Genomic DNA, 141,127 nt, shown 5'->3' on the forward strand with positions numbered 1-141,127 from the left:
CTCAAAATCTAAGTTACAATTCACTGAGCCCGAAGTGAAATACTTGGGCCACTGGATTTCAAAGGGGAAAAAGAAATTAGACCCAGAGAGAGTCATGGGGATTGTTTCCATGCCCTCCCCAAGGACAAAGAGGGAGATCAGACAGCTTTTAGGACTATTAGGCTATTGTAGACACCGGATTGAGGGATATAGTGAGAAGGTGAAGTTTCTGTACGAGAAACTGACCATGAATAAAGTAAAGTGGGTGGAACAGGAGGAGCAGAGACTCAAAGAGGTAAAAGACTTGCTAATTACAGCGCTGGTGCTAAGCCTACCAGACATCAGGAAGCCTTTTCAATTGTTTGTAGAAGTCAGCAACCACACTGCATATGGGGTTATGACTCAGGAATGGTCAGGCAGCAAAAAACCTGTGAGTTATGTCTCTAAGATTCTTGACCCTGTGAGTAAAGGGTGGCCCAGCTGTTTGCAAGCAATTGTGGCAGTAGCTTTATTGGTAGAAGAAGCTAAGAAAGTTACATTTGGTGCCTCCTTGGTAGTATTTACCTCACATAATGTTAGAAATATACTACAGCAAAAAGCAGACAAATGGCTAACGGATGCTCGTCTATTAAAATACGAGGCCATACTAATACATTCCCCCGAACTGGAGCTACGAACCACCTCAGCGGTGAATCCAGCTCAATTTCTATATGGAGAAACCTCAGAAATCCCCAACCATGATTGTGTTGAAATGGTGGAACTGCAAACAAAGATAAGGTCGGATTTGGAGGAAGAAGAGTTAGAGGGTGGCGAGAAGTGGTTCGTGGATGGGTCAGCAAGAGTGATAGATGGAAAGAGAAAGTCCGGATATGCTATAGTGGATGGGAACTCAAAGGAAGTAGTGGAGTCGGGCCCTTTGAATGCTGGATGGTCTGCACAGGCATGTGAACTATATGCAGTTCTAAGGGCTCTGAAAAGATTGAAGGGTAAGAAAGGAACGATTTTCACTGATTCTCGATATGCTTATGGTGTGGTACACACTTTTGGGAAGATTTGGGAAGAGAGAGGCTTGATTAGTACGAAGGGACGAAACCTTGTCCATGAGGAATTAATCAAACAAATATTGGAAGCTGTGAGAGGACCAACAGAGATAGCTGTCGTCTATGTGAAGGGACACCAAACAGGTATGCAGTTCAGAGTTAGGGGAAACAACCTAGCAGATGCTGAGGCAAAAAGAGCAGCATTGATGGTGGTAAGTACCCCAGAGGTTCAAACAGAGGGGATTGCAGAATACCCGTTCTGCTTAACAGAGCAGGAAATTGAAACATATAAAAGAATGGGGGGAGAAATGATAGATGGGAAATGGAGATTACCCGATGGAAGGGAAATTATATCCAAAGAGTATGCCAGAAAAATTTTAAGACATCTGCATCAGCAAACACACTGGGGAACTCAAGCTTTGGTAGACCAAGTCCTGAAATTCTTTGGATGCAAAGGGATCTACGAATTAGCAAAACAAGAGGTAACAGGATGTATGACTTGTCAGAAGATAAACAGAGCAAACATTAGAAAGGCCACTAGGGGGGGCCGCCCGATTGCTTATCGACCATTTGAAAAGGTACAGGTGGATTTCACAGAATTACCTAAGGTAGGGCGATATAAGTATCTATTGGTCCTTGTGGATCAAATGACACATTGGGTGGATGCATTCCCCAGTGCCAGGGCCACTGCCCAGACTGTTGTAAAAGTTTTGTTAAATGAGATCATACCCCGATATGGGGTCATAAGTCACATAGACTCAGATCAGGGGACACATTTCACATCCAAAATTATAAAATCACTAACAGAGGCCCTAGGTATAAGGTGGATGTATCACACCCCATGGCACCCTCAGAGTTCAGGAAGGGTGGAGAGGATGAATCAAACATTAAAAGCACAATTATCTAAATTAATGATTGAAACAAAAATGCCATGGACTAAATGTTTCCCCCTTGCCCTCCTCAACATTAGAACTATGCCTAATTCAGACACTGGACTCTCACCTTTCGAAATGTTGTATGGGATGCCTTACACTCATGGAATTCCAGTAGGGCATCCAAGAGTAGAAGATAAGCAATTACAGCCATATCTGATAGCAATTAATAAGAATATACAGGAACTTAGGAAACTTGGACTAACCACACAGAACGCACCTTTAGGTTTTGCCATTCATAAAATACATCCTGGAGATAGTGTGTTGATAAAAACATGGAAAGAGGCCCCACTCACATCACACTGGGAGGGTCCTTTTCTTGTTCTCTTGACTACAGATACCGCAGTGAGGACAGCAGAACGCGGCTGGACACACGCATCCAGAGTGAAGAAGGTCACCGCAGAAAAGAAAAACACAGAGTGGAGCATGGTCTCCCAACCGGGAGACTTGAAGTTACGTCTACAAAGGAGCAACCCATGTCAAGAGGAAACCGAGTGAGATGTACTAAAGCTGAATGCCCATGTTTCCCGTACATTGAATTCAAATGCAGTCTCTGTAACGAGGTTTGGGTAGCTCATTGTAAAAGGGGATTTAAACCTAAAGGATTGTGCACTAGGTGTCTAGAGGAGGAGCAGACCCTGACCACTCGTTTCCTAAATATCTCTGTCGAACTTGATCTGATTGGGATTCACTCTAGGACCTGGTATTTGCTAAAGTGGAACGGGCTGAGAGGAAAATTAAACACACAGGCAGAACCCCTGAGAATTGAGTGCCGAACTCTGAGCAAGACCCCCTGCAATGCAGATACGGCCAAGCCTGCCCGCTGGGAAGCCTTTAAGAGGCGATATGCAGCCAGGGTCTGGCACGGGGCCCCTGAAGATGACTCCTGCTGCACAGAAGATGGATTACCACGCTGCTGGCTGCACACCAGCAGGCGTAGGCAGAGGCAGAGGAGTGTACCGGTGGGGAATCCTGATGACCCTGTGGCTAGCTTCACTCCCGACAGCGGCATGGTTCTCGGGGAAGCAGTATCAGATGCTCTCGCAAGGCCCGATCAACAGCTGCGGTGAATGCAGGATAATATCAGGCCAAGCAGGCTGTGAAGGGAAGCAGGTGGGATTCTGCAGGAGAGGTGGCACACTCTATGGGATCTGCAGGGAAAGGGGAAAATATGTGTGTTTGGACACAAATAGAGATGATGAAAACGAGAGGTCAGGTCAACTCCCACCAAAGGACAAGAGAAAACACAGCAGGCAGAGGAGAAGTATCCGATTAGATATTCCAATCTGTGATCAGTGTAACCACACTCTTTGGATGGGAGGAAAAAAGGAATCGATTTTCATAGCATATTTTACTGTGAACCACTTGTGTTACAAGAGTGAACAACTGGGAATGTGTAAAATAGGAGGAAAGACCTATTGGGTGGGCAAGAATCTAAAATATGATGGGAAATCGGTACAGAAGGATAATCAAATAATAATCAATAATGAACGAGATTGCTCACAATTAGATAAAACATTTTGCTTTTCACGAAACAGGGAAGGTATAGAGCCTGAAGTAAAAATTCATGAAATCTCTCAAGAACTAAAAAGGCAGGAGGCAGAAACTAGAAAAAGGAGAATAGAACAGGATAGACTTAAGTCATTAAGTGAACAATATGAGCAACTGGAAAGACAATATGGGGATTCGGGATCACTCATTTCTAACAGGAATTTATTTTTAGATCTTATGCAAGAGATTGCCTCTGAATTAGGTCTAACTAATTGTTGGATTTGTGGGGAATTGAATTCTGCTGAAATGTGGCCCTGGAAAGGTGAAAATTTATCTCCAGAGCAATTATTGAAGTGGAATAAATCAGAGATTTCAAAAAACATATTGCGACCTGAAGGGTGGATAATTGACCACCAGATAATTGGAACTTTTTGTATCAGTAGGGAGGGGTAGGAATTCAATGAGGTTGTAGGATATACCCCGTGTATATCCACATTAGCTGTAAATTCAGAGAAACAGGAAAGGAAATGGCAACCTGAACCTCCGATGGGATACTGGGACAAGAAAAAAACTGATTTTCTTCATACTTTGTTCTCTAGCAGGTATCATGTTCTTGCCTTGTCTCATCCCATGTTTCATCCGTCTAATACACTCTGTGGTTCAAGGCATGCAAATCGCAGCAATGCCTACGGACCCCGAATTGGCCACAGGCAAAAGCAACAAAATATCAAAAATTATGAAACTAAAAGAACAGACAGGGGAAAGTGAAGTTGCAAAAATATTGGCAAGATTTGAAAACCAGGTAAAGAAAACTTCCTATGAGGGGAATTACATCCCTCCACAGAAAGCCTGGGATGACTACAAGGAGGAGTTATAAAAGAGAGATTCTCAAGTAGAGCATGAATTAAATTTCTAAAAAATACAAGGTGGGGGATTCTCTTATGAGGGAGGCTGAGAATTAATTCTTGCCTATAATGGTATTTTATATAAAGTGCTGAAAGTCATATGAAGCACCCCCTTTTTGTAAAATTCAGACTGCAAACTCAGGGAGAGACTTCATTTGCATTTGAAGGCACAGAGCAAAGTTCAGAACCAAGGTGGTAGACCTCATTTGCACTTGAAGGCATAGGGTGAAATAACATTTTCTTGGAACGAGACAAGGAGCGATCATCATCTGACTACCACACCCAAGCCACCTGGCACCCACGTCACCTGGACCCCCGCCGCCACATGGACCCTCTCGGGCCAGAGGGAAGAGACGAAAAGACTTCAGTAAACAACTATGCAATGCAAGAGATAGCATCATATCGGGACGACTGAGGAGATTTACATCCTGGATCTAGCCCGAGGGCACAAAAACTGTATAAAAATTAAGATCCAGCAGCAGTTTCTTGTGAACAAGAGATGGACTGTTTTGCCAGATAGACCATTAGTCCAACCTTGTCTCACCAGGTGCCGAGGCCCGGGGCTCGACATCTTCAACAAATAATTGTATTTTTGGTGGTGGGCTTTTTATTTCGTTGTAACCAAATTGACTTTAATAAATTTCTTTATATAAAATAATTCGGCTATTCCGCTTATAACACTCTTCATCCCACCTGGGATCAGAAAAATCTCCCTGCACCTCAGACTGTACCAGTCCATTCCCAAGAATCAGTGTCACCTCTAGCCAGGGGCCTGGCATGGCAACTCCCAGGAAAAACTGGTTCTGAATTTCACTTCAGGAACATGGAATCACATCACCTGTTCCTAAACATCCCTCAAGTTTCTCTGCCTGCTCGAGAGCCAGCTGGGCTCTGGGATGGAGACAGAGCTCCTCAGGGCTCCAGGGACAAATCCATGGATATCCTGGGCCAAGCTGGGAGCTGAGAGCTGTGCCAGTCACAGGAAGGGGCTGATGGGGAAGGGATTTGTGTGAATAAAGAACTGGTGAGGCAGCTCCCAAGGACACAAACAAGAGAAGTGATGAGCAGGAGGGACTGGATGTGCTCCTTGGCAAGCTGTGCTTTCCCGGAGGATCCATCCCCCTGGATCTCTCTGTGCTGCTCCCAACACATGGATGAGCCTCATTGAAATGAATAAAATGTAAGACATTCCCGTTTTCTTACACAGTCTGTCATTTGTTAAAAAGTTGTACTGTTTCAAATGTTATGCCAGTTGTAACCTGTCTGTTAAGAAAGTTATGCTGTTTGTACCAAAGTTTGTACCCTCAAAAATCTTATTCCAAGTTGAATACCCCCTCTAAAACCCCGGGTTCCCTTCCCCTTCCGTCGGGCTAGGCTGTCACCATTCCCCGCCGGCTCCTCGAACTGCCGGCCCCGCCTAATAGGAAAATCCAAAGACTTCCATGGTGCACCGCTCCAAACCGAAGTGCAGTTGCCGGCAAACGGACCCAAAAGCCGCGACCCAGCACAAAATCCAGATAAAAAGGAGACACTACAACACCGAGAAGACCCTCAGCTACCTAAGGACTGAATTCTGCTTCTGCCGCCTCGCCATGACCACAAAGAGACTGGGAAGAAGTGACACCCCTAGACCACACGAGCCCAGTACAGTTCCTGGGGATTCCCGCGAGGCCAGAGCTCCCGATTCTGCTGCGGCGAGAGCAGCAGATTCGCCTGACACCTGATCCTCAGCGGCGACAGGAGCGAGAACGGCGACAGGAGCGGCGACGGCACAGGCGACCCCTCGAGTTCCCCCCTTGAAAGAGCTGACTAATAAAGGCTTTTCAAAGGAGCAGGTCTCCTGGCCCGTTTATAACAATTTGGGGGCTCGTCCGGGATCTAAGCCACGCCCAGAAGAGGACCAGGACGGGAAGGCGCAGCCCGACCTCGGACCTCCTGGACAGCTGGACATCCCGGACCAGAGGACGACGCTCGCCAGCCTCGTGGGACACCACTGAGGAGCATCGGTAAGAACAACCGGTGGCGGGAGTGGAGACGAGCGAATGTGGAGTGAATGAGAGGGGGGCCGGCAGCTCGAAGCCCCCAAGCGAGTTTGGACTGCTGAATACCGCGTTTCCGCACCCCCGCGAGGGGGCCGGCCGGGAAAAGCAGGAAGCGAGTGGATTGGGAGAGACTGAGGCGTCTCCAGGGGCATAGGCGCCCCCCTCTGGACGTGCGGAGGAATTTAGAGAGTGAGTGACACGTCAAAGAAGTGTGTGGCAGAAAAGGCTTGGGCCAATTTCAGGCGTGCGAAAGGGCTCGATCAGTGTGAGGCACGCACCGCACTGGCTGAGGTTATAGCCCGGGGTGTCACAGGAGACTAGCGCTGGCTGGGGTAGCGGCTGGAACCCTAAGGGCGGGTGCCCAGGCTACTTTCGGGGCTTGTGAGTTGGCACTGGCTGGGGTAACTACCGTGGTGTGGGGAGAGAAAGAGAGCGCTGGCTGAGGCTACGGCCCAGAGCGTCTGAGTACCGGCTGGGGTAGCAAAGATAGGCTGCTTTCGGGGTGCTTTGGAGACTGGCTGGGGTAGCTGTCGGGGTGCTGGGATAAAAGAGTCTGCATTGGTCGGGGGTATCTTGGGTACGCTTTCCGGGTTCGAGGGTGTCGTATTGGTCGGGGGTGCCCAGGGAAGAGGTACGCTGTCCGGGTGCAGGGGAGTGGAAGTTAGGGAAGCCCCAAAGTGCGAGGGACTTTTAGGTAGGGTGAGTAAGTACATCGCATGCTGATGTCCAAATCCTGGCAGTAGGTGGTAGCTGGAACCCTAGGCCCTGGTTGACCGGCCGCTTACGGGGATTTGCCTGACGTACAGGGGAGAAAAGGAGTGCTGGCTAACGGGTAGTGGCTGAGGCCCTAAGGGCAGGTCACCAGGCTACCTGTGGAGCATTCCGAGCACTGGCAGGGGTAGTGCCCAAAACAAACAAAAAAAAATAATACATACGAGTGTTCAAAGAGTGAGTGAGAGTTAAAATTTGGGTTGCCCGCCTTTAAACTTGTGTGTGTGTAGGGGCACCTTAAAAAAGTTTAATTAAAACATAGTCAGATAATTTTGCTTTGTGTTGCCCTGAAGTAAAGTTTCTGTCAGAGTAGGAACAGCGTAGTTTTTATTTGAGACCCAGTGAAAATGGGGGCGTACATAAGTAGAGTGGAGCCAGTTGAAGAGAAAAAGATAAAAAATATTCCACCAGACAGTCCACTAGGACAAATGTTAGAACTATGGGAGGCTGATGAAGCCACTAAAAGCTTGGACAGGATCAAGATGATCCATTATTGCATAGAGGCTTGGCCTAAGCTAGATTTACCTGAAAAATGGCCATGGTGTGGAACTAGAGACCCCTGGATGTGTTCACAATTAACTCAATACTTGAAATCTCGAGGAGATTCAAGTATTGAACAGATACTCTATGCTATCTGTTGGCAAAAACAAGTAGTCAAAAATGAAACAGCAAAAATATGTAAGTTACAGCAAGGGAAACAAAGGAATGAAAAGCAGGAGAACCAAGAAGAAGCTAGCCATAATTGGGACCCCTTAGAACATTTGCCTCCTCCTCAAGTTTATCCCGAAGTAATCCTCCAACCTCACCTAAAAATCATACCTTCCCAAACTGTAATCCCTGTTCCTTCCCCAGCTTACCCCCCTCCAATTTATAACCCCTCTTACCCTCTGCCATTCCCTAACACTGGTCTAACCTCCTCTCCTTCACCATCCACAATCCCTGCACCCCCTCACAGCTGGGAGTTAGGTCTGGCACCTAACAATGCATCCTGCCAGGCAATAAAAACCCAGAAGGACCTTACAGTAACACCAGGTCAAAAACCAAACTCTTTCCCCTAAAGGAGGTCCCATTGGGTGGGGCTATTGGAGGAATAGGGTTTGTCAATGCACCTTTAACAGCGTCAGAAGTCAGAAATTTTAAGAAAGAGCTGGGGAATCTAGTTGAAAACCCAGTAGGAATTGCCAACCAGATTGACCAGTTTTTGGGCCCAAATATTTATACATGGGGAGAACTAAACTCCATCTTAAATATACTATTCAATCCAGACGAGGTTCGGCTGGTTAGGGCAGCAGGAATGCGCATCTGGGAGAGAGAAAACCGAATGGGCCCCCCCCGGTGACCAGAAGTTGCCAATAGCTGACCCAGGGTGGGACCCAAACAAAGGAGAAGGGAGGAGAAATATGGAAGATTATAGAAACCTAATGATAAAAGGTATTAAAGAATCAGTTCCTCGGAGTAGCAACACCAAATTAGCTTTTGACAGGGCCCAAGAGAAAGATGAAACCCCAGCAGCCTGGCTGAGCAGGCTCAGACGGAATTTCCAGCAATATTCCAATTTAGATCCAGATAGCCCAGATGGACAGATATTATTAAAATTACAGTTTGTCACAAAATCCTGGCCAGATATCAGAAGAAAACTTGAAAAGATGTAGGACTGGCAAGACCGAGAAATAAATGAATTATTAAGGGAAGCCCTAAGAGTATATCTTAGGAGAGAAGAAGAAAGAACAAAAGCAAAAACCAGGATTATGGTAGCCGTGGCCAGGGAGAGTGTAAGGGATCTCAAAGAGGATACTAGGGGTGAAAGAAACACAAAATCTTTACCAGAAAAGGTAAGAGGAAGGAACCCACCATCTTGGGGTACTCCTCAGAGACCAAGAAAGACCCGAGCCTGTTTTTATTGTGGAGAAATAGGACACTTTAAAAAACATTGCAAAAAATTGTCATTTGATGAGACTGTCATAGGGGAGCAAGAGGCATTGGAAAAATTATTGAAAGGAGAGGTCAAAGAGGATTAGGGCTGTCATGGGCTCTATGCGTTAGGGGACCCCACGAAACATCAGGAAGGGCCCATAGTAAATTTTGAAGTAGGTCCCCAACATGAAGAGTTTGAATTTTTAGTAGATACTGGTGCAGATAAATCATGTATTAACCGACTTCCAGTTGGAATTGTGATTGGAAGAAAAACTTGTGAAGTCCTAGGAGCAGAAGGGGAGCCTTTCAAAGCTTCAGTTATAGAAAATATAGAAATTAAAGGAAATTCCAAGAGATGTGTCACTAATTTAATATATCTACCCAAAGTAGACAGTAACCTGCTGGGAAGGGACCTGCAAATTCAGTTGGGAGTAGGGATTCTTCCTAGAGAAGGAAGAATGGTGGTACAAATGATGAGGCTGACTATTGGAGACTTGAAAGAAATCAAGCCAGAAGTCTGGGCCGAGGAGGGAAAATATGGATATTTAGATATCCCACCTATAGAAATAAAAATGCAAGAAAAAACACCTCCTATAAGGGTCAGGCAATATCCTATTTCTCTGGAAGGGAAAAAAGGACTAACCCCAATTATAACCCATCTACTCACAGAAGGAATATTAGAACCTTGTATGTCACCCCACAACACCCCTATTCTGGCTGTAAAAAAGGCAGAAAATAAGTTTAGATTAGTGCAAGACCTAAGAGAAGTAAACAAAAAGACAATTACCAGGCACCCGGTGGTACAAAACCCCTACACACTCCTGAGCAGGATCCCTAGAGAACATTCCTGGTTTACTGTAGTAGATTTAAAAGATGCTTTTTGGGCCTGTCCTTTGGCAGAGGGGGGCCGAGATTGGTTTGCTTTCGAATGGGAGTGCCCTGAAAGTAAGAGAAAGCAGCAACTAAGATGGACTCGTCTTCCTCAAGGGTTCACTGAAAGCCCAAACCTCTTCGGGCAAGCCCTAGAAGAGTTACTAAGACAGTTTATCCCTAAAAATAATGTGCAAATCCTGCAGTACGTAGATGACCTCCTAATGTCGGAAAAAGAGCAGGATGAAGTGAAGGAAACCAGTATTAATCTACTGAATTTTCTAGGGGAAAAAGGCCTCAAAGTGTCAAAGAACAAATTACAGTTTGTAGAATCACAGGTCACATACCTCGGACACCTCATTGGGGAAGGGTGTAAGAAATTAAGCCCTGAGAGAATCTCAGGTATACTCTCAATCCCAGCTCCAACCACAAAAAGAGATATAAGAAAATTATTAGGACTATTTGGTTATTGCAAGCTGTGGATAGAAAAATATTCCCAAAGTGTTAAATTTCTATATGAGAAATTAGTCCAACCTGAACCTGTGAAATGGACAGATAGAAATGAAGAACAGTTGAAAGACCTAAAGACAAAATTGTCTTCAGCCCCTGTCCTGAGTCTCCCAGACCTTAAGAAAAAGTTTGACCTATTCATTAACACCGAAGGGGGAACAGCTTATGGAGTATTAACCCAAGAATGGGGAGGACACAAAAAGCCTGTCACATATCTTTCCAAACTTCTAGATCCAGTTGCAAGAGGGTGGCCGGCTTGCCTCCAGGCTGTAGCAGCCACAGCTGTTCTCGTGGAGGAAGCACAAAAGCTGACACTGCAGGGAAAAATCATTGCACACACACCCCATGATCTCAGGACAGTGTTGAGCCAAAAAGCTCAACAATGGCTGACTGACTCTAGAATTTTAAAATATGAAGTGATTTTAACCGGCACCAGTGATTTGGAGCTAATCACATCAAAAAGTCTAAATCCTGCCCAGTCCCTCTCAGGGGAACCCACACCAAACTTAGAGCACAATTGCCTGGAAATCATAGATTTACAAACAAAAGTAAGGGAAGATCTTGAAGATACACCTCTACCATGTGGGAGGGTGCTATTTATTGATGGATCATCTAGGGTGACAGAGGGAAAGAGAATATCAGGCTATGCAATAGTCGAAGGTACAGAAAGGGACAATTTAAAAGTTATAGAAAAAGAAAAACTGCCCCCCCATTGGTCTGCCCAGTGTTGTGAAGTCTATGCCCTCAAGAGGGGATTAGATTTATTAGAACAAGACCAAGGTACAATCTACACAGACTCGAGATATGCATTTGGAATAGTACACACATTTGGAAAGATCTGGGAAGAAAGAAGCTACCTAAATTCAAAAGGAAAAGATCTGATACATAAAGAATTATTAAATTAGTATTAGAATCTCTTACGAAGCCTCAAGAAATAGCAATTGTACATGTCAAAGGATATGAAAAAGGAAACACATTTGAAGGAAGGGGCAACCAAGTAGCTGATCAAGCAGCCAAACTAGCAGCTCAAAAGCTGGGAGAACCAATAAAAATTCTTACCTTGAATGATATATCAGCTGACAAAATTAATAAACCAATGTATGATAAAAATGAATTACAAAAAATAAAAAAGTTAGGTTTACACCAAAGGAAGCAAGGGGAATGGCTGACCCCAGATGGAAGAACATTCCTAAATAAAGCAATAGCTCGAAAAATGCTGGCAGAAATCCACAGCTTAATCCACTGGGGCACCCAAGGGTTGTGTGATCATTTCCTGAGAGAACACCTATGTGTTGGAATCTATAACCTGGCCAAAGCAGTGACTGAAGGATGCCTAATTTGTCAAAAAGTAAATCAAAAAGTAATGAAAAAGCCCACACCAGGAGGAAGACAAATAGCATTAAGACCCTTTCAAAGTATACAAATAGACTTCACAGAAATGCCTCCAGTACAGGGACATAAGCATCTTTTGGTTATAGTTGATCACTTAACGCATTGAGTAGAAGCCTTCCCTACAAAAAGGGAAACAGCACAAGTGGTAATAAAGATACTATTAGAACACATCATCCCCCGGTATGGACTAGTAAATAATATCGATTCAGACAGAGGCCCCCACTTTGTAGCACAAGTCCTGCATGATGTTGTTAAAGCCTTGGGAATTAAATGGCAGTTGCATACACCCTGGCATCCCCAAAGCTCGGGGAGAGTTGAGAGGATGAATAAAACCCTCAAAAATGTATTGACTAAATTGATAACAGAAACTGGAATGAATTGGCTAAAATGTCTGCCCCTAGCACTCTTGAGAATCCGAGTTCGGCCAAGGTCAGACATAGGGGCTTCACCATATGAGATGATGTTTGGACTCCCTTTCTTACTAACTCCTTACAGCACTGCAAATTATTTAGAAGGAGAGGCAGCCACTCAAGAATATATTCAAACAATTGGAAAAACATTGGCCGATCTTAAAAGAAGAGGGTATCTTCCTCAAACCTCCCCCTTAGATGCAGATGTACACCAAATAAAGCCAGGGGACTGGGTCCTAATTAAATCTTGGAATACCACTCCACTAACTCCCAAATTTGAAGGTCCATTCCAAGTCCTGCTCACAACCCACACTGCAGTGAGGACCCAAGAAAAGGGCTGGACACACATATCCCGAGTAAAAGGACCATTGCCACTTCCCAGTGACTCTGTTACCCCAGCAGAGACTCCCTCTGAATGGACTACCATTAGAGATCCAAACACACTTAAAATAACCTTCAAGAAACAACCAAAGCCCAATTAGATCATAGAAAAATGTTCTCTGTAAGTTGTTGTTCTAAGTTATTAAAAAGTTGTGATAATAATATCATTACAGATCTCTTATAGGGCACACCACAGAAAGGCTAATCAAAAACTGAACAAGTGGGAGCACACTGAAAGAAACTCCATAAGGCCAGCTAAATAACTTCCCCAACCCAAGAGGCAAGACCAGGTGAGATCGAGATAATGGTTCATACTGGACTCTTGGGAGGACTAATTATAGTCCTATTGATGAGCAAACCCACCGAAGGAGCATGCTCTAAGAATGACTATCCCACTTCCCTAACCCAAGAGGCAAGACCAGGTGAGATCGAGATAATGGTTCATACTGGACTCTTGGGAGGACTAATCATAGTCCCATTAATAAGCAAACACGCCAAAGGAACATGCTCTAGGAGCTACCATCTCATCTATGACGGGGAGAATCTGCAGTCCCTTATAAGAGTTCACACTCATGTGAGTCCCACGTGTTTTAATATAACCCAAGTATCCACTTGCCGGAAAAATGAAAAGCAATATTGGATTGCAAAAATTGCTGCAACATTTATGCAGCGCCTAACTGGAGAGTGCCCTATAAGAGAATGGTTTTACCCTAAAAAATTAGACAATCCAAAAGGAGTTGCAAATTCAATAAAAGAAAAGCCACTGAATGAAATAGATGAACCCCTTGATAAAAACTTACCTATTGACTTATTTATTGTAATAAGCATCCTTGCCAGCCTTCTACTCCTTCCCTGCATACTCCCCTGTTTAATTCGACCAATAACTGCAACCGTTCAAGCAAGCCCCAAACCTACTGAAATAAATGTCCCAAGGCCCACAAATATAATAAGACTAGAACCCCAAACTGAAGAACTAAATAAAGCCAAAAGAAAATATAACCAATACCAAAAATTAAAAAATATATACTCCCATGAATCAAAAACTGCCAATTGATGCGGGCGAAGGCCCGATCAAAGAAATAGAGGGGGGACTGAAATGAATAAAATGTAAGAGATTCCCATTTTCTTACACAGTCTGTCATTTGTTAAAAAGTTGTACTGTTTCAAATGTTATGCCAGTTGTAACCTGTCTGTTAAGCTGTTTGTACCAAAGTTTGTACCCTCAAAAATCTTATTCCAAGTTGTATACCCCCTCTAAAACCCCGGGTTCCCTTCCGTCGGGCTAGGCTGTCGCCATTCGCGCCGGCTCCTCGAACTGCCGGCCCCGCCTAATAGGAAAATCCAAAGACTTCCATGGTGCACCGCTCCAAACCGAAGTGCAGTTCCCGGCAAGCGGACCCAAAAGCCGCGACCCAGCACAAAATCCAGATAAAAGGGAGACACTACAACACCGAGAAGACCCTCAGCTACCTAGAGACCGAATTCTGCTTCTGCCGCCTCGCCATAACCACAAAGAGACTGGGAAGAAGTGACGCCCCTAGACCACACGAGCCCAGTTGAGTTCCTGGGGATTCCCGCGAGGCCAGAGCTCTCGACTCTGCTGCGGCGAGAGCAGCAGATTTGCCTGACACCTGATCCTCAGCGGCGACAGGAGCGAGAACGGCGACAGGAGCGGCGACGGCGCAGGCGACCCCTCGAGTTCCCCCTTGAAAGAGCTGACTAATAAAGGCTTTTCAAAGGAGCAGGTCTCCTGGCCCGTTTATAACACCATGACACTGCTTTAGGGATGACAGAAAATTCCACATAAACTCCTTGATGCCTTCCTTGGGATCCTCCTGGATGCTGATCTAGGAACGTTCTCGGGAGGGGCACAGCAGGTCCAGGATGTCCTCGTTGTAGATCAGGAAGCAGGAGAGGAGCCAGCTCAGAGTTACCAGCCAAAGAAAGGGGCAGTTATGCTGAAATTAGGGCTAATTTAGCATCATGTTTTAGTCATTTCACCTTTAGGGAAAGACACCTTGGACCAGAAAGGAATGACAAAGCCTCCTGGAGTCTTAGCGGTTGATTTAATCAATATCTGTTACCTGAAGGCGGTGACCTCAAAACTCTCTTTATTCCTAACTTGATAAAACCCAAACTTTTACCTCCAAATAAGAAACTCTGAGGACAAAATCCCAATCCTGCCTTTGCTGTTTTGCCTCAAAGAGCAGCTTGATAACCCTGGGGATGACCCCCACACTGGGCTCATACTCCTGGTTGGCAATGTAGGTGCCTCCCATGGAATAGGTTTTCCCTGACCACATCTGTCTGTAGGCCAAGACAATGGCATTGTATCCTGGGGGAACAAAGGGCACCCAGATGAGTCACATGAGGACAGAAAGCTGCATTTTTGAAAATCACCCTTCCAGAAAATAATCAGTTTACACCAGCTTTAAGCATAGATCACAGTCAGGAACACTGAGGGGAAAAAAGGCAATAAAAACTCCATAAAGTACAGATAAAATTATTATTTCAGCTATTTTTAAAGACTGGATAATTTATTAGAGCTAAACAGAAACACAGTACAAATTCTCTGCCATCCCAGCTGCACTGCAGCATCCTGGAACAGGATGTTTATCAATTCATTGTGTTATTCTTAAGGAGGGAGAGGGACTTTTATAAGGGCTTGGAGTGACAGGACAAGGGGGAATGGCTTCCCGCTGCCAGAGGAATATTGGAAGGAATCCTTCCCTGTGATGGTGGCGAGGCCCTAGCACAGGTTGTCCAGAGAAGCTGTGACTGCCCCTGGATCCCTGGAAGTGTCCAAGGCCTGGTTGGATAGGGCTTGGAGCACCCTGGCATAGTGGAAGGTGTCCCTGCCCATAGCAGGGGTGGCACTGGATGAGCTTTAAGGTCCCTTCCGACCTAACCTCTTTTAGTATTCCATGAAATTTACCTGACACATACAGCCTCGGGAACCAGGCGGCCTCAAAGAACACAGCCCTCTCGTTTGGTGGAGAGGAACAGGTTCCGAACAGACAAGATCTGGGACAAACCTTTGAAGATGCCTCGGACCAGAGGCGACACCGCTGTGTTGAAAACTTCCTGCTCCACGGACGGGTCGAGCACGTAGTCGTAGGTGAAGGCCTTGTCATTACCCACCACGACCTGCGGAGGAGAGGGACGGGGCAGCGCTAGTAACCGCGCCCGGACTGCGGGACCCCCGGGAGCCCCCCGAGCCTCACCTGCGGCTCCCAGGGCACGAAGGAGAAGCACATCTGGCAGCCCTCACCGGTCTCCTTGGGCACCAGTGGCCGGCAGCGCAGCGCCACGCGCACCGGGATGCCCTTCTCGTCCTCCCGCACCATCGCCAGCCTGCGGGACACGAGCGCCGTGAGACGGGCCGGAACACGGGAGCGAGGATCGAGCGGGAACCGCTGCGGCCCTGCCCGGGATAGGGGTAGAGCGGGGGTGAAGCGGCCTTAGTGGGGCTCTGGGATGGAGAGGGGGTTAAGCGGCCCTGCCGGAGCTCTGGGGTGGAACGAGGATGGAGCGGAAGCCCTGGGCTGGGTGTGGAGCGGGCCGTGCCCGGTGTTGCGAGGAGGGCGCAGAACTGACCTGGAACCGCTGCTGCTCGTTCTACTGGCGGCGCCGCAACGGCCGCGATTCAAAGCGGGCCGTGCTCCGCCACGGCCAATCACCGAGCGATGCGTCAGATGGGGCGGGGTCAACCGAGGGTGGAACAGCACGAGAGGCGGGGAGAAAGGCGGGGTGGAATTAATTGCGTGCGGGTGCGTCAAGTGGGGGGCGGAGCGAGGGGCAGGTCGCGGCTAATAGCAGCGCAGTGCATCGCGCGCGGGGCGCGTTCTGGCCGTGGCCGGACTGGTAGCATGGGGGGCTGGCTGCCATACGACGACTTCCCGGCGGCTTTCCTGCCGCCCTACGAGACCCCGTCCGCCTGGGTCCCGTCGCATGAGGTCAGCCCAGTACGGGAGGGGACGGCCCGGGGATGGCGGCGGCGGCCGCGGGGTCTCGCCGGGCGGAGGAGCCCGGCCCGGCTCTGGCTGAGCCGCCGCGAGTCCCCCGCAGTGCGTGTATCACCCTGACTGCAACAGCGAGCTCACGCAGTTCCTGCCCTGCACCATCGTCCTCAAGAAGCCGCCCGGGGCGCAGGTGAGGAGGGCGGCGCCGACTCGGCGCTGCCTGGGCGCGGTGTCGCGTTCCTGGACGCGGTTCCCAGAGCGTTTCCTGGTAAAAAAGGCGCTGGGATTGCGATATTCCCGACTGGCAGCGTCCTGGCACAAGGAACTGCTGTGACAGGCGTGGGGCGGGCAGGGTGGCAGATTCCAAGGCTGTAGGCAAGAGGAGGGCTTGTTCCTGATGTGGTATTTTGGGATGTGGAGCTGGTGGAGGATGGGAGCGGGAACCTCTCCGGTGTTCCCGGTGGCAGGAATTAGGAGACAGGGCCTGGTGCTGCTGTCTAGCTGAGCACTGCAGCACCCACGCCTTGGATCCATCAGGGAGGAGGGTTCTGGGGAATGGGAAGGGCCTTGGACAAGCAGAAATCTTGGGGAATGGAAAGAGAACTTTCCCAGGGAAAGGGTCCTGGTGACTGCATTTCCCTGCTGGTTTTTCCCACAGCTAGGCTTCAACATCCGGGGAGGAAAAGCCTCGCAGTTGGGAATCTTCATTTCCAAGGTATGTCTGTCCTTGTCCTATTCCCACCCGGATCCTGCCTGTGCCAGTGGGAGCAGCTGAGCAAGCTCTGCCTGCTTCACACCCCCTGAGCCCGGGGCTGGGATTTGCCACAAAGTCCTCAGAACATCTTGCACCACTCCCTGATCTCTTCCCAGCCCCTGGAATTGCTCCCTGGGGCAGTGTGGGAGGGGAGCTGTGAGATCCACTGCTACCATCCATGCTCTCCCATCCCAGGTGATTCTCAACTCAGGTGCTCACAGGGCTAGGCTGCAGGAGGGGGACCAGGTGCTCTCAGTGAACGATGTGAATTTCCAGTACATTGAGCACAGCAAGGTGAGTGCTGGGATGGGGGAATCTACCTCCTTCCAGCCTCTCAGCCCAGCACAGAACCCATGGAATGCTCTTTCCTTGTTTTCCAGGCAGTGCAGATCCTGAAGACAGCACAGGAGATCACGATGCATATCTAGTACTTCCCCTACAGTAAGTGCCCAGTCCTGGAATGCTCCTTGGGAAGCAAATTTCCATAAATCCCTGCCCATTCCACCCGAGTTTAGCAGCCCAAGGTCTCTGACTGTTGATTTGGGATCAGGCACCACATCAGGATAATGAGGCCTGGCCTTCTCTGCCCATGTAAGAAAACCCCTCAGGTTTGGTCCTCTTTCTTGCCCGAGATTCAGGTGGTGGTTCGAGAGAGTCTTTTGCCTCTGAAGGCCCTGAGCCAGACGTAAGAATGAAATGGAGTCTTCAAGGTCTTGTTTTTTTCTTGGTTTCTGGCATTGTTTATTATTTCTTATCTTACAATGTTCTCTGTGCCCGGCCGAGGTGTTCTGCTGCTCGGACACAGGACGACACCCCTCTTGATGGGAGGTCGCAGCCTCTTTATACAGATAATTACGTGTATATTATTTACAGTTATGTGCCAATACCTATCACCTATACTAACAGGGTCATCTCTACTTTGACCCAATCCCCTTAAACTACTTTGTGCCACCATCACATCAGAAGATGGAGGCCAGGGGAGAAGAAGCCAGGGCATCACCCTAAATGCTCCATGTTGTCCCCCATGTACCTATATATTCTAAAAACTCAAAACTACACAATTTCTCACCCCGTGAAAAGCTACACTACTGTTTTCACACCTTTGTGACTTGTAATTCTTCTCTCAGCGTTGGAAGTTTTTTCCATGGGCTGAAGTCAAAGACTGTGTCCTCCTGGGCTATATGCCAGGCAACACCCCTGGACAGACCCCAGACCCCCCCTAGCCAGGATTCAAACCCTCTTTTTCGGGTCCCAAACCTCTCTGCCGAGGTCTGTGACCTTCCAGGGCATCCAGAGGAATGCCCTGGACTCCAACAAAAACCCAGAGAGCAGGAAGGTGGGATGGTTTGGAATGGAAAAGTTAGTTTAGAACTCATAAATTTGAGCTAATTATCCTCGAATAACATAGGAACGAGCTCTGGCACAAGTGCCAAGGGTGGATATCCCTCCCTAAGGATGTTTGAACTGTGAGTGAAGGGAAGGACTGGGTTCACTCCCAGTTTCTGCTTCTGCACCCATAAAGTTCCAAGATTTAAGGGATAAAAAAGGGAGAAGTTGAGCCAAACAAGGATTCTTCATAAAATGGAAAGTGGCCATGAAGAAGAAAAAAAAAAAAGGAGTAGGGTAAGAGGGAGTTTCAAACAAATAATTTCAAACAAATAGTTTTGTTCTAAATGCCCTAAAATCACTTGAAATGACTGGTGGGAGTGCACTTTTAAAGCCAGAGGGTCTCAAACAGTGCCTCCACTTGGGAATGTGTGTTTTCCTGAACATTTTGGGTAATTCCCTCTGGCCATCCTCTCCTTGTCCCTCTCTCCCAGATTACCAGCGGCAGAAGGAACAAACAGTTCACTGACAGGGAGTTTCATCCTGCCAAAACCTCCACTCCTTTTTCCCAACGTCTTAGATGACTCCTCATGTTTCAGCTTTCACTGGAGGCACCGCTGTCCTGCACAGGATCTGCTCTTTCTCACATGGAGAGATGCCAAGGGGCTCATTTGGCTGGAAGATGGATGGGCATTGAGGCTGTGCTCCTGGGAACGGATGTTGAGAAAAGCTGGTGTGAAGTGGGTCCTGGGGGGCAGCTGCTTTGCAGGGGGAAATGGGCCACTGAATAACAGAACCAATATGATTCCAACAGAAGCCGTTTATTATTTACATTACATCCCAGATATAGATTCTAGGTCTACTGTCCACGTGGGCACACATCTCCGGGTTGGCTAAGCTGCTTCTTCATGAGGCAGGCACACATCCTTCAGGACATCCAATTGGTCAAGTGTCCATCATCACATTGTTCTTCCCCTATCTAGGGTTTACATTTTTTGCAGACAGTTTCTCAAGCTCTCTGTTCTTATTTTTGATCCTGTTGTTTTCTCAGTAACCTTGATGAATTCCTGAAAGCTCTAATAACAAAACTGCAGGTGGCTTGATAAGATCAGTCACAAACAGTTTGGCTGGTGCATCAGAATGGCCTGTTATACAGATACATTGCTACACTGCTCCAGCAGGATACAGATTTTAGCAAGACTTAATGTGAGTTCTGGGCTGGTTCTCTATTGGGATTTTTTTAGAGAGTGTTATATTTGGATTGATTGAGGGTGAACAATTCCAGACTGGGCCCTTTGGCCTGCAGAGCCTGTGGGCCCCTGAGCCCATAGGGCCTGCAGGCCACAGTAATGCAGTTAGAAATTCATAGTTGTGGCACAGTAGAAAACTCACAATTTATATTAAGGTGTTCTGAGAAGTAATGGGTTTCTAAATGTAGAATTGTAGTTCTAACACTTTAGCCACCTTAAGACTTAGATAAATAAGGGTTGTTTGCATTCTTTGTATAGCCTGTAACTGTAAACTATGTAGTGAACCTATATAACTCACCAGGGGCTGATAATAAAGGAGAATTTGACATGGAAGCCGTATTGGTTTGGACGTGTCGTCTGTTCTGTCCAATCTCCTAATAGCCAGGGACCATTGCTACAGTTCTGGATCCCTTTATCCTGGATCCCTATTTGTGGAGCATTCCTGAGAAGAGCACGGGCATTGTCCTCCAGGAAATTCATCTGTTCCACTCTCTCGTGCCATGGAATTCTTTCCTTCTCTGTCCCACCTCTGCTCTGCATTGCTGGATTTGCTGGGAACTCCAGGAGTAAAATCCAGCCCCAGTCCATGCACAGCTCTGGCTGTTGGTGGCTCTTTACTGATAAAACCCACACAATATAGGGCTGGGATGTTTGGAAATGTTAATTACCAAAAAAATATGTTAATTTTTAGCAAATCTAGGGGCAAATGCCTGGTGGGATCACATTGTAATGGCTTCAGGACAGCCCTGGCTCTGGCCTTCTCTTCCTAGTGGTGTTTTCCACTTTTTCTTTAAAACAATCAATAAATCAAGTACAGCAGCCTGATTTCAGCTTATTCCCACTCAGGAAGTCTGTGTGGAGGTTGGGATGTACCCACCATGAGCACCATTCCAAGGAAATGCTGGGACAAGGCTGAGCTCCAGTCACCCTTGCAGACTGCTGGAGAAAATTTGGGATCTGCAGCTGTTTTAAGGCTTTTTCCACTGGCTCTGCTGGAAATCCGCCCCTGATTAACCTGGAGTGTGTCCAGCACTGCCAGGAAGGAGCAAGGCAGGATTTTAGCTGTGGTGGCACCAACACAACTCCAGGAGCAGAGCAGGACACTGAGCCAGGCTGGGAGTGAAGAAAAGACACCAGAAAAGAGGTTTTCACTCAGAATTAACAATTAGCTTTTCCACCAGGGGAATGAACATCCTTGGAAGCCCCTGAAACACCCTGGGAAGGAGACCTTTTGTATCACCTCTCTGGTCTCACACTGGTTTCCCAGAATCTCCCATGTTCCATTGTCGCAGTCGCGGGAGAATGCCATGAATCAATACGATTTACTGGCAAGACTCAGTTTATTAGAAGCGTTTACAGAATATATAGCACACCTAATAAGCTCATGCATAAAACTAAAAGCAAGCATAGCATTGGTCAGTGAAGGGGTGAGAAAGTAACACCCAGCTCTGCATTCCTATGGCTTCTGCTACACCTTTGATATTGTCCAGAAGTTACATCCTTTAGACCCCAGAGACACAATGTCTCTGTCTAAGGGCTGTTTGTAAAGATAAGGGCTGCTAGCATCCTGTTGCTACCCAGCTGCAGATGGTTTATGACCCCTCTTAGATAGCCACTTCCCTACATTCCATGGGGAAAGAGGAGCTCTCTCCACAGGGAGCTGTAGATACAATTTTGATGTTGAATTTGTCCCTCCTGCTTCATAGCATTCCCTGGCAGGAGCTCCAGGAAGATCTCCCCTGCTCTGGGCAGTTCCTCCCAGGGAATGACTCAGGTGTTTTCCTGCTGACCTGGCTGACAGGAAAGTGGATTGTTTCCCAAGGTGCATTCATGTCTTGGCTATGCTAATTAGCAAAGCATTAAGACCACCAGAGTTGAGCAGTTACTGATTCCTGGTGGGAAAACAAGAGCTCCAGCAACACTGGATCTTTTTAGTGACTGACAAAACTGAGATGAGAGGCACAAATTTATAAAATCATGGAATGGTTTGGGTGGGAATGACCTTAAGGATCATCCAGTGCCAACCCCTGCCATGGGCAGGGACACCTCCCACTATCCCAGGTTGCTCCAAGCCCTGTCCAACCTGGCATTGGACACTTGCAGGGACGAAGGGAGCACTGCCAGGGGTTCAGGCTGCAGGGAAGCAGCACTGGCAGAGGTCCTGCAGGTCCTTCTGGAGCAGCAGGATCAGTCCCAGGTGTGTTGCAGGGCAGGCCTCACCTGAGGGCTTCAGGAGCCGTGTGCTCCTGGCTCCATTGAGAGTTATGTTTGGATCCACAGGGTCCTGTTGTTATCCCAAAATAGGGATCCTCCTTCCCAAGCTTTGGTAACCTCCCCCAGGGCTGAGATCATTGAAGCATGTCCAGCCCTAACCCTCAATAAGGCAATTCCACCCACAAGTCACTTGTCCTTCCAACACCTGGACATCAGTTCCAGCTGCTCAGTTTCTTGGATTAAATCTCATTTTTTTGCTGATTAGGATTGAAAGCAACAAAGATCAAATGTCAGAGACTGCCTGAGAAAATTGTTACATATTCCACATTTTGCAACAATGTCAGCAGTCTTCTCCTCTTCCTCTGTTCTCCCCTTCCTCCTCCATCCTTTTTCCCTCCCTCCTTCCTTTCTCATTCTGTCCCTCCTTCTGCTCCATTCTTCCTCCCTCCTCTGTATTTCCTTCAACATTCCTCCACCTCTGTCCCTCCTCCTGTCCTTCTTCCTCATTCATCCTTCCTCCTCTATCCCTCTTCTTCCTTCTTCATGCTTCCTGCTCCCTCCTTCCTCCTCTTCCTCCTTCTCCTCCATTCTTCTTCCTCTGTCCTTCCTCCACTCCTCCTCCATCCCTACTCAGGACAGGAATGTTACACCTTGGAGCAAACCCCTTTTAGTCCCCCAGCCCCCATGTGGCAGCAGGAGAGTGCAGTGTTGATGAAATTACTTTATTTATTTAGTGATACACTGTGGCTATGTCACACAGTCCTTACTCAGAGTTAGTCACACTTACTACAGCTACAAGACAGCAGGGCCAGACACGACAGGAACACATCCAGAAAAACAGTGGGAAGGAAACTATTGGATTCCACTAATTACCCCCTGCCCCATAATTGGGGTCTCCCCACTCCAGCCCCAGTCCGTGACTTGAACAACACGAAGGGACAGCAGAGCTGCCTGTGAGGAGGGACAGCAACACCTGTTCTACAGACACGGACACTGACACCAGCAATTCCCACAATGGGCTATGTACAGGGAATGGGATCAGCTTCCCGAGGCTTGGGGGATGGGGAGTCACATCCCAGCTTCCTCCTGCAGCCAGCTCGCCCAGAAGAGAAAGGACTCTGGGGACCTCGATGACCTGCTGCCAGGCCAGGGCTGTCCCTTCCTGCCCTCAGGTGCACACACGGTGTCAGGGACTGAGGGACACCCTGCCAGGGGAGAGGAGCAAGTGTCACTGACCCCTTCCCAGCATGGTCACACTGTGGTCACTGTCCTACCACAGCATCCTCCATGTCACACAGGCCAGGTGGGGAAAGGACTGGAATTCTGCTCTCTGCCAACTGACAAACCAACTTTTTGTGGACCCCAAACCCCAGGAAATCTCTGAAAAGCTCTATAAAATGATTCAAAACCAGGGGCTGGGGAAAAGGAAGCAGTTCCCAACCTTCAAGATTGGGGAGTGACACCAGAATTCCCTTCAGCAACGTCCAGCCCTCCAATCCTCCACCCACTGTGACAGGAATTCCCTGTCACTGCTCCCCTCAGCTTTGGCAAAGGTTAAAACTCCCCCAGTAGTGAAACGGCTGCTGATCCCACCCCAGAGCTCTGCTCCAAGGGCAGAGGCAATGGGAATGATTCCATCAAGCAGCAACCTGGCAATGAGAGTGGAATGTAGCCCTTCCTTCTGCTGTGGCTCTCCTGCTCTGCATGAAGCTGCTCCCATGATGAGGAACAGGAGCATGGAGATCAGGGAAGGAGTCTGAGGAGCATCCATGATTTCCAGGGCAGGTATTGCCCCTGCAGTGATGGATTCCAGGTCACTTTGCTTCCAGAATCCCTGAGGATCTCTCCCCACCCAGCTTTGGGCTGCAAAGCCTCTGTTCTCTCCTCCTCCCCCATGTCTGCAGCCAACACTCACCAACATCCTCTGGATGGAAGAGATTCCAACTGAGGGGAGCAGGCTCTGGGATGTCCTTGCTACACAAATGGAAGCAACAAGGCCAAAGCTCTCAGAGTTTGGGGTTTTCCAGGGCCCTGTGTGACACGAGGGGCAAAACTGGGAAGTTGTGAGCAAGAGTTAGCCAGGATCATCCACAGAAAGGAGAAACCAGGGATCTCATGGGGTGTGTGCCCTGTGGGAAGCAAAGCCTGGGAACAGGGAACCTGCAGAGTTCAAAAAGGCAAGTCCAAGTGACTGGTTTAAGTTTAAGGAGCAGCCTTTTACCAGAGGAAGTGGGGATGCAGGATAGAGGGCTGGAGAGGGCAGGGGGAGGATGCAAGGCAGGAGGGAAGGCAGAAAACCCACCCCCCCAAAGCTTCATTTTTGTCTTCCCTAACTTGGCAGCTTTTCCATGGCATTCACAAGATACATCTGAGCAGGGAGGCTCCAGGTGGGAACAGGGGGAGAAAGGGAGGAAGAGAGAGAGAGAAGGAGGGAGGGAGTGTGAAGGGCACCGTGGTGCCAAAGTGCAACAACATAAAAAAATAAACAAAAGACAGGACACTCATTCTGCACTCAGGGCTCAAACCATGCAGTGAGAGGGGCGGCTGGGGCTGCTCCCCACCAGTACACAGGGATTCGCTCGCTTAGGAATGGTTTTCCAGCCCCAGAGGGGTGGCAATGAGCAGGATGTTCTCCGGGAGCCCGGCCGGGCGGGTGTGCTGCTGGCAGGCGCTGTTAGCAGGAGCACCCGCTCTCCATGACTGGCTGCTCGGGGGGCTTCTCTAGTTTGATGTCAATCACTGCAGGGACAGTCAAGGAATCACCTAGAACAGGATCTGGAAGGGTTGTTTGGTGTCTCTCCATGGCCTACCTGCACAGGATAACTGCAAAGCCAGGGACATGGTGAGACCTTTCAGAGGATGGACAAAAAGAGTAACAAACTCTGGCATTTTAAAGCTGTGGAAATTCCAGCCTCAGTTCGAGTGGAGAAGCAAAACTTGTGCTGGCTGTTAGTTGTGTACATTTATATCTGGCCCAGAAACAGGGTCATCCAATCCCAGGATGGCTTGGGTTGGAGAGATCTTAAAGATCACTCAGTGCCACTCCCTGCCACGGACAGGGACACCTTCCTTTATCCCAGGTTGCTCCAAGCCCCATCCAATCTGGTTTAGACACTTCCAGGAATCCAGGGGCAGTCACAGCTTCTCTGGGCAGCCTGTGCCAGGGCCTCCCCACCCTCACAGGGAAGGATTCCTTCCCAATATCCCATCTAACCCTGCCCTCTGGCAGTGGGAAGCCATTCCTCCTTGTCCTGTCACTCCAAGCCATTGTAAATATTCCCTTTCCTTTTTTTTTTTTTTTTTTTTTTTTTGCTTCTTCAGATCCTGAAGGCCTGAATTAGGTCACCCCAAAGCTTCTCTTCGCCAGCCTGAACAATCCAAATTCTCCCAACCTTTCCTCATGGCAGAGCTGCTCCATCCCTCTGCTCACACTCCAACAGCTCCATGCCCTGTTTCAGCCAAATACCTGCAAAACCCCAGTAAGACCCATCCCCACAAGGTGCCAAAGAAAGTCAGTAAGCCCAACTTAACACCAGATAATTGCCCAATTCCATGGGAAAACAAGGATACTGTCTTCTTTGCTCTTCTCTGGTGTGCTGTCCATACCAGGTAAGGCAGCAGCCACACGGCGGAAAAGCTGGAAAGCAGCAAGAGAGAAGCTCAAGGCTTGTCAGAAAAAAGTTCCTGTTAAAAACACTGTTTTACAGCAGGACTCAGGATCTGAGTTGTACGAACTCGTTGAGTGGACACTTTAGCAGGCAGAGCAGTGATCAAAAATGCCATGAGAATTTTATGCAGGAAATTTAACAGGTTTTAAAGAACTTATATTAAAGAACTTGTTCAATGCCTACAAAAAAAGTTTTAATTTACCTGTTCCTGCTTGAAGAGAACATGGAATTAATAACATTCTTCAAGGGATTCATGGAACTCCCTCCTGCACTCACTAAACATCATTTAGCATGTCCAGCCTCTTTCTGCTTGTGCACACAGGGTGCACATTTGGGGATTTCTGATCACTCAGCTGGCACTGAATATTCCTCTGTGGAATAACTGAGCTTTTAGAGCCCAGTCCTTCAGGTCAGTCCTGCTGCCAAACAGCCATTCCTCAGCAGAAGTGCTGGTTCCAGGGAGCTGCAGTTACACTGGGAAGGATGTGCTGGAGCTGGGAAGGGCTACGATATCCCCAGAAAACCCGGAAAATGGGTTTGCATCATTCCTTGATCAATGTTCGGAGCTTGCCCTGCTGCCCTCACACAGCACAGACACTGCCAGGCTTCTGAACTCTGCTGCACCAAACACCAGAGCAATCCCTGCTGCTGCTGAACTTCCCTCCCAGCAGCTCCTCAGCCACCTCTCCAAAGGGTGTTCCTTGCAAAACCAAGGTCCCAGTGAGGTGCTGGAGTTTACAGCCTTCAAATCCCAGCTCTCCCCATGAATACCCATTGGGCAAAGAAGGTAACACGAGTCAAAATCAAACATTAAAGTGGGTTCAATTCAGAACAGCCACAAAAGCCGAGCCCAAAGCCTCCTAATCCCACTGTGAGGTTGTACCAAGCTGCTGGTGTGCAGCAAACTCCTGAGGATGTTTCCCAATTTCCTCCAGAGCTCACAGCTCCTTATTCCAAGCTCTGTCATATCCAGAACGATCCCTGAACCAGTGGAGAGGGTAATCACAAGCAAGAGGCAAAGGGCACAAGCAGAAATTTGAGAAATTCTGCTTAAAACAACAATTTAAAGGTTATTTTGCTGTTTGGTTGATCAAACACTGGCACCTGGACAGTCCCTATCCTTTGAGATATTCCAAACTCAGCTGGAGTCAGCTCTGGGCAGCCTGCTCTGAGCAGGAGGGTTGGAAGGGGTGATTTCCAGGGATCCCTTCCAAGCTCCATTCCCCTGAAATATTTCAAGATTCTCTGGCTGGCAAACAGAAGGAGGAACTTCTACTCCAGCGCATCAGCAGAAACAATTCTCCCCACTGATGTCAGCAATGAATTCAGCAAACAGTGCATTGACTGTGAACCAAACCAAACCAAATTCCAGCTGACTGGCTGCACAAAACAATGATTTTTCCCCTTTCCCATCCCTCAGCACATTCTGGAGTGAGTTCTCCTTTGTTTCAAGGTTTAGCTTTGACAGAGAATCATTGACTCAACAGGAAAGGAGCTTGCACTACATAAACCAAGAAACATCACAGGGGATGGCATTAAACAAGAGGAAATTCCTGCAGGATCACAAACCCACCCTGGAGCAGACCCAGAGCAGTGAGGGACAGATTCCTGACTGCGAACACGACCTGGATTTACCTGTTTCACATTGTAGCCAGTCTTTGCACTGGTCTCAATGAACATCACATTCAGCTCTTTGGCTCTCTGTTCCCCTTCCTCTGTGGTGATTTGCCTGCACAAAGGTGGAAAAGAGACACAAGGAACAGAAGGAAGAGTTAGAGATGGCTGGGAGTGAGCTACTGCTCCCCCTCCAAGAGAGTACAGCCCACTTCAGGACCCTCGAGGCTTCACCACCCCCAGGTCTTTCAGTTTGGAATGAAACCACCTCAGGGAAGCTCCCCTGGGAACATCCGGAGTTGTGGCAGATGAGCAGCACAGGATGAAGCTTGTGCAGAACATCTGAGCCTCATCCACAGCATTCCAGGGAAGGAAAAATCCCCACACCCAGACAGGGAGTTTCCCAAATCTAACAGAGGGAATGTTGTGAGGTGACATAAAGACTCCAGAAAGGCTCCAGCAGCAGGGACAGTGCAGCAGCTTGGGGACAAGCACCTGGAATTGCCCCTCTCAGCCCCACTGTGTGCCCCATTAAGTCCTGCTTTAGCACTGCTTTCAACACACAGCATGTCCAGCTCTTGGGCTTTTCCCTCACCTTCCTCTACAGAAACCTGTCTCCAGCAATGAGAACAAATCACAGAGCAGAAAAACCAAACCAAAGCAAAAGAGTCCAAAAACGAGAGAAAGAAAGCTGCAGGGAGAAAAAAAACCACCCCAAAACCAAAAAAAAAAGACCAGCCACCAACTGAAGCAACATTGAGTGGAATGAAAAACTTACCAGGCTGCAAGGAACAGGGCTATTTTTAGTGCTGCTTTTTGGCCTCAGAACTTGCTTCATCCCTGGTTTTTATCAGAGGATGAATAGCTTTCCTGTATTCTGCCTCAAAAAATGTCACCTTTGTGACACCAAAGGTGGCTTTGTCCAGCCTTACAGGCCCAGAATTTCAGCCTCACACAAATCCAACTTCCTTTGAAAAGAAAAGCAAGGCAGCTCCTGTTACTGACACATGGATATTCCCTTCCCCATCATTCCAAATTCCAGCCCACACCGGGACTACTGTCACATTCAGCTCCCAAAATAAGAATTTCCAGTGTTGCATGAACTTCAGCTGTAGCTGCTTCAAACAATTTTCTGGTATTTTTAATTCTTCCAGCAGTGCCAGGCCAGCTGTTGTGCACCACCAGGAAATACTCCAAGGCTGAAATTATCCCATTGGGCTTTCTAGTTTCACATGAAACTGGATTTTGAGAGGAATCAGAAATGCCAGGTTAGTCAGTCAGGGAGCTGCAGTTATTCCCAGCTCCCAGGAGGGCATGGGAGAGGCTCAGTGGTCAAAATCCAGAGCTGGCTCAGGGAAAACATCTTGGATTTTGTTTTTGTGAACGATTTCAGGGACACACCATGAGTTCATCACACATGGAATTCTTAAGCAAAATGAACTGTACATGTTTTTATTGTATTCCTGAAGCTCTAAGCACCAAGTTTTAGGAATATTTCCAAAGTGCAAGGCACAGGACACCTCAGAATGCTGCTCAGTGAAGTGGGAAAAAAGCCAAGTAGAATTATTCCTGCTTTTCCTGCTGGGGATGAAAACTAAAAACCTGCAAGGCAAACAGCCAGGGATGCTGGGGCACAAAACCACCAGAATCATAGGAGAAAATTCATATCACAACGCATCCTGAAGGAATGTGTAACTGCAGGAGTAAGAATTTAAAATGTGGGAATGTCCCGCAATGGAACACTCAGATCACTCTGCCCATCATCCCAAGAAACAGAGTGAACAATTATATTCAAATAAAAGCCAAGATTTTGCTGAGAAAACATTAATTTCATCTATAAATTGTTCTCCTTTGATCAGGAAAATCTTGCGAACAGCCAAAGTACAATAATTTGATTTTTTAAGACTATTTTGCTGTGAGATCCAGGTGGTTCCCAGTTCTGCCTTCCTGAGGTGATTTTCTGTGCATCAGATCAAAATCCCCCCATGGTTTCAAGCCCTCACACATCCTCTGACACCCAAAGCCCACATTTCTGGGGTGTGTGAGGATGTTTCAGTTGGAAGGGTTGGAACTGCCTGGTTCACTCCATCTTCCCTTTTCCAACTGCTTCTGGCACCACCCATTAAAGTAAAAACCTTCCCTTATCTACACTGCTCCTGATACCTTCCTAAGGAACAAAAATCTCTGAAAATATTCAACAAAATTATTGTTAAATAAACAATCCAGAGAAGGATTTGAAATAGGAACACAAAGTAAAGCCCGTGCTCTTCTAAGAACCCATTACACTGGTTATTTTGGTTGATGTGCTGTAGAATTAAGAGTTTTAAAGCAAAATGTATTATGGTACCTCCCAAAACATTGTCTGTGTCATTTTAGGAGTCTAATTAAAGTTTTGGGTCTCTCTTTGGGGGAAGTTTGGGTTTTGCTGATCTGGTTTCCTTTCACACATCCACAAGCTCAGTGTGTGTTATGCATGACATGAAATTTACACTCAGAGAAATTCATACTTTTAGATCAATCCTACAAAAGTTTGTGCTGCATCTTAAGGAGAAACAGTGCCATGAACTTCCAGCTGCACATGCACAGTGTGAGGGAAATTGGTGGAAAATAGTGAAAATCAGCTGATTCCCTTGCTTTTACAGGCAGCTTTTAGCCTTTACCTCAGTGTGAAAAGAAAAATTGGACAAAATACCACACTGAGAAAACAGTGCAGAGCCACTTAAGTAATGTTTTTAGGTGGGTTTGTTTTAAACTATCTGTTGGACAGCAAAGGGAATAACTTTTGCTGAAACCAGAAATGAGAATTTCCTGACAAGCGAACAATGTTATGTTTAAAACCAAGCCTTGTTTTAAGCCCAGACTGGCCCCAGTCCTTGGTGGCTCTGGGCAGGGCAGCAGGGCCCAGTTTCCCCCGTTACCTCTTGTCTGCCAGGTCGGTTTTGTTCCCCACCAACATGATGATGACATCACTGCCTCGTTCTGTCCTGACATCATCAATCCACTTGGAGGTTTGCTGGAAAGAATTCAAGTCTGCTGGGAAGAATGAAATAGCAAAGCTGAGGATAAAACTCCTTTATGACAGGGAAAATGCTTCACTTGGACTCAGGTGCTTCTCCAAACCTCCCCACCCCACATCAATTATTTCCTGCCCAGACAAGAAAACAAGGAAGGGGGGAAAACATTTCTGATTTGAATGATGTTTTTGCAGAACTTGTGGTTGTAACTTCTCAGCTCTGCCCGTGTGGGGTGTTTCTGACAAGGACAGGGCAGAGCACCACTCCCCCCTGCTGTCCCCAGGCCCCACTCACTTGTGATGTCATAGACCACGACGGCGCTGGTGGAGTCGCGGACGTAGCTGGGGATGAGGCTGCGGAATCGCTCCTGCCCCGCCGTGTCCCAGAGCTGCAGCCGGACCTGCTGGGGCCAGCCCAGCCCACCAGGGAAAGGAGAGAGAGCAGGAAAACCCTTTAGGGAAAAGGCCACTTCCACACCTAACTGCAGCAGCTGAGGTGACCTTGTCATCTCGCCCCAAATCCAGCCACAGCAGAGCTGTTACCTGGATCTGTCTGTAAAGTGCCTTAATTCCCTCCTTTGCTTGCCCAGAGATCCTGGTATTCCCAAACTTCTCCAGGATTTGGCTCCCACCTCATTACTGGGGGTAACCAACAGTACAGCACTGATCTCCCAGGATTATGGATGGGATCTCCACAGGACTCATAGTCTGGAGCATCTCTGATCAAAGCTTTTGGGGCAATCCCCACAGGGCAGACACCAGGCAGGAAAACAGCATCCAACCTCCAGCATGGAGCATCCATGTCATGGCAGTGGGGATCTACATGTGATATTGAAGCAATGGTAACTCAAATTCCACCAGAAATGAAAGCAAATGTTATACACTGCAGGGTTCAGGTGGTGCAAAGGACATTGGGTTCTCCCTTCCAGAGCAGCACAGGAGTCACAAAAATGCTGGGCCAGGTAGAGTTTGACCCCAAACACAAACTGATATTATTATATATGACAACTCCAAGGTCTGGGACCAGCCTGGCTGAACCAGCACTGCTCAAAAACTCCCCAAACAACCCAAATAAAAAGCTTTCCACACTGGGAGTACCTCCTTTTCCTTCACCCCACAGTGCCTGAAAACAGAATTGTTACTCATTCCCAAGTTTTATGGAGGCACCCACTGGTTCCCAGTTTACAGCCACAAATAATCCCAGCAGAGAGGCAGAGCACTGGTTAATGAGGAAGCTCATCAAGGAAAAAGCACCTTCTTCAGGACCAATCATTGCTTGTTTAGAAGAGGAAGAGAAGCTGATAAAGCACAGGGCTGCAGTCAGATTCAAAACATCTCCATCAGGGAATGATGCCCTGGGGCTTAAGGAAGATTAGGGTTTATAGTTAAAGCAATTAGCTCTTGCTTCATTTTGAAGGCAGACTTGATTACAGGAGCAGAAGTCAGGGCTCTTCTCTATCCCAGGAAACTCAAGGTAAAAAACTGGGGAGCACCTGGGCAGTGTCACAGCAGAGCTGGAAGATCAGACTAATGCCGACAGCTCCTGGACTTCCCAAGCTTCCACAGCCTCCCTGGACAGTGCTGTTACACTGGAATATTCACCATGAACATTCACCCAGGTGGTGACTGAACCACTCCAAACCTTCAGACTCACAGGCAAAAGGCAACTGGAGGAAGCACCACAGAGCTGGCCCAGGTAATTTGTTTAATTTGTTAAATTTGTTAAATTCATTAAATTAGTTTAATTTGTTTTTTGTGCAGGGTAATGCTCCTTGAGGGAAGGTCTCCAGTGAGCAGGTACCACACAAACACCCCTGAAGTGACCCAGGATTGCTGCATTTCTGCAAGTCCAGGTTTGTGTGCACCCATTTTAGAAGGGAAAATACAACTAACACCAGGGACACCAGGAATGAGCCCAGCCTCCCTTAGGAACAACTTCAGGAGGGGTCTGAGCTGAGTATGGACTCCCCTCATGGATCTCTCCACCTGCATTTTGGGATGTCCAGCACATCAACAATAACTAAACAATTGCATTGTGCCCCCAGAAGTACCTGAGCATGTCCCTTCTGCAACACAAGAAAACTTTAAACCTCTCAGTCACTAAGAACAAAATGAAATTATCTGCAAAGATCAGCCCATTACTGAAGAATGATGAGGTCAGCTGTCACTTAATTTCTTCTGACATGGCTGGGAGCTGTTAAGAACAGCCTGGACTGGCAAAATGTTTCCAGCTGCCTGGATAAACAGCATCCTGTCCCTGTACAGTGGGAAAAATGATGCCAAGCTGTGCATCCTGCCCCACTGCCTCAGCCAGGAGAATCCCCAGCACAGGCCACCACCTGCACATCTTTGTGCTCCCCAAACAGGCCAGTTTGACATAATTTGCACCAAACCAGGAATTCCCCCAGAATTCTCTCCAGGACTGGGAGAAATACCAGGAAATTATTTGCCCTGAATAGTGAGGATAAATCATATTTGTTAAGCACTTCAGCCTAGCAGAGTAAAACAAACGCCTGGTCCTCACTCTAAACTTGTTTGTAACAGAATAAAGCCGGGCCAGAGCTTTTCCACCTGCGCTGTTTTCTTTACTGAAATTTATATAAATCCTGATACTGTAGATTAACAAAACTTCCACCAGATCAAGTGGAATCAATAACAAGGAGTTACAATGAAATAATTCTCTTCATAACTTCCTATGTTGTATTAAAACATTCATGTCAAGAGTTACAGAGAATTTCCCTCTAAGCTTGTTTATTATTTAGAAATTGTGGTTGTTGCATCTCTCCTCTTTCAAAAGCTCTCTCATGAGTCTCCAGGTCTCTTTTCCAACAAAATGGGAATATCGAATCCTCCTAAGTCACTCCACAGCTTCTGTTTAAAAGGGTCTTGTCTTGTTTTTCCTACTCTGACAACATTCCTCTGCTTCGGCACCTGAAGCTGTTACTTGTATAACCTCTCTCCTTACCCAGAAATGAAAAAGAAAAATAATTCTGAAGTTAGAAAAATAAAAAACAAACCAGAAAAACAGTAAAGCTTTCCAAAGGCTACCAACAACCAGCACAGATACTGGAATTCCCAATCCCTGCCAACACCCACAGGTGGCTGATGGGTTATTTCAGCTCTTTTTGGGTACCACCACCACTTCCAGAGCAAAGTTATGTGTTAAAAGCAAGGTCCCTGCAGACCCTGGGCTCGATACCTACTTGTGATGTCAAAGACAATGAGAGCCACAGCAGAGTCACGGATGGAGCTGGGAATGAGGAACCTCTCCTGGCCAGCTGTGTCCCACAGCTGCAGCCTGATCTGGGAAATGGAAAAGTGTAGGGGAAGGGGAACAGCAGGAAAATGGAGAACAAAACCAAAACTCAAATTAAATCAAAATAAATAAATAAAAATAAGTTGCAAAGCAAAACTAAGGCAACAAAAGGAAAGTTCAAATGGAACAGAAATGCGAAAAGAGGCAGAGACATTTCCCGAGGTCTGGGAACATCCCTCTCCCAACAAACCCAGGAATATCACACACATGCCAACACCAGAAACCAGGAGAGCCCTAAATCCCTCCTCACAGCACCAGCTGACAAGGGAAATGCACAGCCAGGCCTCAGGGATCCTGCCAGAACAGCCAGACAAGCAGCTGGCCAGATGTGGAACTCCTGACCCTAAGGACCAGCTCAGCCCAGCCTGGATGATCCCAATGGAAAACCAGAGGTGGTGGAACCTCCAACAGCAACCACCCTCCAGGCTGGCTTCTCCTGCACTGCAATCCAGCAAGGCTGGGAAGGTATGGACACAGAGGAGGAAGAACTGCTCAGTCTGTCAGGAATGAGGGGAACTGGCACATGGATGTGGCTCCTGACAGCCAGGACTGAGGATGGGGCTTCTGGTGGCTCCAGCTCACTTAATGATACACATCCCAACGCTGGGAATGTCACACAGCTGCCCTTCCTGAGAGATGGTTTCAAATAACCAAATTTCACATGTATTTCATGGAATCCCAGAATGGTTTGGGTTGGATGGGATCTTAAAGCTCATCTCATTCCACCCCTGCCATGGGCAGGGACATCTTCCACTGGACCAGGATGCTCCAAGCCCTGTCCAACCTGGCCCTGGACACTTCCAGGGATGAGGATCCCTTCTGCTGGCTTGCCCAGGTCATGTTTAGAGCTGAGTGATGAAGTTCAGGTACAATTTCAAGATACATTATTTGCTGTAAGGCCATATCAAATCCACCAAAGCACACACCCCAGCTGGAGACTCAGCATTCCTCATTTCCAAGCCCAGAAATCAAAGCCTATTGCAAAATCCAGCATTAACCACATGTGAGAAACTATTCCAGTGTCTGAATTTTCCCAGCTTGTTTGCTTGTATTTGTCCCTCCTCTTATCTACACTCCACACCTCTGTTATTTGAACAGGCTTGATGGGCTCTGTGGACCACATACACAATCAGGAAAGCTCACAGCATTCCAACATTGGGAGTAAAATGGGGTTTTCTGGATAGCAGGGCAGCAGGTGAATGACATCCTGACTTACACAACCATGAGAAGCCCACACCACTAAAACAGTACACAGGCATCCACAGGTGTCAAGCAGCATTCCCAGGATCTTTGCCTTAAACAAAAGTTAAGGAAGGGCTTTTCTAAGAGGGAATAATTGGTAAAATGGCAGAGAAACTTTAAGGAAACTCAGCACACACACTGGGAAGAGACTTCTTTGGAAGCAGCAGGCCCAAAGCTCCACACAAATGTTCCCTGCTCCCCACAGATGTCACACTCCTCACACAGCAGCAAAATGGGGAAAAGGCAAATACTGGCAAAACATGAGCAAACTCTCAAATACTGAGAAGAAATCCAGGAGAAGGGAGTGAGAGGTCTCTGTGCAAACAGGAATCTCATGCAGGCTAAATCCCAAATTGCTTTATTGCAGTAAGTCAGAACTGTGTTACCACAGGAGCTTCCTAGGAGGAGGAACGTGGTCTAATCATGAAGGACTTCAAGACTTGGAACATCAACTCCTTGGCTTTTTATTGGCTTCAGTAGCTGCACTGGATGAGCCACGTGGGTCCTTTCCAGCTCAGAATATTCTGTGATACCTGAGGTCTGCTCAGCCCTTTTCATCCTGACAATCCCAGAGGCAGAGCTGCAAATTCAGAGAGCAAACTGCACCTAAAGCAGGTCCAAACAACAGGAAGCACATTCCCTGGGATGTGGCCATTATCCAGCCCAAATTTTCCATGGAAGATTTTGACTTCCTGATAGAGGTATCAGATCTTGTACCAGTGATGGGATTCAACCAAGGTTGGTTCTCTGGAGGCTGCTGGGGGATTCCAGCAGCTGCTGGAGGAAGGGCCAGGGGGAAGAGCCCTCCCAGCCACCCCACCCCTGCCCCACTCACCGTGCGGTCCTCCAGGTACATTGTTTTGGACAGGAAATCAATTCCAATGGTTGCCTGGAAAGAGGAGAAGCATTAGGAGCTGTGACTTGCCTTCCTGCATCCCCTTTCTGCACAAACTCTCAGAACTGTTCACAAACTTGTTACGAAGCTGGCGAAGTGATTCGCCTTCAATTGAGGTGATAAAAACAAAGGAATCTGGGGATCTGCACCAGCTGCATTTCACAGCATTCTTCAATACTTCTCAGCTCCACAAGAACCTCTAAGTCTGGATTTTAACCTCAGACATTCCTGTATCTCCGCACAGATCATATCTGAGCTGGCAGCTCCTTCTCGCCTGCCCCAATTCAGTCTGGTAAGAATTATCTTGTTAGAAATACCCGAAAGGTAGATCAAACAAAATCTATAAAATATGGGCAACTGAAAGCTAAAAAGCCATGTTTATCCAGGCTTTTCCACTTCAGAATGTGCTTCCCTTCCAGTGACATTCAGCAGCTTCATTTCCCAGACAGGTCTGCATCCACTCCCATTCCCATTGCTACAGCAATTCCAGCACAAAGGCATTTAAAATATTGCACTAAGTTAGGTGCACTCCCAGGCACTTCAATCAAGGAGCTGCCCCAGCCCATCAGAACCCCAGGAAAGAGAAGAGAGCTCCTGATGTAACAGATTGGAGTATTTTAGGCAAATTATCCCGACTCAACACACACAGCTGAATGTGTACCACTGGATAACTGGAAAAGAGCAAGAGAGTCAGATTTAGGAGGGAGAATTTATTTCTGGGAGGTCTATTTTCCACCCATGCCATGGTTTATAACAACTACAATAAACAATAAATAAATCTATGAGAGCATCTTACAAGAGTCAGGAAAAGATAGGAAGCACAGGAGAAGAAAAAACACAGAGGATCCAGTTCCAGTGAGTGACTTGTCCTCGACTTCAAATCACCCCAATCTAAACCAGTAACTCTTCCAGGCTGAATTAAAAGAGAAAGCCCTAATCTCATCTGCTTTACAGATATTTGATATTCCTATGTGTCCTGGTTTAGGGCAAATTTGGGAGGAAACCTCTGAATGGGGTTCCTCTGGGGAGCAAGCCCAAACGGCCCCTCCCCCCCAGCCAGTCTGGGAAAAAAGAATTTCCTCAGAGAAAAGTGGAAAAAACTATTTATTTAACAAACAAAATGCCCACAAGCATAAGGAATGAATAATATGAAACAATAAAACCTCTTGCCGCTCTGAAGAGAGATGGCAAAACTGAGGAAGTCCTTGCCAGGAGTCAGCTCAGCTCTCTCAGTCTCTTATCAGTCCCAGTTCCTTCGGTGCTGGAAAATGCTGAGGTCCAGGCCCTGGTGGGTCACAGGCACAAGATCCCGGTCCTCCTCTGGGTTTTAAGTCCAGAGCAGATTTAAACAGTCCCAAGACAAAGGAAAAAAACAGTCCAGGAAGTTTCTTTGCCTCAGCTAGCTAAACTAACTAAAAGGAAAAAAACCTGTCTCTGGCCGCTGTCCGTGCATCCAACGAACACACTGTCCAGAGGAAGAGAAGAAAATAATGCGAAGGAGTGAAGGTTGCTTTCCAAAACAAACTGTGCGCTTCTTCTTTCCCTACTTCACTCTCAGAACCCCTCTTAAAGGTATGGAATACAACATACAGCACACAGAACAGATGATTGGGGATACAGGCATCATAACATCACCCTAGGACACCATGAAATATCTCTGAGTGCCTTTGATGCAATTAATTCTTCCCTAAACCTTCAGGCCTCTTACACATCTTCTGCTTTTCATCTGCAGCCTCTTCATTCCCACACCCCTCTTTGCCTGCCAAGACCTCCCTGGCTTTTCCTATCTTTAGTCCTTTAGTCAAAAAATAGTAATAAAAAAATTGAGAGACAAAATATACCAAGCTGACTTCTGGCAGCTCCATCTACACACTCCAGACTCAACTATTCCAACTGAAATGGAAGCTCTAAACATAACAGAGACTAAGAATGTCAGAAGATGTTGGGTTTTTTTATTCATTCTCTGTTTCCAGAGGCTCCCATATCCATCACCAGAAATCCTGACCAGCATCTTCCCATAAAACAATATTCTCCCCATTTTCCTCAAGGCTTCTCCCAGGATCTACCCCACATGCAAAGGGGATCTAAACCTTGTTGCCTTTCTGGACACTGCACTTCCTGACATCACACTGGATGCTTTGATTTAATCACGAAGCTTCATCTCACGGCACATTTTAACCTCTTATCTGATCTTGAACTGACATCTCATGGAGATACGGGCTCTCAGGCATCTATCTGAACAGCAGGGCATAGATTTATCCATAAATATGTATTGAAAAAGCAAATAAATAGTATCACATACCTGGTAAGTATTGTCAAAACTGTCATACATAAACCTGGTGATCAGGGAGGTCTTCCCAACTACAAGAGAAGAGAAAAATTACTTTCAAGCAGCAGTGGAAAAAAAATTAGCACTGCTTTGGGAGTGGCACTGATCTGACAGCAGCTGTCAATCTCAGGCCATTCCAGCTACACCTTCCTGGGAAATAGCCAGCTGGAAATTTCAGTTCCAAAATGACAGAGGCAGATCAATCTCTGAAGGTCCAAAATGAATCATGGTGATAACCTGGCTCTCAAATCAGGCGTGTTGATAACAAAGAACTGGTTGTTTGCTTTGGGCAAGCAGTAAATCTGCTTTGTTACCCTGTTCTGCTACTTATGTAATCCCCAAGTCTGAGACAAACATCAAAACAAAGCAGGTGATATCCCAGATGCTGTTCTGCTGCCTCTGGCTGCATGGAAAAGCAACATTACACACTCCCATCCTTCCTTTGTAACAAGATTTCAGATACAGAGCAAACTGGTGGTTTGTTTCAAAACTTTAAATTTACATCTACAAATATCATTAAGAGACAAAGTGCAGAACTGACAAGAACTGAAAAACAAAGATAAAGCTCCAATTCTGGCTCAGGAAGCTAGAGGAAGCCAAGAAAAATTCAAAGGATACGAATAGAAGAGGAAAGAGAAATAAATTGCCTAAAAAGGTTGTGAAATTAAGAACATTGGAGAGAGTTTAAAACAGATTAGACAAATGTCTATCAGCAGCAATGTCAATCCTGCATTGGAAAGGCTGGGAAATTAGAAAACTTCGGGAAATCCCTCCAAGACCTCCAGTTCTGGGCTTGAGGAGAAGGTGAGGAGTAATAATCCCACGATGATTTGGGTTGGAAGGGACCTTAAAGCTCATCCAGTTCCACCCCTGTCGTGGGCAGGGACACCTTCCACAGTCCAGGTGGCTCCAAGCCCTGTCCAACGGGCCTTGGATACTCCCAGCGAGAAAGCAGCACGATTACAAGGAAAACACACAACTCATCCATCTATTCCCACGGAAGGGGCACAAAAGGGAGGCCATTTGAGGCAAAACGAAACCCCCGCGGCTGGGAGGGAGGGCGAGGCCAGGGGGGCAGCGCAGCCGCCGAGAGCCCCCGCAGCTCTGGGGCCGCCTCCCCGCACGGGCTGCGGGAACACTGCGGGCCCGGGAGGGAGGAACGGAGTCCCGGCCAATGGGAAAGGCTGGGAACGGAGCCCCGGGCCCCGCCCACGGAGGCCTCAGGCAGGGCCGCCCCTCCTCGGGCCCGGCGGGCCCCGTCAGGGCCGAACTGCGTCCCCCACCCCGGGCACAGCGTGGCATCGGCCCCGCATGCCCCCTCCCGGTTCCGCCCGGGCTCGGCCCGGCTCTCACCGCTCTGCTCGCCCAGGAAGACGAGCTTGAACTTCCTGAGCGGGTTCCCGAAGTCGCCGCCGCTGCCGGGCGCGGACATGGCGGCGCGGGGGGGCCGAGCGGGAGCCGTGATGGGGACAAGGAGACAGCGCCGAGCGCCCCGGTACCACCGCCCCGCGCGTCACCTCCGCCGCGTCATCGCCGGCCCGCCCCGCGGAGAGGTGCGTTGCCATGGCGACGGGAGGATGGGCCGCCACCATGGCAACGACGAGGGCGGGTAGGCGTGCTGCCGGGGAGGGCGGTTGCTATGGCGACGGGAGGGGGTTACCGCGGTGATGGGGAGGGCGGTTGCCGTGGCGACTGGGCGGCTTCCGCGGCGAGGATGCTGCGGCTTGTAGCGGGATGTGCCCGGGCTGTAGCGGAGTTGTTGTAGCGGGATCGGAGTCGACTGTTCTGAGACGAATCCGGCTGTAGCTTGGCTGGACCCCTCTGTACCGGGGATGGTTGTAGCAGAATGGGTCTGGCTGTACCGGGGGCGCGAGAGTTGTACTGGGATTGGACCCAGCTGGTGCAGGATGCATCCATCCGTACCTTGGATGGGCCCGGCTGTACCAGGGATGAGCCCAGCCGGGGCTGGCTGCATCAGCTCCTGCATCACCTCATCTCCCCTTGCACGAAGGCACCGTCTGCTCCCCCCAGCACAACACAGAGCCTGCAACGGGCCACCGGGTGGGTTTATTGCTATCAATGTCACAGAGCTCTGCACAGCACGGGCAGGCGACACGCACACCGGTGATGCGCTCAGCTGGGGCCATCACACCCGCCCTGTCCCTGTCCTGGCACCCATAGGAACAGGGAGCACCATGGGGCTTTCCAGCGTGGCGGTCCCGGGAGGAGCTGCAGCTCTCACCACCACTACCAGGGCTTGGAGTGGGTGCCGGGAGCCTTGGGAGGAAGGAGGACCTATGAAGACCGTGAGGGGCTGAAGGGGTGGTGCCAGGTGTGGCACAGTGGGGACACTACAGGCAGCTGTGTCCCAAACTGGGGCCTTGGGGGCCTGCAGCTTAGCTCTCCTCTTTCTCAGCTTCCTCCTTCTCATCTTCATCATCCTTCTCTCCCTTGAGCTTCTGGCGAGCAAATTCCTCGATGACAATGTCCTCCTCGCTGGAATGGAGAGCAGAGCACAGTGAGTCCACAGGAGGAGGGGAAACCCCTGCTGAGCCCAAACCCTGCTCCTAAATGGGGACAGTGCAGTGGTCACTGTCACCCCACTCAGAACACTCAGGTCACTGTGAGGCACAGTCTAGCCCCAGCACACAAACCCAGGCCCCATCACTGCAAGCCTGCATGACCCAAGGAGTTGGGCCTGCAGCTTCTGGTGGTTTTTTACACAATATTTTTGCATTTCCAAGGGAAAAGAAGGAAAGGAAAACAAAGAGCTGAGTTACCTCCTTGAGAAAGGCGAGCAGCAAGTAACAGCAAGGAAGAGCACAAAGTGAAAAGTAGGAGAGAAAACAGAAAAAAAAGAGTCAGCAAAAGAAATTCCAAAAGCTTGGAAATGTGAAATTATTTGGAAAAATCTACATGGAACCATGGTGGGCACAGACCAAGAGATTTCCTCTTTGGAAGTTTAAATGTTCTCAGTGAGCTGGGAAAGGGATAGTGTGAAAGCCTGGAGTTGCAGTCTGGTTTTCCAGGCCCCAAATGCCAGTGCTCACGTCCTGTTGCAGAGTATAACCAGACAAAACCTTTGGCAGGGCCATGGCTGTCAGGAATGGATTTGGCACTGCAGGTTACCAGAGGGAAGCAGCCTCAGCTGTGTCTTCAGCTGGAATAAGCTGATTTGGGAGAAGAGGCCTCTGGTGCTGGGGAACGTGCAGGGGCACAGGGATGTGACTTCCAGCAGCCCAGGGATATCTGTGTGGGGCCCAAGACCATGGAGACATTTTGTGCAGTGATGGCACTTGTGGCTGGAAGACACTGCCAGCTGCTTCTGAGGGACAGGGCAAGGCCTGGGCTTGCAGCTACTGTGGCTGCAGCTATGGGAGTTGTCAAATAAGCCCTGGAAATTTGCAGAACACATCCCAATCCCAGGATTTGATCTCTCCTGCTGCTTCTGGGAGTGGCTGCTGTGACACAGGCTCAGGGCTTTGAGACCTGGGTGGTTTAATCCAAGGATGTGACCTCAAGCTGGGATGTCACATCCATTTGTGTTGGATCTATGTGGTTTGTGTGTTAGAGGGAAGATCTCATTACCTTGGCTTAGCTGTATTCCAGTGATAAGCACAGTGAGAAAGGGATGGGGAGAGAAAAGATGTGCAGGTTAATACAGAAAGGACATTTCAACTGACAGCTCTCCTCAGTGCTTGGGTGTTTTCCTGGAAAGAGGGACAGTGGGAAGGGTGCTATGGGGAGGATATCTCCCACTCTGCTCCAGGACACAGGGTGGGTGCACCACAGCTGGAAAGCTGTGTCCATCTCATGAGAAAACTGCTCCCACCCTGCTCCAGGACAGCTGGAAAGCTGTTACCCATCCCTCAGAGGGCAGAGCAGGGCCCTTGGCACTGGGGCAGCTGTACCAGAGTTGTTTTCACCAGCCTCCCCTGAACCAGAAGTGCCTCCCCCACTGATTTTCGGCAGCATCCCACACACAACTCACTGTCATCAGGCTTTGGGTGCATGAGAATGACAGGCATCTCCACTCCAACATCACTGGAAGGAAAAGCAGTTCTGTCAAGAATCCTGCCCAGCACAGCCCCATGCTCAGCCCCACAGGCAGCTCCCCTTACCTGGCAGTGAGATCCCCCAGGATGCTGTAGCAGCAGGAGCAAAAGGACAGAAATGAGCCAAGGCAGAGGAGGAGAGGTGTTAGACTGTGCTTTATACTGAGGTGGAAGATGGTTGATAACAGGGGTGGTGGGGTGGGGGTCAGAGAGCAGCCCAGTGACCCCAGGGGAGCAGGGCATGGATGAGGGGGCCCATGTTGTGAGTGCCCTCTCATATCCCCAGGGTACAAAATCCCCCAGCAGAGCCTGAGCTGATGTTCCCTGATTCCCATGCCCACAGAGCCTCACCCTCCTCGGGACACCACCAGGTTGACCTTCACTTTGTAGGACACCAGGATGCCCAGCACCTCCTTGTCCATGCCAGGCCTCAGGCTGGGAAAAAGGCAAAAGGGAACAGTGAGAGGGCAGTGCTGCCTGCAGACCCCATCCCCTCCCCCCATGGCAGTTCTCAGGGTTTATCTGTGTCCTGCAACATATGAGATGCACTGGGGTTTAGCAGGAGAGCAAAACAGGAAAAGAGAGGGGAGGGCACTTGGGTGAAGCTACAGAGCAGCTTCTGGAGGCCCCTTCCAAGACAAAGCCCAGCCCTGCAGAGGGATCCAGGAGCTTTGAGCAGAATTGGAACTGGGAAGCTACATCTCTCCTACGGGATGGAGAGGTGGGTCTGTGACCATGTCACAAAATCCCTACATTTTCCATCTGGATGGGGTGGGCTCAGGGGGCCCTTGGTGGGAGCCCAGAGCATCCTGAGCAGGGGGAAGTGGAGGAATTCGTGGTGGGGAGCAGGGGAAGCCCACGCAGCTCTTACATGGTGGTGGAGGCCAGGTTGGTGTCCTCGTGCTTGAGTTTGCCATCGAGAGCGAGGCCTCGCTTCTGGCGGTTAGCTGAGAGCAGGGGGGTCACCGAGTATGTTTTGGAGAAGGTGGAATTGGCGGCCACAGTCTCACTGGAAGGGTAGAAGAGGTCAGAGCCAGCCCCAGCCTAGGGGTGCTCAGCATCACTGCAGGCACCTGTGCAGAGCCAGCCCTGCCCTCCCCATGCAGCTGCTGGGCCATTTCCTCCTTTCGTTCCCTCCTCTCTCTCTACAACCACTTCTTTTTTCTCCTCCCTCCCCCTCCCCCCCCCCCCCCCCGCCTTTGCTCCCTCCCTCCTTGTTCTCAGGGGGGCAGAGGCTGTGTCTGGCCTCAAAAATGCAAAGTGAGGAGATGAAGAAGCCTGGGAGCAGCTGTGCACCTTCCAGAGGGACCTTCCCAGCCACCACTGGCTTGTGCTGGTAAGACATTGTCCACTGCCTTCCCTGTCCTTTGCACCTGCTCTTCTAACCCGCAGATTTTTTTGCTGCTTGGTGTAAAGCTGTCACATCCTCTCTACTCTCCCATCCTCCTCCTCCTTGTTTCTCTTCCTCCCTCTCAGAAATGCCACATCACCTCTGGCCCCTTGTCCCTTACTTTATCTCCTCAGTGCACACAGTCTTCGTGTATTTATCCAGGGAATACAGGACCACGTCTGTGATCTGATCCACTGGGGACAGACAAGGGGGAGCTGTGTTGGTGACGTGGCAGGGGCTCATGGTGCCCATATCTGGTAGTGATGGGTGCTGGGACATGTCCCTTCTGCCCCTCTCTCACCTGAGATCTTAATTTTTTTCACAACCTTGTTGGTGGTGTTGTTGATGTTGATGGTCACATGGATGGGGTCTCCGTGGTAGTAGATCTGCAGTGGGAAGAGGCTCAGTGATGTGACCAGAAATCCTAGTCTCCGTCCCTGAGGGGGATAGTGTCCCTACTGACCTCCCTATCCAGGGAAGCTTCGAGGTGCAGAGGCTTGTCTGACATCATGAACTGCCGGGTGGTCTCAGCTTTCGGGGCTGGCCCTGTCTGCACTGGGGCGAACTGGACCTTGCGGATGATGAGGCGCACAGAGTTCCTGTGGGGACAGAGGTGGCACCCCCAGTGTCCCCCACAGCATCGACAAGGCCTTCAAGGGGTTGCAGGAACTCTTTGGGGACATCACAGTGTCTCCAGCCAAAGGGTGAATGTTTCACCTGGCTCTTAGGATGTGACACAGGGACCACTGCCCCAATTTAGGGCAGAGCTCCCCATCCAAGCATGGCACAGGCTGACAGAAGGTACTCAGCCTCACCCTTAAGCTGGTCACCCCAAAAAGATCCTGTGGTTTAGTTTTAGGGCCAAAAGGGGGGAAAGGGATCCCCTGAAAATACCTCTTGTGAATTTTCTCCTCCAGATTTTCAGCACAAAATCCTTTGACCTCGAAGTCCACGCCACAGGCCTGGGGGAACATATATGGTTACTGAGCAGAAGGGGTTCAGAGTTGCTTGAGCCTTTGGTTCCTTTATTTCCTTCCTTCCTCCACTGCATTCCCAGAGATTCTGGTGCTGACTCCAGCCATCCTCCTTTCCCACTCCTCACCCCATGGGTCATGAGAATCAATTCTCATTTTTAGCACCCCACAGCTCAACCTCCTGCCAGGGAGGATGGTCCAGGGGACACAGGTTGGGGACAGCAGCTCACCTTTCCCACATCATCTGGCCCGGGCTGGAGGGTGATGGAGCAGGGCAGGTTGGTGGCAATCTGGGCAGAGCAGGGAAAGAGAGAAAAAAGGGAATAAAGGGCATGTTCGGGGCTGAGCCCTGGTGACACCATAGAGCCACTTGGCTGGAAGGGGCTGAGCAGCCCCTACCTCGAAGGTGAAGGGGTAGGCATTCTCCCCAAGCTTCTTCATCAGTTTCTCCTGCAGAGGAGTGAGGGTTTTGGGGGCCTGGTCTGGCACGGGTGGGTACAGCTGGGTGGTCAGCACGTAGATGTCCTTCCTGAAGGTCAGGCCGATCACGTCAAGGTCATCACGGCCATAGCGGAAGGCGCAGGTCAGTGTCACATACACTGAGCCAGGCAGGAGAGGGACCAGGGGAAGGGTGGGAGGGAGGCAAGGTACAGGGGGTTAATAAAGAGGCAAGAAAAACAATTTCAAAACTCTTCAGCAGAAACAAGACTTCTCAGGACCTCAGACACTAAATATGAACAGGATCCCTCATGTCCTTTGCTGCCATGGCCCCGATGGACAACGAGCTGTAGGTGACATGGAGCAGCTTTAACCTGAGCACAGTCCCAGGTTGCTGCTGAGCTTTGAGATGTTTCCATCCCCTCCCCTCATGCTGTACTTCTGCATCAATACCTTTCCTGTCCTTTAAGTACTCCGGGTCAACCAGGCAGACACCATCTGCAAACAAGCAGAAAGAGAAGTACCAGTGAGCTCCACTGCCTGGGAAGATCTTTGCTAAAACACAGCTTTTTAAACCCAAATAATCCACTTTGCAGCTGGAAGGTGACTAATAGGAGCTGCTACCAAGGGGGATGGTGATGCCTCCTCCAGCATCTCCACCAGCAGTGTGGCTGGGTTGTTTTGCAAAGGGACTTTGTCCTTTTCCCCACTATTTTTCCTAAGGACATTTTCAGGAAAACATGGCATTTGCTCTTCCAGAGCTTTACCAGCTTTACCAGCACCCCGCAACACTGGGACTGGTCTCCCCGGCCTCTCCTGCATGTACTTCCCCCTCAGTGCTGGGCACATCTCCACTCACCTACAGATTCCACTGAATCCACATTATCCACATAGTCTCTCTTCCCCAGGTAGAGGGAAAGCTGGAAGCAGCAGATGGGGAAAGACAGGAAGGAAGCAACTTAATGTTTGCCATTGAATTGGCCCAAATTTTGAAGCCCTGAGTTGTGTCGTGGAGTTTGTCACCAGGCTGGACCAGAATAACTTTTAAGGGGTCATATCAGGGTATTTCTTAATTTCTATTTTGAAAAGCCAGTCCTGCAGTGGCATTGTGGCAGGTCCAGGAATCAATCAGATTTCAAAGAGAAGGCAGACCCAGCCTGGATCCTGTGGGCAGATCCAGCCCGGAGGGATCCCAGCACAGCCTAAACCTTGGGATGGCCACATGAGGGGACAGGGCACGGAGACTCACCTTGCTGTTGGGGCTGGTCTTCTTGAAAACCCTGTGGAGAAAACAGACAGATGTTTGGGAATGCCTTGGACAAGACTGGATGGGGAGATGATGGGCTGCCCTACAAATGTGGTGCATCACCAAGAGCTATGCTAGGGTGTCCTGTCCCTGGGGAATTCCACATCCTGCAAATTCAGGGTCAAGTCCAACCTGTGTGGCTACCCCAGATGTGCTCCTAAGCTCAGGATAACCATGGAGGAATGGGTGGATTTTGTGTCTTAAGGGCAAGTGAGAAAGACCAACACAGAACTCCATCACAGCTCCATGGGAGCTCACATTCCAACCCCTGGGAGCAGCAGCTGGGTCAAGCTGGGGTCTCACTTTCCCCCTCTGCTCCTGCCCTGTAGTGCCCTGCTCCATCCCAATTCCAGATAAATAAATCAATAAAGATACTTACTTTGATCCCTCTGCCATTTTAAGTCAGTGCAAGAATCTCCAGGTGGAAATCTGTGGGGAGAAACAGTGAAAGCACTGCATGAGGTGCTAGGGAAGAGGCAACTCCAGCCATAGCCACCATCCAACATCCTGCACATCCCAACAAACTGCAGAGCCCTCGGGATACAGCACTGCCGCCTTTGCAGAGCTTGGGAGCTCCAGGTTTGGCTTTGGGGTGGCACATGGGAGCTGAGCCAGCTCCTCCTTCCCAGCCAAAAAGGTGATGAAGTGGGAGAGAAAGGGAGAGTGTTGCTCCAGAAAAGACTAAGCACAGAGGTGATTCCCAATGGAGCAGGTTCAAGATGGGGAAAGGCAAGAAAATTAACAAAAAGCCTTATAGAATCTCAATTTTAATAGTTTTTCCTGTCTGCTGAAAATTTGCTGTCATGGCTCAGTGGTAGGAATGGGTTTGTTTTGTCCTGTCACTCACAGGAAGGTGAGGAAAACACAGGGAGAAAGGTCAAGGGAAGCTCAACTGCCCCATGGAAAGAGTGGTCTCAGGGCACAGGGTCCATCCATCTCCATCCCCATCCTTTTATGCTGGGATTGGGGCTGGAGCTTCCCAGCCCTGCCCAAGCTCTACTGGCTTGAGCCTGTGTCCAGAAGGAACCTGTAAAGATCCCACTGATCACCAGCTGATTCTCCGGGATATTAGATGGGATGAGCTCAGCCTCTTAGGGATAGTCAGCTCTGACATGAGCACAGCTTAAGCCCAGGCAGGATTTTAAGCCCCAGGGGCACGTGGACAGAGTTGCCTCTGAACACAACCTCAGGAAAGCTGGTAAGAGAGGAGAAATAGCCATGGGGGTGAAGGGATGATTCTCTTCCTCACAGGAAGATGAGAGAGTAGTCCCAAGCTCATGATCTTTGAGGCCCTTGGGTTCTGTGGGATGTGAAGTTTGGGAATCCTTGCAGGGTGAGAAGGTGCAAAGGGAGTGGGAGCAGAGTTTGGCTCCCTCCAGACCCCAGGAACTGGGAATGAGGCAATGAAAGGTAGAGGGGAGAAGAGCTGAACTCCTGCTCTCCATCTCCCAAACCCCAAAGAGGGTTTGGGAGATGCAGAGCCTTTCCTGGCTTGGCTCAGTTGTCCCATGCCACTACCCAACTCCTCTGCTGTGTCCTTTGACCACACTGGAATCCTTTGTGTCCACATATTCCCCATTTTTCAACTGTAAACTACCCTCCTTCCAGCCACAACCCAGCACCAGTGTCCCTGCCCTGTTATCCAAACCCTCAGAACCCTGAAGCCCTGGCAGGGCCCAGGCAGCAGAGCCAGCCACACTCACCTGTAAGGTGGATGGACGGACAGACAGGCGTTCTCTTCTTCCTCTCCCAGTCACTATGGGCTGCTCCCAGTCCTGCAGCCTCTTATATCCCCCACAGCTGTCCCTCCCCTGGCATCTGATCTCACCCACTCAGCCTTGGCTGGGGCTGCAGGGGGTGTGTGTCTGAGTGAGTGCTCCGGAGAGAGGGACTTGTGGGAAGAATCCTATTAGGTGATTAATTGGGGAGATGCTTCATGAGTAGGAGTGGGCTATAAATACATCTCTTGCTGGAGCCCTGGGAAAGCAGCTTAGAGGGATTGGCAAAGGAGGGGTTAGGAGCAAGGTGATGGTAATTGAGGTGGAAGCTCTGCTCCTGGTGGGATGGGGTGTGGATTCCCACAGGGGCTCTCTGCCGCTGCTCCCATGGCAAGGGGAGATGGGCTGGGCCTGGGGTTGGATGAAGATGGCAGAGAAGGAGGGACTAGCCTGGAGTTCTCCCTCACTCACTCACCTTCCTGGCTGGATAACAGAAGGATGGAGGCACAAGCAGCTTCCTGCATGGCCAATGTGCCCATGTGCTTGCTCACCTAGAGGGGACCTGCCATGGCCCAGGGCACACAGGACACCCTCCCCATGGGGACACTGCTGTACAAGATGATGGGGTGAAGGCAGGATTCACCCTCCCTGAACCATGAGAGAAGGACCAGCCACCCCTAGGGGGTGGGACACAGAACTGCCATTATCCTCAACATGGCCTGTTCAGCCCAGCATCATTTCATAACTCCCAGGCTGGCCTCACCTGACCCAATTAGCACATCATTAACTCTAGGTTTGCTGCAGCAAAGAGTAGACTGGAAAGCCCAAAGTGGCTCTACCTTATGACTGCCATGCAAGCAGAATTCCCATTGCAACTCTGTCCTTGCCACAGCTGATGTGTGGGAAGCCCTCCCATGGGAATGGCTATAGGACTGCTTCTAGGGATGGGGCACAAGGACAGCCCAGGGCAGCTACAAACTGCTCCAACAAGGCCCCACTCATCCTCCTCCCTTCCACCACCACTCAAGCCCTTCCTTTGAGGCTGGACTTAGTTCTGGCTCAACCTCTAGAGCAGAACACTGGGATCAGGATATCCCTGTAGGACCTGTACCTCCTCCCAGGACCCTCCATCAGCTCAACAACATTTATCACCTGGGTACCAACTCCTCCTAAACACAGTTCACCTGTTTCCCCATGGCCACTGGGAGCTGCCATGCCATGCCCAGCAGCCCTACTGGCAGGGCTTTAGCTGCCAGCACACGTTCCCTGGGGCTGGGACTTGTGATCTCTTTAATTGCACACAGGAGAGCTGCTTAGGTTCCAGATTAACGGGCGCTATTTCTGCCACAGTCAGGGGGACACGTGAACTGTGACCTTCACACTGGCAGGTGGAAGAGGAGGAGGAGGAGGAGGCAGCCCCACTTGGACATCCTCAGCCTGGCCAGGGCCCCCAGCACTGTGCCTAGGACACCTAATCCCGAGCTTTGTTTGTGGCTCTTTGTTACGCTCTTAATGAGGGCCCTGTGACCAGGGCCACTCACTGGCTCTGCAGGGTCTGCACAGTGTGGTGAGGTGGAGAGTAGGGCTCATCTTGGGTCCCTTCAGCTCAGCCTAATCCCAACTGGGTGGATTCAGCCATGCCCAAATTGGGGAGCAGATAATTCCTCTCCCCAAAACAGTGGGAAGATGGACAGAGACCACATCTCTTCCCATGCTCACACTGTGCTCCAAACCAAGCACCAGGGAAGGAAGCAGAGTTCAAAATAACAGAAATTAAAGAGGCTGCCTTCTTGCCTTCTTTTTTCCTGTGTAATGAATGGCCAGAGGCTCCTCTCATCTCTTCATCCCACCATCCCTCCAGGTCCATGCACTGTGTGAAGCACAGCTCAAACAGTCACTTCCAGAGGGGCAGGACACCAGTGGATGTGGGGCTGGGGGAATGTTGTGGGTCATGGCTTCATCCCTCTGTCCCAATGGACAATGCCCTGGAGCATCTTGCCAACCCAGGGAAGGGCCATGGGGCTTCCTGCATGCACAGGCTCTGGAGGAACCTTGGTGCAGCCAGAGCCCCCAGCAGTCTGGCCCCGGTGAAGCCACATTGCCCTCCCAACCTCACCTGTGCCCAGGTGCTGGCAGAGCTTCCAGGTGCCTCTGGCATGGTCCCAGCTCTGTCTCTGTCACTGCACACCACAGCCACCTTACATAAACACCTGCCTGTGAGCAGGCACTGCTGATTTCCCAAAGCCCCTCAGAGCTCCAGGTCTTCCTCCCCTGATCTGGATTAAGCGGCATGGAGTGCATTAATCGGGAGACAGGCACCTCCACGCCTGCCAGGAATTACTGCTGTGCTGTTAAGTAACGGGAAGGAGCAGCACTGGTGGGACTGGGGCTCCAGCAGCATGGGTGTCTCCAGTCCCACACAAACCTGCCACCTCTGTGTGTCTCTATGGCAGGTGCTGGGCAGAGTTGCACCCGCTGCTGTCTGACCAGAACGCCAGCCCAAAATCAACTGGGTGGCCCAACTTCTCACTGGCCCGGCCACAGGTTCCTCTCGAGGCTGGGAACCCAAGAGGAAGCCTCGCAGGAGGTTTTGGAAAATCTGTGCTGGAGGGCTGGGGCAGGAGGTGGGGGAAACAGTCCCTTAGCATTGGCCCAGGGCTGCAGAGATGTCCAGTGGTGCCAAGGGTGGGGAACAGTCAGGAGTGTGGCTTGGCACAGAGCTCCATCCTCATCCTCATTCTTATCCTCATCCTCCTCCAGCAGGAATCTGCTTCTCCATCTATCCCCTGAGCAGCCCTGGAGCTGCCAGGCACTTGGACAGAAGATGGTGGCTGCTGCTCATTTGTAATTAATTGCTGCTAATCATCCTGGCAGCTTAAGTCACCACACGCGTATGGACCCCCTGCCTCTCCCAACCACGAGGAGTAAAACCTCTGGGGCTGCACCCAGGACCTGCGGTGCTCTCCAAACCCTGTCCTGCTGGGAAAAGTCTCCCTCCTTCCCGACCCCTTCCCGGGAGCCCCTGAACCCAAATTCCCTCCCACCTGCAGGCAGGGCACACACAGGCACACACGAGTGCCACTGTGGATGCCCGGTGCCTGTAGCAGCTCCATCTCTCTCTGCCAAAGGCAGAGCTTGGCCCCAACACAGGCAGCAGCTCCCCAGGAGCAGGCAGCTCAAGCCCTGCCCACCACCCCAAACATTTCAGGGGCTTTCTGCCATCCTGTGCCACTGGCAGTGCCTTCTCCCAAGACTCTGCCCATCCCTCATTCCTGAGGAGGATGTGGAGGGAGCAGGTGGAGGCAGAGCACGCTGTGGGAGTGTCCCCACTATCCCCACTGTGCCGAGCACCCATGGCCGCTGCCTGGCCCTGGTAGGGGGGCTGGAGGAGGAGCGAGGAGGCCACTCCCAGGGCTGGGGAGTGTCACAGTCGGCGGGAGAAATGCCGCAATTGATACGACTGATCAGCAAGATTCAATTTATTTAGACGAGTTTACACAATTTATAGCATGCCTAATGAAGCTCATGCATAGTACTAAAGCAAGCTCACTATTGGTTACATGATAAAGCGTTAACTACCCCCCACCTCTGCATTCCTGTGGTTAGCTGTTCTCCAAACTTCTGCTTACCCATCCTGTTGCACAGCTGCACTCAAGGACATGGTGCCCTTGCCTTTATAGATAAGGGCTGATCACGCATCCTGATGCTATCCAGCTGCAGCGTGTTTAGGTGACCTCTCGCAGCTAGCCATTCTTCTACATATCCCCTGTTTTTCTGTTGGGCAAGCATAGCATGGTTAAATGATTGGCTGGAAATTTTCATAAGCATATTTTGCAAACATGACATCAAGCAAGGCAGCACAAGCAATATAAGGCAAATTATAAGCAAAATGACCAACCCCATCTGTAATATCCCCTTCAGCCAACCGGTTATTCCCCATTGACCAATTTTTATTCCAAAAAACCCATCATCTTGTTTCAAAAGCTGCACATGTTGTTGTAGGGCCTGCAGCTTCCCGTGAATGGATTCCGATTGGGTTATCTATCAAAGGAATTGTAATAATAACACATATAAAGTTGGATGATTGTTGATTACCAAAATATTATCTCATTGTCCCAGATTCTGCATCAGCTGAAAAACTCCTTTTCAGGGAGGCTTAGGTAACCTCCTCAAGTAAGGCTCCCCAGGTTTACCTCAAAAGTCTGTTCAGCTGTCATATATATAAGGTCAAATTGTCAAGTCAAAGTGACTTGTATTTAGTTTTTGTTGTGCAGAAAACATCTGGATTTGCTGATGAAAACATCTCCTCCAGTTAAAGTCAAAGTGTGGCCAGGACTTTGGCTTTGTCTTAGAGTGATCTCTCTTAAAACATTTTTAAAACAAAGCTCTTAACAATAGTAACAACAAAATACTCGATCAATTAACAAGTTATGTCTTTTAAATAATTATCTTAAACCAAACTTTACTTACTTAACTTACTTATCTTACTTACTTACTTACTTCTTATCTTAAAACACAGAAACCTTACAAAAAACTATAAATTTATTATCACTTAAACTTTAAACACCTTAATCTTAAGTTTAATTTATACTTATCAAAGCCTAAACTTAAAATAAATTTTATTATTACTTAAACTTCAGAAATCTTAAATGTAACTTATACTTAACAAGCCTTAAACCTAAATCAAACCACATAAAAATCATTTTTAAATACCAATGAAATACTAAAACACAATCTAACTCGGATCCAAGTACATCAAATTATTACAATTAAAAATTCACTTTTATTTCAACAAAAATAAATCATTCCACATTTCTCCCTCTCCAGCATGAGGAGTGGGGGCTCAACTCTTGTGGTGCTGAAGCTGAAAAGCTGGAATACTTCCATTCCCCGCTGATCGTGGTGGGGGAGGGAACACCATCCACTGTCGCCTCTCTCGCACTGCCTCGCACTCTGCCTCCTGTGTGATCCCTGCTGCCAGCCCCCCTTGTCGCTCTCAGCTCTGCCTGACCTCTCGTGTTTCACCACGCCCTCAGGGTCTGGCGGCTGAGCCACTTCCTGATCAGTCAGTTTGTTCTCGGAGCTGGCGAGACAACTTCCGCTCCTGAAGCCACGAGGTCTATTATCTAGCAGAGCGGCAGGCATTGTGCCTTTCTCGGGATAGGAGTTACAAACACCGAAAAAATTCCCAAAACTTGGAGGACTTTTGCATCTCTCTGCGTCATTCCTCGTCCTGTTAAAAGCCTGAATGGTGGTCTCAGCAGTCAGGCAGTCTCGGCAGCCTTTGTTTTCGGCCAGGAAAGTTCACACGGTAATTAAACTTTTTTCCCAAACCGCGCCAAACTCCCGAGCTGTTTTTCTGTCCTTTCCACCTCCAAATGATACAGCTCCACAGTATTTTTCCGTATTTTCTTCACTCTGTCTCACTAAACACGAGCGATGGTCTGGCTACTTTTCCTCTTTTGTTTTGTTAGCCCATAGGGCTAGTCATTGTCTTTAATTGTTTCACCTCTCTTAGAGAGAATATTTGAGAGGAGCTGTGTAGCTGCCTGAAACTTTCTATCCATATATTTTCCCTTCTGTTTCTTTGTTTCACAAGTTCAGCTTACTGCAGCTGTCCTCTCCACTCAATGCAAGCCACCGCGGCTCCACTTTTCAAACCGGGCGGTCCTGCCTCCAGCTTCCCAGCTCCCTGCTGTTGCTGGTTGGAGAGATGTACTGAGGTGTTGGCAGCTACCACTTATGTCGACGCGCGGCTGCTGGATGCCCTGGGCTTTCTGTAACTTATCACCCAACCTGCGTCACTCACTTAGCTCATGGATTGTATGGGGATTCAGAAAGAACCTCTGTGCATCTCCGTAGGTTAGCAGCCCTGGGAGTTCCTTACGGAGATCTATGCTCTTAATCTGATGCTTTTCTAAAAAGCAAGAGAATAAATCATGTGCTGCTTGCCTCTCCATCCTTTTCATCAGCGCTGTTGCAGCCTTGCAAGTTTTCGGCAGCATGTTACGGCTGGACCCTCTGCTGAGGTCATCCGGGGTGCGGCACCCTGTTGCTTACCACCGTTTCTGCTGCAAAGAAACCCATCCCCCATCCGCCGACCGGCCGTGGTCTGTTCACTTTTATCTCGTCGAGGTCACCATTATGTCGCAGTCGGCGGGAGAAATGCTGCAATCGATATGACTGATCAGCAAGACTCAATTTATTTAGACGAGTTTACACAATTTATAGCATGCCTAATGAAGCTCATGCATAGTACTAAAGCAAGCTCACTATTGGTTACATGAAAACGTTAACTACCCCCCACCTCTGCATTCCTGTGGTTAGCTGTTCTCCAAACTTCTGCTTACCCATCCTGTTGCACAGTTGCACTCAAGGACACGGTGCCCCTGCCTATATAGATAAGGGCTGATTATGCATCATGATGCTATCCAGCTGCAGCATGTTTACATGACCTCTCTCAGCTAGCCATTCCTCTACAGGGGAGAGTGAGGCACACAGGAGGAAGACCGTGGCCGCCGCTGTGCCGAGCGAATAGCACAGCAGCATCGAGCAGAGGGGCCGGCCTGTGGGACGGAAATCAAGGGCATCGCAGTGGGCACTGTGTGACCCCGAGCTGCCGCCCCGATGGGCAGTGTGGAGGGCAGGGGGCTGGAGTGACACACTGGGGGAAGCCCAAAAGCTCAGCTCGCTGCCCACAGCATCCCACAAGAGCCACGGGAGCCCCGCATGGCATCTGTGAGGGACGATGAGTGTGTCGGGTGAGGTCAGACCCCTGGGTGCCACCAGCATGGTCTGTCCTCTCCATGCACCACTGCAGGATGGTGGCCAGGGCACTTTTCCTGTGACCCTCCCAAGAGGAGAGATGCGCTCACTGATCTGCCCCATGTTCCCTGAAGGCTGGAGCCTCCATGATGAGGATCATCCAGGCCCCCAGGCTCCACCAGCTGCCCCCCTGGTGCTCCTGCCATGCTGCCTGGCCGCAAGGTACCCCCATCCCCATGAGCATCACCTTGATGGCTCCCTGCCACCCACTGGGACCTGCAGCCAGCACCACGCTCGGGTACCTGGGGCCCGGTGTCCCCACGCCACCCCCTCCTTCACCTGCCCCAGCAGCCCCTGTGACTGTCAGCAGCCCCTGCTGTTGCAGAGTTTCTTAGAGAGCAAGGACATGATTTGTATTGAGGGTTGAGCAATTCCACACTGGGCCCTTTGGCCTGCGAGGCCTGTGGGCCCCCTGGGGCCCACAGGGCCTGCAGGCCTCTGTGGCGCAGGTGGAAATTCACGTTAAGGTGAATAGTGAGTTTCTAAATGTAGTATTGTAACATGGACAATCCAGCCACCTTAAGAATAAGATAAATAAGGCTTGTTTGCATTCTTTGTATGACCTGTCAATGGTAACACTATACTGGGAACCTATATAATCCACTGTCTGATAGAGAATAAAGGAGAACGTCAGGGTAGCCACGTTGGTTTAGACGTGTCATTGCTCTCTGTTGAGCCTCCTATTATTTAGAGTCTCAGCTACACCTGCTGAGCTGGATGTGGCGCTGGGATGGGGACCTGGCTCGGCAGGATGGCGGCAGCAGAGTGGTACCACTGCAACATCAGCCAGGTGGTGGCTGACGAGCTGCTGGCCAAGGCTGGAAGGGACGTCTCCTTCCTGGTGCGGGATAGTGAGCGGTGAAGGGGACATATGCCCTGTGCCTCCTGTGAGTCCCTGCCTGCCTCTGCGTGTGGGCTTTCTCTTGTCCCTTGCCTGCCTCCCTCTGTGCCTCTCCCTGCTCCAGGCACTGCCAAAACCTCATGGAAGAGCCTTCTGCAGGGATGCGAGTGGGGGGAGCTGGGTGGGAGCTCCCCGGCACCGGGGTTCTGAGTGATCCCTGGGTCAGGGCAGTGGAGCTGTGTCCTTGGGAGCAGGATGAAGGTTAGGCCCACAGCCCTGCCCAGCACCATGGCTGCTGAATGGATAACCCCAAATCTAGAGCACACTGAGCTGTTTTGGGGCTGCCTGCTGGCCTGTGAGGCATCTCCCATGCTGGGGTTTTGAAGCTACAGACCCCAACATGGGGTATCTTGCCATCCCCACACCTGGAACGAAGTGTGCAGCCGTGGAGAGCACTGCTGCCTGTACCCTTCCTGCTGCCTGCACCCTTCCTGCCTGCTTGTCACACATCTGTGTGGGCAGGTTTGGCAGGATGCACCTCCTTTCCTTCACTGGCCTGGCCCTTTGTGTGGGACAATTTGCAAATTTAGGCACTGGGGGTGTGGGGCACAAGCCAGAGTCCAGGCTGGTGGCACAGGATGGTGGCATGGGCAGGTGTGCAGTGGCCCCACAGGAAGCATGGCAAAGGCTCTGTTTGGCCAAAAGCCACAAAGCCATGGTGCTGTGGGTACCCCAGTGAGTGGAATCACGGCTGTCCCATGCTGTTTGGAAGCAGGGGGACACTGCACATCCTCCCACAGACCCCGAGCTGAGGGTGATGATTTATATCTGGAAATGCTTGCTCGGTTTCTCTCTGCTGAGGGGATGGGGTGTTTGTCTCAGGGCTGGGCCCCCAGCACTGCCACAGTGCTGTGGGTAGCAGAATGGGGCGCCTCACCTGCTCTCCCAGGTTCCAGAGGCACGTCTACACCTACTGCATCCTCCCCGATGACAAGGGGCTGCTCTCTGTGCAGGTGGGTGCAGGGGGGGTGCACCCCGCCCTGGGCGGTGCCTCGGCTGGGAGTGGGCGGGGTGCAGCTGTGCAGGGCCCGGGGTGCTCGTCCCCCTCTCCGGCAAGGTGGCATCAGCCTGCGGTTTGTTTCTGCTCGAGCTGCAGGATGCAGGCGCTTTGCAACCACTCCAGCTCGGGGCCGTCAGAGGCTGCCTCTGCACAGCACAAGGCATCCTGACACTGTCCCTTCCTGCCACCACACCCTGTCACAACCTGGCCACACAGAGCCAGCCCCATGGTGCCTGTCCCCACGGGGTCTGTCCTGCCCTCACTTCGATGTCCCCTCAGGGTTCCTCCTGGTATTCAGCTGCAGCTGGCCTTTCTGCCCCCTAGAAAGAGCATCCTGGGTGTCCACAGGGAGAATCCCTGTCTGCTGAAGGAGGCTGATGTCTCCATGCTCCTCCATGCCCCTCACTCCATGGATCCGGTGTGCAGCTGGCCCTTCCCACCACCACGGGCACATTGTGAAAGACAGACGCAGTGAACACAGCAGTCTGGGGCTGCCCTGGCAGAGCAGGGGATTGTGATGGTGCTTCCCATGCTCTGCCTCCCCAGACAATCCAGGGCATCCAAGCCAAGTGTTTCTGCACCCTCCCCGAGCTGATCGGTGCCTACCAGCACCCCAACAACGGCTGGTGACCCCTCTGCTGCACCCCGTGCACTGGACGAGGCCGGAGGAGGACTCCGTTGAGCCAGGGAGGGGCCGGGGGCTGTGCCAGGCTGGGAGCGGGGAGGGTCCCGCTGAGCTGGTGACTCTGCCCACAGACGGGGAGGATGCCCAAGGCTGGGGGCACACTGTGCCGTGTCCCGGCGCTGCCCCTCCAGCCGGACCCACATCCCCAGCAGCTGCACCAGAGGCTGCAGGAGCAGGTCCACAGCAGGTAACGAACCCCTGCCCGCCCCGAGGGATGGGATGGTCATGCCCAGGGGGGATCTTTATGTCCACCCCTCTCCCAGCCTGGCCAGTGACTTCATGAGCTTCATGGCCGAGTACCTGACCCACCACGTGCAGGACCTGGAGGCTCTGTGCCACGGGCACCTGCAGCTGTGACACCTCAGCACCGCCCTTGCCACTGCCTGCTGGGCACTGCACAGGTCAGTGGCCTGGGGATGGTGGGGCTGCAGCGGGGCCACCCACCTTGTCCCCGTCCCCTTTTGGTGGCTGAGTGTCGCGTCAAGGCACGGGAAACGCCCACACCGCCCCTCGCCTGCTCTCTCCTCCCCTGCAGTGAGATCGACTTCATGCTGGCGGGTCTGGAGACCCTGGCCAGAGTGTTTGACGCCCCTGTGTCCCCTCGCAGCCCGGCCAGGGAACAGATGAGTGCCCCTCACAGCCCCCAGGGACCTCCACTTGTGGTGCAGCCCAGACCCACAGCGAGGAATCCACCAGTCCAGTGTCACCGTGATGCTCCAAAATTATCCATCCTCCCCTTCAGGGTTTCCTGAGCAGCGATCCAGACCTGGAGCTGCTCCTCAACAAGATCTTCACTGTCAACTACCTCCTCTCTTTGCTGGAGGAGAAGGTGCCTGACCCCAGTCGTGGTGCAAGGGAGGCACAGCTACCCCTCCCTAAATTAACCCCTCTGTCAAACCAAGCTCCGGTGGCAGCACAGCTCATGGCTCCCAGCTGGCCCAGTGTCCCCAGCACACTGTCTGTCTCTGGTAGGTGCTGAAGTCATTACAGGAGGTGGTGACAAGGCACAACCTGGCACTGCCCAGCGTAGCCGTGGCCTCCCTGCCAGCTGCCAGGCCCCTGGCCATGCAGAACTTTGAGGTGAGGCTGGGGACATGGAGGGACCCTGGTGTTACTGCTGGGCAGGGCAGGTGGGGTGACAACTCCAGAGCCACGTCCCTGTGTGCAGGTGAAGCGGGCAAGTCCCAGCATGCGGCCCTGATGGTGGATGTGGAGTCAGGGACAGTGACCGTCACAAAGCGGAGCAGCGGCTCCCAGAGGAGGTGATCCCACAGGATAAAAGTAAGGAGCTGCTGCACTCCTGCTGGCTGCCAATGGTATTCCTTGGAGCTGTAGGGTTCCCTGCTGTGGGGGTGGCGGAGCCCCAGCTGCTTTGCCCTGGAGGGAGCCAAGCTGAGGAGTCAAGAAAGAATTTCGCAACTTCAGCCAGAGCCCCTAAGACAAAGGCAAACCTCCTAGCCACGGCGATCTGTCTGGAGACCCACAAGCCCCCTCGGGATTTTATGTAGATCTGTTACAATTGATTGGTTCTGTACCCTTTTCCTCCCACCCTGGTGTCCCATAAAAACCCCTGGGTTTCCTCTGGTCGGCAGAGGTTCCTCGTCCCTGGATCCCCTTCGCTGGTACCATTCCAATAAAGTACCACCTGCGGAAATTCCATACGAGACCTCTCTCTCTCTCTCCCGGCCGCTAAAAGAGGGGCAACTCACAAGGGCATGAGCTAAGAGCACTGAGCTGAAATCACTGAAAGCTGAAATCACTGAGCTGAAAAATCCTGCTCTGCCCGATGCTGAGAAGCCCCTCTACCCAGCTGAGGAGCGCCCTGACCCCCCAAGGAGCTGTTTCTAGCGAGACATCCTTTGGGGTGGCTGTGGCTCTCTGGGTCCCAAGCGGCGGACCCCATCCACCAGCTGGGATACCCTGCCATCAGCCTGATGCCATGGGGATGGGCCCATGCCCTATCACACCCCAGTTCCCATCTGACACTGCCCCATGGTGGGAAGTGGAGGCCACCATAGCCCCCCTGACCTCCATCATTCAGTCCTGCAGCTGATCAAGTACCAAAATGTGCAAAGCAAGGTGAGGCTGGTGTGTACCTGCAAGAACCAGAAGAGCCTGAGCAGGGACTTCATCTTCCCCAGTGCATGGGTGAGCGGCACCAGCCATGCCCAGAGTGTCCTGGGAAATATGGACCCCATGGGAATATGGGAAGCAGCAAATCAGTGGTCTCAGGACGAGATTACCCCTGCAAGCTGGCTCCTACACCTGGGGGTGATGTCCACCTGATCCTGAGGTGCTGTGCCCCCATCTCTCTAAGACACCCTCACCATCCTGCAGAAGCGAGAAGCTTTTTGCCAGCTCCTACAGCTGATGAAGATCCAGCATTCCAATCTGGATGAGCCTGAGATCATCTCAGTGTATGTTTGGACATGGAACATGGGTAAGGGGTCAGGAGAAGGTGGTCTTGTCCTGGGATATCGGCGATTGATGGAGAGACGGGAAGACTGATTCATGATCAGAATTCGATTTTACTCAGGTTTTCCAAGTCTTATATACCATTTCAGTGAGGTTAATAATTTCTACTACAATAATTAGGTTAGAAGATCATACAAGCAACTCATGCATTATACAACATCTTTATCGTAGGGGGTTGATTGAATCTTTTCCCTTAAGCAGGTTTTAATCCCACCTTCTCATAAGCTCAAAGTTCTGTTTGTCCTTGCCACGGCATCCTAGTCACCAGACTAGTTATGCTAATTAAGTCTGTCTTTCAGACTTGTGTATTCCCACACTGGGAGGTTGTTGTAGCTCTTTGGGAGCCTGCCTGGGTTTTGGGAGGTGTCTCAGGAAACCTCAGGTCTGAGCTGATTGTCAGTTTGAGGAGAAGACTGGAGAAGACACCAATCTGGCTGCTATGGGCTTTACCTGTCCTGTTGATCCACTCACTTGGAGGATGTTGTGGAGACAGAGGAACAGGGATATCATGAGAATTTTGGGCTGTAAATCCCAGCAGCAGTCTGGGATGCACACAGCTGATCCATGGGGCTGGCAGGCCGCTTCCCACCCCCGGCAGTTCCTGGAGACGGGCAAGGCCTGTGCTGGAGAGAAGCTCAGGAGCCTGGCACGTCCCTCTGTGTGACCCATGTCCCTGTCTGCAGGCAGCATGCTCCCCCTGCTCCCTGGCCTCCTGCCTGACCTCGAGGGGCTTGGGGCACACACAGGATGAGACCACAGCCTGCATCCCCCACAACATCTACGTCATCAGCACCCAGGAGAACTCCCTGGCGACTGCAAGTGGGTTGAGTTCCTCTGCGCCTCCCCAAGACCCTCATGGCCATTGACTACTGAGTGGTAACGGTAGGCACAGCCAGGCCCCTGACAGGCCTGGGGGGCTGGGTACCAGCAGCCATCACCCCACAACTCCTACCCCAACCCTCAGGTCCTCCCCCACCCCAATCAGCCCAGGGAACATCCTGTGCCCCACAGACACCATGAGTGCTGTCCCAGGAGTCAGGGATGGGTTGCTGACCTACCTGCATGTCCAGCCCCATCCTCCGTGGCCATGGGGCAGAATGAGGGCTAGGCAAGCTCACTCCCTGCCCCACCACAGGAGGCCCTGCAGTGCCTGTGGAGCATCAAGATCGTGGTGCTGGTGAAGCTGGAGCACCAGTGGCACATCAGCCATGTCCACACCTCCAGCATGAAAACCAGGATCACTAACATGCTGGGTAGGGAGGGGATGGGGCAGGGAGATGACCCCGAGGGAGGGGATAGCCTGAGGGCCAGGACAGGACCTCTGGGCTCCCCCAGAGCTCAGTGGTGGCACTTCCCTGCAGGGAACAAGGGAGCTGTGGGCGTCTCCTTCCTTTTCAACGGGACCTCCTTCAGCTTTGTCAACTGCCACCTGGCCTCTGGCAGCGAGAAGACCCACAAGTGATGCAGGGATAGGAGGATGGGGCCCTGGGGCAGGTGGTGTCTCAGGGGGCTGGAGAAGCCTTGAGAGGCTGTCGCTATTGTATTAGGGACAGCTGAATAACGACACAGACTCCAAATCTTCTCAGAAGGCAAAAACCCAGTCTATTAGAAATCACATCTTTTATAGACGTTCTGAGATGGCTGGACATGATTGATCCCTCAATCAACACCCCTCACCATTATTGGCTAATTAGAAACAACATCCCTTCATAAACATTTTGCAAGTCAAGTGCAAAACAACAGGTGCAAGGACTGTTTTAGTTCCTCATAAGCTTTCTCACAGCTTCCAGACCAGTGTATGGGAAAGTTATTTGACTTTCTCACAGGCCTTATAGCTGTATGATGCTTGAAAATTCTTCTCTGACCAGGCTGTCAGCATCCACTTGAGGCTGCCCCCATCCCCATACGGCAGGAAGAGAATGAGTGAAGTGTCCCTGGGGTGGCTCATATGGTGCTGCTGTCCCCCCTGCAGGTGTAACCAGAACTACAGTGACATCCTGCACTCCCTAGCTCTGGGGGATAAACATCTGGTGGGCTTTGACCTCACCCTGCTCTCACCCACCTCTTCTTTTTCGGGGACCAACTACCACGGACATGGATGTGCAGGTGGGACCCTGCAGGTGCCAGTCTGGGGACAGTGGGAGGAGGAGCCCAGGGAGTCACTGTCCCTTCCCCAGCATAGGACATCCTCACCCACGTAGTCAAGGAATTTCAAGCCCTCCTGCCTGTTGACCAGCTCAACCTGGAGTGGGAGAGAACAAGGTGTTCCTGCAGTTCACTGAGTGTGGGGACAAGGGTATGCTCCTCTCACCGAGACAGTGGCACCAGGTTCCCCAGCCCTCCCTGTGTCACCCCCAGCTCTTGGGGGTCCCCTCGTTGGAGTCCAGGGCATTCCTCTGGACATCTTGGAAGGTCACAGACCTCAGTAGAGAGGACTGGGACCCGAACAAGAAGGTTTGAATCCTAGCCAGGGGGTGTGGAGCCAGTCCAGGGGGCTTGCCTGGCACAGAGCCCAGGGAGACACAGTCTTTGAATTCAGTCCATGGAAAAAAGCTTCTAACACTGAAAGAAGAATAACAAGTCACAAAGGTGTGAAAACAGTAGTGTAGTGTGTCACAGGGTGGAAAATTTGTAGTTTTAGGGTTTTAGTATGGAGGTGAATGGGGGACAAATGGGAGGAATTAGGGCAGTGCCCTTGGCTTCTTCTTCTTCTCCCCTGGCCTCCATCTTCTGATGTGATGGTGGCACAAAGTAGTTTAAGGGATTGGGTCAAGTAGAGACCCTGTTAGTATAGGTGATAGGTATTGGCACATAACTGTAAATAATATACACGTAATTATCTGTATAAAGAGGCTGCGACCTCCCATCAAGAGGGTGTCGTCCTGTGTCCGAGCAGCAGAACACCTCGGCCGGGCACAGAGAACATTGTAAGATAAGAAATAATAAGCAACGCGAGAAACCAAGAAAAAACAAGACCTTGAAGACTGTTTCATTCTCGCATCTGGCTCAGGGCCTTAAAGGCAAAGACTCTCTCGAACCACCACCTGAATCTCAGGTGAGCAAAGAGAACCCAAACCCGAGACCCTCTCCTGGCACGGCCCTGCACAAAGTGCCCAGAGCCTGGGGGACCTTGGCGTGCACTGGGCCAGGGGTGCCAGCCATCAGTGTGAACCTCCCGTGGGGACCATGATACCCCATGGGGACAGGCAGGGACCATGGCCCCCATGCCACCTGCATGGCCGATTCCAGATGAGGGTGACATCTCCTTCCCTCTCACATACTGCTATGAGCAGGGCACCCGGGACACCTATGTGTAACAGAAGTCTAAGCCCACGAGGGTGAGTTCCAGAGGTGTCCCTACAAGCAGGATACTCTGGGGACAGGGACAGCAGGGTGCTGAGGGGGCTGCATGATGATGCTCAGTCCCCACAGCTCCATCAGCCTGTTCACCCCCAAAATGGGGTCTGGGCAGGAGGGAAATCACTTTTTGGGGTGCTGGGAAACTCTTCTGGGCAGGGGGCCCCAGACCTGAGAGGCCACTGAACCAGCTGCTTTCCCTATTTCTAGATGCAGATCAATGTCCCTCGTGGTGGACCGCATCCTGTGGAAGTCACACCTGGAGACCATGTGGTCTGTAACTCCTATGGTGAGTGAGACCCCAGGGACAATGTAGCCAGAGGTGGTCAGTGCTGCCCAGGACACCAGGGCTTTGGGACCCTCCCCCAGCTGCCCCTCCTGCCATCCAGGCTGCACCGATGACATCATGACCAGTGACCACTCGCCTGTCTTTGCCACCTTTGAGGTGGGAGTGACGTTGCAGTTTGTGCCCAAGGAGGGTAAGGGCTGGGTTCTGTCACCCCTCGGGCTAGGTTTGTGGTGAGCCTTGGCACACCCTGACCTGCCAGGACCTGCCTGCAACTCCCAGCTCCAGCCCAGAGGCACTGACCTGCATCGAGTGGGAGAGCATCAAGGTGATGCTGAAACCACAAGCCACAGCAAATGCCACATCGGGTTCCACTTCTACTGCCTGGAGGGTAGGGGGTGCCTGGGGTGTTGGGGTAGCTGTGGGGATGACCTAGCCTGGCTGGAGATGTGTGCCCCTGTGCCCCTCCAGAGATGCAGCAGGGCAAGGAGAACACCTTCCAGAACTGTGACACCCCTGGGTTCCTCAAGCTGGGCCGGTCCTCCAAGCATCTGCCTGTGGTGCATAGCCCTGGAGCACCCTCATCCCCATGCCTGCCTCTGGCTCTGTACCCTGAGCCCCAAGGGGAGCGGAAGCTGTCACCACCCCCCAGGACAGAGCCTCCTATGTCCCCTACCCCGTGGCAGCCCTCTCCAAGCTCCCTCCCTGTGCACAGCTGAACCCCATCCTGCCCGACCTGGAGTACCTGGGGGACCAGCACCTGCTCCTCAGCATCAAGGGCATGGAGACCTGCGAGTCCTTCGGTATGTGGGGATGGTGACACTGGGGCCACCATGGTGGCATGGGGGTGCCAAGCACAGCTCCCTCAGGTTACAGCCTGCTGGTGTGAGGTTGGTAGCTGGAGCTTGGCAGGAGGGACCTGGCACCCACCCTGCTCCAGGTGCTGCTGCTCACGGGGGACTCTCGTGTCCCCCGAGCCCCGGAGGCTGGTGTAGGGCCCGCAGGCTAGTGCTGCCTCGCCCTGAGGTCAGCGATCGGCACCGCGGCCCGGCAGTTCGAGACCTTCCTTTCCGCTGTGGTGAGGCGATGGGCTCGGTGCGCGGCAGGATGCGGGTCCGGTCCCCCAGGGCTGTGCGCACCCGCAAGAGTCTCTACGGTAATGGCAGCTGCACGCAGCCCCCTCCCGGTGCCCTGGACTCAGGGACATCCTGGGCCACGTTGCCTTCTTGCCCCCAGCCTCAGGATGAAGGCAGACCTCACTGCCTTTGCAGAGTGGATCAGCTTTGAGGAGGATGCTGAGCCGGCAGCAGAGCATCCGATGTGCCCCAAGGTACCCTCAGTACTCCAGGCGGGCTCAGCCGTGCCGGAGCCCCAGAGTGGGGGGATGCTGAGCCCTTTCCCTCTTTGTGCTTCGCAGAGCCGCCCCCGCAGCCTCCCGGAGCCAGCCACCGGCTACACCACCCCGCCTACTTCATCTTCGAGGGAGTGCCCAACGCGTGGGTCGCGGCCCCCGGAGAAGCCCCCAAGAAGCAGGCGGAGGGCTCGGCCGGGGGCCAGCGGTGCCGGAGCCCCGGACGGCGGGTCCTGTTGCCCTCAGAGGAGGAGCCGTGGTGTGGCCGGCCCCCTGTGGGCCACTGAGCCCATCCGTGGGCACCCACTCAGCCTCCCAGAGTGGGCCACCACAAGAGACCCAAGTCGGCCATCCTGACGAGGGACATGGTGGGCTGGGCGACCTGAGTCACCTGAGCCAGCTGGACAGGTGTTACCGCAGTGCGGGGGGACAGACAGGAGCTTCCATTGCGCCAGACCCACCATGCCCTGGAGCCACCACCGCGGCCCTGCTGGGACATGCCGAGGCCACTCGGGAAGTGGGGTGCGCTGGGTGCTTTGGACCTGGAGGCTCAGCCGCCTCCGCCCGCCGACCCGCAGCCTGCCAGGATGTAGCGACAGCTGTGCCCAGCCCTGTGCACCCTTGTACCCTCGGCAGCCGCTCCCTCCCGCTAAGCCCTGCTCAGACGGTGCTCCCGGAGGCCTTTCCCTTCAGCACAGCTCCCGAAGCCGCTGCGCTGGTTCCCTTTGCTATCACTATCCAGAATAAAGTGTCAGGGACTGGGTGCGTGTTTGCACACCTGGTTCTGTGAAAAGGCAAGAAGAAAAAGTGCCGAGCCAGGTGAGGAAAACACCGGCTCCCGGTGTCCTGGATGCTCCAAGGCCTGCCTTTCCCCGTTCCATGGGAACCATGCACACCCCAAACCTCGAGGCTGCCCTTGCCCATTGCAAAGCTGACGGGCGTCACAGCCCTTGACCCCCTGCTCTGTTCTGCCCGGCACAGGGAGAGGAGCACCTCCTCAAAAACATAGGGACATCCCGATCCTTTGGCAGTGTACTGGCCGTGCAACACGCGAGGTGGCCCCGGTTTTGGGAACACGATGCCCGGGCTGGCCTCAAGGTGGCAGTGGCCACCTTTGTCCTCAGGATTGCCTCATAGGGCTCGGGGCCAGCAGGACAGCACTGCGGGACCCCGGGATGGGGACTATGAACCTCGTGGCTAAGGGACTGTGGTCCCCATGTGTTGACAGAAACTCTAAATAATAGGAGGCCAGACAGAGAGCAAAACAACACATTGAACCAATGTGGTTAGCATGGCGTTCTCCATTTATTCTCTCTCAGATGGCAGGTTATATAGATTCTTACTATAGTTTACAATGACAGGCCATACAAAGAATGCAAACAAGCACTATTTATCTTATTCTTAAGGTGGCTGAACTGTTCATGCCACAGCACTATACCTAGAAACCCACTATTCCCTGGGTATACCTTAACATGAATTTCCACCTGCACCACAGGGGCCTACAGGCCTCCTAGGCCACAGGGGCCACAGGCCTTGTAGGTCAAAGGCTCAGTCTGTGGTTGCTCAACCCTCAATCCAAATGTAAATCATGTCCTCGCTTTCTAAGAAACTCTGAAACACCCATGAGCAAGGGGTGGTGGTCCTCATGGGCAGAGGGACACAACCCAGGGGTGAGGGACTATGGACCTTGAGGTTGAGTGACCATGGTCCCCATGGGTGGAGGGATGTGGTCACCATGGGCGGGAGGACACGGTGCCCATGGATGAGGGGCTATGCCCTCATAGCTGAGGGGCTGTGGTGCTCCTGGGGAAAGGGCTGTGACCCCATGGGAGAGGCCACCATGCCCCATGTCCGGGGCTGCAGGTAGCCAAGCGCCTGCGAGGGCAACAGAGGGATGGGAGTGCAGTGGGGATGAGCCCTGTGGCAGCTCCTGCCTCCGCCTGCCTCCAGCCCTGCCTTCCCTGGGCACTTTGTTCCCAGCCGCGGGAAGCAGAAGCAGGCACACTTGGCACGACAGGGCACGGCCAGGGCTGCCCACAGCCCCCTGGCATGGCCCTGTCCTGAGTGGGGAACAGGCTCTCCCCATGGGGGGCCCACCCTGAGAGCCACCCAGGTCTACAGGTGAGCTGAGGCAGCCCCTGTTTGGTGACAGCTGGGAGATCCCTGACATGGTCACGCAGTCCCAGCTGGGCTCCAGGGGTGAGGGACAGAAGTGGGATCTGCAGGGCTGGATGGGTGCAGGGTGGGGGCCAGTCAGTTCTCACCAGCCCTCCACCACCTCCAAATCCCTCTGTACATCCTTCTCTCTAACATGCCATCCTCTGTCACCAAGGGCCTTCATCCTTCCCAGTGTGGCCACCTCCTCTCTTTCATCCTCCTCTCCATCCCCCAAATCTCTGTCTCATGGATTGAAGCTGCCCTGGTGCTGCCATGGCTCAGCCTGACACCATGGGCTCCTGCCTGTTCCCAGCGAGGTGGGGGACAGTGACAGCCCAGCAAGGGTGGAAGGTAACCCTCACCCCCACCCTGCCCAGGGTCACCTCGAGGCAGGGGATGGGGTGGACAGCAAGGGAAAAATGCCTGACCCCACTTATGTCCCCAGGGAGGTGTCCCGGCAGAGCATGCCTTGGCTGCTCTTCCAGGCGAAGGGAAGGATTGGAATTAGGTCACATCCCCTTGTGCCAAGGCTTTGGCTGCACCAACCATGTGGTGAGGGACAAGGGTCCTTCTGCAGGATGTTTTGCATAATTTCCCCTTGTTTTGAAATTTTCAAGGGCTTAGGTGAGTAGAAAAGCTCTGTTTTTCCCATGCTCTAACAGCAGCCAGTCCTAGGCTCACCCATCCCTTGGCAGCTGCTCCAAAATCTGCTCTCACCTCCCCTCTCCGAGCTCCTGCCTGCTGCTCCATGATCCCCAACACAATTCCCATCCTATCCCCCAGCAGGACTTTGGCTCCAGAGCAGTCTGCTCTGGTGTTGTCCCACTCCTTCATTTTACTGGAGCCTTTCCAACACCTCCATGAATCCCCAGGTCTGGGGGAACCCTCAGATCCCACCAGGACTGGTATTGCCAGCAGAGCCAAAAAACAGTTCTGGTTGGGCATTACTGCAGGACCAGGAGCCAGGGAAAAGCTGCCAATCCTGTGGCCAAGGGCATCACGTGGCCTCAACATGTGCCCCATGGCTGGCTCCTGCCCCTTCCCACTGGCCCATGGCTATTGCTGCATTTTCCAGGACCCCTTGCTTCTTCCTGAGGAAAACCAGGGGCCACTCCATAGGCACCATCCCTGGGGGATGTGCCTGCCATGGGCAAGGGATTCTGCAGTGTTACTTGTACATCCACAAAACAGGCAGAACAAAAGCACTACCTCTTCCTGCAGCACCTTCCATCTCCCTGCTCCAAGTTCTCTTCCTGAAGCACCTTCCATCTCCGTGCTCCAACAATCAGTCCCAACTCTTGGCTCATACCTTGATCCCTCCTCAAAAGCCCATCCAAGGATAGTTTTGCTAGGAATGTCAGCAAGGAATAGGAATGGGGCTGGCGGTGGTGTCCTCAGGCTAGACCAATGTGATTCAGTAATTTCAATCACCGATTTTGGTCATGACTAAGATGAGGAAGCAAGAAACCTGTTAAGATGTAACTTGCCAAATGTCATCTTCTTCTGCATTTCTATATTTCGGTGGTTATCCTCAAAGGAATGTGCTTGGGAATGGTTAAATCCCACAGCTGACTGTGCTCAGGCTGTATCAGCTGTGAGAAGCCAGGTGCCTGTGCTCTCCTCTGAGCAGTCCAGCAGTCCACAGCTGCTCAGGATTTTTCCTTATGCATTTTTTACACTTGATTGTTAACTTTTATTTACTGTCTTCTCCATATCTTAATTGGTTGGTGACCTGTGTCATGGACACTGATTTTGGACACTGAACCTGCAACAGCTCTGCTCTGGTCAGGCTCAAGGCTTTGTGCTCCCTTGCACTCATAGGTCAGAAGAAGAAACTAAATCTCCTGGTCCCTCATGTTGTCAGCAGCTTGGGGACATGTGGCTGCTGGGCCAGGACCACCACTGGCACCTCACTTGCAAGCTCAAGTTTTCCTACCACCTGTTTTCCTGCCTGGTTCTGGGAAAGCAAACCAAGTTCTCCCCACTGTTAATGTTTGATCAGGACCTGCCTGTTGCTCTCTGAACTCATCCCTGTAATAAAGGCGAGAGCTGTGGCAGGCTGAGAACCTCAGGGTGTTGGATGTGGGTCTGGAGCTCAGTCCACAAACTCAAACAGAGCCCCAGAAGCATGGCTGGAGGGGCTCCTGCTGTCCCATTTGCCTGCTGAGTCATTTATGAGCATCTCTGTCAACCCCAGGTGTCTCTCCAGGCAGGGAATGGCAGGGATGATCCCACAGATACACCTATGGGATATTGCTGCTAGGAGAAGCCTGCACATCCTCAGGGCAAAGGGAAACAGGAGGGGGATGATGAAGGAGCCAAGGGATAAAGGAGCCTGAGAGGATGTGCCCTTCCACCTTGTAGTACCAGCTCCAGCTAATGCACATCCCTGAGCCCTGAGTCCTCCCTTGTCCTGGTGCCTGTCACCTCCTGGGTGAGCTCTGGACGAAAGAGATACTTCCACATTCCCTTCATCAAATATGGTTTTGGCTACACCCTTGTTGTATTGCACTAAGTAGTTACTTTTGCACTGGGTGTTCTTGGTCATACCTTCCCATGTATCTTGCACCTCTCCTTCACTCGATACCCCCTGTATCTCCACTCCCCCTGGGTTTGCCCATTGGTCATCAGACCCCCTCCCCTCTTCCCTAGGGCTTAAAACTCCTCGGATGAGGGGTCCTGCCCTCTTTTTCCTCCTGGGCTCTGAGGAGCAGGTTCTACATTAAACCTGTGGGACATTTTCCCACGAGGAATCAGAGCGCCTTTGTCTTCTATCTTCATCCTATCCCAGATTCCTCCCCGAGGTCCACAGCTAGCCAGGGCCAGACCTTAGGGGTGCAGGGACTCGGGCAGATTGGTGCCCAACGTGGGGCCTCTCCATGACATCTGAGACTCCACGTGAACAGCTGAATTTCCACTGAAACCTGTGGATTTTACAAGCTTTGGATCGTCAATTACCAAACTGGAATTGCCATTTTTTGCACGGTGCCTTGGTTTGGGATTGGGACCAGCAACCTGTCGAAGACCCAGACAGATCGGTATCTGGATGAGGGACCTGCTAGAGCAGACTGCTGCCGGCCGAGATTCCAAGGGGAAGGTAAGTACCTTTTGGGACCCCCCGAGGTGACCCTCGAATGTGTGGGGTGGCGTGGCACATAACTCGAGCTATAGGGAAGGGACACCATGTATATGGGAGGTATTAAAAAGCTGTGGGCTTCTCCCGAAATGTAATTTCTTCATTACCTCACTACTGGAAGAGAGGAGAAATTTATCCTTTCCTAAGCTGGGTTGCTGTTCCTTTTGGTTTTGGTTTGCATTTTGCTGTAAACAGAGTAGATAAAACTGCACAGACTGCATTGTAACATCCATAATGGGGTGAAAACTCTCTGTGCAGGAAAAAGGCCAATTATCCCTAATCCTACAAGCTTTAAATAAAGGGGGATTAAAAAATCTCAAAGAGAAAATTACAACAGTTTGTTCGCTGGCTATCCTCTCTTTTGCCTGACTTTAATGAGCAAAATATAAATTCTGTCTCTTACTGGGGCAAAGTTGGAACATTGTTAACAAACCAAGCTGAATTAGGCAATAAAACAGCTCCAAAATTTCTCCCACTGTTCATTTTAATTTGTAAAGAAATAAATAAGAAGTGAGACATTAATTTTGAAGAATTAAGGACTTTAGTTAAACTAGATATTGCTGACGTAGACTTCCCTTTACTAACTAGACATTGTTGAGGTAAACTTCCCTTTTTTAACATAAGCCAGATTTAAGGAACTGATAAATCAGGAGACCTGTCAACTTAATCAATAGACTCCAAGAACACAATGTGATCATAAATCAGGTAGTCTTGAGAAAACAGGATCCAGGTGTCACCAACACTAAAAGGTTAAAAAGTCAAAGCGAGGAAGACGCATCTTACTTCATCATTTTGAGACCCACCCCATAAGAAGGACCACCGACCCATTTCAAAGAACAAACTACCGCATGCTTAATTGCTTTTTGGCTAATTACCATACGAAGCAGGGAATGGGATGGACCAGAGTTATGAATATGCATTTGTGTTTTGGGTATTCAATACTCTTGTACATAAAAAGACCCTGTGATCATCTGTAAATTGTGCATGTGTATTTGGGAGCTATCCCGCACGCTGCCCGGCGTTGTAATAAACATACACTTTCTAACTTCAAACTGTTAGAGAGTCTTTGTCCATCATAGTTGGATATTGGTATTAGCAATAATCCATATATTTTTTTAATAAATCATTTTGGCGACCGCGGCAGGACACTGCTCTCTCTGGCCGAGGGGGCCATCGGGGTCTGGGACCCCTCAGGGCGCCTGCCCAGAATTTCCTGGGAAGAGGGGCTCCCACGGCCCCGCTGACACCCCCGGGAAAGACCAGACCCTGCTGGAACTATGGACAAAAGGTGTGTTTAAAATATTGGAACAGGTACCTTGGAATAGAGGCGGCTTATAAGTCATAAGAGACGTCTTATGCAAGCAGAGGCCTGACTGGGTTTTGGAAACTCCGCGGAGTCTTGTAAATGGTTGGTTGTGTTCCAGATAAAGCTGGTAACTTGTGACTGCATCCCGAGTGGGGGGCAGTGGCGGCGCCAGGGCTGCAGGTTTTGTTGGTTTTTAGGAGCAGTGGTGGCTCCAATTTCGGCTTGTAGTTTAAAGGTGCACCTTGGTGATCCATAATCTGAAGGGCTAGCCCGAGTTTTGGGGCACGAGGGGTGCCATCTTGGGTCGTGATCCTGCGCACCGAAGGTGTGTGTGTATTGACAGATCCATGTCTGTGTGGTGGTCCTGTGGTTTTTGTGATTGTGTGCGCTTAGGTGAGAAAAAGAATCATTTGTGTACCGTATGTGTTGTGTTTTGTGAAAGTTTGTGTGGTACGCGTTTTGGTTTGTGTGATTTTGCTGCGTGTTACTAACCTTTGTGAGTGTTTTTGGAAGTTTTGCAAGTTTAGATTTGTAAGACATATTAAACCACCACCCCCACCACCACCCCACCCCCCCACCCCGATCCGCGGAAGAATACCTCTGTCTGAGAAACTGAAGAGATTTGACTGCTCATGTCGTGACTGGAGTGTGTCATGGAAAGCGCTATGTGTAAGTTTTGACTCTATAACTGATGGTGTGATTTGAATCAGTGTGTTGTTCAGTAGAAAAACATCTGTGGGTGAACAGTTGTTTAATTGCTTGTAACAAAAAAAAAAAAAAACAAGGGTAAGGGTTTTTGTTTTCAAAGTCTATGCCCGACACAGCCGGTGATTTGTTTCCCTGGTAACCGTAGAGGAACCTTGGCTTGTGCAACCTCAGGCCACAACCCTTAGCTCCTTGTAAAACGCCAAGAGGTTTTTGGCGAGTGGATGTTTTAGTTAAAAAGAAATATTTATTTGTGAGGTTTGCAGTTGCCAGAGTGTGTGGTAATATCTTAAAGTGCTGGTGGCTTGGTCTTCAGCTGCGGAGGAGCAGAAAGGCAGTGTAAGATCAAGGTGTCTCCCCCCTTTCCTGAGGAAGGGTCTGTGCTATGTCCCTGCTGAAATCCGTGGGATTTTGGCAAGACTTTGTTAAAATTTTTGGTTGAATGTGTTTAGGGTCGCAAGGGACCCCGGCTGTTTCTTTTGTGAGCCTAAAACTGTTGGTGTTTGAAGCCAGATCCCTGGAAAAGGGAAACCCAGTCTAGCAGCCTTTGATTGTGTGCAAAGAATGGAAAGCCCAGTGCCAGCCGAGGTAGCCAAGGGATTTTAGTGTGCTGAGGTAGCCATGATTCGCACAGCTCTGGGCGCAGCATAGAATCGTGGGATTCCTGCGGGAACTCGGTTGGTGCTCTGCAAAGTTCACATTTGTTAATTTTAAATATTTTAGTAGTAATATATCCAAAGCAAGGCATAACAGAAGACACGGTTTAATAAGTGATTAATAACCAGCAATTTGGGTCAAGTGCCCTGGCTGACTGTGTAGTGGTTTTTTTTTATAAAAGAGGAATTTTATTTCCTTTTTGTGTGTCAAAAAGGCATTGGAAAAAAGGATTCTAAACATGAGGGCAAATGAGAGCAAAGAGATTCCCAGAGGAAGCCCTTGGGGCTCATTTTAACACACTGGAAAGAGCTGGGTGGGTTGTGATGGTACAGAAACCAGGAGGGAGCTGGTCAAGTTATGTACACAGTGGTGGCCACTCTATAAGCTGGATGAGGGAGTGAGTGCCAAGCAAATGGTACACTGGACTATGAAGACACTATTACAGGTAATGCTTTTCCTCCGGCGGGAGCAAAGGTGGTCAGAAGTGACATATGCAGATATGTTTTCAGCCTTCGAGCTCACCCTGAGTAGCAAAGGCATTGTGGAATGAAGCCTCAATCTGATCCTTAGTACTGGCCCTTGAAAAGGACAATAAAGCTACTAAGGGAAGCCCAAATGGTGTTGAAGCACCTGCTCGATAAATCAAAGGTGCACATACTTAAACCACCTCCAAAAAGACAGAAAAGGAGGAGGGTGGTGAGAAATGCAGATTCAGAACCATCATTAACTCCAAACCTCCCCCGCTTCATCTCTAACTTCATCTTCCCTTGCAAGGACAGTAACTAAGGTAGGGGTTTCTCCACCCAATCCTGAACCATATCCACCACCTGCTAGCAGTGACAGTGAGTGGGATGAACCTGAACCTCCCCCGTCAGCCCCCAACTTCCTCCACAAGGGCCTATAGCATCAAGGACCCCGAAAACAAACCACTGGGGTCATACAGGCACCTCTAAGACAAGCAATGACCTCTAATGGAGAAACAAAACTGATTAAGGTTCCCTTTTCCTCGATTGATTTAGAGATTTGGGAAAAGAGTGCTAAGGGTTATCGAAGTAATCCAATAGGGGTTGCTAAGAAAATGAAGTTTATAATTAAGCAGCATCTACCTAATTGAGAAAAACCTCCAATTGCTGCTTGATGCCTTAACAGAGACTGAAAAGCAATTAGTTTTGAAAGTAGCTAAGGATCTAGCCAAGAATGATTGTAGAGCAACACAAGAAGATGTTAAAGATGTGTTTCCCCTTCAAGACCCAGGCTAGGATCCTAATAATGATGGGGTGGGTGGGACAATTAAAAACATACCAAAAATTGACAGTAAAAGGGCTAAAAAGAGCAATCTCCCCAAACCATAATTTGGTCAGCCCTATATGCTGTCAAACAAGGCCCCTCCCAAACACCTTGTGAATTTCTAGATCACCTGTGAGACGCAATGCACCAACACACAACCCTGGATCCTGGATCTAATGAAGGGATGCAGCAATTAATAAATTGGGTTTTTTAAAACAGCCTACAAGAGACATCAGGTTGGAAACTCCAGAAGATCCGGGGTCCAGACAGCCGGAATTTAGAAGCTTTTACTGGATGAGGCATGGAGAATTTAATTCTTAATAGACACCAGGGGCAACATTTCAGTGTTGAATAAGGCCCGAATACCAGCAACCAATGACTATGTTAGGGTAAAAGGAGCGACTGGCCAATCTGAAAGAGGTTACTTTTGCAAACCATTGGAGTATAAATTGGGGAAATATGGAAAATTCATCGATTTTTATATATGCCTAAAGCTCCATCTGCACTTTTGGGCAGAGATCTGCTAGAGCAGCTGGAGGCAGAATAATATTTAAGAATGGGAAAATTATTTTGGAGGTAAAAGATCAACAATATGTAGGACTGTTAAGTTTAATGATGATAACAAAAAAAAAAAAAAGTTACAAAGTTACAAATGAAGAAGAGAATTTCAGGAAAGTAATAGATCAGGTGTTTCCTGGAATGTGGGCTTCTGACATACCAAGCAGGGTAAAGAATGCACTACCAGTAGAAATCAAACTTAAAGAAGGAGAACAGCCAGTAAGAGTTAAACAATACCCCCTAAAGAAATTAGATAGAGAAAGGATTAGTCCAGTTATTAAGATAAGACTACTAAAGGAGTGTCAGTCTGATTTCAACACTCCTATCTTGCCAGTGAAGAAGCCTGATGGGTCATGTAGGCTAATACAAGACTTAAGATAATTGAAGACTTGTATCCAGTAGTTGCTAATCCTTATACATTGTTTAACCTTGTTAACCTAGTTTACTGTTTTAAATTTGAAAGATGCTTTCTTTTGCCTCCCTCTCCATGAAGCCAGGAAAAAAAAAAAAAAAAGGCATTTGAACCAACTCATGTGGTGTGTGCTTCCCCAAAAGTACAAACACTCGCCCACTATATTTGGAGAGCAGCTTGCAAAGGATTTAGAGTTTTGAAAACCTCCACCAGGAGAAGGACAGTTGCTCCAGTATGTGGATGACCTAATAGCCACCCAGACCCAGGAAACATGCGTGGACTGGACGGTAAGCCTCCTAAACTTTTTGGGCCTGCAGGGGTATCGACTATACCAAAAGAAAGCCCAATAGTGAAGCAAACAGTAATTTACCTGGGCAATGGAGTGTGTGCTGGACAAAGAACCCTAGGGCAAGATCGCAAAGAGGCAATATGCCAGACCCCAAAGCCTCAGACAGTGAAGGAACTGAGAACCTTTTTAGGTATGACAGGATGGTGCAGACTGTGGATTTATAATTAGGATTACTTGTTAAACCTCTGTATGCCTTGATCACAGAAGGAAGCAGAGATCTTCAATGGACCGAAAAGAAGCAGCGCGAGCCTTTGACCAGCTAAAGAAGGCCCTCATGTTCAGCACCAGCCTTGGGACTTCCAGATGTGAGTAGGCCATTCTTTTTGTTTTTCTCATGAGAAGCAAGGGATCACTTAGGGATACTAGACCAAAATCTGGGTCTGTATCGAAGGGTAGTTGCCTACCTCTCTAAACAGCTGGATACGGCAGCTGAGGGGTGGGCCAGGGTGCCTCAGAGCAGTTGCAGCAGTGGCAGTGAACATTCAAGAGGCATGCAAGTTCACCCTGGGTCAGAAGATGACAGTGCTAGTGTCTCACACAGTGTCTACAGTCCAGAAGCGAAAGGGGGGCACTGGCTCTCCCCACAGAGATTCCTGAAGTACCCAGCTATACTGGTGGAACAAGATGATGTTGAGATTGTAATAACTAACATTGTGAACCCAGCTTCCTTCCTCAGCGGCAGTATGGGGAGAACCAATGATTGGAGACAACCAATATGGGCAACCATGATTTTTTGGAGACCATTGAAGCCACCTACTCCAGTCGCCCAGATCTGAAAGACAGCCCACTTGAAAATGCCAAGACCTGGTTTACTGATGGGACCAGCTATGTCATCAGTGCAAAGAGTCATGCTTGGGTATGCAGTACCACAAGTAGAGAGGTAATACCATTACCAACAAATACCTCTGCACAGAAGGCTGAGATAATTGCCTTAATTCGAGCCCTAGAGCTGGCAAAAGGAGAAATAATTAACATCTATACGGACTCAAGGTATGCATTTGGAGGTAGTTCATGCACATGGAGCCATTTGGAAAGAAGGAGGACTGTTAAACTCACAAGAGAAGAACATTAAACATGCACAAGAAATATGCACATCAAGGAACACCAGAAGGTGTGCTCAGAGTTGAGAAGAGGGGAACATGCTGGCAGATAGAGAAGCAAAAGAGAGCAGCAAAAGTAAGATAACTGATGAGACAATTGAGGCAGAATTAATCCAGATGGAAAATTTCTATTGAAGGTAAGCCAATATACAATAAAGAGGACAAGAAGCTTATTAAGGAAAAAAAGGCAAGTCATAACCAGGAGGGATGGGCTGTAACAGAAGAAAGAAAACTTGTAGTACCCTCTATTTATTGTGGTCATTAGGTACAGAGGGAACATGAGAAAACACACTGGGGAATAGATGCCCTGTATAACCATTTAAAAGAAAGAATCATGGCCAAGAAATTGCAGGGCACAGTGATACAAGTAACTTGTCAGTGTAGCCTTTGCCTCCGAACTATCCCAAAAATACCCCAAAACCTAAGGGGGACAAATTGGGATAGGCTGTGGACCTGCATGTCTTGGTTTGGGAAGACAAGTATCTCCAGGGAAAGCTGGAGCTTCCCTTGGAATGGAGAGTGTAAACCCCTACCCCACCTTTTCTAAATATAATTTTTTCAGATAAAACTTTTAGGCAAAAGATTTTGGAAATAGAAATAGCAGTTCTTTATTGGTATGTATAAAAAAACAACAACAACAAAAAAAAACCCACAAAAAAAACCAACTACAGCATTGATAACAAAACAGTACCAAGAAACTTTGAAGACTTTGCTTCACAGAAAACCCAGGGCAGTTGGTCTCAGTGCCTTTGTAGGATCCTCAGAACACCAAGCTGGGAACAGTGGAAAAAGAGTCTCGGGCTGGTAGCTGTGAGTGGCAGAATGTCCAGCAGGCAGGGTCAGAGTGTCCCAGCAGGGCAGAGGATGCGGGTCACTCTGTAGCAGACGAGCACGCTGATGGAACCATGACAGTGAGGCAGGGCTGGCCCAGCTCTCGCAGGGGCGGCAGAGAAGCTCAGAATCCAGGGCGAGCAGATGATGGCAGATTTCGCTAAGACTCGACTGCAGTGAAATCCTCCAGCAGGAGTACCAACCCAGCCGTGCCTTCTCCCTCGAACGCGAAAACCAGCCAGACAGGCTACCTGAAGCTCTGCCCTTTAACTTGCTTCAAAACTCCCACCCCCCTCTGAGCTTCGACCACCCCTTTGTTTTGTTAAATAGTCTTAAGTACAACATTTAGTCTCCTTGGTAACTTATGGGGAAAAAATTCTTTAGAGTGAAAAGGAACAAAACCTAACCCCCAACACTGGGCAACAATGGCAAATTGATTTTTACAGAGCTGCCCAGGAAGGGAGGATATTGTTATCTATTGGTGTTAACTGATACCTTTTCAGGATGGCCAGAAGCCTTTCCTGCCAAAACAGCTAAGGCCCGAGAGGTAACCAAAGCACTGTTGCAAGAAATAATACTCATTTGGAGTTCCAGACACCATAGAAACATGTGGCTGGAGCTTAAAACAGGGAATTAGACGGGCCAGTACAAAATGTACAACCTGGAGATTATGTATATATTAAGTCTTTTGTGAAATGAATAAAATGTAAGAGATTCCCATTTTCTTACACAGTCTGACATTTGTTAAAAAGTTGTACTGTTTCAAATATTATGCCAGTTGTAAACCGGTCTGTTAAGCTGTTTGTACCAAAGTTTGTACCCTCAAAAATCTCATTCCAAGTTGTATACCCCCTCTAAAACCCCGGGGCCCCCCCCTTCCGTCGGGCTAGGCTGTCGCCGTTCCCTGCCGGCTCCTCGAGCTGCTGGCCCCGCCTAATAGGAAAATCCAAGGACTTCCATGGTGCACCGCTCCAAAACCGAAGTACAGCTGCCGGCAAGCGGACCCAAAAGCCGCGACCCAGCACCAAATCCAGGTAAAAAGGGAGGCACTACAACACCGAGAAGACCCTCAGCTACCTAAAGACTGAATTCTGCTTCTGCCGCCTCGCCACGACCACAAAGGGACTGGGAAGAAGTGACACCCCTAGACCACACGAGCCCAGTTGGGTTGCCGGGAATTCCCGCGAGATCGGAGCCTCCCGACTCTGCTGCGGCAAGAGCAGAAGGTCCGACTGACACCTGATCCTCAGCGGCGACAGGAGCGAGGGCGGCGACAGGAGCAGCGGCGGCGCAGGCGACCCCTCGAGTTCCCCCTTTAAAGAGCTGACTAATAAAGGCTTTTCAAAGGAGCAGGTCTCCTGGCCCGTTTTTTAACAATTTGGGGGCTCGCCGGGATCTAAGCCACGCCCAGAAGAGGACCAGGACGGGAAGGCGCAGCCCGACCTCGGACCTCCTGGACAGCTGGACATCCCGGACCAGAGGACTTCGCTCGCCAGCCTCGCGGGACGCCACTGAGGAGCATCGGTAAGAATAACCGGTGGCGGGAGTGGAGACGAGCGGATGTGGAGTGAATGAGTGGGGGCCGGCAGCTCGGACCCCCCAAGCGAGTTTGGACTGCTGAGTACCCCCGCGAGGGGGCCGGCCGGGAAAAGCAGGAAGCGAGTGAACTGAGAGTGACTGAGACGTCTCCAGGGGCATAGGCGCCCCCCTCTGGACGTGCGGAGGAATTTAGAGAGTAAGTGGCACGTCAAAGAAGTAAGTGAGGCACGCACCACACTGGCTGAGGCTATAGCCCGGGGTGTCACAGGAGACTAGCGCTGGCTGGGGTAGCGGCTGGAACCCTAAGGGCGGGTTGCCCAGGCTACTTTCGGGGCTTGTGAGTTGGCACTGGCTGGGGTAGCTGTCGGGGTGCTGGGATAAAGAGTACTGGCTGAGGCTACGGCCCAGAGCGTCTGAGTACCGGCTGGGGTAGCAAAGATAGGCTGCTTTCGGGGTGCTTTGGAGACTGGCTGGGGTAGCTGTCGGGGTGCTGGGATAAAGAGTACTGGCTGAGGCTACGGCCCAGAGCGTCTGAGTACTGGCTGGGGTAGCAAAGAGGCTGCTTTCGGGGTGCTTTGGAGACTGGCTGGGGTAGCTGTCGGGGTGCTGGGATAAAGAGTACTGGCTGAGGCTACGGCCCAGAGCGTCTGAGTACTGGCTGGGGTAGCAAAGAGGCTGCTTTCGGGGTGCTTTGGAGACTGGCTGGGGTAGCTGTCGGGGTGCTGGGATAAAGAGTACTGGCTGAGGCTACGGCCCAGAGCGTCTGAGTACTGGCTGGGGTAGCAAAGAGGCTGCTTTCGGGGTGCTTTGGAGACTGGCTGGGGTAGCTGTCGGGGTGCTGGGATAAAGAGTACTGGCTGAGGCTACGGCCCAGAGCGTCTGAGTACTGGCTGGGGTAGCAAAGAGGCTGCTTTCGGAGTGCTTTGGAGACTGGCTGGGGTAGCTGTCGGGGTGCTGAGATAAAAGTCTGCATTGGTCGGGGGTATCTTGGGTACGCTTTCCGGGTTCGAGAGGTAGAACTGGTCGGGGGTGCCCAGGGAAGAGGTACGCTGTCCGGGTGCAGGGGAGTAAAGGAGTGCTGGCCAAGGGGTAGTGGCTGAGGCCCTAAGGGCGAGTCACCAGGCTACCTGTGGGGCATTCCGAGCACTGGCAGGGGTAGTGCCCAAACCCTGAGGGGGTCCCTGGGGCTACTTACGAGTGCTCAAAGAGTGAGTGAGAGTTAAAATTTGGGCTGCACACCTTTAAACTTGTGTAGGTATAGGGGCACCTTAAAGAAGTTTAATTAAAACAAAGACAAGTAATTTTGCTTTGGGTTGCCCTGAAGTAAAGTTTCTGTCAGAATAAGAACAGCGTAGTTTTTATTTGAGACCCACTGAAAATGGGGGCATACATAAGTAGAGTGGAGCCAGTTGAAGAGAGAGAGAAAAAGATAAAACAAATTCCACCAGACAGTCCACTAAGACAAATGTTAGAGCTATGGGAGTTTGATGAAGCCACTAAAAGCTTGGACAGGATCAAGATGATCCATTATTGCATAGAGGCTTGGCCTAAGCTAGATTTACCTGAAAGATGGCCATGGTGTGGAACTAGAGACCCCTGGATGTGTTCACAATTAACTCAATACTTGAAATCTCGAGGAGATACAAGTACTGAACAAATACTCTATGCTATCTGTTGGCAGAAACAAGTAGTCAAAAATGAAACAGCAAAAATATGTAAGTTACAGCAAGGGAAACAAAAGAATGAAAAGCAGGAGAACCAAGAAGAAGCTAGCCATAATTGGGACCCCTTAGAACATTTGCCTCCTCCTCCAGTTTATCCCGAAGGGCTACAAACTATCCCTACTAATCCTCCAACCTCATTTGAAAATCATATCCCACCTTCTCAAACTGTAATCCCTGTTCTTTCCCCAACTTGCCCCCCTCCAGCTTATAACCCCTCTTACCCTCTGCCGTTTCCTAACACTGGTCTAACCTCCTCTCCTTCACCATCCACAATCCCTGCACCCCCTCACAGCTGGGAGCTAGGTCTGGCAACTAACAATGCGTCCTGCCAGGCAATAAAAACCCCAGAAGGACCTTACAGTAACACCAGGTCAAAACCAAACTCTTTCCCCTAAGGGAGGTCCCATTGGGTGGGGCAGTTGGAGGAATAGGGTTTGTCAATGCACCTTTAACAGCGTCAGAAGTCAGAAATTTTAAGAAAGAACTGGGGAATCTGGTTGAAAACCCAGTGGGAATTGCCAACCAGATTGACCAGTTTTTAGGCCCAATATTTATACATGGGGAGAACTAAACTCCATCTTAAATATACTCTTCAATCCGGACGAGTTTCGGTTGGTTAGGGCAGCAGGAATGCGCATCTGGGAGAGAGAAAACCGAATGGGCCCCCCCGGTGACCAGAAGTTGCCAATAGCTGACCCAGGGTGGGACCCAAACAGAGAAGAAGGGAGGAGAAATATGGAGGATTATAGAAACCTAATGATAAAAGGTATTAAAGAATCAGTTCCTCGGAGTAGCAACACCAAATTAGCTTTTGACAGGGCCCAAGAGAAAGATGAAACCCCAGCAGCCTGGCTGAGCAGGCTCAGACGGAATTTCCAGCAATATTCTAATTTGGATCCAGATAGCCCAGAGGGACAGATATTATTAAAGTTACAGTTTGTCACAAAATCCTGGCCAGATATCAGAAGAAAACTTGAAAAGATGGAGGACTGGCAAGACCGAGAAATAAATGAATTATTAAGGGAAGCACTAAGAGTATATCTTAGGAGAGATGAAGAAAGAACAAAAGCAAAAACCAGGATTATGGTAGCCGTGGCCAGGGAGAGTGTAAGGGATCTCAAAGAGGATGCTAGGGGTGAAAGGAACACAAAATCTTTACCAGAAAAAGGAAGAGGAAGGAACCCACCATCTTGGGGTACTCCTCAGAGACCGAGAGAGACCCGAGCCTGTTTTTATTGTGGAGAAATAAGACACTTAAAAAAATATTGCAAAAAATTGTCATTTGATGAGACTGTCGTAGGGGAGCAAGAGGCATTGGAAAAATTATTAAAAGGAGAAGTCGAAGAGGATTAGGGGTGTCATGGGCTCTATGCGTTAGGGGACCCCACGAAACATCAAGAAGGGCCCATAGTAAACTTTGAAGTAGGTCCCCAACATGAAGAGTTTGAATTTTTAGTAGATACTGGTGCCGATAAATCGTGTATTAACCGACTTCCAGTTGGAATTACAATTGGAAGAAAAACCTGTGAAGTCCTAGGAGCAAAAGGGGAGCCTTTCAAAGCCTCAGTTATAGAAAATATAGAAATTAAAGGAAATTCCAAGAGATGTGTCACTAATTTAATATATCTACCCAAAATAGACAGTAACTTGCTGGGAAGGGACCTGCAAGTTCAGTTGGGAGTAGGGATTCTTCCTAGAGAAGGAAAAATGGTAGTACAAATGATGAGGCTGACTATTGGAGACTTGAAAGAAATCAAGCCAGAAGTCTGGGCCGAGGAGGGAAAATATGGATATTTAGATATCCCACCTATAGAAATAAAAATGCAAGAAAATACGCCTCCTATAAGGGTCAGGCAATATCCTATTTCTCTGGAAGGGAAAAAAGGACTAACGCCAATTATAACCCATCTACTCACAGAAGAAATATTAGAACCTTGTATGTCACCCCACAACACCCCTATTCTGGCTGTAAAAAAAGCAGAAAATAAGTTTAGATTAGTGCAAGACCTAAGAGAAGTAAACAAAAAAACAATTACCAGGCACCCGGTGGTACAAAACCCCTACACACTCCTGAGCAGGATCCCTAGAGAACATTCCTGGTTTACTGTAGTAGATCTAAAAGATGCTTTTTGGGCCTGTCCTTTGGCAGAAGGAAGCCGAGATTGGTTTGCTTTCGAATGGGAGTGCCCTGAAAGTAAGAGAAAGCAGCAACTAAGATGGACTCGTCTTCCTCAAGGGTTCACTGAAAGCCCAAACCTTTTCGGACAAGCCCTAGAAGAGTTACTAAGGCAGTTTATCCCTAAAAATAATGTACAAATCCTGCAGTATGTAGATGACCTCCTAATATCGGGGAGAGAGAAAGATGAAGTGAAAAAAACCAGTATTAATCTCTTAAATTTTCTAGGAGAAAAAGGCCTCAAAGTGTCAAAGAACAAATTACAGTTTGTAGAATCACAAGTCACATACCTCGGACACCTCATTGGGGAAGGGTGTAAAAAATTAAGCCCTGAGAGAATCTCAGGTATACTCTCAATCCCAGCTCCAACCACAAAAAGAGATATAAGGAAATTATTAGGACTATTTGGTTATTGCAAGCTATGGATAGAAAAATATTCCCAAAGTGTTAAATTTCTCTATGAGAAGTTAGTCCAACCTAAACCTGTAAAATGGACTGATAAGGATGAAGAACAATTGAAAGACCTAAAGACAAAATTGTCTTCAGCCCCTGTCCTGAGTCTCCCAGACCTTAAAAAAAAGTTTGACCTATTCATTAACTCTGAAGGGGGAATAGCTTATGGAGTATTAACCCAAGAATGGGGAGGACACAAAAAGCCTGTCGCATACCTTTCCAAACTTTTGGATCCAGTTGCAAGAGGGTGGCCGGCTTGCCTCCAGGCTGTAGCAGCCACAGCTGTTCTTGTAGAGGAAGCACAAAAACTGACACTGCAGGGAAAAATCATTGCACACACACCCCATGATCTCAGGACAGTGTTGAGCCAAAGGGCTCAACAATGGCTGACTGACTCTAGAATTTTAAAATATGAAGTGATTTTAACCGGCACCAGTGATTTGGAGCTAATCACATCAAAAAGTCTAAATCCTGCCCAGTTCCTCTCAGGGGAACCCACACCAAACTTAGAGCACAATTGCCTGGAAATCATAGATTTACAAACAAAAGTAAGGGAAGATCTTGAAGATACACCTCCACCATGTGGGAGGGTGCTATTTATTGATGGATCATCTAGGGTGATAGAGGGAAAGAGAATATCAGGCTATGCAATAGTCGAAGGTACAGAAAGGGACAATTTAAAAGTTATAGAAAAAGAAAAACTGCCCCCCCATTGGTCTGCCCAGTGTTGTGAAGTCTATGCCCTCAAGAGGGGATTAGATTTATTAGAACAAGACCAAGGTACAATCTACACAGACTCGAGATATGCATTTGGAATAGTACACACATTTGGAAAAATCTGGGAAGAAAGAGGCTACCTAAATTCAAAGGGGAAAAATCTGATACATAAAGAATTAATTAAATTGGTATTAGAATCTCTTATGAAGCCCCAAGAAATAGCAATTGTACATGTCAAGGGACATCAAAAAAAGGACACATTTGAAGGAAAGGGCAACCAAGTAGCTGATCAAGCAGCCAAACTAGCAGCTCAAAGGCTGGGAGAACCAATAAAAATTCTTACTTTAAATGATGTACCAGCTAACAAAGTTAGTGAACCAATATATGATGAAAATGAATTAAAAGAAATAAAAAAGTTAGGTTTACACCAAGGGAAGCAGGGGGAATGGCTGACCCCAGATGGAAGAACATTCCTAAATAAAGCAATAGCTCGAAAAATACTGGCAGAAATCCATAGCTTAACCCACTGGGGCACCCAAGGGTTGTGTAATCATTTCCTGAGGGAACACCTATGTGTTGGAATCTATAACCTAGCCAAAGCAGTGACTGAAAGATGCCTAATTTGTCAAAAAGTAAATCAAAAAGTAATGAAAAAGCCCACACCAGGAGGAAGACAAATAGCATTAAGACCCTTTCAAAGTATACAAATAGACTTCACAGAAATGCCTCCAGTACAGGGATATAAGCACCTTTTGGTTATAGTTGATCACTTAACACATTGGATAGAAGCCTTCCCTACAAAAAGGGAAACAGCACAAGTAGTAATAAAAATACTATTAGAACACATCATCCCCCGATATGGACTGGTAAATAACATCGATTCAGACAGAGGCCCCCACTTTGTAGCACAAGTCCTGCATGATGTTGTTAAAGCCTTGAAAATTAAATGGCAGTTGCATACACCCTGGCATCCCCAAAGCTCGGGGAGAGTTGAGAGGATGAATAAAACCCTCAAAAATGTATTGACTAAATTGATAACAGAAACTGGAATAAATTGGCTAAAATGTCTGCCCCTAGCACTCTTGAGAATCCGAGTTCGGCCAAGGTCAAACATAGGGGCTTCACCATATGAGATGATGTTTGGACTCCCTTTCTTACTAACTCCTTACAGCACTGCAAATTATTTAGAAGGGGAGGCAGCCACTCAAGAATATATTAAAACAATTGGAAAGACATTGGCCGATCTTAAGAGAAGAGGGTATCTTCCTCAAACCTCCCCCTTAGATGCGGATGTACACCAAATAAAGCCAGGGGACTGGGTCCTAATTAAATCTTGGAATACCATTCCACTAACTCCCAAATTCGAAGGTCCATTCCAGGTCCTGCTCACAACCCACACTGCAGTGAGAACCCAAGAAAAGGGTTGGACACACATATCCCGAGTAAAAGGACCATTGCCACTTCCCAGTGACTCTGTTACCCCAGCAGAGACTCCCTCTGAATGGACTACCATTAGAGATCCAAACACACTTAAAATAACCTTCAAGAAACGACCAAAGCCCAATTAGATCATAAAATGTTCTCTGTAAGTTGTTGTTCTAAGTTATTATAAAGTGTTAAAAAGGTTGTGATAATAATATCATTACAGATCTCTTATAGGGCACACCACAGAAAGCCTAATCAAAAAACTGAACAAGTGGGAGCACACTGAAAGAAACTCCATAAGGCCAGCTAAATAACTTCCCCAACCCAAGAGGCAAGACCAGGTGAGATCGAGATAATGGTTCATACTGGACTCTTGAGAGGACTAATTATAGTCCTATTGATGAGCAAACCCACCGAAGGAGCATGCCCTAAGAATGACTATCCCACTTCCCTAACCCAAGAGGCAAGACCAGGTGAGATCGAGATAATGGTTCATACTGGACTCTTGGGAGGACTAATTATAGTCCCATTAATAAGCAAACATGCCAAAGGAACATGCTCTAGGGGCTACCATCTCATCTATGATGAAGAGAATCTGCAGTCCCTTATAAGAGTTCACACTCATGTGAGTCCCACGTGTTTTAATATAACCCAAGTATCTACTTGCCAAAAAAATGAAAAACAATATTGGATGGTAAAAATTGCTGCAACGTTTATGCAGCACCTAACTAGAGAGTGCCCTATAAGAGAATTGTTTTACCAAAAAAAAATTAGACAATCCAAAGGGAGTTGCAAATTTAATAAAAGAAAAGCCACTGAATGAAATTGATAAGCCCCTTAATAAAAACTTACCTATTGACTTATTTATTGTAATAAGCATCCTTGCCAGCTTCCTACTCCTTCCCTGCATATTCCCCTGTTTAATTCGAACTGCAACCATTCAAGCAAGCCCCAAACCTACTGAAATAAGACTAGAACCCCAAACTGAAGAACTGAATAAAGCCAAAAGAATATATAACCAATACCAGAAATTAAAAAAGATATACTCCCATGAATCAAAAAAAAACTGCCAATTGATGCGGGCAAAGGCCCGATCAAAGAAATAGAGGGGGGACTGAAATGAATAAAATGTAAGAGATTCCCATTTTCTTACACAGTCTGACATTTGTTAAAAAGTTGTACTGTTTCAAATATTATGCCAGTTGTAAACCGGTCTGTTAAGCTGTTTGTACCAAAGTTTGTACCCTCAAAAATCTCATTCCAAGTTGTATACCCCCTCTAAAACCCCGGGGCCCCCCCCTTCCGTCGGGCTAGGCTGTCGCCGTTCCCTGCCGGCTCCTCGAGCTGCTGGCCCCGCCTAATAGGAAAATCCAAGGACTTCCATGGTGCACCGCTCCAAAACCGAAGTACAGCTGCCGGCAAGCGGACCCAAAAGCCGCGACCCAGCACCAAATCCAGGTAAAAAGGGAGGCACTACAACACCGAGAAGACCCTCAGCTACCTAAAGACTGAATTCTGCTTCTGCCGCCTCGCCACGACCACAAAGGGACTGGGAAGAAGTGACACCCCTAGACCACACGAGCCCAGTTGGGTTGCCGGGAATTCCCGCGAGATCGGAGCCTCCCGACTCTGCTGCGGCAAGAGCAGAAGGTCCGACTGACACCTGATCCTCAGCGGCGACAGGAGCGAGGGCGGCGACAGGAGCAGCGGCGGCGCAGGCGACCCCTCGAGTTCCCCCTTTAAAGAGCTGACTAATAAAGGCTTTTCAAAGGAGCAGGTCTCCTGGCCCGTTTTTTAACATTTTGCAGAAAAGACCTTGGAACTCCAGTGGGAAGGACCGTTCCAAGTAACAGAAGGCCTGGATCCATCACTCCTGAGTGAAGAAAGCCTCAGAAGGAATCTGGAAGATCACACCAGGCGATAATAAACTGAAGCTGAAGCTCACTCGGAACCATGAATAGATTGACTAATAGTTGTGGTAAATGTAATGGATAAATTCATGTATCAAAGATTTGGTCTTTTAAAAAGCTACTCCAGGGCATCTCCGAGATTCCAAGACCTGTGGTGCAAGCTGCGAAACCACAACATTTGCAACAGAAATGACATAGCCGGACTGGAGATGGCCCATTCATCAGTGATGGGCCTCCACTTCACAGCTGCTCAACATCTGATATCAATCTTGATAGGGGATCCGGAGGGTGATCAAATCAGCACCCCAAAGATGAGATCATGAAGACTATCAATGTCTTTTCATACTTACGGGAACCCCTTTCAAGGCCTCGCTTGGAAATAAAGAGATACATGAATATTTAGACTTTCAATGGACTTCGCCTCAGGACAAATAAACTGTACAAAAACTGTACGCCGAGACCCAGTGTGTGTGGCTGAGGTTGGACGGTACTGTTGTTACTGTCACTCTGCCCACCCAGCATTCGATCGATGTTGTCCGAATTTATTGTAGCTTTTTAATTTGGTCTTTTTTTTAAAATTTGCTAAATAAATTCTGTTAATTTGAATTGGCTTCTTATCATTTATAACAGATTGGTGCCATGACTCGGATTCAATATCGGCGCTGTGGAAAACCCTTTGCTCGGGAGGCGCCCCACTGATTTTCGGTGGCCCGGCAAAGCGGGAAACTCCGTAGCACCTATTGAATCACAAACTAAATTTAGGTTAAGCGCCACAATAAAAGAGGGGTTTTTTTTTGATCCAAAGAACTCAGGAAAGACCTAGGGGGGTCTTTCGGAGCCACAGCTATTGCTTTCACTCGTAAAATTTCTCCGTGCACGAAAATTCCACGCAAGAAAATAGCTGTAAGTATTGCTGGTTGAGTGAGGGTGGGTGAGTGTGTAAGACGTGACCTGGTCACGGAACAACTATGGACCTGGAACTCACATTTCCAAACTCCCGCGAGGGACTTGGTCGGCTGACAGGGAAGCAAGTTGGGGAAAACTCATTTTGCTCATCAAACCCAGACTCAGGGGAGTCTGGGGAACCAATCACAAGAAAGCTAAAAGGAAAGGAGACGTTCCTCTGAGTTTGGGAAACTGGTAAGCCTTTTAGCTACAGGCTTGGTGAGAAGCCCAGGATGCAAACCGTAGTTTTTATCACTGGACGAACAGACCCACAGCTCAGCTCGCTGGACGGGTAAGTAATGCAAAAAGCGGAATCCGGTTTGTGACAAAACAGTTTGGGAAAGGATCCCAGCTCTTAGTGGAAGCTAAGAAAGAATGCAGCGTGAGATCCACCACCAAAAAAAAAAGGTAAGAAAGTCTTTTAATATAATGAGGCAAGGGAAAAGCAAACACCAAAAAGCCTTGTGTGTAAGGCAAAACTTTTACCCCAAACGCATATAAACCCAGGCTCTCCCCCCGCTCCGAGGCCCCCGGTCCAAACCTGCCAGGCGACACCCCCCCTCCCCCCCTTCCCTCCGGCTTCAGTGGCTCTGCGGCTGCAGCTCCCCCGGCAGGAGCACAGTCTCCGCCCATGCTCCCCAGCCCCGGGGAGTCCTGACCCCACCCAGCCCGTAACTAACCCTCTCTGGCAGGCCGCTGCCGCTGCCAACACAGCAGCCCCGCCCAGAGCAGAGGGGCGTCCCTTCCCGGTCCCGGCCCCCATGTCAGTCCCGGGTGGGGAGGTTGAAAATTGAACCAATTTCAATTAAAAGTTTCCCCGTGGTAGCCAATCCCCTAAACCATTCTAAAGTCCCTCCGGAGAATGTGTAATACAGTATAATAAATCTAAAGATGCCTTTTAGACTTCCCCTCTAAAAAAATCGGGATTATTTTGCCTTTCAATAGGAGGATCCTGAAACAAGTTAAGTAGACATCTCGACCTCAGGGATTTGTGGACTCCCCTAGCCTTTTTAGTCAGGCCCTTAAACATTATTAAGTCAATTCGTACCAGCAGAAGGAATTAGGTTATTACAATATATTAATAATTTGTTAATAGCTGGCCCAAGGGAGGAGCATGTGAGAAAATGTACAATCTCATGGTTGAATTTTCTGAAAATTAAAAATTTCAAAATCAAAGCTACAATTTGCTAAATCAAAAGTAAAGTACCTAAGACACTGGATATCAAAAAGTAAAAACAAATTAGATCTTGAAAGGATGGCTGGAATTATAGCTCTGCCCCGCCCCCCACGGACAAAGAGGGAAATCAAGCAATTGTTGGAACTATTAGGATACTGCAAACAATAGATTAAAAAATATAGTAAAAGGGTAAGGTTTCTTTATAAGAGACTAAATACAAATAGAGTGAAATAGACTGAAAAAGATGGATTAAAATTTAAGAGGTTAAAGGCAGCACTAATAACTGCTCCTGTGTTGAATTTGTCAGATATAAAAAGGCAGTTTCAGTTGTTTGTGGATTAGTGTTTTAATTCAAAATTGAGCAGGGACCAAAAAACCTGTAGGATATGTCTCTAAGCTTTTAGATCCAGTGAGCAGAGGATGGCCCACTTGATTGCAAGCTATTGTGACAGCAACTCTGCTGGTAGAAGAAGCTAAAAAAGTAACATTTGGGGCACCCCTAGTAGTATACTCACCACACAATGTAAGAAGCATTCTGCAGCAAAAGGCAGATAAATGGCTCACAGATGACAGACTCCTGAAGTATAAGGCTATTTTGGTGCATTCACATGGTTTAAAACTTAAGACAACAGCTGCTCAGAACCCAGCTCAGTTTCTGTTTGGAGAGGTACTGGGAGAAACCACTCATGACTGCACTGAAATGGTGGAACTGCAAACCAAGGTAAGACCAGACCTGGGAGAGGAAAAATTGGAATAAGGAGAAAAATGGTTTGTAGATGGATCAGCAAGGGTAATAAAAGGAAAAAGCAAATCAAGATATGCCATAGCAGATGGCAATTCTGGAGAAGTAGTAGAATCAAGGCTTCTGAAAGCAAATTGGTCTGCCCAAGCCTGCGAATTATATGCAGTGCTAAAGGCACTCAAAAGATTAAAAAGAAGAGGCGCTTGTCCTGAGTTGTAGTTTAGGATGTATTCTATCACGATTTTCAGTTAATGGCCCATCAATGCCTTTTGCATGACTCAGAGATAACTCCCTCCGGGAGTTATCTCTCTCTTTAATGGGCCATCAAGGCCCTCTTCCATGACTCATCATCCCATTGTGAGATGCTCTGCCCATGGGGAAGAGCCAAGCATTCTCACCTGAATATAAGCTAGGATTTGAGACAGTAGAAGCAACCCTCACCCACTGGATTCCCAGAAGACCGAAGCTACCAGACCTTTCTACAAGATTTCTGTTTCAGGAAGACCACCTCGTCTGGACTGTTTCCATCACCCTGATCAGGTTGTATTCTGACTCTGTCAGTGGTTTTTCTTTTTGTATTTATTTTATTTTATTCTATTTTATTTTCCTTTTCTTCTCATTAAATTTTATTTCTGACTTAGAGCCTCTCACTTGGTTTGTTTTCAAAACCACAACATATTTTTGGCGCACAATGTGGGGCAGAGGCAATAAGAAAAGTCAGAAATTACAATTTTATTGAAGAAGACACCTGTCTGTTATGATGCCCAACATGCTTACATGTGTCTTATACCTATCTCTATATTTTTCCGAATGTGGGGCACTATCTGCCGGCCTTAATACTCCTGCGTAGACCAGGATATGGTACTAAAATTGCTTTACTGGTCTATTATGTCCATTGCTTGATAAAATCTGAGGCAATGAACATTATTCAGAATATATACCCAGTTTTGTATTCTTGTTCTAGTCTAGGATGCTATGTCTGGAGCCTCAACAATCTCACCCAGCCCCTGTGGGGAGGAGTAAAGAATGATTTTTTCCAGCTTTTCAAGAAGGACACAGCAGTTTTTGAAAATATTGAGTACCCTCTGGATGCCAAGGACAGCATGATGTTCTTGTTAGTCTTGCTTAGTTTTCTCTGTACAGCCTGCACCATGCTTAGAATCAAAACACTGCATGGTGTGTTGGAGCATGTTCTTAAAGAAGTAGAAGAGGTAAAAAGAAGCAAAGCAATAGCATCGACGACTACACAGACTGTCACAGAGGAGAAAGGAACCAAAAGTGCTGTCAGCATCTCCACACAAACCGTCACTGAACCGGAACAGCCTAAACCAGTAGCAGTTGCCACCACTCAGAAGAAAAAATCAAGGAGCAAATCAGTCCGCATAGCGACTGACGAGGATGGAGCAGGACCTTCGCACTCAGCTGAAGAGACAGAGACAAAGATCATCACCCGCTCTCTATCTCTGGGTGAGCTGCGTGACCTGCGAAGAGAATTCACCCGCCAGACCAACGAGTCCATCCTCACCTGGCTGCTCCGCATCTGGGATGCTGCAGCCAATGACACCATTCTGGATGGAACTGAGACCAGGCAACTGGGATCACTGTCCCGGGATGTGGTCATTGACCAAGGAATTAGAAAAACCCAAGAAACTCTCAGCCTCTGGCAGCGACTGCTAACAAGTGTGAAAGACAGATACCTTTGTAAAGAAGACCTCCTAGTGCACCAAGGAAAATGGAACACAATAGAACAAGGTATCCGATGCCTAAGGGAATTGGCTGTGCTGGAGATCATTTTTGCAGAAGATGAGAGATTTCCTAAGAGCCCAGATGATGTCCAGTGCACATCACGGATGTGGTTGAGATTTGCACGGTTTGGACCAGAGATGTACTCACGTTACCTGGCAACACTGCAATAGAGAGAAGGTGAGGACAAGGTGGGTGTCCTGACTAACAAACTAAGGATTTACGAGGACACTGTCACCGCCCCAGTTCGTGCCCATGTCTCATCTGTGGAAACAAGATTGGCTGAGCAAGTCAGGAACATAATTAAAGAAGGCCATCAGAAACTGAAAAAAGAACTTAAGGAAGAAATTTATGATATCTCATCAGAGCCGACGAGAGTCTCTGCAATTAGAAGCAAGCGTCCCCCAGCCAGGGAGAGAAGATACACACCCCGAGGTAACCTTGGGTCTTTTCTTCGGGAGCATGGAGAAGATATGAAGAAGTGGGATGGAAAACCCACCTCCTCCTTAGCAGCCCGGGTACGTGAACTGAAAAGAGAAATGCCTACCACAAAAAACTCATCTAGAATCAGTGTTGCTCCGGTCTCTCGTGCACAGAACTCCAGATGTTACAAGAATGATGATATGACTGATCCTCTTGAAGGAAGCTCAGCAACTCATTTACAAGAAGAGAACAACGTATGCGATGACCAGGAATAGGGGGGCCCTGCCTCTAGCCAGGAAGAGGAAAGGGACAATCGGATCTACTGGACTGTGTGGATCCGATGGCCTGGCACATCTGACCCACAAAAATATACAGCATTGGTTGACACTGGGGCCCAATGTACCATGATGCCATCAAGGTATGTAGGAACAGAATCCATTTCTATTACAGGAGTAACAGGAGGGTCCCAGGAACTGACTGTATTAGAGGCCGAAGTGAGTTTAACTGAGAACGAGTGGCAAAAACACCCTATCGCAACTGGCCCAGAGGCCCCATGCATCCTCAGTATAGACTATCTCAGGAATGGATATTTCAAAGATCCAAAAGGATATCGTTGAGCTTTTGGGATAGCCGCAGTAATGAAAGAAGACATCAGACAGTTGAATACTTTGCCTGGTCTCTCAGATGACCCCTCTGCTGTGGGACTGCTGAAAGTAGAAGAACAACAAGTACCAATTGCCACAGCAACAGTACACCGTCGGCAATACCGCACAGACAGAGACTCTGTGATTGCCATATATGAGATAATCCGTAAACTAGAAAGCCAAGGGATGGTCAGTAAGGCCCGTTCACCTTTCAACAGCCCGATTTGGCCGGTGCGTAAGTCCAGTGGAGAATGGAGGCTGACAGTGGATTACCGTGATCTGAATGAAGTCACGCCACCACTGAGCGCTGCTGTGCCAGACATGTTAGAGCTTCAGTACGAGCTGGAGTCCAAAGCAGCAAAGTGGTATGCAACCGTTAATATCGCCAACGCCTTCTTCTCCATTCCTTTGGCTGCAGAATGCAAATCTCAGTTTGCCTTCACCTGGAAGGGCGTGCAATACACCTGGAACCGACTGCCCCAGGGGTGGAAACACAGCCCCACCATCTGCCATGGACGGATCCAATATGCACTGGAAAAGGGTGAGGCTCCAGAGCATCTGCAGTACATTGATGACATCATCATATAGGAGAATACACCAGAAGAGGTCTTCAAGAAAAGAGAGAAAATTATCCAAATTCTGCTGAAAGCTGGTTTTGCCATTAAAAGAAGCAAGGTTAAGGGACCAGCTCAAAAAAATCCAGTTTTTGGGAGTCAAATGGCAAGATGGTTGTCGCCAAATCCCCACAAAGATAATCAACAAGATCACAGCCATGTCCGCACCTACCAACAAAAAAACCCCACAAGCTTTCCTAAGTGCCATAGGCTTTTGGAGGATGCACATTCCTGAATACAGTCAGATCGTAAGCCCTCTCTACTTGATTACCCGCAAGAAAAACGATTTCCACTGAGGGCCTAAACAGCAACAAGGTTTTGTTCAGATCAAGCAAGAGATTACTCATGCAGTAGCCCTGGGCCCAGTCAGGACGGGACCAGATGTGAGGAATGTGCTTTACTCCGCAGCTGGAAACAATAGTTTGTCTTGGAGCCTTTGGCAGAAAGTGCCTGAGGAGACTCAAAGCCAACCATTGGGATTCTGGAGCAGAAGTTACAGAGGCTCCGAGGCCAACTACACTCCCACAGAAAAGAAGATCTTGGCTGCCTATGAAGGAGTTCAAGCCGCCTCAGAAGTGATTGGCACTGAAACACAGCTGCTTTTGGCACCCCGACTACCAGTGCTGAAGTGGATGTTTAAGGGAAAGGTTCCTTCCACACATCATACCACCAATACCACATGGAGCAAATGGATTGCCCTCATTGCACAGCACGCCCACATTGGAAACCCAAATCGCCCTGAGATTCTGGAAGTTATAACGAACTGGCCAGAAAGTGAAACTTTTGGATTATCGTCTGAAGAAGAAGAAGAAGAAAAGCAAGTAACACGCGCTAAGGAAACCCCACCATATAATGAGCTACCGGAGACTGAAAAACGATATGCTCTGTTCACTGATGGCTCCTGCCGAATTGTAGGAGCTAACCAGAAATGCTGCAGCATGGAGCCCCACACGACAAGTTGCACAAGGTACCGAGAGACAAGGTGGATCGAGTCAAGTTGCAGAGCTTAAAGCTGTCCAGCTGGCTTTAGAAATTGCTGAACGAGAAAAGTAGCCGAGGCTTTATCTCTACACTGACTCATAGATGGTAGCTAATGCTCTGTGAGGATGGCTAAATCGCTGGAAAAAAAAACAATTAGCAGCGCAAAGGAAAACCCATCTGGGCCACTGACATTTAGCAAAATGTCGCCACCCGAGTAGAAAGGCTAACCATAAAGGTTCGACATGTGGATGCGCATATACCCAAAAGCCGGGCTAATGAGGAGCATCGCAACAACGAGCAGGTAGACAAAGCTGCCAAAGTGAAAGTATCACAAGTAGATCTAGATTGGCAGCACAAGGGAGAATTATTCCTAACTCGTTGAACCCATGATGCCTCTGGTCATCAGGAAAAAAATGCAACATATCGATGGGCCCGTGACCGAGGAGTAGACCTCACTATAGACAGCATCTCATAGGTCATCCAGAGCTGTGAGACCTGCGCTGCAATCAAACAGGCCAAGCGAATGAAGCCTCTGTGGTATGGTGGACGATGGCTGAAGTACAAGTATGGAAAAGCCTGGCAAATTGACTATATCACCCTTCCCCAAACATGCCAAGGAAAGCGGTACGTGCTGACCATGGTGGAAGTCTCCACTGGATGGCTAGAAACCCACCCTGTGCCTCATGCCACTGCCCAGAACACCATCCTGGGCCTTGAAAAACAAATCCTGTAGAGACACGGCACCCCTGAGAGAATTGAGTCGAACAATGGAACCCATTTCAAGAACAACCTTATAAACACCTGGGCTAGAGAACATGGTATTGAATGGATATACCACATTCCTTATCATGCACCAGCTGCCGGGAAAGTTGAACGGTGCAACGGACTACTAAAGACTGCCCTGAAGGCACTTGGTGGGGGGACCTTCAAGAATTGGGAACTAAACTTAGCCAAAGCCACATGGATAGTTAACACCCGAGGGTCTATCAATCGAGGTGGTTCTGCCCAGTCTGAACCCTTACACACAGTGGATGGAGACAAAGTACCTGTGGTACACATGAAGGGCATTTTAGGAAAGAGTGTTTAGATTAATCCCACTTCAGGCAAAGGCAGACCCGTCCATAGGATTGTCTTTGCTCAAGGACCTGGCTACACTTGATGGGTAATGCAGAAAGATAGAGAAACCCGTTGTGTACCACAGGGAAACTTAATTTTAAGTGAGAGCAGTGTGTAAGGTTTCATTCTGTATGTATATATGCATTCATCTGTAAGAATGTATTGATTTAGGCATGTTGTAGATAGTAATAGAATAAGGGGTGGATTGTCCTGAGTTGTAGTTTAGGATGTATTCTATCACCATCTTCAGTTAATAGCCCATCAATGCCTTTTGCATGACTCAGAGATAACTCCCTCCGGGAGTTATCTCTCTCTTTAATGGGCCATCAAAGCCCTCTTCCATGACTCATCATCCCATTGTAAGATGCTCTGCCCATGGGGAAGACCCAAGCATTCTCACCTGAATATAAGCTAGGATTTGAGACAGTAGAAGCAACCCTCACCCACTGGATTCCCAGAAGACCGAAGCTACCAGACCTTTCTACAAGATTTCTGTTTCAGGAAGACCACCTCGTCTGGACTGTTTCCATCACCCTGATCAGGTTGTATTCTGACTCTGTCAGTGGTTTTTCTTTTTGTATTTATTTTATTTTATTCTATTTTATTTTCCTTTTCTTCTCATTAAATTTTATTTCTGACTTAGAGCCTCTCACTTGGTTTGTTTTCAAAACCACAACAGCGCTGTCTTCACCGATTCAAAATACACTTAAAGAGTTGCATACACTTTTGGTAAAATATGGGAAAAATAAGGTTTAATTAACACTCAAGGACGAGGGTTAATTCATGGGGAAATAATAAAGCAAATCCTGGAGGCAATCAGGGATCCAAAAGAAATCTCCATTGTCCATGTCAAAAGACACCAGGTGGGTATGCAATTCCAGACCAAAAGAAATAATTTGGCAGACAAGGAGCATTACTCACAGTAGGTATCTCCAAGGTTCAGGAAGGGGGGATCCTGGAATACCCCCCCTTACCATTCTCCGAAAGAAATTGAGGAATATGAAAAAATACGAGGTACACTAGTTGAAGGAAGGTCCAAATTACCTGATAGAAGGGAACTGGTATCAAAAGAATATACCAAGAAAATTCTGAAAAAATTGCATCAGCAAACACATTGGGAAGCACAGGTTCTAGCAGAACATTTTTTGAAATAAATTAAAATGTGTTGGGTAAAATGCCTTCCTCTAGCTCTTTTAAACATAACAACTATACCTCGTTCAGAAACAAGATTGACACCATTTGAAATGCTTTATGGAATGGCTTACAGACACAGAATGCTAGTTTGGCATCCTCAAATAGAGGATACCCAGATTCAGCCATATCTAATTGCCATAAACAAAAATTTACAAGACCTACAGAGAAAGGGGCTCATTCCTCAAAGTGCCCCTTTGGAGTTTGCTATTCACAAAATAAATCCTGGTGATGAAGTTTTGATAAAAAACCCTAAAACAAAGTCCCTCTGGCACCTCATTGAGAAGGTCCTTTCACTGTCCTTTCTTACAGATACAGCAGTCAGGACTGCAGAAAAGGGTGAATGCACACTTCAAGAGTGAAGAAAGTTGAGTCTCAAGGCACTGCCCCAAAGTGGAGAGTGTCTTCATCTCCTGGAGACTTGAAAATCAGATTTCAATGCCACCACAAATGAACAGAGGGGATCAGATAAGTTGTATAAAACCAAACTGTGATTATTTTCCCTTTGTTTACTTTAAGTGTGTATACTGTAAGCATATTTGGGTTACCCATTGTAAAGTGGGGTGTAAGCCAAGTGAATTGTGTACTAATTGTCTGAAAAAAGAGCAAAAAGAGACTAGCCATTTTTTCAGTAATTGCCACCAGCTTGGGTCTACTGGAGTCATATTCTCCAGAGTGGTATCAAATATATAAAAATTATGTCGCAGTCGGCAGGAGAAATGCCACAATCCATACGATTGATCAACAAGACTCAGTTTATTAGAAAAGGTTACACAAAATATAGCACACCTAATAAGCTCATGCAATATGCATGCAAAAAGCAGGCTCACTATTGGTTATCTGAGAAAAGCGCTAACTAATTTTCACCTCTGCATTCCTGTGGTTAGTTGTTCTTCAAACTTTTGCTTTCCCATTCTGTTGTCGCAGCTACCCTCAAGGCTACAGGGCCTCTGTCTATATAGATAAGGGCAGACAATGCACCTTGATGCTTATGCAGCTGCAGGGTCTACGTGACCTCTCTCAGCTAGCCACTCCTCTACATAAAAAGGGAATAAAAGAACAATTGGATGCAGAGGCCAAAGGACAATCAAAGTACCTTGCTACTCAGATACAGTCAGGTTGTCCCGGTGGAGTGTCTTTAAAAGGAGGTTTGCAGCTCGGACCAACAGAACCCAAAAAACATACTCCTGCTGCCAAGAAGATGGGTTATCCCGCCGCGGAATGCTACCCCATGGGTGAAGGGAAAGGCAGAGGAGTGTTGTACTGGGAATTCCTCGTAGTCCTGAGCCTAGTCCTAAGTGAAGTAGGGGGATCTCACCCCAAAAATCCTCAGAGGCTGACCCTCATAAAAAAATATGAACCATGCCTGGAAGTTACACTAAAGGGACAAAAAAAAACCCTGAAGTATCAACCACATTGTGATTGTCCAGGAGATAGGCAAAAGGAATATTGTTTCTTTAATGATACTCAATATAAAATTTGTGAATCAGAAAAAGGGGTGGTATGCCATGACCCAAAGGCAATTACTAAAAACGGGCAGTCAAAAGCACACAGAATTCACAAATGGTAAACAGGAAAGATACCAAGAATACCTATGTGTGACCAATGTAACCAAACTGTGTGGATAGGGAGGAAAAGAAAATCTATTTTTTTGAGGTACTATCAAATTAATAGACTATGCTACAACAGAAACAAATTAGAAATATGTACTATGGATGGAAAAATGTATTATGTAGAAAAAAACCTAAAACATGAAGTAAAAACACTTTGAGGAAACGAACCCATAGTATTAGATCTCCTCAATCAGAATAACAGTAGAGCATGTTTACAATTTGATGAGACCTCTGTTTTTCAAAAAAATGAGGAAGGACTCGACCCTAAAAGTAAAGTGCAAATGATAACACAAAAATTAAGGAGACAAGAATCAAAAACAAAAAAAGAAAAAAAAAAAAAAAAAAGAAAAAAAAGAATTGAACAAGAAAGATTAAAAACATTAAATGAACATTATGAGCAATTAGAAAAACAATATAAAAATTGGGGATTACCTGCTCCAAATCAGAACCTATTTATAGATCTGATGCAGGAAACTGCCACTGAATTAAGTCTATCTAACTGTTAGATTTGCAGAAGACTAAAATCAGCAGAAAAATGGCCATGGAAAGGTGAGGGTTTGACTCCAGAACAACTCCAAAAATGGGACAATACCCAAATATCAAAAACTATTCAAAGACCCGAAGGGTGGATTCTAGACAAAAGAATCATTGGAGTGATTTATATGAGCAAGGAAGGTAAGGAATACACTGAATTGGTAGGCTACACCCCCTGCATATCCATCCTAGCAATAAATTCAAATACATAAAAAATCTGGCAGCCTGACCCCAAAGGGGTTTTAAAGCTAAGAAATAATGGACAATTGTGAATGGTTTGAGTCGATTTAGTTATGTTGGTATAGGAGTCCTGGAGCCAACCCTTACCAGTCCTTTGAAGATTTGAGAGAGTACTGAAAAGAGCCTGAAAAGGTAAACATAAAGTGGAAAGCCCCTGATGGCAACTACTGGATATGTAGGGAAAAGGCTTATAGTGAACTACCTCAAAAGTGCAAGAGATCTTGCACTTTAGGAATAATTAGGCCCTCAGTTTTCATTTCACCCAAAACAGAAAACAACCTATTAGGAGCCCCACTAAATGAAACCTTAGATAGACAAAAAAAAGATTTGGAAAAAAAAAAAAAAAAACAAACCAAACCTGCCTCTAACATGAGGAAGTCAAAAATGGAGAAAAGAAGAATGGCCTGCCAAAAAAATAACAAAATATTAGAGTCCTGCAACTTAGGCAAATGATGGACGTTGGGGATATCGAACCCCTATCTATCTTTTAAATAGAGTAATAAAATTACAGGCAGTGGTAAAAATAGTCTCCAACCACACCTCAGAGGCTTTGGAATTACTGGACAAACAGCATTCTCAAATGAAGGCGTTTGTGTATCAAAATAAGTTTGCCCTCAATTACTTATTGGCAGAAGAAAGGGGAGTCTATAAAAAATTCAATAAATCAAAATATTGTATTAAAATTAATGATTATGGAGAAACAATAAGAGAATTAGCAACTGAAATTAAAAAGGTAGTCCATGTGCCTGTCCAGAAATAAAATTCTGTACTTCAGGCCTCATGGTGGGACCAGCTGTTTAGGCAAAGTATCTGGCAGAAAAAAGTAATTTTTTTTTTATCTTATGCTCAATAGCCAGAATCATATTTCTACCTAGTCTCATCCCCTGTTTCATTCAGCTAATTCACTCAGTGGTACAAGGCATGTAAATTGCTGCTTTACCCACTGACCCTGAACTAGCTGGAAGAAAGACTAGACAGCTTTCCAAAGCATCTAGGTTAATGAAATTAAAAGAGAGAAACAAAGTGGCAGAAGCCTTAGAAAAATTTGAAAATAAAATCAAAGAAAAAAATTTATCCTTCCAGAAATACTGTAAGATAACACAAGATGAATAGGACAAATATGAGGATAATTGATAAATGGAAAAACTAAAATCTTTGATACACGAATTTATTGGATAAATAAAAAGGTGGAAGACTGTGGTAAATGTAATGGATAAATTCATGTATCAAAGATTTGGTCTTTTAAAAAGCTACTCCAGGGCATCTCTGAGACTCCAAGACCTGTGGTGCAAGCTGTGAAACCACAACATTTGCAACAGAAATGACATAGCCGGACTGGAGATGGCCCATTCATCAGTGATGGGCCTCCACTTCACAGCTGCTCAACATCTGATATCAATCTTGATAGGGGATCCGGAGGGTGATCAAATCAGCACCCCAAAGATGAGATCATGAAGACTATCAATGTCTTTTCATACTTACGGGAACCCCTTTCAAGGCCTCGCTTGGAAATAAAGAGATACATGAATATTTAGACTTTCAATGGACTTCGCCTCAGGACAAATAAACTGTACAAAAACTGTATGTCGAGACCCAGTGTGTGTGGCTGAGGTTGGACAGTACCGTTGTTACTGTCACTCTGCCCACCCAGCATTCGATCGATGTTGTCCGAATTTATTGTAGCTTTTTAATTTGGTCTTTTTTTTAAAATTTGCTAAATAAATTCTGTTAATTTGAATTGGCTTCTTATAATTTATAACATGTAGAAAGTTGTAATTATTGCTATAACTAACAAGAGTCAACTCAATATTACATAGGTACAATGTGATCGAGATAAACAGGTGTCAAAGAAGAAGTATGCATTCGTACCCAATTCAATTTGTGTGTTTGCAATTTTGTTAGAATCAAGGGATGTGATTTTTCCCTATCAAGCATCTATACCTGTGCCCATAGGAATGAATTTCACTTTAGTCGCTCAATTGATGAAACATCCCGAATTGAGAGAAATCTTAAAAAAAAACAAAATTAGAGAAGGGAAAAAAAAAAAGACCAATTACAATACACCATGACACAGAGACCATCAAAGGAGTTTATAAAAGGTTTGAAGAACATTTGTTTCATCATTAGTAGGATGTGCTTTTTTGGGTAGTCTCCAACAGCAACCGGTATACTAAATACCTTAGTCCACCCTATAGTTGCGTTGCTTATTTAAGTTAATATAAGTTTAATTTTATCTGTTGTGATACTTGTTTGGAATTGGAGGATGCTACAACAAGTAGCAGCCTTAACCTCACTATCAAAGGCATATAGCTTAGTCTTGAGTGACACTAGCAATATGGCTTGGATAGATGAGTAAGACTCTCTATATTGAGTAAAGGAATTTACTCACTTTAAAGAAGAAGTGGGGAATGAGACATTAATTTTGAAGAATTAAGGACTTTAGTTAAACTAGATATTGTTGAGGTGAACTTCCCTTTTTTTAACATAAGCCAAATTTAAGAAACTGATAAATCAGGAGACCTGTCAACTTAATCAATAGACTCCAAGAACACAATGTGATCATAAATCAGATAGTCTTGAGAAAACAGGATCCAGGTGTCACCAACACTAAAAGGTTAAAAAGTCAAAGCAAGGAACACGCATCTTACTTCATCATTTTGAGATCCCACCCCATAAGAAGGACCACCGACCCATTTCAAAGAACAAACTACACATGCTTAATTGCTTTTTGGCTAATTACCATACGAAGTGGGGAATGGGATGGACCAGAGTTATGAATATGCATTTGTGTTTTGGGCATTCAACACTCTTGTACATAAAATGACCCTGTGATCATCTGTAAATTGCACATGTGTATTTGGGAGCTATCCCTCACGCTGCCCGGCGTCATAATAAACATACACTTTCTAACTTCAAACTGTTAGAGAGTCTTTGTCCGTCATAGTTGGATATCTGTATTAGATCAATATCCATATTTTTTTAATAAATCAGAAGCAGGTAAAAGAACAGCCAATACAACCCCCCCCTCCCACCAGCTCCCCTACCCCTTTCTCCCATCCCCCCTGCCCCTGAGCTGAGAGAGAAGTGTGAGACAACCCGGGAAACACAGGGAGCCCACTTCCCGATTCCCCTGCCTGCCCCTTTCCACAGCTGGGTCCCACACCCCTCCACCCAGTTCCCACGGGGCCGTAGCTGGGGTAGGAGCTGGGGGGCTCAAAGCCATGTGGACCAGAGGCACAGCTGGAGCTGCCAGGGCCACGTGGTCTGGGGGTGCCGGGGCCCGGGCAAGAGCTGGCCGAGGGACACTGGAAGAAGCTGGGACTGGAAGGGATTCCAAGCCCGGGACCCGGGGTAGCCCCGAACCAAATGCCTAGAGGGGAAGGGCAAGCCCCGAGACCAAGGTCTGGGAAGAGCCTGGAGTCTCGGGTGATACCAGACCCGGGGTCGGGGGTGGGGCGGAGGCTGCTGCTGCAGCCACAGCCGGGACCCTGAGTGAAGGGGAAGAAAGCAGGGAACAGAACAAGCCTACAGCCAAACCCCATAAAAACGAAACCGAGTGTAATAACCCTAAAAAGCAAAGCCAGAAAAGTGAAGTTATACTTTCAGCATCTCCTATTACATATTCTGGTAGAAATAATGCAATTAGAAACTACCAGCCTTTGTCTTTCCAAAATAGAAAGGAGTTAAGCAAAATCCCAAGAGAATTTGGTAGAGACAACAAAGTATTTAAAAGTATGTTAAGAACTACTTTTGCATCTCTCGAATTAACACCAGTAGATTTAAAAGAGAGATTTAAATGCCTGTTGTCTCCCACAGAATTTGATTTCTGGGAAGATACCTGGAAAACATCTTTAAAAGAACTCCTAAAAGAGCTTAGTCAAACTGCTCAAGGTGCTAATGATTTAGAAAGAAGAGAAATCACCTATGAGCACTTGCGTGGGGAGGGACAGTGGGCTGTGCCAGAAGAACAAGTGAAAGTATTATCAAAGTTCATTTTAGAAAAAAAATTGTAAGGTTGCAGAAAAAGCTTTTTACCAGTTACCAACAATCGGACCACTAAGTAACTATCTTGATATTAAACAGTGTGATTCCGAAGTTTTTTTGCAGTTTGTGGACAGGCTTCAAGCAGCGATTGAAAGACAGGTGCAAGGCTCAGTAGCACAGGCACAAATACTCCGAAACATGGCTCAGAAAAATGCCAACGAAGCCTGCCGCAGGGTGATTCTAGGACTGCCTGTCGATCCTCCACCTACACTGACATAGACAGCAAAAGCATGTGCCTTGAAAGCAGAGCTGTTTGACACACCTGAAGAAAAGCCCAAATCTACCAACTCAAAGACTGTAGCAGCTGTAACACCAGAAGACGACAGACAACAGACCACACCAAAACCACCTCGACACATTATCCGCTTCCTCTGCAAAAAGCCTGGACACTTTGCCAAAGATTGTCCCCAGAACCAGCGAAAGAAAAAAAAATGCTCAAAAGGATGAAACAACCAGCAATTGAAAAAACCTAAAACTGGAGCGCGAACCCATAACATGCCACAACACAAATGTAGCAGGTTCCAATGTGAAAAAAACCTCTCTCCCAACAGAAATAGAGGGGGGAAGAAAAGCAGGGTGGGGGGAAATAGAAAGAAAAAAATGGAGAGTGTTTATCTAACCAGGCTTGGCAACCTTGCGGGTGTTTTAAGCTTGTAACTAAAGATACCTTTCTTTTCAGATCTACACAGTGGACCATAACTGAAGTAGAATTGCCTGAAAAATCACGAGGCATGATGGTAGATCACCCAGGACTGGACAGTGAGATTTTTGTTACTGGGGACACTGCACACACACAAGTAGAAATTGAAATTTTTCCCATGACCACCAAAGGGAGCATACCTAAATTCAGTCTCTTGGTGCGTTGTCCTTGGCCACCCTTCTATTTGGCCAAGGGGAAAATCATTGCCCAGGCCATTCCCATTCCAGCGGAAGTCCCAGTAGATGGCAAAACACCTGATGTCTACTGGGCAGAAGTGGTGGGTGAGGACAAGCCCATGCTAGGATGCAATCTAACCCGTGGGACAGACCATCTCCATGTGAGTGGTCTGTTAGACTGCAGATCAGATGTCACAATTATACCAGAAGAGAAGTGGCCTTTTCATTGGGAATTGCAACCTGTGGCTGGCAGGGTTCATAGTATTGTAGGGCTCCAATTAGCAAAAATCTCAAAAAGCATGGTACAAATTGAGGAGCCAGACGGAAAATTGACTAGTGTCTGTCCATTTGTCATCAACTATAAGACTCCCTTGTGGGGAAGAGACACCATGTCCCAGTGGGAGGTCAGATTAGTTATCCCAAAAAACCCCAGGATTTTTAGAAGTGGCCACTGTGGAGCGCCCTACCCAAAAGTTAACAAGGCTGGACCTTACCCCAGTCTGGATAAATCAGTGGCCACTCAGTAAAAAAAAGCTTAAGGTGCTCAAAGAACTCATAGAAGAACAATTGGCGAAAGGTCACATAGAAGAAACAACTAGTCCTTGGAATTTTCCAGTATTTGTAATTAAAAAAAACAGGAAAAAATAAGTGGAGGCTCCTCCATGACCTCCGAGAAATAAACAAGGTGATACAGGACATGGGGTCACTCCAACCAGGGATGGCTTCCCCAACCATGCTCCCCCAAAATTGGCAATTAGTTGTCTTAGATGTCAAAGACTGCTTCTTCCAAATTCCACTAGACCCAGAAGATGTTCCACGGTTTGCGTTCTCAGTTCCTACCATCAACCGGTAAGCCCCAATGAAGCGTTTTCATTGGAAAGTTTTGCCGCAGGGTCTAAAATGCAGTCCTTCAATATGCCAGCAGTACGTAGCCTCATTACTGTCCCTGGTACGCGCCAAAAGAAAAGAGGTCATCATCCTCCACTACATGGATGATGTGCTTGTGTGTGCCCCCAGTGACATTATACTCCAACACACGCTTGACCTAGTGATTAAGGTTTTAACCTCTGCTGGATTCCAACTGCAGGAAGACAAAGTTCAAAAGATGCCACCTTAGAAGTATCTGGGCTTTGAGATCACTGTGCGGACCATAGTCCTGCAAAAATTGGAAATCAAGAGTGATCCCAAAACCCTAGCAGATCTCCATTTCCTGTGTGGGTCTTTGAACTGGGTCAGGCCCTGGCTTGGTCTAACCAACAAAGACCTAGCACCCCTCAACAATTTATTGAGGGGGGAGAGAGAGCTGCTGTCTCCCAGGGAACTGACCCCAGAGGCAAAAACTGCAATAGCAAAAGCACAAAAGGCTTTAACTGAGAGGCAGGCTCACTGTTAGCAGCCCGAGCTGCCTTTCAAATTCATTGTTCTGGGAAAATTGCCACACTTACATGGTTTAATATTCCAATGGATCGAAAGGCAGAGAGGTGCGCTCTTAATAATAGAGAGGGTTTTCCTCTCCTGTCAGTGATCCAAGACTATCACAAGGCCACAAGAGCTGATAGCTCAGCTGATCCAGAAAGCCAGGCTGAGACTGCGTAAACTGACTGGTTGTGACTTTGCCTATATTCACCTCCCAGTCAAACTTTCTGGGGAGGAAAAGAATGCTCCCGAGAGGCTGACAAAAGAGATGTTCTAGATTCTGCTCCAGGGGAATGCCAACCTCCAAATATCCCTGTGTCGGAGTCGCGGGAGCTAGCCTCATGCTATCATGGTCAGCAGGTTTCGATTTATTGCTCTAAAGTCATCATACTTATACAGACAGTAATTAGCTCATACATATGCACAAAGCGAACATTCTTATTGGTGCTTACATCCTTACTTAAGTACTACATACATGTCTCTTAGCAACAACCACAAGTTCCTTATCATGTTCTTCAGTTCCTTTATCTTGCAGCTACAACTTATCACATAAGCAGGATGTACATCCTGTTGTTGCATTCCGACCTTGATGTCTAAATTCCAACCAGCTGCATAGCATCGTGGCCTTTTCTATGCAGCCACTCTGTAGCAAGACTCTCCACATCCCTGGACAGCTACTGTGGGCAAATATTAGTCCACAGCCTGTCTCACAAATTGTTTAATGAGGAGTTCCACCTCATTCCTTGTGAGAAAAGGAGTCGTAGGCCACTCAAAGGACTCACAGTGTTCACTGATGCATCTGGAGCATCCCACAAGTCGGTGATGACTTGGAGAAATCCCCAAGCTCAGCGTTGGGAAGCTGATGTGGAGTTTGTGGAGGGATCGCCTCAGGTAGCTGAACTGGCTGCAGTCGTGAGAGCTTTTGAGAGGTTCCCAGAGCAAATTAATTTGGTCACAGACGCCACCTACGTAGCAGGGGTAGTGTGCAGGGCAGAGCAGGCAATTCTCAAGGACATCAAGAACAAGTGTCTCTTCAGGTTGCTCTTAAAACTAATTTATTTAGTTTCACGTCGGGAGCACCCATTTTATGTAATGCACATAAGGTACCGATTTGCCAGGTGAGATCGCTGAAGGTAATCTCAAAGCAGACTGCCTTGCAGCCCCAGTAGAATTGGCACGCCTTCCAGATGTTTTCCAACAAGCAAAGCTGAGTCACCAGCAGTACCATCAAAATGCACCAGGCCTAATGCGTCAATTCCAACTAACACACAGTCAGGTTTGTGCCATTGTGGCCACCTGCCCTGACTGCCAACAGCAAGCCATGCCATCGCTGGATATGGGGGTTAACCCCAGAGGGCTTGGGAGCTGCGAAGAGTGGCAAACAGACATCACACACATTCCTAGTTTTGGCCACCTAAAATATGTACATGTAAGCATTGACACCTATTCAAGCACAGTTTATGCCTATGCCCATGCAGGAGAAATGGCTGCACATGCCAAGAAACATCTTGTGCAAGCCTTTTCAGTACTGGGGATCCCTAAGAAAATCAAAACTGATAATGGCCCAGCATACAAAGGCAAGGAATTCCTAGAGTTTGTCCAGCAGTGGGGAATTGAGCATAAAACAGGCATCCCCCACAGGCCAAGCTGTGGTCGAGCGTGCCCACCAGATGCTAAAAAAAGTCCTGGCTAGGCAAAACAGTTCCACAACATGGATGTCATCAACACAAATCTCGGCAAAGCAATGTTTACAATCAATTTTCTGAATTGTTCATTTGAAAATATGAGTCCACCAGTTGTACGTCATTTTAACAGTGGTAATCAGTTTAAGTTGTCACAAGGTCCACCAGTTTTAATTAGGGACCCAGAGACCTGGGAAATCAAAGGTCCCTATGAACTCGTGACCTGGGGCGTGGCTACGTGTCAGTCTTCACCCCCTCAGGCCCACTCTGGATACCCCAAAAGTGGGTAAAACCTTTTGTTCCCAAAAACCCAGTGCCAGCAGAAGATAATGAGAAGCAAGCAGCTGTTGCTTCAAAAAGAAGACGCTAACGGAAGCAGAAGACAGAACTTTCTTAAGTATTGGGTTAATTCCGGCAGATTTCAGATTGTTATTGTGCTTTAAACATGTTTGTGTTTCCTTTTAGAGAAAAAAAAAACCCTACCTCCCACTCAGCTTCGTGATGAACCCTGTCAAAATTGTCATCCTGTTCGCTCTGAGCAGTCTTGACAGCTGCGTGGATCGCCCCTCAGCCACACCAAAACATCTGGGTGACCCTGGCACAGACACTCCAACAAGAAGATATATGCCTGTCTACAGCAGCAACAAAAGACCCAATGTCTACCTGCCTGGTAGGGATTCCCCTGCAAGCTGGAGAGTATCCAGACAGGTTTCACACACGTGCCAAATCCAAAAGCACACGACACACACCCAAACGACATCCGCCATCGGCGGGCTGTAATGATAAAAAATCCCATAGAAGAAGGGCTACCAAAACTACCCAGAGCAGCTCAGGAACCTCAAGAATTAGAATTGTTGGGGTCCTCTCAAGCACCATACTGCATTCACTTTGTCTTCACTCCACTATCTAGAACTAATGCTTTTCATAACATACTACAGTATTGAGAGAAATTCACTGCCAAAAATTGGTGTAATATTCTGAGCCGTGTTGCAGCAGACAATCCATAACATTCACACCCCAGGAGCCTCCCTAAGGGTTTGTTCCTAATCTGTGGAAATCGGGCATGGGCAGGCATCCCATCCTGGCTTCTAGGAGGGCCGTGTACCATCGGGCAGTTGTCTCTGTTGGCACCCAACCAAACCCTGATTGGCGAATGGACCCGAAAAAAAATTCAGCTAACAAAACTCATAAGAGAAGCATTGACAATTTGGACCCAAATTGTAATTCAGAAGTTTTTCATTGGTCCCAGTCAAAAAGAGTTGCTGTGTCCCTCTTCCTTCCATGGGTCACAGCAGCCAAAGCCCTAGGTGAATTGGGCCACCTAGAGTGCTGGGTGGTCAAACAGGCAAACTTAACATCCACAGCCATCAGCTCCCTCCTAGAAGACGAGTAGATTACCACGCAGGCAACCCTTCAAAACCGTGCTGCCATAGACTTCCTCTTCTACTGCATGGACACAAGGGGCAGGAATTTGAAGGACTCCGTTGCATGAATTTAACATCGAAAGCACCCAGCATCCACACTGACCTCAAAGAACTGAAAAGCATGGTTGGACAGATGAAGCAAGAATCTGAGGACTGGTTCAGCAGGATGTTCAAAGGCTAGGGACTCTTGCGGTGGTGGACTTCGATAATCAAGACAATCCTGTTGTTTTTTGTTGTTTTATTTTTAATTGTATTTGCGTTCGGAATCCTACATTGCCTAGTTTTAAAAGCCCTTAATAATTTCCTCCCTACCCACTCGGAAGTCTGCCATGCAGAGCTTGCAGGCCAAGAGCAGACAAAACTGCCTGCAGATCAAAAGTGGTGGGCAAATACCTAGTTTGCATCCGAGTAGGCCCAATGCCTTTCTTTCAACTTTATTATAACACACAAGGGTGAGATGTTGTATTGCACTAAGTAGTTAGTTCATTTTGCACTGGGTGTTCTTGGTCATACCTTCCCATGTATCTTTGCACCTCTCCTTCACTTGATACCCCCTGTATCTCCCCTCCCCCCTCGGGTTGACCCCCATTGGTCATCAGACCCCCTCCCCTCTTCCCTAGGGCTTAAAACTCCTTGGACAAGGGGTCCTGCCCTCTTTTTCCTCCTGGGCTCTGAGGAGCAGGTTCTACATTAAACCTGTGGGACATTTTCCCGCGAGGAATCAGAGCGCCTTTTGTCTTCTATCTTCATCCTATCCCAGATTCCTCCCCAAGGTCCACAGCTAGCCAGGGCCAGACCTTAGGGGTTCAGGAACCTGGGCACACCCTGATCTCCACCAGCAGCACAGCAGCTCCTGCTCCCAGGTTACTCATCCAAGCATCCATCCTCCATTGGAGGAATTGTTTCACCAGGGATGGTGGAGGGTGTGGAGGGGTCAAGGCACAGGCAGCCCTCACCAGTTCTTTGCTGGACATCACAGTGGTGGCAGACCCTCCCTTTTCCCTTTAGAAGACAGTTCTGAACTTTGACATGTCCTCATGCCAGCTTCCCAGGAATTCACAGATCCCAGCCTTTGATCCTAGCACAGTGCAGGAGGGAACATCCTGCCTGCCTTGTGAACTTGCTCTGCCTTGAGCTGGGACTTGGCTCTGGCAGCTCCTCTCCACAGGGCTCAGCTCATCCCTTCCCTATGGACAACACCCAGCAGCCAGCAGCTCCTCGCTGTCCAGGGACACTCCCAAAGGCTCCTTTAACAGCCCCCCAAGGATTTCTCTGGCCCACAACATTCCTCCCAGACAAGCCTTTCTTCCTCTCCCGCCTTTCTTCTCCCAAGGAGCCCTCCAGGAGCAGCAGCATTGTCAGGATGGTGCTAATTAGGCTGAGGCAGCTTCCAAGAGGCTGCATCAGGCTCGGCCGGGGGGATGCTGGTGCTCATCAGTGTCTCATTGTTCGGCGGCTGTGGGGTTGTGCCCGGCAGGGCCGGCGCGGGGCTCTGTCCCCAGCCCACTCCTGGCTCCACACGGCGTGGCCGTCCCTGCGCCAGCTCAAAGGGGTGATTAATGGGTGATTAATGGGCGTCGGTGCAGGGGCTGCAGAGAGGAGGCTTTGCCGAGCCCACTCTCCCCACCTCCGGCTCCCCACAAGGCCCGAACGCACGAGTTGAGAAAAAACAGAACCATCAAAGTGGCCAGAGCTCCTGGAGGGGAGGAAAATCTGGCAGCTTTGTCTCCCTTCTATGCTTTGTGCCTGACAGTGGTCGGGATCTGTGACTAGTGTGCTTTTATGAACTGCTCCCTAGGTCTGGCTGGCACAACATGGCCACTCCAGTGAGGATGTTCCCAGTTTCCCTGTGGACACTGATGCTGGCTCCCTGGCCAGGAGGGAACACCACAGCAGCACCCAAGGCAAAGTGTGTCTTCAATGAAGAGTTCAAGTTCATCTTGCTGCCCATCTCCTACAGCAGTCTTTGTGGTGGGGCTGCCCCTCAACTCCTGGGCCCTGTGGATGTTCATCTCCAGGATGAGGCCCTGGAATGCCACCACCACCTACATGGTCAACCTGGCCCTCTGAGACATGCTCTACATCCTGTCCCTGCCCACCCTGGTCCATTATTATGCCGACTGCAACAATTGGCCCTTTGGGATGGGGCTTTGCAAGATGGTGCAGTTCCTCTTCTACGCCAATCTCTACAGCAGCATCCTATTCCCCACCTGCATCAGCATGCACCGCTACATGGGCATCTGCCACCCCATCTACTCCCTCAAGTGTGTGAAAACCAAGCATACTCGCATCATCTGCATAGCCACCTGGTTCCAACTTCTCCAGCCCCAGCCTCTGGATGCCCTCCTACAAGAGGTGCTCCATCAAGATGATCATCGTGGTGCTGGCCATCTTTGCCATCTACTTCATGCCCTTCCACATCACCCACACCCTCTACTACACCTCCCGCTACTTCCAGGCCAACTGCCAAACCCTCAGCATCATCAACGTCACCTGCAAGATCACACGGCCCCTGGCCAGCATCAATGGCTGCCTCAATCCCATCCTGTACTTCATGGCTGAGAACAAGTACCAGGGGCGGCTGTGCTGCGGGGCCGCCCAGTGCCTCCAGCCCATGCTCACACTGAACCTGGCCCTGGTGTCACCCTTCACAGACATCACGGATGGCAGCCACATTGCCAGTGTCACCCAAGGGACTGGGACCTCACACAGTGGGTGCTGAGGGGGTTCCATAGCCTCAGCCCTGGGCTCCAGGAGCTGCAGCCCCTCAGGGCTCCATGTGGGCACTCCCAAGTCCCCAGAGCTGAGCTGTCCCTGCAGGGCTGAGGGCTGGAGGCCACAGGTTGGTCCCAGCCCTGCCCTGGGAGGCTGGGGAAGGAGGGTGCTGGTGCTGGTCAGGAGATCCACCGGGCACTCATGGGAATGGGAAGGACACTGAGGAGGCTCTTTTGGGACAGCAGGCTGGTGTTCCATCCCTGGCACTCCTGGGGACACATGAGGCTGACAAGTCACTAAAGAGAAGGGACACTGGTGCCTCCCTGGGCAGGCACAGCTCTTCCAGATGACTCAGTGGTGACATGTGGAGACCGGAGTGAACCTGGGGACAGAGCCCACACTGGGTGGGTTCTCAGAGATGTCCCTGTCACACTGCTGGCCTTGGCAGAGGGGGAGTGACATGGTCTGGGGCACTTGCTGCCCATGACCCCAAATAAAGCCTGTTTCAACCTGCAGCACAAGGAAGAGGGACAAGACAATCACCCTCACCCCAGAGAAAATCCACTGGGGCAGGTCTGGAGGGATGAGCCAGAGCTCCCATGGTGACAGGAAGGCTCTTAGGAATTTCCCTTTATGGTTGTTTTGTGGTTGGATAGGGACAGGCGCTCGGAAGATCTCGGTTGTAACGGGAAGAGCAGAGAACACTCCAACCCCCTAAGATAAGCTCCTACTAACATGTGCCAGTACTTTTCCATTCTCCCTTCTAACTCAGGAAGTGTGGCAAGACCCCTCTGACGTAGTGAAAGACCCCAGAGTATTTAAACTGCATGTTTGAGATAATAAACGCTTGTAATCGTCCACCAAATTGGTGTAAGCGTGTTACTAAGCCCGGCGACACAGGAGAATGTGTACGCCGTGTTGTCGTTCCTAAAGACCAGGTCGCCGCCGTTGCAGAAAAGAAACAGCAACAAGTGGTGCCGAAACCCGGGAAGAAACCTCGGCGGACGGGATTTTCGCCTGGAAGGAGACAGCGGCAGTAGCGGCTGGTCCGATCTACTGCGGAGGAGACAGGGGGACGCCCCAAGAACCCGCGAACGGCATGGAAGCCTTAGCGAAGGTTGTAAGTCCAATGGAGGTCCACTGGGGAATACGGTGCGACCAAAGGGATTTATATCTTGCTATTGCAAGGCTTTCGGATTTGGGCACGATACTGCGCCCCGCTGATATATTAAAATCAGAGGGGTGGGAGAGCTATACTGCTGCTCTGGCTGAAGATACTAAAGCCACCGGCAGTGGAAAAATTTTAAAAGCATGGGGAAAAGTTGAGAAAGCGTTGCGGAAAGCAATAGAAGAACAAGAAACTTGGAATGCTGCGAAAATATGTTTATTTGCCGTTACGCAGCCAAAGGGAGGGGGCTACGGTACAGTGGGACCCCCCGGAGATAGTGAAATTAATAGCAGGAACATGCGGGGAGCAGGCGCGTTACACCCTTCTCCGAGCCCATGCCCGAACCCCCCGGAGCCCATAGGAGACCCTCAGACCCTCCTGCGGGACCCCCCGGATCCAAAAACCCCCGCGGAACCCCCCAAAAAAACCATGGTTCTCACGACCGTTCCTCCCCGCCGCATCCGGGATCCGAGCGCGTCCGGCAGCGGCACCCCGCCGGATTCAGCGGTGCTTTCGCAGAGCGCGCTGGGCAGCAGCCCCCCCCAGAGCCTGTGGAGGAGATCGCGGCTTCTCCGACCGCCGAACCGGTGCGGCGAGCGGAAGAACGCGCGCGGTCTTTCTGGGGAGAGCTCGCACGGGAAGCGAGGGGCGCCGAGAAAAAAGCCGGTGCTGGAGCGCAAGCGGAAGCCCCGCTGCTGCCGCCGCCATGCCAAGATGGCGCCAACCGTCCAGAGCGGGGGCGGGGCGGCCGACCGCATGGCGTGGAAAACCCGGAAGGGTGAACCCCCGCGGGCGCGCACGCGCGGGAGAGCGAGGGGGGGGCGGATACGCGATCGGAAACCACTCCCAATGCTACCATACAAGGGAGAAACCCCTCCTTGGGTGGGGCAGGGCGAGCCCAGGGGGTGGGAATGGGACCGCCCCCAAGAGGCGTGCCGGCGCCACCCCCGGGAGGAGGGAAGGGGCCGGGCACGGGAGGCAGAACGGGGCCGAACCCGAGGGGAAGACCGAACCCACCCGCGGAAGGCGGAACGGAGGCGGAGTCCAACAAAAAGGCATAGCAAACCGGAAGTCTACCAGCAGTCTGCTTCCGACAATGACTGGAGCGACAGCTCCGCAGCTAGCTCTATAGAGAGCTCCGAGTCCGATACAGAAACGGAGATAACAGAATTTATGAGGTTTCCAGCGAAACCGAGCAAAGCTTTTAACAATCTAAGGGAACAAACTCAGTACAAACTCACTGATTGGGGCAAGATAAAGGTAGCATGCGCTGAGTGGAAACCAGCTGCTACAATACATGCATTCCCCAATCACATTGGCCCAGACATTGGCAAATTAAAGAAGTCCCTCCTGTGAACGGGGTGGGGGGACAATCCAGGGCATGGAAAAGCACCCAATTGGTGGCTATAACACTTCACATAAAAAAGGGACCAGAACAAACAGTTGCAATTTACCCTTACATTTTGCAAGATTCTCCACCCTTAATAGGAAGGGATGTCCTGGCTATGCTCGGAGTCAGGATCACAAAATTTATAATGAGGGCCACTGCCGTACACCCTCTGCTGCCAATCATATTGACTTGGAAATCATCAGACCCTGTATGGGTCGAGCAGTGGCCCCTGTCAGAGCCTCGAGTGGCAGCATTATTAGAACTGGTTAAACGGGAACTGCAAAAGGGTCACATAGAACCCTCCATAAGCCAAATCATCCTAGTTGGACAGTGGGTAAAGCATGGACAGTGGTCCTTCAAGGGTCGAAAGAGTGAGTGAATGTGCGAATTACCAGGCTCCAACCATCAGCATCCCGAGCGGTTGGACCCAACAAGGTGATTAAAAGCACGCAGACAAAGAGAAACATGACCTACCCCAAAGCCGTACCCACAAGCGTCACCAAAATCCCAACTAGCGATGCAAAAGCCTTTCAGATAGGCCGTTTAGCCAGGTCAGACCCGGACCCAATCCTTCGTATGTTAGAAGCTACCTTCCTATCCCTGAACGAATCTAACCCTAACCTAACCAATTCCTGTTGGCTTTCTTATGATGTCCAACCCCCTTTCTATGAAGGAGTTGCTTTAAACACCCCATTCAGTTACTCCACAGCTGATGCACCTCACCAGTGCAGATGGGACACACCCCGCAGAGGTATTACCCTGAGTCAAGTCACAGGTCGAGGTAAATGTTTTGGTAATGCAACCCTAGCTGAGCGAAAAGGGAATGTCTGCACCAGAGTTGTAAAGCCCAGGAGAAAAAACAATAAGTGGGTAGTTCCCTCTGCGTCAGCAATGTGGGTTTGTCAGAGATCTGGAGTAAGTCCTTGTGTATTTCTTCCCAAGTTCAATGATTCTAACAACTTCTGTGTCCAAGTTCTGATTGTTCCTAGGGTCCTGTACCACTCAGACGAAGAAGTGTACAACCTTTTCGAAGAATCCAACAGACTCCACAAAAGAGAGATAATGACAAGTATAACTATCGCAATGTTGCTCGGCCTAGATGCAGCCAGAACGGCTACAGGTGTTTCAGCCCTAGCAACGCAACATCAAGGTCTGTCTTAGCTACAACTGACCATAGACGAGGACTTGCAGAGGATTGAGAAGTCTATTTCCTACTTGGAGAAGTCAGTCTCTTCGCTTTCAGAAGTGGTCCTGCAGAACAGGCGAGGACTGGACCTCCTGTTCATGCAGCAAGGAGGCCTGTGTGCCGCCTTGAAAGAGGAATGCTGCTTCTACGCGGACCACACCGGAGTCGTCAGAGACTCCATGGCAGAACTCTGAAACAGACTGGCTCAGAGACAGAAAGATAGGGAAGCTCAGCAAGGCTGGTTCGAATCCTGGTTTAACCAATCCCCATGGTTAACCACTTTAATTTCCACTTTGGTAGGCCCATTGGCAATGCTACTTTTAGCTGCTACCTTCGGACCATGCCTGCTGAACAAGATAGTCTCATTTGTTAAAGCTCACCTAGAACAGACTAACATTCTGTTCATAGGCCAACATGAAATGCTGTGAATTAATCAGGGAACATTGCCAGTCACAAGATTTTCCAAACTTGCCTGGCAAAAACTCACTCAGGTTTCCAAACTCCTTTTTCCCTTGTTAAATCCTAACCTTCTACCTCATTTAGTGCCTATATATATATATATATGACTACCTCGTTCTTTTGTGAAAGGGGGGGGGGGAGATGTGGTTGGATAGGGACAGGCGCTCGGAAGATCTCGGTTGTAACGGGAAGAGCAGAGAACACTCCAACCCCCTAAGATAAGCTCCTACTAACATGTGCCAGTACTTTTCCATTCTCCCTTCTAACTCAGGAAGTGTGGCAAGACCCCTCTGACGTAGTGAATGACCCCAGAGTATTTAAACTGCATGTTTGAGATAATAAACGCTTGTAACCATCCACCAAATTGGTGTAAGCGTGTTACTAAGCCCGGCGACACAGGAGAATGTGTACGCCGTGCTGTCGTTCCTAAAGACCAGGTCGCCGCCGTTGCAGAAAAGAAACAGCAACAGTGTTTGCTCCTCAAATGTTTACCCAGCCCTTTTGTTTGACCAAGTGCCTGCACAGAGCAGTGCTCTGAGATTGGTATCAGTGCTGTTCACTCTCCCATGACAGCCTGGCAGGGATGGGACAGGGCTGTCCCCGTAACTCCCTGCAAGTCCTGCCAGCACATGCCTAAGAAAGAGGCACACAGAGCATCACTGGGGTGTCACACCCCAGCCACCACACCAGTCACACACAGCCACATCCCACAAGAGCTACCCAGGGGAAGGAGGGGGCCCCATCCCAGCCCCACATCCCTGTCCCACCCAAAGAGACCCTCACTCACCACTGAGCCAAGAGCAGAGAAAGCAGGAGAGACCTCCCTCCTGAGCCCAGTTAAACCAATAAGAGCTGCCCCTCACCTCCCATTATATCCAACGTGGCCCAGGTGCACCTGGGAGTTGCTTGGCTGCGCCTGAGTGCTGCAAGGGCCCTGCCAAACACTGCCCCAGCTGGAGATGGGACTGCCAGGGAGGAGACACACTGGGTGGCAAGGGTCCCCACATGGGCAGTGCAGGGGTACCACCACAGTGCTGCTAATCCCAACCTCTGGAATACACACAGACAGGTGTTGGGAGGTTGGAAATCTCTATTGGGTATGGAGATAGCAAGAAAGGCTCATCTGGATCCACATGGTCCTGGCTCAGGCCACATCCACAGGTCCCCAAGTCCAGGAGCGTCCCCCTTTCACCCCAGAGTGGGCTGTCCCCCCCAGGCTGGTCCCACTCATCATCAGGATGCCTCCCCAAAAACCCCATATCAATCCCTCCTCCCATGACACCCCTCCCTCAGCTTGTGGTGACTTGGTTATCCCAGGGGGACCAGGCCCATTGCTGGCCCCAGGCCCACACCAGCTCCTTGCAGGGAACAGCTGTGTCACCTACAGCCCCTCCAAACCCCTTGCAAGGAGGAGCTTTTCCCAATCTTCCCCTCACTTCCCCCTCTCCTCCCACCTCCCCCTCAGGTCGGAGGAACAGAAGCCAGAGTGGGGACTGTCCCCTGCATGTCCTCCATGGCAGGCTGGCTGAAATCCCCCCTGCAAGAGCCCTCATGAGCCAGGACAGGGCCAGTGCTGATGGCACTCAGAGGATGTGCAGCTCATCTGACTCGGACAGTCCATACTTGGTCTTGTTCTCGTTGAAGAGCTTGAGCAGGGCACGGATGTAGAGCTTGTGGTACCGGTCCACCAGCTCCCGACTCGGGTTCTCCACCTTGGGCACTGCCACCGGCTCCCCCACTGCCAGCGGGGGACAGGGTCAGGGTGGTGGCAATGCGCTCGGCTTGTTGGGGACACAACCCAGGATGTGCCTTCCAGCACCACCCCCTGTGGCGTGTCCCCTCACCCCCCGACCCCGGGGACCCCCAGCCCCACTGCTCACCCACGGTGGTGATGGGTCTGGCGTAGGGCAGGAAGCCGCGGGAGTGGCAGGAGGTGAGGCCACGGCCGTAGAAGAGGCAGGGAGCGAAGCCCATCATCTTCTGGAAGCGCCGCTGGACGCTCCTCACCCAGCTGCCCTCCTCAAAGACCACCTGGCGGAAGAGGTTGTTCTCCCCAAAGGAGAAGGACGGGACGAGGAAGGCCCTGAGGAGGGGACACGGTGGGTGGTGATGGGGCGCTGGGGACCGCCGGGACCCGCGGGGGTGGCAGTGCTGGTGACCCAGCCGTGACCCACCCGTGCCGCAGGGCCATGCGGACGAAGCCCTTGCGGTTCTTGAGGATGAGCGTGGTGACGCCGGGCCGGCAGGACAGCGACTCGGCCGCGCCGCCGATGACGATGGCCACCGCGTTGCCGGTGCCCTTCTGGGACAGCAGGTACCCGATGGCGCGGCGGGTCACCGGGAACAGCCCTGCGGCGGGACGGAGCACCGGGGCTGTGGCACTGCAGTGCCCGGGCACCCGACAAGGACCGCCGAGGGTCCCCCCGAGCGATGGCACCCGGTGGGACCAGGGCAAGGACAGTGCAAGGGCTCCCTCTGCTGCGGGCAGGGAGCGGGCAGGGGGTGGGTAGGTGCGGACAGGGAGGAGTGAGGGCAGGATGAGGACACCTAGGGCGGAGGGTACAGGCAGGGTGTAGGCAAGGAGCGGGCAGGGTGCGAGCAAGGTAAAGGTGCAGTTCAGGCAGGGTGCAAGCAGGGTATGGGTAAGGTGCAGATCAGGTGCGAGGTGAAGCTGTCGCTCAGGCACAATGCAAGCAGAGCAGCATCCCTGCCCTGCCTCTTCCTGGGAGCACCATCCCTCCCGTGTTTCCCTCAGAGGGATCAGGGCCCTCCCGGAGCCCCCTCTGCCCGGGGCAGAAGCTCGAGGCAGCCCCAGCCGAGCTGGGCAGGGCAGGCACCGCTCACCCCCACTCATCAGGTACTCCCGAAACACGGGCAGGCGGAAGTTTCCGGCCAGTGTGGTGAGGAAGGAGCGGAGGCCCGGGAAAAGCTCCTCGAAGCCCGTGGAGCCCGTGATGAAGTTGCAGAAGGCGCCGACGCAGAGGATGCCGTGGGGGTGCGAGCCGATGATGTAGTTGTGGCTGGGAGACAGGTCGTGTGTCTTCACCAGCTGCGGGGACAAAAGGAGTCACAGGAACGTGACGGTGGCACCTCCTTTTGGGTGGTCTCACCCCGTCCCAGCGCCGTACCTTCACCGGGAAATAATCCCGAAAGTGCTTCCACACGGTCCATCGCCGCAGGCACGGCAGCCTCCTGCCACCTGCAAAGCCGGGGGGGGGGGGGGGGGGGGGGGAGGGGGGGGGGGGAGGGAGGGCAGGAGATGACGCCCAGCCCAGCGGGCAGCAGGATCCAAAGGAAACGGAAACGCTCTCCGCGGACCTGCTGCATCCCTCTTCCCACCGTGGTGCTGATGATGGGGGAGTGGAGGGAAGGAGCAGGGGGGATGTGGTGCTCCCCATATTCTGGGAGGGACCTGGAGAAGGGAGGACCCCACCCCCATCCTGCTCCAAAGCTAAAGAAAGCGGGGACACGGCCACCACACCTTTCTCCGGCGTGTCCCAGTCGAGGATGATCCAGGCCAGGTAGAGCACGGGGATGAGCCAGAAGCTGGTGAACAGCAGGTAGATGAGGAGCAGGAGGCTGACGGTTCCTGCGGGAGCCGGGCAGGGGGTGAGCGGGTGTGTGGCTCCCCCAGGGACCCTCGCAGCCCCCTGCTCACTCACCCAGCAGCAGGAAGCTGAGCACCCACTGCAGCACGGCCAGGAGCTGGAGCGTGCAGCTGAAGTCGTGCTGCGAGGGCCAGGGCACGGCCAGCAGCGTCCTCAGGGCAGTCTGGATGCTGGCCCGGCTGCCTGGGGAGAGGGAAACACGGCTCCCACCCAAAACAGCACGGCTCGTATGCAGGTGGGGCCACCGGGCTTCCGGGGGGCACCCAGGGGTGCCGGCAGGAGGTGGGATGGGAAGGATGAGCAACTAGGGGAGGAGGGATGGGATATGGGGGATGGAATGGAGGAGGCGCATCCCCAAGAAGCTCTGGACCATGCCAGGAGGTGGCCCTGGGCAATCAGGGCTGTCCCCAGAGCAGGAAGCACCTGGGCACCCTCAAGCCCAAAAGGTCCCTGCACCAGTGGGGCCGAGAGCAGTGGCACATCCTGCTCCATGCCCAGTTTCCAAGGGCCAGGACCATTCCTGTGCCTGCCTTGGAGTGCTCACAGGGGATTTGGGGGTTTCTCAGCTGGCACAGCAGGGAGGCACCACCCCCAGCAAGTGCCAAGGCCAGCAGCAAGGCCAAGCCAGAATGGCTGGAGGTGGCTCTCCCACTCTGTCCCCACAGGGACATGTCGCTGGCAGCACAGCCACTCCACTCCCCCTGCCACCCCTTCCCTCCAGCTGACCTTGGTGAACCATTAACCTCCCCGGGCTGGGAGCCAGGATCCAAACTCCAAGCCTGGCCCCATCCCTGCTCCCCAAAACGGGCCTGAGGCACCGACCCTGCCAGTGGAGCACTCCTGGCCAAAGGTCCCCACACCAACACCACCCCAGAGAGCTACCCCAGTGTCACAAAAACCTTGTTTTCTTGGGAAAACAACCCCAAATATGCATGTTGGCCTGACAGATGATAAGGGGGACACAGGAGCAGCCCTGTCCCTGTGGCTCCCCAAGCCAGGGACCCCTGGGTCAGAGGAGAACCACAAACCCCTGGTTCAGGAAGCTGGTGGAGGTTCAGTTCTTCCAGCTCAATCCAAACCAGGAATGGGACAAGTGAAATAAATTAAACACTGGAGCCATCTCTAGCCCATGGGGGATTTTTCCAGTGGGGAATTTTTGTCCTCTTCTACCATGCAGCATGCTGGGCTCTTAGTGAGCCCTTCCACCCACCACACATCCCCAAAATCCCAGCCACCTGCAGAACCCAGTCCCTTCTTTTTCCTAGGTAATACACAGAGCTCTTCCCAGCAAACTTGTGCCCACCAAAGTTGCTCTTTAACATCCTTTTCCTAGCTCCTATTCCAAAAGCCCCATGAATATCCATACCACAGACACAGAAACCCCCAAGGCTCTGCTGTCAGCCCCATCCAGAGTGACAGGAGCCTCTGCAAACCCAACATTTGGAATTTGCAGGAGCATCTTGTGTGTAACATTCCCAAATGTCATCCAAAATTTCATCCCTGTGGAGCAACTGTGTGTTTTCCTGTGGAGTTATCCTCAAATTGCTCCCAACACCCCCTTTCTCTTCAGCACTCCCAAGCTAGCAGACAGAGACAACCACCAGCTTCTCGTGTTGCTGGAGAACCATGAACCATCCCAACCTGTTTTGGGAATCTCTTACCACTGAGATTCTGGGAGCAGGCTGCTATGATGGTTTTCATGGTGGCAGATCTGTGGTGCTGTGGGTGGAAAGGTGAGTTTGGCAATCAGAGGTTGTGTGTCCAGAGGCTTTAACCAGGTGACCAGAGTGACACCAGCCCTGCTGAGGGGAGGGGACCTGCTCCAGCTAGGATTAGGAGCATGGAGAGGAACTGGTGGTCCCTGGGTCACACAGAGGATGAGGCACTGTGGCCATGCTGGGAGGTTGCTGCTCCTTGGAAAGTCCCGGCTGCTGGTGCTGGCAGGGGCTGAATTCCTCTGGGAATGGTTCTGCTGCATTCCCCTGGGAATGGTACCTTCCGCGCTGGGGGAATGTCACAAACACTGCCATGTGACAGCCCCAGAGCCACCCAAAAATATCATCCTGAAGCTCCACAGCTGCTAGACCATTCCTGCCGCTCCCAGTCCCAGGATGGGCACTCCGTCTCCTGCCCAGGAAGCCTGGAGCGCTGTCAGGAGAGGTTTGAGGGGGAAAATGACAAGAAAGGGAAATAGGAGCAGCAGGGAGTCAGCACTGAGGTGGGGCCTCAGGCCTACAGCCTGAGGAACACTTCGAATCCATGGAGAATAAATCCCTGAAGCTACTCCTCAGCTGTCCAGAGGCACTCCTAGGAAGTGCTGGCTAACATCAGTGTAGGAAAGGGATAAACACACCTGCAGGATTGTGGTGGGAAAGTTAGAAACGTTTCCTGGGAGATTTGGAACCCACAAACCCCTCCTGTGAATTGTAGGGACTCAGTACCTGGGAGAAAGGACCACAGTTCTCTGCAGGCTTCCTGGGTGTGGATTAACTCTGAGGACAGGGATTGCTGCATGGAAAACATCCCAACTCCTGCAGCCCAGCTGTGCCCAAATCCTGCTAATAGGAAGGAAAACCACCAGCTTTCTACAGAATCCCAGTCCCAGGGTAAGGAAGCATCGTGCAAGTGATATTGCTCCAGGTGACACAAAGTGCCAGCCATGCTTTGCTTTTCCATCCCAGTATTTTACCAGGTTTGGAAAAAGTCCATCCACAGCTACCAGCTCTCACTGGGCACTTCCAGAGCTTCCAGCTGTGATTTCTCACCTTTCTGCACACACCTACTCTGTGCCAGCTCAGTGCCAGGTGTGTCCTCTTCTCCCTCATTCAGGAATGGTGCCAAAGGGATTCAGAGAGTTTTCCCCCTTTCAGGGATTGTTCTAGAGGGTTTCAAAGCACACTGACTACTTTGTCTTGGAATATGGCACCATTTGTCCCAGTTCTGTCCCTTGTGGGCTCCATGAGAGCATCCAGGGTTCACCCCTTGGAAAAGCTTGGGATGAAGAGCAAGAGAATTTCACAGCAAGAACCAGGCAGAACAAAGAGAGTTTATTTTGCTTAAAATAGAGAGGAAAAAAAAATATATCCACTCACAATACCAAGAGCAGTTTCCAAATCCATGGAGCTCCCCTTGGAGGCTGACTCTGCCTGGGAGGGCAGAGGGAGCCTGACCCTCATGGAGCTACCCTCAGAGCTCTGGGGCACCCCTCAACACGACCAGTGCTCCCAGTCTGACATGGAATGCAAAGGGGTCACATGTCCTCCTGCCATCCTGTCCCCTGTCCATCCAGGGAATTCCCAGATGCTCCACCTATGTACACTGTATTCCCTCCTCCCTCTCCAGGTTGCTCTCCCAGGATCTCCAGGCCTTGCTGGCAGCCAGAGCATCAGCCCATGTTGTGCCTGTTGCCGTAGCCCCGGGGGTGTGTGTCCTTCCAGTCATCCCAGTCCCGAGCTTTACGAAGAGCTTCCTCATCATCTTCTTCCTCCTTTGTCTCCTGCTGCTGCTTCTGCAACTCCTCATCACTTGCACCTGCTGGAGGGGAGGAACAGGGAGGAGATCCAGGTTCTCCAAAGCCCTGCTGGGAGCTGGGCTTGCCAGACAGCAGGAGTGAGAACCTTGGAATGGGCTGGGTTGGAAGGGATCTTAAAGCCCCTCCAGTGCCACCAGGGATACCTTCTGCTATCCCAGGTTGCTCCAAGCCTTGTCCAACCTGGCCTTGGACAGGCCAAGCACAGTCTAACCCAGTTGTTTTCTTAATACAGCTTGGATTCTTCCATAGTCACGGGTGTTCCATACCCTGCATACATCCCTGTTCACCCATCTCCTTAAGAGGCTTCCCAAATCCCCAGTTCCCATCTCTGTTCCATACCTGGAACCCTCTGTGGGGTGGACACAATTCCCTGTTTCCGGCGCTGCTCATACCAGTCATCCACAGTCATGGTGGGCAGCCCGGGATAGCCAGCTCCAAACACCCTGCAGTGGGACAAAACCAGCCAAAACCAGGCAATGGAATTCCCTGGAATGAGCAGGAACACAGGCAAGAGGCACAGGACTATTCCATGATCCAATCTGTGCTAAGGATATAAGGATGTCACAAGGCAGGCTTGAGGAAGGCTTTGGGGTGACCCAATTGTGGTCTTCCCATGTCCAAGGGAAAGATGGAGAGGGCCTGGAGTGGCTGGACAGGGAATGGCCTCCCACTGCCAGAGGGCAGGGTTAGATGGGATATTGGGAAGGAATCCTTCCCTGTGAGAGTGGGGAGGCCCTGGCACAGGGTGCCCAGAGAAGCTGTGGCTGCCCCTGGATCCCTGGAAGTGTCCAAGGCCAGGCTGGACAGGGCTTGGAGCAACCTGGAATAGGGGAAGGTGGCCTCAGGACACCCCTGGGAACTGAAGCAGATACATGGAAAGCTCAGCATAAATCATGTCCCAAGCACGACAGGAAATCAGTTTTCTATCCCATTCTGTGCATTAGGTGCCGAAATTCCTGCACAGATTTCAGGATGCCACAAACTCAAGTGCAGACATGAAGGTACCACCTGGATTTCTGCACTTGATGGAATATTTTAGGCTTGACAGGAGAACATTGCCCCAAAGTATGGTTGGATCATCCCAATCCATACCTGGCCTGAGCAGCATTCCGGGTGAGGATGAAGGGTTTCACCGGAGTTCTGGCTGGCCGGGAAGGGCCACAGGGACCTGCTGGAGCCTGGGGATGCAAACAACAGTCACCAGAGAATTGAGGGGATGAGAATTCCCCCTCTGCTTTCCATCCTGATGTTATTAAAGGTCTTGTAGAGGAGAAACACCTCAGCTGTCACAGCAACACTCCGGGATGGAGGATCCAGGCCTGAATTTGGTTTATATCAGGAATTGTAACTGTGCCTGTACAGGAATCACTTCCTGTGCTTCTGTGCTACCTGCTGGGGTCAAAGAAGAGCTGCCAGGGCTGAGCTCAGAGCAGAGCAGGAAATGTTGTTTATTGTTCCAGTGGAGCATTCTGAGCCCATCATTCCATGGCATCCTCAAGACACCTCGAAGGACCTGAGTCCTGCAGTGCCAAAAAATGACCCCCCAAACCAGCCCAGCCAGGATGCTGTGCCAGCACATCAGGAGCTGCTGTTCCCAGCAGACATCCCAGGTGACAGAAATCCTGGACACAACATTCTGCACAGGGATTGCAGGTCTCTGGGAACGTTCTGTCGTTCCAAGTGGGCTGATAACACCTGGACACGCTGCAGACCAGGTGTGGAGGCTTGACAGAAACCATAAGGGTCTTACTTTAATTTCCAAATACAATTGTTCTTCGGAATTAAGGATCTGCAGAAAAGCCTTTGCACAGCCCAGTTCAGTTCTGATATTCCAAGCTCCAGCATTGCACAGCCAGGGACTATGGGGAAGGTGTGGCAGCAGAGCCCAATCCAAAACTCAGAATTCAGAATGAAGAAAACTTCATCAGCTCATGCTGTGATTGAGCTAAATTCCAACTGGGAAGTCACTGGAATAAAACTCTGCCACTCAATTCCTCTGGGATTCATCCCCCCATGCCCATCCCACAGCACCTGGATCCCAGGAGAGCTCCCTCACCTGCCTGGCTGCATCCCTGCTCTTCAGGATCACCAGCTCCTGCTCGATGCTCTCAATCTCCTCCAGGCTGGTGCTGATCCATTTCTGGATCTGGAGGATGTAAAATTCCCGGATCTGATCCTCATCCGCTGTCCTGCTCTCCACAGAGCTGCTCATGGAGGCCAATTTGTTCTCCAGCTCCTTCTTCTGTTTGTATCTGGCTCAAACACAGCAAAATCAGATCATGGAATAATTTTTTTCCAGTCCAGCCCTGGGGTCATTACGACCCTAAGAGGATCAACCAAATTTAATGGAAGTTGTGCTGGTTCGTGTTGGAATTTCAGCCTCTTCTGTCTGTTAAAAGCAGCTGTAAAATTACATTAAATTCAGAGGGGCCTCAATGATTTTATTCTTCTCCTAAACATTGAGGAATCTTTGGAAATTGAAGTCTTCCAGGTAAAATTAGGCAAGACTGGAAACATCAGTCTCCTGGAGAAAGCAAAACTGAGAAAATCAATGGAATGGCTGGTTTGAGTTGATCCCATGTCACACAAACAATAAAACGCTTTTCCAACTTCTGTCTCAGGTGGTTTTGTGCGTGTAGGCATTTTTTTAAATACAATTTTGGCTTTTTGGACTTTTTGACCTATTCAGGAATTAGTTATTAAAGGGAAGAACTTCCTATATAATAAACTTCCAGGGTAAATTTATCTTTTTCAGGAATTAGTTATTAAAAGGGAAACTACTCCTATAAAACACTTTCAAACTAAATCCTTGTGTCCTCCTTCCCTCAGTTATTGTCACCTGAAGAATGAACAATAAGAGCCAAGAAACCTTTGGGAGCTGAGAGGACAAGGAGCATAAAAGAGTAATTCTAAAAAAGAAACCCTTCTCAATTAGAATATATATCACATTTTTCTATGCTTTTCTACACAATTTAAGCAAGTCCAGCCCAGTTTGGACCTTCCAGTGCTGCCACTATGAGCAACTCGGTGGCCAAAATCCCAACCAAAGCACCAAACGCACCAATCACCTTTTTTTCAAGCTTAATTGAACCCACTGATAGGAAACTTCCAGTTTGAAAGTCTTTATGCTGCCAGCAGTGATTTAAAAACTAATTGTAAGATTAATTATGACAGATTAAAGAACTAGTTTTAAGTTTTTGAGCAGTTTTTCCTCAGAGACCAGAAACTGGAGACACAAATGCCCCTCCCCAGCCCTACCAATTAAACAGAGAGCTGCATCTCTTAAAATGAGCATTTTATTATCAAATTATTCCAATGCCCAGGGAAGCTCTTCCCTGTCCAACCCTGCACTGCCTCAGGCTCCCACTCCTCCCAGAATGATTCCCAAAGCCTTTCCCACTGCATGGAGCCCACCTTTCAATTTTGGCTGTCCTGCTCATGGCCATGGCCACCAGGTTGGGCTGGGCGGGGTCCTGGGAGGCCGAGGGGCTCCTGGCTTCCTCCTCGCCGGAGGTGCCAGGGGGCAGTTGGAAAGATCCCAGCCCGTAGTTCTTGCAGAGCTTGAGGAAGTGCAGGAAGTGCTCCCGGGCACTCTCCAGGTGCTCCCTTCTCCTGCTCAGGTCCACCTGTTTCAGAGTCATGGCCCCCAGCAGCGCCGGCAGCAGCATGAATTTCATGTCGGCCGAGGCGATTTCCTCCAGCTCCTCGTTCTCACTGCGAGGGAGAGAGAAGGGAGTCAGGAAAAGGAATGGAGATGTGCAAAGGGTTGGAGTTCTCTGCTCCCAGGGAACAGGGACAGGATGAGAGGAAACGGCCTCAAGCTGCTCCAGGGGAGGCTCAGGTTGGACATCAGGAGGAATTTCTACATGGAAAGGGAGGTCAAGCATTGGAAGGGGCTGCCCAGGGAGGTGGTGGAGTCTCCACCCCTGGAGGTGTCCAAGGAACGCCCAGACGTGGCACTCAGTGCTCTGGGCTGGGTGACAAGGTGGGGATCGGTCACAGGTTGGACTCGATGGTCTTGGAGATCTTGTCTAACCTCAGTGATTCTGGGATTCTGTCCCGCTCCCGCCCCACGTCTGCCCTGCCCAGGGACCCTCCCTGTTTCCGCAGACGCGTCCCCTGCGCTCACCTGAACAACTCCAGCTGCGCCACCATGGCCGCCGCCCGCTGCAGCGCATCTAGCCCCTGCCGCACCTTCTCCTGTACGGCCGGGGCTGCCGAGGAGAGCTCGGTGCTGGCCTCCAGCTCGTCCCAGAGCCGCCGTCCCAACGCCAGCAGCTCCACCAGCCGGGGGCCGCCCGCGCCCGCCTCCGCCATCATGGGCCGGGAACGGCGCCGCCACTACTTCCGGCGCGGCCCGGCGCGACCGTACCCGCCCCGGTCGCCATCTTGGGGAGATCACTGCCTTAGCCACAACATGGGGCGACACCTTGGGGAGGTCACGGCTCTAGCTAAAACGGGCGCCATCTTGGGGAGGGCACAGACCCAGCTGGGGGTGTGGGCGCCGCCATGCTGGTGAGGGCAGGCCGAGGAGCAGCGGCCCCGGTGGGCGCCGTGATGGCCCCGTGCTCTCTTCGCGGCCGTGGAGTCCCCCCGAGGCCCCCGCGGCGGGCGGGCACCGCGAACAGGAGCGGTTCGGCGCGGCCGGGGGCACTGAGAGGCCACCAGTGCAAACTTTTCCCTGCCAGGTCCTGCCTGGCGCACCAGCCCGCACGGGTCCTGGCAGGGACCGCTGAGGTGAAGTCTGGAAAATTGGGAAAAAATGTGGATAATTAGATAAATTGGCAGAAAACAACCATTTTCCCGCTGTATAAAAGGCATACCCAGTGGAGCTCCTCCATAGTGCAGTACTGGATGTCAATAAATATCAATTTATTTAAGCACAGTTGACACGCGGAAAAACTCTAAAACTCAGAGACAAAGTGAGTTTTAAAGTAGGTATGTCATTTATTCAGCGCTGGGCGGGATGCAGGGTAGTTCTCCAAAGGCACCCGCGCCCCTCACTCACTTCTATTCTTTTTTATCTCCTAGAATGTTACATATGCATCAAATTTCACAATACACCTATGCATATTCATTCTTTGGCTCCTCCTCTCTCCGCTTCGTATGTTAATTGTCTTATCAGTCCTTTATGCCTGCGCAGGTGTCTCTGGTGGTCGTCCTGGGGGTCTCAGAGATGAAGAAGGATAGTCTTCCTCGGAGATGAACTTCTGACCTTGCTGTCTTGCGCATGCCCACTAATCCTCTGGTCATATTTCAAGCTTTGAAGTCATGGTTATCTACTCCTTGGTGCTTGAGGCGCCTGCCAGTTCCAGTGTCCTTGGTAATCCTGCCTTCCTGTCTTTTATCTTTATCAGACACCTGCACTCTACCCCCTGTTGTTACACACCATCTGAATTCCTATCCTTTAATTAGTATTTGAGTTTTAATATCCTCTAGTTTCTAACCCCATATTTCAGTCCCGCCTTTTCAATAAGGCAGTAAATTCTTTTACTCAATATGAATTCTAGTCTTTATGATATGTGTCTCTTAGTGCCTTGCCAAGTACTTGGGATAAAGAGGTTAATATTACTACTCGTTGTAACAGTTTCCAGTTCCAAATAAGCATTACAAAAGACAGGACAAAACTTACACCAACCAATATTAATAAGACAATAATGGGGTGACTCATTGTATTTAGGATCCCAGTCGCAGTGGGTGACCATCCAAAGAGTGAGTCCTACTTATTGTAACTTGCATCTTGTTTCACTCTTTGCAGAACCTTATTTATTTCTCTTGTGTCATGATGGACAGTAATTAAAGTTTGCTTTTCAGTTTTCTGAATACCTTTCAAAATTTTGGCAAGGTCCTGATGATCAATTAATTGTTTTACTAAAGTGAGATTCATCCCAGTAGGTGTGAGTGATAAGTTATGATACATTGTATTGTCAGACTTGACTAGTTGGTGGGAAACAACTGGTGCTAAATACAGGAAGTCACACTCTAAAATCTTAACGAAGTTACAAATACAGTGGTTAGAATGATCCTTGTTAAACAAAGTTACATTATCTTTGTCTATTTCTATAAAAGCACAGGCAGTCTTTAAACATACACAACCCTGACCAATATATACAAGTACAGTCCTTTGACTGGTGTTTGAATGAACTTCAAAATGACAAACACCCTGTTCAGTATCAAGACATATATCTTGAGCATCAAATGTGTTACTTTCACAAATGAACCCTTGTTGTTCCCGGGAAATGCAAGATTCCAGATTCACAGTTTGCCATTTTTCACCTATTCTCCGTGCCCATGTTCTGTGTTCTGAAGGGTAGAGCACTGATCCCTCATGATTCAGTCCTAATGCTATAATGGGATAAATAACATAAACTGTGGCATTGCGGATGGTGAGCACAAAAGCAGTAGCTGTGTTAATGGTTGGATCATAGGTGAAGTTTACCAAGGTCCACCAGGACTGAAATTTCTTTTCAAAATCAGTAGCATTGTCTCAGACAGCTTTTCGAATCTCAATTGGAAAGGTTCCTTCGCTTCCTTCTCTTATAACCCAGGCAGCTGTTGACTGCAACCACAACTGTGCCTGTATACAGCTAAAAGCTAAGGACGTATTACTCTGAGCCGTACCAAGTGCATCTATGATTAATCTATGGTCTTGGTCCTCTGCTTCTTTCCAACTTGGCAACACTTTTGAAACCTGCCACTGACTAGTTCTCAATGCCAACAAAGATGATTGTAAAGGTTGTTTTAATTTAGTTAGATCACTTGTTGCAGTGGCCAATTTGTTCGTTAATATTTCCGAATCGATTCCATTCAGAATTCCTAGTCTTGTCTCTAACATTCCGGTCAGATCTCTCCGCATTCTACCCCTGGTGTATGCTTGTTTTTGCAACCATGTTGTCCAGCCCTCAAAGGATGTTTTTAGGAAGGAAGAGCAGGCTGGCTGGACTTCAGAGATGTTAGTTTGCATCAATAGTTCAACACGCTTGAGAGACCATTCTGGATTAGACAACAATTGTTGCTGACCCATGTTTTTTATCACATATGGGCTTATTTCATAAATTTTGGGTCCAAACCTGGGTGGCGTGATCTGGGTTTGGGCTGGAGTGCTAGTGTCGGCTGTAATGGGTTTAGTTGTGGCATTTATTCTAAATTTGAAGGAGAGCCCAATTTTATCGTGGGCCCAAAGGCAGTCCACTTCAACAGTCTGTACTAGGGTGAAATTATACCAACAGTCTAATTCACTTGAACGACTACAAACCTCTTTGTGTTTGTCTATGGGAGTGGATGAAGCACTAATTTGGATTGCTTTCTTATGAGTGGTTCCATTAATCAGTCGGCATCCAACTTTGATTCCCTCTCTTACAGTCCCTTGGAGTGACCACAACCTTTGTTTTTTCTGCCACTCTTGTCTTTTATATACTCGATTTTCATGCATGACCACAGTTGATAGGTTTAGATTCTTTATATTAGAATACTCTCCCATGGATCCAGTGTACCAGGTAAAAGCTTGGGACCAGGGCCACTCAGCATTGTTCTGGCTAGAAGTATTTCCCAGTTTTTGGATTGTAATTATGATTATAAACAAAAAATTTTTCTCAATTAAGCTCTTGCAGCTTAGGTTACAAAACATTCTTACCCACCATGCACTTATTTTGTTTGGGTGAATTTTAGTTTCAGTCCTTTATCTCCTGGTGTTACTTTCTAAGAAGTTTTAGGAGCTTTCTTTACTCGGGAGTGGTGAATTCAGGCATTCTGCTCTTGGATCTTAATTGCAGTGAAAGTGGTGAGAAGCACTTGGAACAGTCCTTCCCACTGTGGCTCCAAGGTCTTTTCTGTAAGAGACTTGACATACACATAATCTCCAGGCTGTATGTCATGCACTGGCCCATTTAGCCTTCTGCTCTGAGTTCCAGCCACATGTTTCTCAATTTTTCTGAGTTGTTTACTTAAAGCTATTATATAAGCAGTCAGCCTTTCTTCTCCAATTTGGGTGGATATCCCTTTCTGTACACTATATGGTCTCCCATAAAGCATTTCAAAAGGGCTCAGATTTTCTTTATTTTTGGGCTTAGTTTGAATCTGCAGCAATGCTAATGGGAGGGACTGGGGCTAAGGCAAATTAGCCTCCTGCTCTAGTTTCAAAATTTGTTGCTTGATCAGATGGTTCATTTTCTCAACTTGGCCACTTGACTGGGGATGGTATGGTGTGTGAAGTTCCTAGTCTATGCCCAGATGCTGACTGATCTGTTGAACTATTTTTGAAATGAAATGTGGTCCCCTATCTGAAGATATTGTGGCTGGAACTCTAAAGCGTGGAATTATTTCTTGCAGCAGCACCTTGGTTACTTCCCGGGCTTTGGCAGTCCTGGTGGGGAAAGCTTCTGGCCACCCTGAAAAGGTATCTGTTAATACCAATAAATATCGATACCCCCCTTTTCTTGGTAATTCTGAAAAATCAATTTGCCACTGCTGACCAGGTCCATGACCTTTTCCAATTTGACCCAGGTTTGGTTTAGGGGTATTTTTAGGGTTAGTCTGGAGGCAAAGGTCACACTGCTGGGCCACTTGAGTGATAGTGGCATATAAATTACTGGCAGTGATCTTTTTAATCAAGTAATTATACAAAGCGTCAATTCTTCAATGTGTTTTCTGATGTTCTTCTCTTACTAATGGCCATAGTAAATGAGAGGGGATAACCAGTTTTCCTTCTGCTGTAACCGCCCATCCCTCCTGGTTATATGTTCCCTTTTGATCCTCAATTAACATTCTGTCCTTTTTACTGTACACAGGCTTACCTTCTAGGGAGATTTGGCCATCGGGAATCAGGGCTCCTTCTACTGTCACCTCACCTTTTGCTGCTTTTTTTGCCTCTCTGTCCGCCAGCTCGTTTCCCCCTTCCAATTCTGAGCTCACTTTCTGATGTGCCTTAATGTGCATGATTGCCACTTTTTCAGACAGTTGAACTGCTTCTAGCAGCCGTATTATTTCTTGTGCATGTGTAATGTTTTTCCCTTGTGAATTTAACAGCCCTCTTTTTTTCTAGATGGCTCCATGAGCATGTACTACCCCAAATGCATATTTTGAGTCTGTGTAAATGTTTATCCTCTTTTCTTTTGATAGCTCTAATGCACGAGTTAGGGCAATTATTTCTGCCTTCTGTGCAGAGGTACCTGCTGGTAACGATCCTGATTCGATCAAGTCTCTGGATGTGGTAACTGCATACCCAGCATGTCGTTTTCCATTCATGATGTAGCTGCTCCCATCAGTGAACCAGGTTTCTGCATCATCCGAAGGGGTGTCCTTCAGGTCTGAGCAGCTGGAGTAAGTGGCTTCAATGGTCTCCAGGCAATCATGATGAATTGGCTTGTCTTGGTTCCCGCTAAGGAAAGAAGCTGGGTTTGCAATGTTAGTTACCACTATTTCTACATCATCTTGTTCTACCATGATAGCTTGGTATTTCAGGAATCATTGTGGGGAAAGCCATTGGCCTCCCTTTGTTTCCAGTACTGAGGATACTGTGTGAGACACTAGTGAAATGAATGAAATGTAAGAAATTCCCATTTTTGACACAGTCTGTCATTTGTTAAGAAAGTTATGCTGTTTAAAATGTTATGCCAGTTGTAACCTGTCTGTTAAGAAAGTTATGCTGTTTGTACCAAAATTTGTACCCTCAAAACCTTATTCCAAGTTGTATACCCCCTCTAAAACCCCGGGTTTCCTTCCCCTTCCGTCGGGCTAGACTGTCACCATTCCCCGCCGGCTCCTCGAACTGCCGGCCCCGCCTAATAGGAAAATCCAAGGATTTCCATGGTGCACCGCTCCAAACCGAAGTGCAGTTGCCGACAAACGGACCCAAAAGCCGCGGCCCAGCACAAAATCCAGATAAAAGGGAAACACTACAACACCGAGAAGACCATCAGCTACCTAGAGACCGAATTCTGCTTCTGCCGCCTCGCCATGACCACAAAGAGACTGGGAAGAAGTGACGCCCCTAGACCACCCGAGCCCAGTTGAGTTCCTGGGGATTCCCGCGAAGCCGGAACTCCCAACTCTGCTGCGGCGAGAGCAGCAGGTTCGCCTGACAACTGATCCTCAGTGGCGGCCGGAACGAGAACGGTGACAGGAGCGAGAACAACGACAGGAGCGGCGACGGCGCAGGCGACCCCTCGAGTTCCCCCTTGAAAGAGCTGACTAATAAAGGCTTTTCAAAGGAGCAGGTCTCCTGGCCCATTTATAACAATTTGAGGGCTCGCCGGGATCTAAGCCATGCCCAGAAGAGGACCAGGACGGGAAGGCGCAGCCCGACCTCGAACCTCCTGGACAGCTGGACATCCTGGACCAAAGGACGACGCTTGCCAGCCTCGTGGGACGCCACTGAGGAGCATCGGTAAGAACAACCGGTGGCGGGAGTGGAGACGAGCGAATGTGGAGTGAATGAGAGGGGGGCCTGCAGCTCGGACCCCCCCAAGCGATTTTGGACTGCTGAGTACCGCATTTCCGCACCCCCATGAGGGAGCCGGCCGGGAGAAGCAGGAAGCAAGTGTACTGGGAGTGACTGAGGCGTCTCCAGGGGCATAGGGGCCCCCCTGGGGACGTGCAGAGGAATTTAGAGAGGGAGTGGCACGTCAAAGAAGTGTGTGGCAGAAAAGGCTTGGGCCAATTTCAAGCGTGCGAAAGGGCTCAAGCAGTGTGAGGCACGCACCACACTGGCTGAGGTTATAGCCCGGGATGTCACAGGAGACTAGCGCTGGCTGGGGTAGCGGCTGGAACCCTAAGGGTGGGTTGCCCAGGCTACTTTCGGGGCTTGTGAGTTGGCACTGGCTGGGGTAACTACCGGGGTGTGGGGAGAGAAAGAGAGCACTGGCTGAGGCTACAGCCCAAAGCGCCTGAGTACCAACTGGGATAGCAAGGATAGGCTGCTTTTGGGGTGCTTTGGAGACTGGCTGGGGTAGCTGTCGGGGTGCTGGGATAAAGAGCACTGGCTGAGGCTACGGCCCAGAGCGTCTGAGTACCGGCTGGGGTAGCAAAGATAGGCTGCTTTCGGGGTGCTTTGGGGACTGGCTGGGGTAGCTGTCGGGGTGCTGGGATAAAAGAGTCTGCATTGGTCGGGGGTACCCAGGGAAGAGGTACACTGTCCGGGTACAGAGAGGTAGAACTGGTCGGGGGTGCCCAGGAGGGACACTGTCCGGGTGCAGAGGAGTAAGAGTTATGGGAGTCCAAGAGTGCGAGGGACTTTTAGGTAGGGTGAGTGAGTACATCGCACGCTGTATGTCCAAATCCTGGCAGTAGGTGGTGGCTGGAACCCTGGGCCCTGGTTGACCGGCCACTTACGGGGATTTGCCTGGCGTACAGGAGAGAAAAGGAGTGCTGGCTAAGGGGTAGTGGCTGAGGCCCTAAGGGCGGGTCACCAGGCCACCTGTGGGGCATTCCGAGCACTGGCAGGGGTAGTGCCCAAACCTTAAGAGAGGGTCCCTGGGGCTACTTACAAGTGTTCAAAGAGTGAGTGAGAGTTAAAATTTGGGTTGCCCGCCTTTGTGTGTGTGTAGGGGCACCTTAAAGAAGTTTAGTTAAAACAAGGTCAGATAATTTTGCTTTGTGTTGCCCTGAAGTAAAGTTTCTGTCAGGGTAAGAGCACCGTAGTTTTCATTTGAGACCCAGTGAAAATGGGGGCGTACTTAAGTAGAGTGGAGCCAGTTGAGGAGAAAAAGAGAGAAAAAGATAAGAAATATTCCACCAGACAGTCCACTAGGACAAATGTTAGAACTATGGGAGGTTGATGAGGCCACTAAAAGCTTAGACAGAATCAAGATGATCCATTATTGCATAGAGGTTTGGCGTAACCTAAATTTACCTGAAAAATGGCCATGGTGTGGAACTAGAGACCCCTGGATGTGTTCACAATTAACTCAATACTTGAAATCTCGAGGAGATTCAAGTATTGAACAGATGCTCTATGCTATCTGTTGGCAAAAACAAGTAGTCAAAAATAAAACAACAAAAATATGTAAGTTACAGCAAGGGAAACAAAGGAATGAAAAGCAGAAGAACCAAAAAGAAGCTAGCTATAATTGGGACCCCTTAGAACATTTGCCTCCTCCTACAGTTTATCCCGAAGTAATCCTCCAACCTCACCTGAAAATCATACCTTCCCAAACTGTAATCCCTGTTCTTTCCCCAACTTGCCCCCCCCCAGCTTATAACCCCTCTTACCCTCTGCCGTTTCCTAACACTGGTCTAACCTCCTCTCCTTCACCATCCACAATCCCTGCACCCCCTCACAGCTGGGAGTTAGGTCTGGCACCTAACAATGCATCCTGTCAGGCAATAAAAACCCCAGAAGGACCTTACAGTAACACCAGGTCAAAAACCAAACTCTTTCCCCTAAAGGAGGTCCCGATGGGTGGGGCAGTTGGAGGAATAGGATTTGTCAATACACCTTTAACAGCGTCAGGAGTCAGAAGTTTTAAGAAAGAGCTGGGGAATCTAGTTGAAAACCCAGTGAGAATTGCCAACCAGATTGACCAGTTTTTGGGCCCAAATATTTATACATGGGGAGAACTAAACTCCATCTTAAATATACTCTTCAATCCAGACGAGGTTCGGCTGGTTAGGACAGCAGGGATGCGCATCTGGGAAAGAGAAAACCGAATGGGCCCCCCCGGTGACCAGAAATTGCCAATAGCTGACCCAGGGTGGGACCCAAACAGAGGAGAAGGGAGGAGAAATATGGAAGATTATAGAAACCTAATGATAAAAGGTATTAAAGAATCAGTTCCCCGGAGTAGCAACACCAAATTAGCCTTTGACAGGGCCCAAGAGAAAGATGAAACCCCAGCAGCCTGGCTGAGCAGGCTCAGACGGAATTTCCAGCAATATTCCAATCTAGATCCAGATAGCCCAGAGGGACAGATATTATTAAAATTACAGTTTGTCACAAAATCCTGGCCAGATATCAGAAGAAAACTTGAAAAGATGGAGGACTGGCAAGACCGAGAAATAAATGAATTATTAAGGGAAGCCCTAAGAGTATACCTTAGGAGAAAAGAAGAAAAAACAAAGGCAAAAACCAGGATTATGGTAGCCGTGGCCAGGGAAAGTGTAAAGGATCTCAGAAAGGATACTAAGGATGAAGGAAACACAAAATCTTTACCAGGAAAGGTAAGAGGAAGGAACCCACCACCTTGGGGTACTCTTCAGAGACCAGGAGAGACCCGAGCCTGTTATTATTGTGGAGGAATAGGACACTTTAAGAAACATTGCAAAAAATGTCATTTGATGAGACTGTCATGAAGGAGCAGGAGGCATTGGAAAAATTATTGAGGGAGGAGGTCAAGGAGGACTGGGGGTGTCATGGGCTCTATACGTTAGGAGACCCCATGAAACATCAAGAAGGGCCCATAGTAAATTTTGAAGTAGGTCCCCAACATGAAGAGTTTGAGTTTTTAGTGGACACTGGTGCAGATAAATCATGTATTAACCGACTTCCAGTTGGAATTGCGATTAGAAGAAAGACTTGTGAAGTCCTAGGAGCAGAAGGGGAGCCTTTCAGGGCTTCAGTTATAGAAAATGTAGAAATAAGGAAATTCCAAAAAATGTGTCACTAATTCAATATATCTACCCAAAGTAAACAGTAACCTGCTGGGAAGGGACCTGCAAGTTCAGTTAGGAGTAAGGATTCTTCCTAGAGAAGGAAGAATGGTGCTACAAATGATGAGGCTGACTGTTGGAGACTTGGGGGAAGTCAGGCCAGAGGTCTGGGCTGAGGAGGGAAAATATGGATATTTAGATATCCCACCTATAGAAATAAAAATGCAAGAAAAGACACCTCCTATAAAGGTCAGGCAATATCCTATTTCTCTAGAAGGGAAAAAAGGACTAACCCAAATTATAACCCATGTACTCACAGAAGGAATATTAGAACCTTGTATGTCACCCCACAACACTCCTATTCTGGCTGTAAAAAAGGCAGAAAATAAGTTTAGAGTAGTGCAAAACCTAAGAGAAGTGAACAAAAAGACAATTACCAGGCACCCGGTGGTACAAAACCCCTACACACTCCTGAGCAGGATTCCTGGAGAGCAGTCCTGGTTTACTGTAGTAGATCTAAGGGATGCTTTTTGGGCCTGTCCTTTGGCAGAGGGGGGCCGAGATTGGTTTGCTTTTGAGTGGGAGTGCCCTGAAAGTAAGAGAGGGCAGCAACTGAGATGGACTCGTCTTCCTCGGGGGTCCACTGAAGGCCCAAACCTCTTCGGGCAAGCCCTGGAAGAGTTACTGAGACAGTTTATCCCTAAAAACGGTGTGCAAATCCTGCAGTATGTAGATGACCTCCTAATGTCGGGGAAAGAGCGGGATGAAGTGAAGGGAACCAGTATTAATCTCCTGAATTTTCTAGGGGAAAAAGGCCTCAAAGTGTCAAAGAACAGACTGCAGTTTGTAGAATCGTGGGTCACCTGCTTCGGACACCTCATTGGAGAAGGGTGTAAGAAATTAAGCCCTGGGAGAATCTCAGATATGCTCTCAGTCCCAGCTCCAACCACAAAGAAAGATATAAGAAAATTATTAAGACTATTTAGTTATTGCAAGCTGTGGATAAAAAAATATTCCCAAAGTGTTAAATTCCTATATGAGAAATTAGTCCAACCTGAACCTGTGAAATGGACAGATAGAAATGAAGAACAGTCGAAAGACCTAAAGACAAAATTGTCTTCAGCCCCTGTCCTGAGTCTCCCAGACCTTAAGAAAAAGTTTGATCTATTCATTAACTATGAAGGGAGAATAGCTTATGGAGTATTAACCCAAGAATGGGGAAGACACAAAAAGCCTGTCACATATCTTTTCAAACTTCTGAATCCAGTTGCAAGAGGGTGGCCGGCTTGCCTCCAGGCTGTAGCAGCCACAGCTGTTCTTGTGGAGGAAGCACAAAAGCTGACACTGCAAGGAAAAATCATTGCACACACACCCCATGATCTCAAGACAGTGTTGAGCCAAAAAGCTCAACAATGTCTGACTCACTCTAGAATTTTAAAGTATGAAGTGGTTTTAACCGGCACCAGTGATTTAGAGCTAACTACATCAAAAAGTCTAAATCCTGCCCAGTCCCTCTCAGGGGAACCCACACCAAACTTAGAGCACAATTGCATAAAAATCATACATTTACAAACAAAAGCAAGAGAGGATCTTGAAGATACACCTCTACCATATTGGGAGGGTGCTATTTATTGATGGATCATCTAGGCTGACTGAAGTAAAAAGGATATCAGGCTATGCAGTAGTCGAAGGTAGAAAAAGAGACAATTTAAAAGTTACAAAAAAAGAAAAACTACCCCCAAACTGGTCTGCCCAGTGTTGTGAAGTCTATGCCCTCAAAAGGGGATTAGATTTATTAGAACAAGACCAAGGTGCAATCTACAGACTCGCGATATGTATTTAAAATAGTACACACATTTGGAAAGATCTGGGAAGAAAGAAGCTACCTAAATTCAAAAGGGAAAGATCTGATACATAAAGAATTAATTAAATTAGTATTAGAATCTCTTATGAAGCCCCAAGAAATAGCAATTGTACATGTCAAGGGATATGAAAAAGGAGACACATTTGAAGGAAGGGGCAACCAAGTAGCTGATCAAGCAGCCAAACTAGCAGCTCAAAAGCTGGGAGAACCAATAAAAATTCTTACCTTGAATGATATACCAGCTGACAAAATTAATAAACCAATGTATGATAAAAATGAATTACAAGAAATAAAGAAGTTAGGTTTACACCAAAGGAAGCAAGGGGAATGGCTGACCCCAGATGGAAAGAAATTCCTAAATAAGGCAATAGCTCGAAAAATGCTGGTAGAAATACAGAACTTAACTCACTGGGACACCCAAGAGTTGTATGATCACTTCCTGAGAGAACACCTATGTGTTGGAATCTATAACCTGGCTAGAGCAGTTACTGAAGGATGCCTAATTTGTCAAAAAGTAAATCAAAATGTAATAAAAAAGCCCACACCAGGGGGAAGACAAATAGCATTAAGACCCTTTCAAAATATACAAACAGACTTCACAGAAATGCCTCCAGTACAGGGACATAAGCATCTTTTGGTTATAGTTGGTCACTTAACGCATTGGGTGGAAGCCTTCCCTACAAAAAGGGAAACAGCACAAGTAGTAATAAAGATACTACTAAAACACATCATCCCCCAGTATAGACTAGTAAATAACATCATTTCAGACAGAGGCCCCCACTTTGTAGCACAAGTCCTGCATGATGTTGTTAAAGCCTTAGAAATGAAATGGCAGTTACATACACCCTGGCATCCTCAAAGCTCAAGAAGAGTTGAGAGAATGAATAAAACCTTCAAAAATGTATTAACTAAATTAATAACAAAAACTAGAATGAATTGGCTAAAATGTCTGCCCCTAGCACTTTTGAAAATCTGAGTTCGACCAAGGTCGGACATAGGGGCTTCACCATACACAACTATCCCGAGTAAAAAGACCATTGCCACTTCCCAGTGACTCTGATACCCCAGCAAAGACTCCCTCCAAATAGACCACCATTAGAGACCCAGACACACTTAAAATAACCTTCAAGAGACAACCAAAGCCCAATTAGAAACAAACAAAAAAAAAAAAACCAACAAAAAAACTCGTTGTTCAAAATCTTTCCAAGTTGTTATCAAAAGCTGTCATTTAAAAATCTTCTCTGTAAGTTGATCTAAAATATCATGAAGTGTTGAGCTGTTTTAAAAAGTTGTGATAATATCATTACAGATCTCTCATAGGGCACACCACAGAAGGGCTAATCAAAAACTAAGAAAGAAGTGGAAATACACTGAAAGGAACTCCATAAGGCCAGCTAAATACCTTCCCCAACCCAAGAGGCAAGACCAGGTGAGATCGAGACAATGGTTCATACTGGACTCTTGGGAGGACTAATCATAGTCCTATTAATAAACATACACACCATCCCATCTATGACAGGGAGAACCTGCAGTCCCTTATAAGAGTTCACACTCATGTGAATCCCACGTGTTTTGATATAAAGCAGTATTAGATTGCATGAAATGCTGCAACATTTAAGCAGTGCCTAACTGGAAAGTGCCCTATAAGAGAATAGTTTTACTTTAATTAGAACCTCAAACTGAAGAACTAAATAAAAGATATTCCCATGAATCAAAAACTGCCAATTGATGCGGGCAAAGGCCCGATCAAAGAAATAGAGGGGAGACTGAAATGAATGAAATGTAAGAAATTCCCATTTTTGACACAGTCTGTCATTTGTTAAGAAAGTTATGCTGTTTAAAATGTTATGCCAGTTGTAACCTGTCTGTTAAGAAAGTTATGCTGTTTGTACCAAAATTTGTACCCTCAAAACCTTATTCCAAGTTGTATACCCCCTCTAAAACCCCGGGTTCCCTTCCCCTTCCGTCGGGCTAGACTGTCACCATTCCCCGCCGGCTCCTCGAACTGCCGGCCCCGCCTAATAGGAAAATCCAAGGATTTCCATGGTGCACCGCTCCAAACCGAAGTGCAGTTGCCGGCAAACGGACCCAAAAGCCGGGACCCAGCACAAAATGCAGATAAAAGGGAAACACTACAACACCGAGAAGACCCTCAGCTACCTAGAGACCGAATTCTGCTTCTGCCGCCTCACCATGACCACAAAGAGACTGGGAAGAAGTGACGCCCCTAGACCACCCGAGCCCAGTTGAGTTCCTGGGGATTCCCGTGAAGCCGGAACTCCCAACTCTGCTGCGGCGAGAGCAGCAGGTTTGCCTGACACCTGATCCTCAGTGGCGGCCGGAACGAGAACGGCGACAGGAGCGAGAACAACGACAGGAGCGGCGACGGCGCAGGCGACCCCTCGAGTTCCCCCTTGAAAGAGCTGATTAATAAAGGATTTTCAAAGGAGCAGGTCTCCTGGCCCATTTATAACAATTAGCACAGTCATTTTCTGGCCCAGGGTGAACTTACGGGCTTCCTGAATGTTCAGCACAACCCGGCCATCCTTTAGCTGCTGCATCCAGCTACTTGGAGAGATAAGCAACTGCCCTTCTGTATGGGCCCAGGTCCTGTGCCAGTATTCCCAGGGCAATTCCCTGTTTCTCATGAGAGAAAAGACAAAATGGTTTACTCACATCTGGCAGTCCTAATGCAGCTTTTTCAGCTGACCAAAGGCCTGTGTGGTTTCCTTAGTCCAGTGGAGGTCTCTACTCCCATTTGCAATGAGTGAATACAGGGGTTTCACAAGTAAT

The 141,127-nt window shown here is 49.1% G+C and overlaps 4 protein-coding genes, 1 long non-coding RNA gene and 3 pseudogenes across 7 annotated transcripts; 3 read left to right on the plus strand and 5 right to left on the minus strand.

Moving 5' to 3' along the window:
• Positions 1-16,323: 16,323 nt before the first annotated feature.
• LOC136373397 (PDZ domain-containing protein 11-like) lies at positions 16,324-19,899 on the plus strand (annotated as a pseudogene).
• Positions 19,900-22,851: 2,952 nt separating this feature from the next.
• On the minus strand, positions 22,852-39,733 carry LOC136373365 (ras-related protein Rab-6A-like). Of its 2 annotated transcripts, XM_066338275.1 has the most exons (9): positions 39,574-39,705; positions 38,194-38,252; positions 35,832-35,885; positions 33,642-33,741; positions 30,734-30,839; positions 30,344-30,455; positions 27,447-27,540; positions 25,714-25,780; positions 22,852-24,882 (listed from the first exon to the last, which is right to left on the minus strand). In XM_066338275.1, exons 2-9 carry the CDS (start codon positions 38,217-38,219, stop codon positions 24,818-24,820), a joined length of 624 nt encoding a protein of 207 aa, XP_066194372.1. In that variant the 5' UTR covers positions 38,220-38,252; positions 39,574-39,705; the 3' UTR covers positions 22,852-24,817. The 2 variants fall into 2 exon arrangements, with proteins under 2 accessions (XP_066194372.1, XP_066194371.1); XM_066338274.1 differs by lacking the exon at positions 33,642-33,741 and having other exon boundaries at positions 39,574-39,733.
• A 212-nt stretch (positions 39,734-39,945) lies between these two features.
• LOC136373363 (arrestin-C-like) lies at positions 39,946-46,815 on the minus strand. The gene is made up of 17 exons (XM_066338272.1): positions 46,763-46,815; positions 46,327-46,357; positions 45,937-45,997; positions 45,531-45,575; positions 45,039-45,238; positions 44,870-44,929; positions 44,560-44,627; positions 44,129-44,264; positions 43,967-44,051; positions 43,787-43,859; positions 43,147-43,284; positions 42,627-42,710; positions 42,342-42,365; positions 42,212-42,264; positions 41,809-41,818; positions 41,001-41,003; positions 39,946-40,716 (listed from the first exon to the last, which is right to left on the minus strand). The coding sequence occupies exons 1-17, from the start codon at positions 46,777-46,779 to the stop codon at positions 40,617-40,619; spliced, it is 1,188 nt and encodes a 395-aa protein (XP_066194369.1). The 5' UTR covers positions 46,780-46,815; the 3' UTR covers positions 39,946-40,616.
• An 8,862-nt stretch (positions 46,816-55,677) lies between these two features.
• LOC136373238 (phosphatidylinositol 3,4,5-trisphosphate 5-phosphatase 2-like) lies at positions 55,678-65,772 on the plus strand (annotated as a pseudogene).
• A 44,870-nt stretch (positions 65,773-110,642) lies between these two features.
• On the plus strand, positions 110,643-111,550 carry LOC136373398 (P2Y purinoceptor 4-like; annotated as a pseudogene).
• Positions 111,551-116,820: 5,270 nt separating this feature from the next.
• On the minus strand, positions 116,821-121,090 carry LOC136373261 (diacylglycerol O-acyltransferase 2-like). The gene is made up of 8 exons (XM_066338168.1): positions 121,016-121,090; positions 119,409-119,537; positions 119,228-119,335; positions 118,875-118,945; positions 118,591-118,795; positions 117,921-118,095; positions 117,627-117,829; positions 116,821-117,484 (listed from the first exon to the last, which is right to left on the minus strand). The coding sequence occupies exons 1-8, from the start codon at positions 121,053-121,055 to the stop codon at positions 117,330-117,332; spliced, it is 1,086 nt and encodes a 361-aa protein (XP_066194265.1). The 5' UTR covers positions 121,056-121,090; the 3' UTR covers positions 116,821-117,329.
• A 1,291-nt stretch (positions 121,091-122,381) lies between these two features.
• LOC136373235 (immunoglobulin-binding protein 1-like) lies at positions 122,382-127,236 on the minus strand. Of its 2 annotated transcripts, none has more exons than XM_066338156.1 (6): positions 127,016-127,236; positions 126,301-126,600; positions 124,943-125,138; positions 123,979-124,064; positions 123,226-123,329; positions 122,382-122,885 (listed from the first exon to the last, which is right to left on the minus strand). In XM_066338156.1, exons 1-6 carry the CDS (start codon positions 127,204-127,206, stop codon positions 122,740-122,742), a joined length of 1,023 nt encoding a protein of 340 aa, XP_066194253.1. In that variant the 5' UTR covers positions 127,207-127,236; the 3' UTR covers positions 122,382-122,739. The 2 variants fall into 2 exon arrangements, with proteins under 2 accessions (XP_066194253.1, XP_066194252.1); XM_066338155.1 differs by having other exon boundaries at positions 122,382-122,888; positions 127,016-127,234.
• A 3,336-nt stretch (positions 127,237-130,572) lies between these two features.
• On the minus strand, positions 130,573-132,216 carry LOC136373243 (uncharacterized). The gene is made up of 2 exons (XR_010745600.1): positions 131,679-132,216; positions 130,573-130,725 (listed from the first exon to the last, which is right to left on the minus strand). It is a non-coding gene; the product is annotated as an uncharacterized lncRNA (long non-coding RNA).
• Positions 132,217-141,127: the final 8,911 nt, after the last annotated feature.

Source organism: Sylvia atricapilla, chromosome W, assembly GCF_009819655.1.
Source record: "Sylvia atricapilla isolate bSylAtr1 chromosome W, bSylAtr1.pri, whole genome shotgun sequence".
In the NCBI taxonomy this organism is placed as follows: domain Eukaryota; kingdom Metazoa; phylum Chordata; class Aves; order Passeriformes; family Sylviidae; genus Sylvia; species Sylvia atricapilla.

What these genes read in the sequence shown, in the direction of transcription:
- LOC136373235 (XM_066338155.1), bottom strand. Translation starts at nt 127,206, where the DNA reads ATGATGGCGGAGGCGGGCGCGGGCGGCCCCCGGCTGGTGGAGCTGCTG. An exon ending in CGGAATGCTGCTCAGGCCAG is followed by an intron (nt 123,330 to 123,978) that starts GTATGGATTGGG and finishes GTCCCACTGCAG; the next exon opens with GGTGTTTGGAGCTGGCTATC. An exon ending in CACCCCACAGAGGGTTCCAG is followed by an intron (nt 122,889 to 123,225) that starts GTATGGAACAGA and finishes CCTCCCCTCCAG; the next exon opens with CAGGTGCAAGTGATGAGGAG.
- LOC136373363 (XM_066338272.1), bottom strand. An exon ending in AGACCAGCCCCAACAGCAAG is followed by an intron (nt 45,998 to 46,326) that starts GTGAGTCTCCGT and finishes TGCTGCTTCCAG; the next exon opens with CTTTCCCTCTACCTGGGGAA. An exon ending in CCTACCCCTTCACCTTCGAG is followed by an intron (nt 44,930 to 45,038) that starts GTAGGGGCTGCT and finishes TGCTCTGCCCAG; the next exon opens with ATTGCCACCAACCTGCCCTG.
- LOC136373365 (XM_066338274.1), bottom strand. Translation starts at nt 39,652, where the DNA reads ATGTCCGCGCCCGGCAGCGGCGGCGACTTCGGGAACCCGCTCAGGAAG. An exon ending in GTTTTGACAATACTTACCAG is followed by an intron (nt 35,886 to 38,193) that starts GTATGTGATACT and finishes TCCTCTTTCCAG; the next exon opens with GCAACCATTGGAATTGATTT. An exon ending in ACCGACCTGGCAGACAAGAG is followed by an intron (nt 27,541 to 30,343) that starts GTAACGGGGGAA and finishes ACCTTTGTGCAG; the next exon opens with GCAAATCACCACAGAGGAAG.
- LOC136373261 (XM_066338168.1), bottom strand. Translation starts at nt 121,055, where the DNA reads ATGAAAACCATCATAGCAGCCTGCTCCCAGAATCTCAGTG. An exon ending in CTGGGACACGCCGGAGAAAG is followed by an intron (nt 118,946 to 119,227) that starts GTGTGGTGGCCG and finishes CCGGCTTTGCAG; the next exon opens with GTGGCAGGAGGCTGCCGTGC. An exon ending in CAGACCCATCACCACCGTGG is followed by an intron (nt 117,485 to 117,626) that starts GTGAGCAGTGGG and finishes CCCCGCTGGCAG; the next exon opens with TGGGGGAGCCGGTGGCAGTG.